At 55.7% G+C, this 121,896-nt stretch overlaps 4 protein-coding genes across 5 annotated transcripts; 3 read left to right on the forward strand and 1 right to left on the reverse strand.

Moving 5' to 3' along the window:
* The first annotated feature begins 14,872 nt into the window (after window positions 1-14,872).
* Window positions 14,873-27,394, forward strand: ZNF469 (zinc finger protein 469). The gene has a single exon (XM_058034191.1). It carries the CDS (start codon window positions 14,873-14,875, stop codon window positions 27,392-27,394), a length of 12,522 nt encoding a protein of 4,173 aa, XP_057890174.1.
* Window positions 27,395-35,953: 8,559 nt separating this feature from the next.
* Window positions 35,954-71,728, forward strand: ZFPM1 (zinc finger protein, FOG family member 1). Its single transcript, XM_058034121.1, has 10 exons — window positions 35,954-36,021; window positions 51,474-51,605; window positions 54,064-54,153; window positions 63,054-63,187; window positions 66,070-66,172; window positions 67,286-67,495; window positions 67,926-68,156; window positions 68,469-68,564; window positions 68,657-68,806; window positions 69,151-71,728. Exons 1-10 carry the CDS (start codon window positions 35,982-35,984, stop codon window positions 71,337-71,339), a joined length of 3,375 nt encoding a protein of 1,124 aa, XP_057890104.1. The 5' UTR covers window positions 35,954-35,981; the 3' UTR covers window positions 71,340-71,728.
* A 1,154-nt stretch (window positions 71,729-72,882) lies between these two features.
* On the reverse strand, window positions 72,883-75,501 carry CIDEC (cell death inducing DFFA like effector c). Its single transcript, XM_058034027.1, has 6 exons — window positions 75,430-75,501; window positions 74,139-74,210; window positions 73,873-74,014; window positions 73,618-73,767; window positions 73,337-73,521; window positions 72,883-73,230 (listed from the first exon to the last, which is right to left on the reverse strand). The coding sequence occupies exons 2-6, from the start codon at window positions 74,186-74,188 to the stop codon at window positions 73,038-73,040; spliced, it is 720 nt and encodes a 239-aa protein (XP_057890010.1). The 5' UTR covers window positions 74,189-74,210; window positions 75,430-75,501; the 3' UTR covers window positions 72,883-73,037.
* A 445-nt stretch (window positions 75,502-75,946) lies between these two features.
* On the forward strand, window positions 75,947-121,511 carry ZC3H18 (zinc finger CCCH-type containing 18). 2 transcript variants are annotated; one of them, XM_058034019.1, is made up of 19 exons: window positions 75,947-76,179; window positions 82,234-82,832; window positions 85,434-85,518; window positions 86,299-86,447; window positions 86,826-86,918; window positions 88,126-88,283; window positions 90,050-90,082; window positions 91,554-91,671; window positions 93,960-94,246; window positions 107,909-108,139; window positions 108,578-108,703; window positions 110,049-110,150; window positions 111,862-112,005; window positions 112,733-112,885; window positions 114,809-114,963; window positions 115,485-115,681; window positions 117,229-117,325; window positions 119,393-119,489; window positions 120,668-121,511. In XM_058034019.1, exons 2-19 carry the CDS (start codon window positions 82,248-82,250, stop codon window positions 120,864-120,866), a joined length of 3,009 nt encoding a protein of 1,002 aa, XP_057890002.1. In that variant the 5' UTR covers window positions 75,947-76,179; window positions 82,234-82,247; the 3' UTR covers window positions 120,867-121,511. The 2 variants fall into 2 exon arrangements, with proteins under 2 accessions (XP_057890002.1, XP_057890003.1); XM_058034020.1 differs by having other exon boundaries at window positions 75,948-76,179; window positions 107,939-108,139.
* The last annotated feature ends 385 nt before the right edge of the window (window positions 121,512-121,896 follow it).

A 121,896-nucleotide genomic window follows, 5' to 3' on the forward strand; every position in this document is an offset into this window, starting at 1 on the left:
CTGTGCCCCCAGGAGCGGGTCCAGCCCAGGTGCAGCAGCCTTGGGGGTTCCTGTGCTGTGCTTCCTCCTCCTCTGAGCCCCAGGAATCCTCTGCAGCCCCGGTGTCAGCTGTGAAAACAAGAGCAGCCCCTTCCTGCACGGCCCCTCCGGCACAGCTCCGCTCTGGGCTGGGCAGCTGAGGGGTCCTGGCACTGGGAGCACTGGGAAGCTCAGCTTGAATCACTGGAGGATGCCCAGCCTTGTGTCACTGGGAGCACTGGGAAGCTCAGCTGTGGCCACTGGAGGATGCCCAGCCTCTCTGCCAGCTCCCAGCTATCAGATTCTGGGATTGAAGTGATGAAATGGGAGAGGTGACTCGCTGGATCCATGCATTGTAAAGGGAGAGGTTCCCACCAAAGTCCTGGTGGGAGCACGGAGCTTCTCCCGTTTTTCTCCCCAAATCTGTTCCAGCATTTTAAACCCAACATTTCAGGATCTCATCCCTGCTCTTGGCACTGCTGCCATCCTGCTGGAGATCCCAGATTCTGCCTGTGTTTGTCACCAGCCAGGCTCCCAGCACGGGGAATGTGCTCCAGATCTGCTTCTCCCTTCTGCTGGTGGATGAATCCATCGAAGTTTCCTGCAGAGCTGCTGGGAATCTCGGGAAGCTTTGCTCCATCTTGAAGCCAAGGATGTGGCAGGAGGCTGTGCCCAAGCCAGCGTGCACCTGCCTGTGTCGGACTGGGAGCAACTGGGATTCTGCCCCTTGGATCCCCATTTTCTCCATGGATTTGGTGGTGGCACCGTCCTGACATCCCTGCTGTGACACCAGCCTGCTGGATGTGACATCCACCCCTTTTCTCTTTCCCACAGGATGCCCGAGGCTCTGAGGATGAGTCTGCAGTGAGGGGATGAAGCAGAGCCATTCCCATTCCTGCCTGGCCTTGGGAAGCAGTGGATTTATGGGAGCATCCATGGAGATATAAATCAGCAGCTCTCCATGGCTGCTGCTGATTCCCACACACAGATCCATGGAAATCTCAGAGCTGACAGAGACAATCACTCCTGGCTGCTCCAGAGGCCTCTCCAGCAGGAGCAGGGGACTCCCAAGGAGAGGGGAATGTTTGTTCCTCAAAAAACCCTCCTTGCATGGAGCAGGGCTGGATTTTGGCGGCTCCTTCCCCAGCTGGATGCTCTGTCCCTGACCCAAGGGTCACCTTTGGGGACAAACCTGCTGTCCCCTGAGCTCTGAGGATGCCATGGAGCTGCAGTTCCCAGGATTCCACCACTCCTTGGAGCCGGGCAGAGGAAAACAAAGCCCTGCAATTAAAGAGCTTCTTAATTGCAGCGCTACACGCGGCTCTTCCGCTGCTTTCTAAGTTTGGGGCCGTAATTACAGCGGCAGGGAAAGGCAGCAGCTGCAGCCCTGTGAGCCAAGCCCTGCCTTCCAGGGATTCTTGGATTTGACCGTCTGGATCCTGGGCTGCAGCCTGGCATGGGATGAAAGGGAAAAGCAACCCCAGGCTCTGCTGGGCAGAGCCCTCGCAGCCCCTGCAGCCCCCACCGGGCTCCTGGGGCAGCGTTTGTTCCTCTTCTGCCTCTTTTTCCTCTTTTTAATGGGTTTTTTTGCAAAGCAGCTTTAAAAAAAAAAAACAACCCAGGGAGGTCCTGTCCTGGTGGATGCTTGCAAGGCTCAGTTTGGAAGCAGCGGCCAGGAAGATTAAAGGGTGCCTGGGGAGCAGGGCTGGGTGTCAGGATGCTGCATGGGCTGAGAGGGAGTTGTCCTCCTGCCATCTGTCCCTGTCCCCAGCTCAGCTGGTTTTGGGGAGAACCCACTCTGGTGAATCCATTTCCCTCTGCCTTGTAGGGTTGGTTAATTTGGGATCATCCTGCAGCTCCCCAAGCAGCTCTGGTTGCACTTTTGTGCCCAGAGGAGATGGGAAGTGTGGGCACAGCCGTGGCAGGCACACACCCACACCCAGAATGAATGTTTCCCCTGTTTGTTCACCCCGTGGCTTTGAGGAATCCCGGGATGAAGGCCACTTTCTGTGGCAACAGGAGGATGTCTCGGGAGCAGGGGAGGGAAGCTGAATCCCGGCTGTGTTTTGGGTCCCGGATCCCGAACGTTTTCCATCACACAGGCAGGTTTGTGTGGGATCACCTGGGCAGGAAGCAGCAGGGAAAAGTGATACCCCTTCCCCAACACCCCCTTCCCCAAAATCCAGCGGCAGCCCGGGGTTTAATGGAAGAAGCAGCCACTTCACAGCAGCTCCTGCTCCATGTGGGAAAATTATTACTTGCAACATTTGGCTGGAAAAGGGAGGAAAAGGAGCAGCACAGATGAGAGATGCACAAAGTTATTCCTCATCCCCATGCTGGGATGAAGATCCCACATGACTTTTCCTTGAAAAAAAATCTCTTTTAGAGACTTAAATCTCCAGAGCTTTAAATCTCCAGGTGAAGGGAAAAAAATGTTCAAAATGTTCTTGGTCTGTGAATTCACTGGGAAAATATGTGGGGTTTGGTGGCATTGCTGAAGGGCTGAGGGAAAGGAATCCTTTCCGGTGTCCATGGGATTAGGTATTGTCTGGGATTCTTTCTGTGGGCAGGAAAAATGTTCCTGGGATGAGAGTGGCCCTTCAGACAGGGAGTGCTGTCCTGACCCTCTTCCCTCTCCTCCCTGCCTTGGGGAGCTGGAGAGAAACCATTAATGAGTTGTTTTCACCTTTTTTTTTTTTTCCTCATGTTTATTGTTTTTAATTGTCGCTGTTGGGAGGAATTCAGTTTTCCAGCCAGGACATAAAAATATCCCTTTTTCTCCAGACTCCCAGAGGATTAGGCTGTTTCATTCCTCCTTCAGTGGCTGAAGAGGAGGAAAGGGATGAGTCACATGGATCCCACCCCAGGCTGGGGGAAATTCCCAAATTCCCTAATTTCTGTGCTTCCCAGCACCTTTTCCCACTCAGCATCCCTCAGCGCTGGGATTCAGCTCTGGGAGCTTTGGGAAGAGCAGCAGCATCCTTTCCTCAGACCTCTGAGGCAACACTTTAAAATCTCCCCGTTCTGCCTGAAAACCACATCCCAAAGCAGGAGAGAAATTCCCAATCCTTGCTTTGCATCCCTAAAAAAGGATGTTGTACCTGGAGCAGCACAGCAGCAACAGCTTTGGACTCCAAGCTTCTCCAGCTCAGTCAGCACCAGCAAAAGGAAAATATTGACAGGATGCCATTCTTCAACCCTCGGCCCATTTTTATTTTTGCCTGATGAAAGAAAAACCCAGCAGCGTGAGGAAGGGGATTTTGTCGCTTGGAGAGTCTCTGGAGAAAACATTCCTGGGAGCAAACAGAGCCTGGATTTGTCTGGGCCATGAATATTGGCATTATTCGTGCAGGGATGGGGCCTGGAGAAGCAGGAAAAGCAGCAGGAGGAGCAGCACAGAGGGGTTTCTCCAGCTCGGGAAGGCTCGTGCCGTGGTGCAGCACAGGGATGTGTCCCACATCTGCCACCCAGCAGCTGGAGCAGCAGGAAGGGCTGCAAATCCCCAGGCGGGATGGTTCTCATTCCTGGCCCTTTGAAGTTCCAGGCATGTGCCGGGCTCGTGCTCAGCACCTGCGAGCAAACCTGACCTGGCTGAGGGGATGGAGAGGGGCTGGGAACACCGAGGGGAAGCCAATGGGAAACTGATGGAACACTGAGGGGAAACCGATGGAACACTGATGGGAGACTGAGGGGAAACCAATGGGAAAGCAATGGATAACCCATGGAACACCAAGGGGAAACTGATGGAACACCAATAAGAAAACCGAGGGGAAACCAATGGAGTGCCAAGGGGAAAATGATGGGAAACCGATGGAACACCCATGGAACACTGATGGGAAACCGATGGGAGCAGCAATGGAACACCAAGGGAAAACTGAGGGGAAACCAATGGGACACCGATGTGAAACTGAGGGGAAATCGATGAGAAACCAAGGGGACACTGATGGGAAACCGACGGGAAAGTAATGGAAGACCCATGGAACACTGAGGGGAAACTGATGCAACACCAAGGGGAAAGTGATGGGAAAACTGATGGAACACCGAGGGGAAACCCATGGGAAAGCAATGGGAAGCCCATGGAACATTGAGGGGAAAATGATGGAACACTGATGGGAAAATGATGGAACACTGAGGGGAAACCAATGGGAAAACCAATGGAACACCGAGGGGAAACCAATGGGAAAGTGATGGAACACCAAGGGGAAACGGATAGGAAACCAGTGGAACACCGATGGGAAACTGATGGAACACTGAGGAGAAACCGATGGGAAAATCAAGGGGAAACCAATGGGAAAGTGACGGAACACCAAGGGGAAACTGAGGAAACCAGGGGAACCCTGATGGAACACCGACAGGAAACACACCAGGATTGAGCACAGCTCTCCCCACCCAACCCCAGCAGGCTGTGCGAGTCCATCCCGCTTTTCCACAGCTTTGGCCCGGCTGGGTGAGGCTGGCAGTGCCCAGAGCTGGGCTGGCAGTGCCCGGGCTGGGGCTGCTCCCGGATCCCGCCCGGCTGCCGCGGCGTGCTTGAAGCTGTCCATGAATGTGTCTCTGTTCCCCAGACTTTTTATAGCTCCGGGCGTTTTTCTTGGCCGCGGGCGCCGCTGCTCCCGTGGAGAACAGAGAGCATCGCTCAGCGCCGGCCAGCGGGGCTGCGGGGGCTGAGCAGCACAGGTTTTTTGCGATTCTGCTTCCCAAATTTCAGTTTTTCCCCCCCCGTGGCTCTGCCCTGGCAGTGGTTTGGTTTGCAGCTCAGATCTGGGAGTGTGTTAGTTTGATTGTCCATCCCTTTCTTAAACTTTTCCCTGCATGGCACATCCCTGTTGCCTTCCAGGAGCTGTGGATTCCAGGGAAACCCAGTGCAAGGTGATGGCAAACTTGGCTTCAGGCAGCAGCTGCAGCTGGAGGAAGCCAAACCAGGTCATTCTCCATCAAAATCCCGACAGCTCCTCTCCCCTCTCCATGATGCAGCTCCTCCTTGGATGTGGTACCCACAGGAGCATCCCAGCCCCATGGCTGGGAGAGGGAGCCTGAAGGAAAGGCAACCCTACAATGCCAAGCTGCCCTCCCTGCTCTGTGGGATGTGATTCCCTTCCCTCAGAACCCTCTGCATCCCTTTAGGTGTGGGGCCAGCCCTGGGAATGGGCTCAGGAGAGGCGGCAGCTGGAGCATGAGCACCCTGTCACCCCCAGAGGGACACAGGCAGCACCCAGGGGCCACCCCAGCCATGTCCCCCCACAGGGATCCCCCAAATCTCCCCATTCCCAGTGCCAGCACAGGGCATCCTCCAAATCTGGCTTCAGCTCAACTTCTCCTTTGCTTCCCTTCCCAGAGCCAGGGGAGCAGTGGGGCTTTGCAGGGACAGGCTGGGGTTAAACCTGGGGTTAGGGCCAGCTTGGGGTTAAACCTGGCTTTAAACCAGCCCAGCAGGGCGCTGGGCCGGGGGCGTTTCCCAGCACAGCCCCGCGTGGAGCTGCTCCCCCATCCCTGTGCTCCGCTGAAATCGGATCCGGCCCCCACCAAGCCGGAGTTTGTCCTGCAGCATTTTCAGAATGTTTCACATTCAGGAGACACCCGAGGAATGTCTGCTGGGGAGGACAAACAGCCTGCCAGAGGACAGAGCCCCTTCTCCAGGGCTGGCCCTGCTCGGGTCCTGCTGCAGAAGGCGTTTGTTCCATGGAAAGAGAAACTGTGGCTTCTTCCAACGCCTTCCCAGCGGGATTCACATCCCCAGAGCATCTCCCGAACGCACAGCCAAGCATTTTTTGGGAGAAGAGGCAGCATCCCTGGCTCTCTCCATCCCCTTCCTCCTCCTCCTCCTCTCTGAACCCCTCGCCCAAAGTTGGCACCGCTCGGGCTGCTCCTTTCAGACACCTTTGCTTCCCTCTGCAGGAAAACTCCATCAATTACAAGTTGGCCTCTCAGAATCCCGTTATCCCAAAAAACTGGACCCCAGCAGGGGTGGAAGTGCTGCCGGGGAAACCCGAGTTCATGTCTGCACAACGTGGCCTGCCACAGCCACCGGCTACTTTTATCTCCATCTCTTGACTATTATACTTAATCAGGAAAGGGGAGATATTATATTTTTTTATTTGAAATCCACTTTTCTTTTATAGAGAGCAAATTAGAATCACTTTTAATTGAAAAAAAAAAAAAAAAAAAGGAAAAAAAGAAAAGCTGATAATATTCTGCACCAAATTTTGGGCAGGGAATAATTAACAGTGCAATAAATCCCCAAAGGAAATGCTCATTAATCTTGTCTTTCCGAAGCAAATTTCAGAGGAGAGCTGATTGAAAACATTGCTAATAATTATAGGAAAGTTGACAGCTTAAAAGCCCCCAAATCTGGCAGCAGTCTCCTCCTATCAGATGCTGTGGGAACTGGTTCAGGCTGGACAGGAGCATCCTGACATTCTGGGACAGGGTTAGGATATGGATAGATAGAGGGGATCTGGGTCTGCAGGGATGGGCTCTGGCTGTGGCTCATCCCGGGGTGACAGGGTCATCCAAACTAGCTGGGTGGGTGGGATCAGGGCATCTGTGCTGGGGCTGCTGGTCCGTGCTGTTATGGTCCTTGTGCCACCTATGGATCATGTTCTTCCCATTGTTATTGTGCTTCCCATGGTCCTTGTGTCATCCTTGGTCCTTGTTCTTTCCATGGTCCTTGGATCTTGTGCTTCCCATGGTTCTTGTGCTTCCCATGGTCCTTGTGTCATCCTTGATCCTTGTGCCATCCATGGTCCTTGTGCCACCTATGGATCATGTTCTTCGCATTGTTCTTGTGCTTCCCATGGTCCTTGTGTCATCCTTGGTCCTTGTTCTTTCCATGGTCCTTGTGACACATGTGGATTTTGTTCTTCCCGTGATCTTTGTGCTATCCATGGTCCTTGGATCTTGTGCTTCCCATGGTTCTGCTTCCCATGGTCCTTGTGTCATCCTTGGTCCTTGTGCCATCCATGGTACTTGTGCCACCTACGGATCATGTTCTTCCCATTGTTCTTGTTCTTCCCATGGTCCTTGTGCTTTTCATGGTCCTTGTGTCATCCTTGGTGTTTGTTCTTTCTCTGGTCCTTGTGACGCGTATGGGTCTTGCTCTTTCCGTGGTTCTTGTGCCACCTGTGGTCCTTGTGCCATCCATGATCCTTGTGCCACCAAGCATCCTTCTGCTTCCCGTGGTCCTTGTGCCACCTATGGATCGTGTCTTCTCATTGTTTGTGTGCTTCCCATGGTCCTTCTGCTTCCCATTCTTGTGTCATCTTTGGTCCTTGTGACACATCTGGATCTTGTTCTTCTCGTGATCTTTGTGCCATCCATGGTCCTTGGCTCTTGTGCTTCCCGTGGTCCTTGTGCCATCCGTGGTCCTTGTGCCACCTATGGATCTTGTGTTTCCCATGGTCCTTGTGCTATTCCTGGTCCTAATTCTCCTTCATGGATCTTGTGCATTTGGATCTTGTTCTTCCCGTGGTCCTTGTGCCACTTATGGATCACGTTCTTCCCATTGTTTGTGTGCTTCCCATGGTCCTTGTGTCATCCTTGGTCCTTGTTCTTCCCATGGTCTTTGTGACACGTATGGATCTTGTTCTTCCTGTGTTCCTTGTGCCACCCGTGGCCCATCCAAGCCCCAGGTGAGATCCTGCCTCTCCATCAGCCCAACCCCAGCTGGATTCCCTGGATTCCTTCATCCAGAGCAGTTTGGGAAGGAGCACCAGGATTTCCCTGCCCTGGATCCCTGATCCCTCTGTGCCTGCCAGGGCTCTGCAGGGATTTTGTCACAGCCAGGACCTGGGTGTCACCTGCAGGGAAGTGCCTCCCTCCAGGGGCTTGCAGCATCCACAGGAATTTCAGTTCTGGACCCTCAAATTCTGAGGGATGTGCTCATCCAGCCCTTGTCTTCCACTGTCCCAGGCTGCTCCAAGCCCTGTCCAGCCTGGCCTTGGGCACTGCCAGGGATCCAGGGGCAGCCACAGCTTCCCTGGGAATTCCATCCCAACCCCTCCCCATCCTCCCAGCCAAGAATTCCTCTCCAATATCCCATCCAAACCTCTCTTTTTCAGTGTAAACCCATTCCCCATCCTGCCCCTCCATGCTCTGTGAAACTCTTCCATCACCCACCCCAGTCTCTGAGGAGTTAATTTGCATTTTTTGGATATTTTTGCCAGGGTTCCACCTGCTCCAGGCAGGTTCTGCCATCTCAGGGACCCCAGGGTCCCCTCCCAGCTGCTCTTTGTCACCCAGAGCCATCATTTCCACGAGGCAGCTGCTCTGCCCCTGGCTGCCCCTTTTATCTGGGCTCTGTTAAATGATCTCAAATATGTGATATGATAAAGACAAACAAACACCCGCTCAATTTAGTCCACCCTAATGCCAGACTCTACTTTTACCCAAGTAATTAAGATTAATGCAGTTGATAATTTAGGAAGTATTCTTAAATGTACCCTTCTGGCAGCATCTCACGTGTAATTTTACCTTCGAAGATTTATCGGAGCACTTAGGTAACAGATAGGTCCTCAGCAAACAGGAGCATTTAGGAGGAAAATGAAAGATTAATATTCCTTAAATAAATGGCAGAAGAAGTCAGGCTTTATTCCAGCCCCACAAAGATGCTGCTGTGAGCCCCAGGGAGATGAAACCCAGCTCCCCTCGGGCTCGGGAGGTCTCAGATGTCCCGTGCCTCTGGATTTTTGGGGATGCAGATGCTCTGAAGGGCATGGAAACCCAGCAGGGGTTTATTTAGGGGGCACATCCCAGCCTGGCACATCCCAGCTGCTTTTCCTGCTCTGTGGTGGGTGCGGAGAGGCAGAGCTGAGCCCTGGGAGAGCCTCCCCTGTCCCTGTGTGCAGCCATCCCATTTCCTTCGGGATTTCCTTCGGGATGGGGCTGGCACCCAGCTCCCGGAGCAGGGCATTGCCAGCCCACCCTGACCACCCATGCGGGGCTGGGATGCTCCAGCTGGGGCTGAGCCCTGCCTGGTGTCACCTCCTGTCCCCCATCCCAGGCGTGCAGCCTCCTCTGGAAGGGCCTCAGGGCTGGGAGGGAGCCTGGGCATGGAGCCCAGACAGAGCCTTGTGACAGCAGCTGGTGACACCCCTGCATGCTGTGGGGTGTCCTGAGAGCTGCCAGGCTCAGCCTCTCCTCCTCCTTTCCCTCCTGCTCTGTGATGGTGCGTGACAAGTGAGGAAGGATTAGGGCTCTTTGCAAAATCTGCATCCCCAGATCAAGTCTGGAAATTCGCTGCTCACATCCAGCAAATCAATTTGGGATCACTGTGAGCAGGAAAGAAACTTTCTGAACAATATTCCAACTTCTCTGAGCCAGGAGAATCTGCTGGACATCACTTCTTGCTCCAGCACAACCAGAGCAGGGCCGTGTCCATGTGTCCCTGTGTGCATCCATGTGTCCCTCTGTACCTGTGTGTGTCCCTGTGTGCGTCCCTGTCCCTGTGTCCCTCTGTGTGTCTTCATCCCCAGAATCTTTCCCAGCCTCTCTCCCAAGGTCCTTTTCAAGCTCTCAGCACTAAGATTTGTCTCCTTCTCACTGTGGTTTCTCCCCAAGGGATCCCCAGGTTTTCTGTCCCTTTGGAGCAGCCCCATTCCCCAGTCCCAGTTCCCTCCCTGGTGACAAGCAGGGCCCAGGGCTGGCAAGGAAAGTGTCCCATCCCCCTGGATGTGATGCTCCCACAGCTGCCTCGTGTCCTGGCAGGAGGCAGAGCCCTGATCCTGCTTTTATTGTGCCTGGGACATGGGTGTGATGTGTCAGGATGTGATCCATGTTTTCTTCTTCAGCTCCAGGCTGGAGCTGGGGCTGGCAGGGAGGGAACAGCGAGCCCTTAAAATCCCCATCTTTACCCAAATTTGGGGAAAAGCTCCCTCTGGGAGGGCAGGGAGGGTTGGGAATGGCAGGGGCAGGGTTGGGCACAGCTGGGAGAGGTTGGCAGCTCCCTGTGCCCAGAGTGTACCCAGGAATGGGGTTTGGGCTTTGGGCAATTCCCCCTTCCTCCTGCTCCTCCTCCTCCTCCATCAGTTCCTGCCTCTCAGGGTCATGGATAGGATGCACCCAAAGGCATCAGGGATGAGCTGGGATGCAGCACAGGGAGAAATGGGGATCCCATCTCCTCCATTCCCTCATTCCCACAGCCCCCAGTCAAAGGGACCCATCTGGGGGTGGCCAGGATGGGAATTTTGGGGTGGAATCCCCCCTTTTTGGAGCTGAGCACTGCCCACAAGCAGCAGCACCACAGCCAAGCCAGGCACAGATTCCTGACATATTTTTCTCTTTCCTTTGCAGCCAAGAAATTCACTTTTCATGGGAGGTGCAAGTGAGAGCCGGCAGTAGCTGAGCACGGAGGGTGCCAAGGTAGGCCCAGCTGACAGCACGGGCTCAGGTGCTGCTTTTGGGGGGCAGACTCTCCTGCCCAGCCCAGATGGGCTCTGGCAATGCCCCTGGCTGCAGGGATGGATACTCAGGGACCTTCTCTGGCCCTGCAGCTGCTCAGTGGCAGGAGGGAGGGAGGTTAAAGGGACTGCAGAAGGGGCAGTTCACAGGGGAAGGGATTTGTCCCAGCTCCAGACTGGGTGGGATTGATCCATCTGGGTGGGATTTCAGTCCTTTAGCCAGGGGTTAAAAGCCTCTTTTTGGGGACAGAGTGTGTTCAGAGTCACCCTTGTGCCACATGAAGCCGCTGAGAGCCCACAGAGCCAGGGGGTTCTGTGTGGGATCCCCTCGTGGAATCCCAGAATTGTTTGGGTTGGGAGGGACCTTAAAACTCTTCCACTCCCTGCCATGGCAGGGACACCTTCCACTGTCCCAGGTGCTCCAAACCCCATCCAGCCTGGCCTTGGGCACTGCCAGGGATCCAGGGGCTGCTCTGGACACCTGTGCCAGGGCCTGCCCACCTTCACAGGGAATAATTCCTGCCCAATATCCCACCTAACCCTGCCCTCTGGCAGTGGGAGCCATTCCCTGTGTGCTGTCCCTCCATCCCCTGTCCCCAGTTCCTCTCCTGGAGCCCCTGAGGCCCTGGAATGCTGCCTCCACCCCTCTCCCTCCCACCAGCACAGCCAAGGGCAGCTCCAGCTCCCTGGCAGCTGCCACCCAGTTGGCATCCTGAGATTTTCCAGCCACCCCCTCCCACGCCTGTCCCTGATCCCTGAGCAGACCTGCCACGCTCCTGGCTGTGACAGCAGCAGCTCCACGGAATCAGGGAATATCCTGAGCTGGGAGGCACCCACAGGGATCATCAATCCAACCCCTGGCCCTGCACAGACACCCCAACAACCCCACCTGAGGGCATTGTCCAACCTCTCCTGGAGCTCTGGCAGCCTCAGGGCTGTGCCCATTCCCAGTGCCCAGCACCCTCTGGGGAAAGAACCTTTCCTGACACCCACCCCAAACCTGCCCGGCCCAGCTCCAGCCATTCCCTGGGTGCTGTCCCTGCCACAGGGACCCAACCCAGGCTGGTTTGTTCCCCCTGCAGCCTCTGAGCTCACCTGGACCAAACCCCAGGCGGAGCCCCCCGAGCAGAGCCCCTCACCCCGAGCCCTGCACGTGTCCCAGCCCCAGCAGGGCTGCCCTGGGCACTGTCCAGAGGCAGAGCAGGAACAGTCCCTGCCTGCCTAATCAGCCCGGGCGATAGAGCAGCGATAGATAAGCGGGGGGAGCGTTATCAGGCTGATTTCCAGATGGAGCTGAGTCACCGCCAGGAACCGACTGCCAAGGTCAGGCAGGGGAGAGGCTGAGCCCGGCTCTGCCAGACCCTGTGCCCCCTCTGCCTGCCATGGGAAGGAGCCATTCCCTCTGCTCTGGCGTTTCCTGGTGGGATATTTGGCTTTTTCCTGCTCACACATGGCCATTCTGTCTGGTTCCAGCAGAGCTGGATTTACCCTGGGGAGATCCTTCCCCTGGCAGTGCCCTCCCCACTCTGTGCTCCCTGTAGAGTGTCCCACATGAGCTGCTGGTGGGATCTCACTGTTCTCTCATGGGAAGGAGCCATTCCCTCTGCCCTGGTGTTTCCTTGTGGGATATTTGGCTTTTTCCTGCTCACACACAATCATTCTGCCCTCTGGTTCCAGCAGAGTTTATCCTGGGTTTATCCTTCCCCTGGCAGTGCCCTCCCCATGGTGAGCTCCCTGTAGGGTGCCCTGCATGAGCTGCTGGTGGGATCCCACTGTTCTCTCATGTCAAGGAGCCTTTCTCCGTGCTGAGGGTGCTGTTGTCCCCCAGGATTTACGCCCTGCAGGGAACCTGGGAAGCTCGGAGGTGCTGGGGACCCTCAGCTCAGCCCTGCCCCGCGGGCACAGCCAGCTCCAGTGAATCACAACCCGTCTGGCACGTCGGGCTCCCGGCAGGACGGGACCTGCCCTGCCAGGAGAGTGCCAGGCACAGCTCTCTGTGCCAGCCAGGCTGCTGCCACCGCAGCTGGCCGTGTCCCCTGTCCCCGAGGGGCTGCAGGAGGCCCCAGGAGAGGGAGGATGCTCTGAGCCCCCCGCAGGGCACACCAGGGCAGGTGGGGATGGCTCTGCCTGCAGCACAGCCAGCCTGGCAATAACCACAGTGGGTTTTTTAAAAGCCAAACTCCCTTTGCCTCTGTTCCATCCCTTTCCACCTCCTCTTCCAGGAGCTGAAATGTCAAAATCCAGGGAGTGCTGCCAGTGGTAACCCATGGAGGAGCCTGGCGCTGGGGGCAGGCTGGGGCTGTAAAAGCCAGAGGGAGCAGTCCCAATTTCCATTTTTTCCAGGGTTTCCCATCCCACGGGGGGTGAACTGTGCTTGTACCAGATCCGTGACCCTTTGGGGGATGGATGCAGGAGCTGCCTGGGCAGTATCACTTTAAATCAGCACAGCCCAGCCCTCCTTATCGATTGCCCCATCGGAGCCTCGTGAGGCCCTGGATTTCCCTGCTGGGCCACCTCAGAGCCGTGCCCCTTGGCCACAGCCAGCAGGAGGGACCCCCTGGCAGGGACAGGGGACCTCCAAACCCTGGCAGGGAGATTTTGGCGAACAAATCCCTAATTACACCTTGCCCTTATACCTGTGCACCATCTGTGATTTGCATGGAGTAAATCCACACCCATTTCCTGCCCAGGCTCTGCCACTGCCAGCAGGACGTGGGTCCCATCAGCAGTGGGACAGTCTTGCGTGCCACCAGCCCTGCTGTCCCCATCCCCACGCCTGTGCCAGCACAGGGAGCAGGATGTTTGTGTCTCCTGGCGCTCAGCACAGCCCTTGCCATGCAAATCCTGCAGCTTTCCAGCCACACGGCTGAGCCTTTCCCTGGCAAAAACAAAAAAAGGCTCCTTTATGTGGCTGAAAAGCCCGACTGTGATAATGTAGCGAGCGCTGGCCTTGGGTATTTTATCTTGGCAAGGAGCCTTTGCAAATTTAAACAGCAGCTCGCGGGCTCTGGAGCCGTGGCTGGCGCAGGCATAAGTGGGGCATTGTTTTCCCAGCAGAGCCCTTTGTGCCAAAGGGCCGCGTGTGAGCTTTGGCCGCGGAGCCGCGCGCTCGGCCCCGACCCCGGATCCGTTTCACTCTGCAGGGTGTGAAATTGGGGAGGAATTCAGGCCTGGGAGCTGGAACCAGAGAGGGGGGATGCAGCCACCCCTGTCTATCCCGAATATCCCAAATTAACACAGCGTTGGGGGTGCTGGGTGCTCAGATTCCAGGTGGGAATGGAGAGGTGAGGTCCTGGATAGATGCAGGGCGCTCCCTTTTTCCTTGGAAAATCTTCTGTGCTCAGGTCACTCCAGGGCAGGATGGGTGAAGCCAGTGGGGTTGGGATGTGTGGGAATTACACCCAGAAGCAGAGGAATAAACTGAATTTCCTGCTGCTCACGCCCTCCCAGCAGCGCCGTGCCCTGACCCACTGCAGCAGACGGTAAAGAAACATTTCCAGTGAGGGAGGAGAAAAAACCCCTCACTGTTTCCAGCAGACTTCTCTTTAGAAAACACACTCTTTAAAGCTAAACTTCACCCTTCTTTTTATTAAAACCTTCTTCATATAAAATCCTGGTGGCGCCTTTTAAAAGGCTGCGCTTGACTTGTGCTCCGCGTCCAACGCCCCGAGGTCTGGGTTGTAAAATCAGCTGGGAAATTCGGGACTCAGCTTTTCTGGTTTTGCCTCCATTATAACATCTAAAATTTCCAGGGCAATTCGCAGGGAGGCTGGTGAAGTCCTTTCTCCAAGGATTTCAGAGCAATGAGGGGCAGCTCCAGGGGGAAAGTGCAAAATCCTTTCCCTTCGCCTTCCCTCCAGCAGTGGGGACCTGGGGACACGGGAACATGAGGACACAGGCGCACAGGGACACGGGCACTCGGGGACATGGGGACAGAGAGCCCTTCCCAGGATGCCTCTCCCAGCCCATCCCGACAGCCCTTCCCACTAATCCGTAGGTGGAGCTCTTCTGTCATCTTTTTCTGCTTATGTCGCTAAGAACTAACCCAGAAATAGCTTTCCCGGGAGGAAAAAAAGTGCTTCCTCAGCAGCTTTTGCCAGAGGTGAACCGCTCTGAGCATCCTTTGAAGAGCCCGAAGCTGCAGGGCTTCACCCCAGCGGGAGGGTTGCCATGCCCCCTCCTCCAACCACAGCCCAAGAAAAGGGGCCAAAATCTCTCCTGACCCCTTCCCTGACTGACTCCCAGCCTTCCCCTCTTGTCTCCTGTTCACTGCAGGTCTGGAGGATGCGGCAGAGCCCTGGTGGCCCTCGGGACCCACCCGCAGCCCGGCCCCGGGGAGCTGCTGCCCCTCTGCCGGTGCCCATCAGAGGGGGACCATGCCCGTGACAGGGGCACAGCAGCTCGCAGCGGGACAGGAACGGGACAGCGGGGCTCTCTAGCCTTGTCCCCTCCTCGGTATCATGACTGGAGAGACCCAGCATGTTTACACCATCAGCGATACTGAGGCTGGCCCCAAGGAGCCCGACAAGGATTTTGGCTGTGAAGGCTGCGGGGACAAGGATGGCAGGGCGCTGGGCGGGGAGGGGACATCCCCCTTCCCCAAGGACAAGGAGCCCCACAGCCAGCGGGAAGCCGTGATCCGGCCGCAGCAAGCGGGGAAGATCGACTTCAAATCCCTGCAGTGCAAGCCCAAGTTCGGCAATGACAGCACCTGGGGAGAGGCCAAGGGCAGCCCGCTGTCCCCGCTGTCCCCGCCGGGGAAGGGCCGGGCCCGGGAGCGCGGCCGGCGCTCGGCCAAGGGCGAGCGGGGCCACCAGCAGCTCTACCGGCTCAGCATCGCCGGCGCCCGGCCCAGCCCCACCATCGGCATCGCCTACCCGCAGCAGAAGGTGACGCCCCCAAAGAAGCCGGAGGTGACCCCCACGGCCGGCAGCTACCGCTTCCATGTGCCCGGCATCGCCCAGCGCGACGCCGAGCTCCGGCCGGAGGAAATCGCCTTCGGCCGCTGCTTCCCTGACACCGCCAGCAGCCAGACCTCCGCCAGTTATACCTCACAGCCCGGCCCCAAGGGGCAGCCCCCCGCCGCCGGCGTCCCCCTCAAGAGCCCCGGCACCCATGGGCAGCTACATTATTTGGAGTTCCAGGCAAACCGGGCCGAGTCCTGGCCTTCCCCAGAGAAGAGCTTTGCCGGTGCTACCTACGGGATCTCGGTGCAGAAGCCCAGCTCCTTCTCCGAGGGTGGCAAAGTCGCTGTGCACGGCCTGGGGGCTTTGCCGTGCCAGTTCCCCTTCCAGCTGCTGCACGAGGCGGGCAAGGAGCAGTTCCACAGCAGCCAGGAGTACCTGGACGTGGGAATGGCCGCCACCGCCCAGCTGGCTCCCGCTGCCTTCGCCTTCCACTCGTCCCCCAGAGAGTGGCCGGAGGAGCCGCCGGGTGGGGGCTCCTACGAGAGCGTGTCCCCCGAGGGGAGGCTCTACGGGCTGCCCGCACCACCGCCGCCACCGCCACCCTTCCTGCACCCGCCGCCCCCTCCGGCCCTGCACCACGGCTCCTTGCCCTGCTGCAAGGGCAGGGCTGAGCATCCCGCCGAGCCCACTGGTGCTCTCCCGTCGTCTGGTGCTATCGACCAAAACCCAAGCACTTTCCAAGAAAACCAAGCTGTTTTTCCGTCTAGTTTACACTCGCCTGCCATGCCAAAGCCGGTGGGGAAGAGGCAAGCCTCGGCCAAGGACGGCGTCCCCAGCCCGCGGCTGCTGGCGCAGAGCAGCCCCCTGAGAAGGAGCGTGCCACCAAAGCCCCTGTCCCAAGTGCACTTTCAGAGCAAGGCCTATTGCAGCTCCCCCGCGGGAGCCGTGCCTTTCGAGACGAGCGTTCCCACTACGGCACCCACCCACCCCCGGCTTGTGCAAGCTTGGGAAGGTGCCACGAAGGCGTTTTCTCCCATGGACCAGAATTCAGCACCTTATTCAAACCCTGTTGGAAACCAGTTCTCATTCGAGTGCCAGTCTGGCCCCGAGCAGAGGCAGCACAGGCAGAAAAATGCCAGGCTGCCTTGGCAGCAGATGCACCTCCCTCCTGCAGTGCCCGGTGCCAACAGGCTGGAGCTGTCAAGACACATCAGCAGCCAGAAGCTCCCCTTCCCCCTGGGCACATCGGACTGGCAGGGCAGCGGGAAAGCCCAGAAAGGGCCCCCCATAAGCAATTCTCCAGGGTACCACAGCAAAAAGCTGTTATCAGGAGAGAGCCTGCAGAGGGGAGATCCCAGTGTGACGGGAGCTTTCTCCTTTGAGAATGGGAAGGAACCAGGATCTCCTGCCTGTGACTCGAGAAGCAAAGCCCTGTTCTACACTATGGCTCCAGCAGCTCCTCCTCCCTCAAGGAGTTCATCGGGCTCAGGGCTGGTCCTGCCACCATCAGCCTTGGCAGCTGCCTCCCCTTGTGAGTCCCCACTGCCGTCCCCTGTCCCCAATCCCACGTGTGGCAGCACCTGCTCATCGCTGTCCCCCATGTCCAGCAGCCCACTCAACTTCGAGGACAGCCAGATGTCCGGAGCGCTGACACCCTCGCCCTTCTTCCAGCACCCCTGCCACGCCAAGGATGCCAACAAAGCCTTCCACCCCTCCGAGGTGCTGAGTCCCAGCTCACTTCATTACCACCCCCCGGACTCTGTCAAGTCGTTCAGCTTCCCTCCGGATGCTCTGAAAGAGGACAGCCTCCTGAAATGTGCCCCGGGCAGCGCTTTCCACAAACCCAGCGGGGAGGTGGCCAAAGGATGCTCGGATGGACTGGATGGGGAGCAGCCTCCACCACCCTACTCCTCCCATCACCTGCTGGCCACCTCCCTGAGCAGTGCCAGCCTGGACCAGCTGGACGTGCTGCTGACCTGCAGACAGTGTGACCAGAACTACAGCAACCTGTCCTCCTTCCTGCAGCACCGCCAGTTCTGTGCCTCCCACCCCTCTGCCCAGGCAGAGCCTAGGGATACTCCCCGTGCAGCTGAGGGGCGCAAGGTGCTCCCACCAGAGCCTCCAAAAACCCCTGGCCTGGCGCTCTCTCCAGACCCCCAGGGGCATCTGTTAGCGTTAAACAAGAGTGATGATTTCTTGCTGGACGGGGAAGGCAAAAGCGAGGGCAAGGAGGATGCTCTGAAGGGCGGCCTCTTCCACGGCCTGGCCACCGGCTCCCTTCCGCTCAGCGCCTCCGACCTGGACATCGACGATGCCAAGCTGGACAGCCTGATCACCGAGGCCCTCAACGGCCTGGGGTACCAGTCTGATAACCCCGAGATCGACAGCAGCTTCATCGACGTCTTCGCTGATGAGGAGCTGCCGGGCGTGAAGGCGGCTGGCACGGCCCACAAGGCCAAGGAAGGGCAGGCCTCGGAGAGCAAATCCAAGCAGGCAGCAGAGGAGAAGGCAGCAGGAGAGGCCAAGGCTGGCTGTTTTTTTGAAGATGGGGAGCAGGTGAAGAGAGGGGCAGGAAAGCGGCACCGCCACAAAGGGAGGGTGGCACGGAGGGTGGCACCTCAGGAGCCGGATCCTGGGCCGGAGGGAGCAGAGAGGGCAGCCAGGCTGAGGGCAGGCAGGAAGAACAGCATCCCACCAGCCAGCACCCCCAGGAAACTCGGCCAAGACCCTGCCAAGAACGAGGTGGGGCCAGGCATGGCCTCCAAGAGCTCCAAGCCACCGCGGTTCTCCATGAAGGACGTGAGGAAGAGGAAGCCCCGAAGTGGGACGTGGAGCAAGGAGCTCATCCACAAGATCGTGCAGCAGAAGAACAAGCTCCACAAGCTGCAGGTGAAGAGCAGCAAGCAGGCCCAGGTGCCCCAGGCCACTGAGAGGCCGCTGACAGCCACCAAGGAGGGTGGGCTGAGGGAATATGACTACGTGTCTGACTCAGATGAGGAGGGGGCAGAGTGCAGCAAGCCCCGGGGCAGGAGGAAGTGTGGCACGAGATTCATGGGGAGGAGCAAGTACAGCTTCAGCAAGAAACGCCTGGGCAGGAGTGAGAGGGCCAGAGAGAAAGACCCAGCCTGGAGCTACAGCCGGAAAAGGGACGGTCAGAACAGGGAGGCACGGGAGGACGGGGATGTCCCGAGTCAGGAGGATGCTGAGAAAGAGGATTGTGCTGCCAGAGCCCGAAGGAGGAGCAGCCACTCACCTGCTGGCAGCAACCACAGCGTGCCCAGGGAGATGGGCACGAGCCCACCCTGCACTGGTGGGGCTGGTGACAAGGGTGGCACACAGAGGAGGAGGCGCTCGGGCGGCCCAGCCCATGTGCCAAGGACTCCCCTCAGCCCTCCCCAGCACAGCAGCCCAAAGATGAGCCAGGAGAGCAAAGAGGACATTCCCAGGGGGAGCAGGAAGTTTGGCTCAGCCAGACCTTTGCTGGCAGGCTCCAGGACACGGCCGAGTACTGAACCAGATGTTGCTGCCATGGACTGTGCAAAGGAGGAGCCATCACTGCAGCCCCAGGAAAGGCAAATGCCCAGCACGGCCACCCCAGGCAGGAGCCCTGCCAGCTTCTCCTCTAAGGAGGGGCTGGAAGAGCCCAGAGGAGCAGCAAAGCTCCCGGGTGAGGCAGGAGAGCCCACCCTGCAGGCTCAGGGCTCTCCTGAGCTCACCGTGGACCACCAGAGGCAGCAGTTTGCCCCTTTCCCAAGCGAAGGGCTGAAGTACCACGCAGAGGAGGTGATTGCTGCACCTCACAGCAGTAACAAATCGAGTCCTGGCCGTGGGAGTGCCACCTGCTCGGAAGCAGGAATCAAATTCACAAAGGGACAGGGGCTCTGTGACACTCAGAAGGATTATCCCAATCCCACAGCAGCTCCCAGCTACGGGGGGGATGCAGTGGGAATGATGCTCGCTGCCAAGACACCTGACCCCTATGCCAGCAGTGACAACACATTTTTTGATCCCAAAGGCCTTCCCGGTCACTACGAGGACAACCTCTTCCCAAAGCCCCCAGCCCTGGGCTCCTCCCACATGGATGACATGTACCTGTGCCGGGATGACATCAGCGCCAGCTCCTTTGAGCAGAAGCACTCCAGCATCTCCCCTTTCGCCATGGAGATGCCGCAGGGCAAAGTGTCCTCCCCTCTCGGCTTTGACTCCTCGTCGATATTTGGCGAGCTGCCCGTCTCCGAGTTTGATCCCTACGAGGGCAAGGACGGATATGTGACACCCTTCCCCTGTGCCCCCCGCAAGCCGCTGCCCTTCGAGCAGCCCTACCCGCCCTTCCTGCCCGAGAAGGACTGGTCCCTCATGGAGGACGTGGCTCCCATGCTGCCAGAAGACATGGCTCAGTTCCACAGCCTCTCTGTGGAGAAGCCACCGGCCAAGAAGTTCCCCGAGGAGCAGGAAGGAGCTGTGCCCAGCAGCCAGCTCTCCCTGCCGCTGCCAGACAGGATCACGGATTACAGCGTGGCTTTCATGAGCAACATTTCGGATGACGAGCTGGAGATCAAGCGCTTGGTCACGGAGCTGGAAAGCCAACTGCAGAGCAGCAAGCTGGACTCTGAGGTGGCCGTCACCCTCCAGAAACCCGAGCCAAACGTGGCTGCCCACCTGCGAGAACAGGGCGCCGAGCGGTTCCCGGTGCTGCCGGCAGAGCCAGAGGCAGGCCAGGAGAAAGGGCTGGTTTTGGCAGGTGAGCTGGGCAGATCGAGCCTCTGCACTGAGGAGAGGCTGGCAGGGGACAAGCCAGATGTGGTGGCTGCCCGTGAGGACTACGAGAGACCCAGGGAGCCCTGGGCGTGCCCGCTGGAGCTGGGCTCGCTGGAAACCCGGATGGGCATCCCAGCCCCGCTGGCCACGAACCATTTCTGCTCCAAAGACAGCAGTGAGCAGCTCCAGGGAGCTGAGGCCACTGAGGAAAGAGACCTCAGGAAGATGGAAAATGGGGCTTCTTCCAAAAGTCTACCTGGCTCAAGCACAACTGACCAAACAGAGGCTCCCATCTACACCAGCCCTGTGACAAAAAGTCCTTCTGTTGTCACCAACTCCATGTTCCCCGAGACCATGGGTGCAGCAGAAGTAACCAAAGACCCCCTGCCATGCCAGTGCAGTGCTGAGAGCTTCCCTGTGCCAGGGAAAGCAGACACTGATCCTGCAGAGATGGAGAAGTTTGATGCCCATCTTCCAAACCCTAAACCCCAGTTTGGCTTTCAGCAGGGTCCCACCCCAGCCTTGGATCTCGCCTTTTCACCTCATGTCAAAGAGGTCCCAGATACAGAGGAAAACCCCTTGAGCAGGACTGAGCCTCCCAAAACAGTGAAAAATGCTGTGGATCTCAAAGGGGGTGGAGATGGGCCTGGGCTGGTGGAGGAGACGGAGGAGAGGAAGAGTCCCAACACCTATCAAAGCCCTGCACCCAGTGACAAAGCCTTCAAGCCCAAAGTGCTATTGCTTGAGATGCTGAGTGCACCCAAGGAGACCGAGCACCCTTCCCAGGAGATGATGGGGGCATCCCAGGAGGCGTCTGCCAACCCTCTGCAGCAGCTCCAGCTCTTTGTTGCCCGGACGGTGAAGAACAACGAGGAGGAGCTGTTGATGCCCTGCTTCCCCGGGCTGCTGGCTCCCTGTGCCACCACCCACGTCCAGACAGAGCACCAGGAGCAGAGCAGTGCTGCCTTGGAAGGAGAAAATCAGACCCAAGGGGAAGGGGATCTCCCCAGTGGAAGCAGCACTGGAAATATCGCTGCCCCAGGGACAGAGGTGCTTTCTCCCAGTGGATGTGAGCAGCTGGAGCTGTTGGATGCAGAGGGCTCTCACCATGCAAAACAACCCACGTCGGCAAAGCCAGAGGTGCACAATAATGTAACAGAGCTGCAGCACTTAGCAAATGAAGCCCCAGAGCCGAGGGACATTAATATCCCTGCAGATGGTGTTTCCCAGGAGCACGATGACCTCTCACCAGCCAGCAGCACCGCCGTGACCTCGCTGCCAGGGCAGGGGAGGAAAGATGATCGGCTCAGGGAAGAGCAGGAGGGAGATAACAACACAGCGACCTTGGCATTTAGGAAACATGAGCAATCCCACCCCAGCCGTGGTTTGCTCGAGGAAGAAACGCTGGGCAGAGAGGAGGGAGAGAGGCTGGAAAGGAGTTGGGTGGGGAAGGGGGCACAGCACCAGGGCAGTGCCCCCGCCAGTCCTGTCAGCCCCTTTGGTCCCTCTGAGGGGGATCTCCACCAGGATCGCAGCTTGGGGATGGAGATAAAAGCCAGCATGGTCAGTGCAGATGATCCCAGAGAAGGGAATGGCAAGTTGTCCCTCAATGGCTGTGATTACACAGGGGAGTCTCCAGCCAGCCTGCTCTCACCAGCCAAATATTCCAACCTCAAATGCTGGCAGAGAAGTGGGACTGAGGGAGAAGAGGTCCCCAGTTTAGGCACTCAGCTCTCAGATGAGAAGAAATACAGCTCCTCCCTGCCTGCAGCACCAAGTTCATCCATCACAAAGAGTTGTCCTCCCGAGGCCAGCAGCCATCACATCCATCACACCGTGAGCCCAGCAGAGCAAGGGACATGGGAAGGGGCACCTGCCTTCCCTCCCTCGCCGCATCCCTGCAGGGCTGTGCCAACAGAAGCGGCTGAGGAACATTCTCATCACCTCCCTGATGGTGTTTTGGGTAGCCGTGAATCACCTGGAAGACAGGGGACAGTGAGACCCTGCACTCTGCTGCATGGGGATGGTCTGGTGGGCTCTGCCTTGGAGATGGGTGGTCCCCAGGAGCCGCCTGGGAAGGACTGTTCTCTTCCCTGCTCGCCGCCTTTCCACCAAAAGGGTGTTGGGAGAGAGATCCCCGAAAACACCAGTGCTGTGCTGCCAAATGTTAAAGAAAACCAAGAGTGTGCCATCACAGACACAGTCATTAACTCCACCCCTCCAGAAACCCAGGATTACCCAACCCAGCCCACAGAGGATCTTCTGCCCGTGGAAGAAAGGGAGGTCAGCCTGAACCAAGAGAACAAGCTTGAGAACTGCTCCCATGTCAGGGATAAGCATCCAAGTGAACCAGAGGTTTTGTGCAATGGTTTTGCTGTTCAAGACATGTCAGCTGCCATCAGCAGATGTCTTACAAGGGTTGGAGATCTTGGTCCTGCTGAATTAAATGGCCACGAGTTTCCAGGGGCAGCAGAGGTGAGACTTGGTCTTTCCAAAACCACAGAGAGTGAAGGAAAGAGTTTAAAAGGGGAGAACTCCAAAAGCCATGGGGTTGAAGAAGCTGGGGGTTGTGTGTTGAACAGCGTGGGCCAAGGAGAGGACTACACACCCAGCAATACTCCAGACCCATCCCAAAATGACCTGCACAAAGGAAGGAAGCCCAATGGACTCCCGGTGACCTGTGACATTTGTTCAGCCACTTTCCGCTCCAAGCCCGGCCTCACCAGGCACAAAGCTGTCAAGCACCAGGTGAAGAATGGTGGTTTGCCACAGCCCAGCAAGGCTCCCAGGTCCTCTCTGATTTCTGCTCACAAGACATCAAAAGCAGCCCAAAAGGTGCCCAGGAGGAGCCTGAAAGCATCAGTCAAAGACAGAACTTGCAGCTCACAGGCACTGACCTCCACCGTTGAACGCATCCCCAAGAAAATACTCCCAGACCTGGAGAAAGAGCCCAGCACGCAGATGCAGGAGGTGGTGAGCAGGGTGCTCAGCGACCTCAGTGTGATCTCCTTGGAGATGTCCCAGGAGCTGCACCACACTCGTGTCCTGCAGAGGGAGGTGAAGGCAAAGGGACCGCGCCTGAAGGCAAGGGGATCGGGAGAGGCAGCGACTGGGAAGGATTCAGGATGGCAGACCAGGAAAGGAGAAAAGGGCAGAAGGAGCCAAAGCAAAGATCTCGGTGAGGAGAACAGCAGTTCTGAGAAGCAGCTCAACAGGAAAGTGAGGCGAAGGAAAGCGAAGGTGTTTCCCAGCAGGAATCGTCCCTGTGAGCTGGAGGAGAGCACAGGTCCTGCTGCCCTCAGCTCCAGCCTGCCCCAGATCATGGAGGGCTTGCAGGAGCCAGAGGGTTGCATCTCCACAGAGGAGCAAAACAGGACCAGCACAGCCCAGCGCTCCCAAAAAGCCAAAGAGTCCTCTGGTGCAGCCGAGCTTGAGGAAGACCTGGGCAGCAGGATGGGGTCTCTGAAGGAGATGGTCAGCAAGGAGACAGCCACCGGCACAGTCACCTGTCCTGGGCAGGTGGAAGATCCAGATGCAGTGGAAGACACGCAGGCTTGCAAAAAATGGATCAGCGGGTTTGTGAAGCAAGTGGCAAAGGGATGGGGCAAGGTGGGCACAGAGCAGCATCGTGGTGCTGATGGCACAGAGGACATGGATGCTGGGACTGGGGACAGTCCTGTGGCAGGCAGTGACACCAGGGACTGGAGTGGTGCCCTGCAGGGTCCCGTAGCTCCTGCTGAAGTGGCTTTGCTGCTGGAGAACCACGATTTGGGAACCACCCAGGATGTTCCTGGGCATGGTGCTCTGCAGAGCTCGCCGAGGACCAGTCCTCCTCCTGCAGAGCCAAAGCGGTGGGTGAAGGCAGGTGTGCCACCAGGCAGGGAGCACTGCGGGGACAGCACGGCCTCCTCAGATCTCCAGGGCTTTTTTGACGATGATTCCACCTTCTCCCAGCTGTTCCCCAGGGATGAGCAGCTCGTCCGGAGGAAGTGCACGCGGGTGTACGGGAAGCGCAGCAAGAAACCCAAACCTGTCCCCGAGGTCAGCCTGCAGCCAGCGGGGGCCATCGACTTCTTCACCATCCGCCTGGCCTCTGACCTCAGCGACACCAGCTCCTTCTGTGTCACCAGGGAGGACCCTGGTGAGTATGAGACCATCTCCGTTGACGATGCCCTGATGCTGAACATGTGTCATGGCAGCAAGGCAAAGAGCGGAGATGCTGCTCCAGATGGATCTAAAAGCACCGAGATGAGATTGGACCAAGAGGTGACCGACCAAGGGAAGGAGGACATTGACCTGGAGGACAACATGCTGACCTTCTTGTGCCAAAACAGCCACATGGACAGCGTCCCCAGCTTGAACATCTGGGGCAGTCTGGAGAAGGAGGGGGAAAGCCTCTCTGCCGAGGACATGTTTGAGCCTCTGATGGAACTTGAGGATGAGCATTCGCTCCAGGAAGTGAACTCTGAGCCCCCTGACCTGGCAGAGGAATCCTACAATGCCAAAGATAACGGGGATTCAGACTCCCCTGAATTTCACACCATTGACATCGAGATGCTGAATGCAAAGCTGAAAATGAGAGACATGTGCTTCTTCAGCCCTTGCGAGGATCTTCCTGGCCATGACGAGGACAGCGCTGTGAGTTTGAAACCAAAGTCGGGCAAGCACAGGAGCAAGCTGGAAGATGGCAAACTGGGGAAAAACCGCGGGGACATCACCATCAAAACCAAAGACAAGCAGTACAAATGCAAAGTCTGCTTCCAGTGGTTCCTGACGCTGGGGGAGCTGGACTTCCACAAGCTCTCCCACAACCCTTCCCCTCCTCCCACCTGCTACATGTGCGTCCAGCGCAAATTCAGCTCCCGGGAGCAGCTGCGGGACCACCTGAAGGAGAAGCACGCCAGGAACAAGGCCGGGCTGTGGGCGTGCGGGATGTGCCTGAAGGAGATCTCCGACGTCTGGATGTACAACGAGCACCTGCGCGAGCACGCCACGCAGTTCGCGCGCAAGGGGCAGGCGCAGAAATCGGTGATGGGCCTGCCCGGCTGCTTTGGGGAGGACAATGCTGCTGTCACACACTTCCTCAACACCATCATGTGCCGCAAACCCTCCAGGTCCTCCCAGCACGGCGACTCCAGCAGCCGGCAGGGGGTCAGCAGAGAGAGCAAGAGCCCCAAGGAGGTGCCCCTTGAGCAGGAGAAGGTGATGAAAGAGCCCATGGAAAGCAGTGTCAAAGTGAAGCCACCTGCACCCAGCTCGTCCAAAGCATCCTCCAGCCCATCTCCAGAGCACGCAGCAAAAGGTGAAAGCACCCCAAAATCTGTCCCCATGCACCCAGACTGCAAGGACCCCTCCCGGGACTGCCACCACTGTGGCAAACAGTTCCCCAAACCCTTCAAGCTCCAGCGGCACCTGGTCGTGCACAGCTTGCAGAAGATTTACCTGTGCCACAAGTGCCCCATGTTCTATCAGGAGACCAAAGAGCTCCGGAGCCACCTGAGCCAGGAGCACGGCGTGGTGGAGGAGCAGGAGATCAAGCACACCACCCTGTACGCCTGCGAGCTCTGCGCCGACGTCATGCACGTCATCAAGAAGTCCTTCATCTGCAGCATGTGCAACTACACCTTCTCCAAGAAGGAGCAGTACGACCGGCACATGGAGAAGCACCTGGCAGGCGGCAGCAAGACTTTCAAATTCCGAGGGGTTATGAGGCCTGGTGCTGCCTGCAGGGAGGGCAGGGAGAAGGTGAAGGAGGACGGATCTGTCCGGGAGGGAATGCCACCGAGCAAGAAGCGGAAGGTGGCTCACCATGGCAGCTCAGTCCCACACAGGTCACCAGTCCACCTGGACCCCACGAGTGACCTTCAGCTGGTAGAAGCTGGAAGCCCCAGCCTACAGGTTCCCACTGAGTCCTTCCCAACAGCACCTGGTGGCCTGGGAGCACCCCAGCCCTCCATGAAGGCAGAAGTCATGGTGGGTGACTTCTCGGAGCTCCTGGCAGAGATGGAGAAGTCTCCATTTGACCCTTTGCCACCACCACCCTGCCTGTCCCCATCTCTGCCACCAGCTGCTGCTGGCAGCCCTGAGCTCAGCCACATCCCTGGCCTGTCCATCGAGGAGCTGGAGAAAGGAGCCTTTGATGGGAAACCACTTCCTTTCTTGGACTCGCCTGAGTTTCCCATGGACCTTGCTGGCTTGGCTTGTCACCAGGCCACCAACCAAAAACTGTCCCCTCCCCTCCTGACCCAGAAACGTGGCGGTGCTGATGCCCATAAAACAACAAGCACAGGCAACAAAGATGAATTCAGGGCCTGTGTCCTGGAAAATCCCAGCACAGACACCAACGGTGTGGAAGGGATCCCTTTTCTCCAGCTTGCCAAGAAGGTCTCAGAGCTTCCTTCTCCTAAGGCAGAGTCTCCACAAGCCCCAGACACCCACAAATGGGGCAGCCCCAATGATGCCTCTGCCTGGGAAGGTGCAGCTAAGCCAGCATCTCCAGAAGGTGCCCACCAGCCCCTGCCCCCAAAGGACAAGTCAGCATCACTCCCAGTCAACAGAGCTTCCAAAGATGCAGTGCCACCAAAGAAAACCGTGAGCAGTGAGGCTGCTCCTGGTGTGGGCAGCCCCGAGGAGGCTCAGCAGCCCATCTCAGGGAAGGAGAAATCCATGCCTGAGGCTAAGGACAATAATGCTAACACCAAGGACCAAAGTGGCAACCCAGGCAAATCCAGCAGCCACCAGCCCAGAGATGAGGTGGCCAGCAACACCACGAGACACAGCAAGCTTCACCCCAAGAGGAGGAAAGAACACAAGTCCCTGAGCCACCGGGGCAGCTCCGGCTCCCGGGAGAACATGGAAGGAGACGGGAAGAAGAAGAAAGCCCGGCCACCATGCCCGGGCAGGAGCGAGAGCACCGCAGAGCTCAAACGTGGCAGCTGGAGCAGCGCCGAGGCTCCCACCCCGTCCCCTCCTGGCAGGAGGGACACGCACTGCAGCAAGCTGGCACCCAAGCCCAGAACGGGCCCCCAGCTGAAGAAGATGGTGCTGGACCCTTACAACCAGAAGAAAGGGGAGCTCCGCCACGCCAACGGGGACGTGAGGCGCAGGAAAGCCATCCTGGGCAAGAGCCTGCACCAGGTGCTGGCCAAGGGGCCGGCGCCGTCCCCGCGGGGCTCATGGCACGGCCACCACGGGGCCAAGGCAGCCGGCCCGGCCAGCTACCGCAGCGCCGAGTCCCAGAACAACCTGCTCAGCCAACTCTTTGGGCAGAAATTAACCAGCTTTAAAATTCCTCTAAGGAGAGATACTTCAGAATAATTTATGGAAGTGACTTATGGTGATCCTCAGCTGCTTTCATGGGGTTTGCAAGGGAAAAAAATTATCAAAGCATTAAATTCGTTTGTGTAGCATGATTTCTCTGTCTAGCTTAAATGAACTTGCACTGCAGCCTCTGTGAAATAGTTTGCTTTGTGTCTACTAATCTACTTTAATTCACCTGATTTATCATGCAAATGCTAGAACTTTGATGTTGCTGATGATTTTCATGAACTGAAATTGTAATCGCTTTGGGCAGACTGAATCGTCGAGAGCAATTGCTTTATTGCAGAAGTGCTGAGGTTATAAGGATACTTGCAAATCTCAGACCCTTTTGAGTCTGTGTCTGTGTTATCTTTGTACAAAGTACTTGAAGAGATGAACTTCATTCCGTAGACGTCTTATTCATAAGGTGCAGTACACTGTAGAAAGCGAATTTTTTTTTTTTTTTTTTTTGTGGAAGATTTTGCACAAATAATCCCGTACAATTCATTTAATTGGGAGCTGGCCTGAGCGATGATACAATTAAAAAATTAAATTAAGACCCAAGTGTCCTATATTTTGACAGCCATCCCTAAGAATTTTGTTTCTACATCGTCAAGAGAAGGACGACCCAGCTCTGGGGTTCTGGGGCTGTCGGAGCCCTCCAGAGGATGCTGCCACTCTTTGACCACTGTAGACGATGGGACTGGAGGAGAAGCGTCCCCGCGAGCAAACTGCACCTTGACACTTGTGACAAACTCTGATTTTTTAGGGTTTCTTGGGGTTTTTGTGTGCGTGTGTGAGCGTGTGTGTGTTTTTTCTTTTTGTTTGTGGGGGGGGTTGTTTTGTGCAACGAGAAAACTGTGCCAATTTACCGCAGCAAAAACCGGTACTGTCCGAGTGCCCTCAACGGTATCACTTCTAAACTCTCTTACTGTATTGACGTAGTGGCTCTATAGGTATCCGCTTGTACTATGCAGTTACTGGTGCTATTCTTCATTTGTAATGTGAATACAGACTTCCTTGATTGAAAAAAAAAATGGGGAATTGGTAGGGAGAAGTGATTATCTGTCAAAAAAAAATGGAGCAGGAAAAGAGAATTAAAAAAAAAAAAAAGGCCAATTCAAAGGGGAAAACATTCAGCCTTAGGGAGAAAAATTAACTTTGGGGGAAAATCCAACTGGGGGGAAGAAATACAACTTAGGGGGAAAAATACAATTTTAGGGAAAAAACACAACTTTAGGGAAAAAGCTCCTCTATGCTGGTACTCCATAGTGTCAAAAATGTTACGTCACATTAAACGAGCGCGTTCTACAACCAAACTTTTGGATCCAGAAAGAAATCTCAGGTGCAAATGAGGACATGGAAAGATTTTATTGAAATACTCCCAAGTCAAGGAGGTGAAGTAATGCACTGATGTGATATGAACAGTCAGAGTACTTTGCGTCTGTCCTGCAATGATTTTTTTTGTTTTGTTTTAGAGTTAAAAGGAAAAAAAAAAAAGAGGCTTTATTCTGTTAATATGTATCTTTACAATTCTTTGTATTGTATAAAAAACTATTGTAGGTAATTTACCTTGGGTGCAATGTGTTCTGTCAAAAGTTTTTATTTTGATATTTTGTCCAGAGAAGCAGAGAGAGAGCAGGAAACGCCGTTTTATGATGTTGTCCGTGTGCTTTTAAAGTGCCTCTTTAATATTGTTAAATAAAGTATGAGATAAAAATATGGGGTGGTACTGTAAAGTCATCCATGATTAATCTTTTCAAATATATTCCAATATTTTCACAGAAATTCCATGTCTGCGTGATGTTTGTGGGATGTTTGAGGCGTCCTCTGTAAAGGGGCTGAGAAGGTCCTTGATGCCACTGCTGTCACCTCAATGGTTTGCAAAGTGGTGGAGCTTCTCAACAGTGAAGATGCTCCTGCAGCTCCTCTTCCTCACAGATCTTGTCCAAGTGCTGCTCATGGCAGGAGAGTCTTGCCCTTGAGGGGAAAAATCCAAGGTGATGGTGGTGGTGGCTGGTTTGGTATTCCTCAACTGGTGGTGGTGATGGCGCAGTTAGGTCATCATGGATTGGCCATTGTCACAGCCCAATTTGGTCATTACCAACTGGCAGTGGCAACAGCCTGATCTATCATCATCAGGTGGTGATGGTGGTGGTCCAGTCTGGTCATCATCACTTTGTGATGGTGATGGGGTTACCTAGTTTGGTCATCACCAACTGTTCATGGCCCAGGTTGGTCATCAATTTGTGGTGAAGGTGGTAACAGTGATGGTGATGGAGATGGTGATGGTGATGATAATGGCCCAGTTTAATCATTCCCCATTTTTGATGGTGATGATGATAATGATGGCGTTGATGGTGACGGCCCAGTTTGCTCATCTCATATTTATGGTGGTGTGGTGGTGATGATGAGGATGGTGATGGTGACGGCCCAATTGGCTCATCCCCAGTTGTTCGTGGTGATGACAATGATGGTGACAGTGCTGGTGACAGCCCGGTTTGCTCATCCCAAATTCATTATGCTGCTGATGATGATGGTGCTGATGACGTCCCACTTTGCTCATCCCCAGTTGTGATGGTGATGATGACAAAGATGACAGTTTTGGCCATGGTGATGATGGCAACAGCCCAGTTTGCTTATTCCCAATTGATGATGATGATGATGATGGTGAGGGGCCATTTTCTTCATCCCCATTTGATGGTGATGGTGTTGGTGATGATGATGATGATGGTGAGGGCCCACTTTGCTCATCCCTTTTTGATGATGATAGTGATAATGACGGTGTTGGTGATGGCGATGATGATGATGATGCTGCTGCTGGTGATGACAATGGTGATCGATGATGATGATGATGGTGGTGAGGGCTCATTTTGCCCATCCCCATTTTATGATAACGATGATGGTGATGACAATGGTGATTGATTATGATGATGATCATGATGATGATGATGATGATGATGATGATGATGATGATGATGATGATGATGGTGGTGGTGAGGGCTCATTTTGCCCATCCCCATTTTATGATAATGATGATGGTGATGACGATGGTGATTGATTATGATGATGATGACGGTGCTGCTGAAGGCCCAGTTCTCTCATCCCCGCTTTGTCCTCGAGCTGACCTCTGCGGCCCCGCCGGGCTGGGCTGGGAGCCCCCACAGAGGCGGTGTATTCCACCCATCCATCCTTTAATTCCTGTATCCCATCCTTTAATTACCGCCGCAATCGCAACACGGAGCCGCTGTCAGTGAGAGATAGCTCGGCACCGCCGGCTGGGATCCTCGCCACTCGGGGCTTGTAACTAAAACTGCAGGATTAATTTGATTAATTGATAGAATTATTTTCCAAACTACTCTTTTGTTTATGGAGGCTTAAAATGCTTGCCGCCTGCACCCTCCTGGTGTGTTGCAGAGTGGAGATAAAGTGGCTGAAAATAATTAGTATGGCTTAATTTAGGGAAAAAAATAACCTCAAAAGAATTTTGCAGAAAATTTAAGGCGGCACATTTTACTTTGTTTTGGCAGGAAATATTATGGAGCTGGAAATGGGACTTTTATGTTTTCCCTGTGCTATATTTCACCAGGGCAGCAAACCTGCAGGGCGGAGGAGGAGATTTTCATGCCTGGTTGTTACCAGAGCTCTCCCACACCTCCAGATTCATCACCTGGGCACCTGGAAATGAGTCTGCTGGGAGCCAGGGGAATGCTGCAGGGATGGGACCCATCCCCAGGGCCCTGGATGGGTGCAGGGACCCCTTCCCAAAGCTGCACCCATTTTCTGGAAGCCCAAGACATGAGTGATGCCCACCTCTGTCTCGGGAATGCCACTCCCCAGGGAGATGTTGGCATCATCCCCCCATCTCTGGGGGCTGAATTATTTAATTTATCCTTTCCCCTCTAAATGTGAGTAGGTTTTTTCCCCCCTGTTCTCCCCCACACCCATCAGCTCCTCTGAGCTGCCCAAAGCCCCCGGGTTTGCTGAGTCCTGCATTATCCAGCAGCGTTTGTCCCTCAGGAGATTGCAGGCCCCTGTCACCGTAATTCCAGCGAGGATGCAAAGCCAGGCAGCTTCTCCCTGTGGGGATTAACTCCCTGCTCAGCAGGGGACAGCAGCACAGGGGGGCTCCCCTGGACCCAGCACATCTGGGGGTCCCAGCCCTGCAGCCCCAGGATATGGGGCCAGTCTGCACCCACATGGGGTGGGACAGATCCAGGGGCTGCAGGGTGGGTCTGATGGGAGCAGCCTGGCATTGATGGAGCCCCTCAGGGGGGATTTCTTGGCTTCTTGCCACCACCCTAAATTTCCCTCAAGCTGTTTGCTCTCAAAGCCCCCCCAAATCTTTTCTCAGCCCCACAGCCAAGTTTCTGAGCCAGAGGTGCTTTAAGCCTCTCCATAAAGCCTGGAGGATAACAGGATCCACCATGGTTGTCACGCTGCAAGCAGGGGCTGAAGATTTAGGAATTTTTTTTTTTTTTTTTTGCTTTTGAGTCAAATCTGGCCGTTCCTTGCACAGCAGGAATTTAAAGCCCAGCTCCCACTTTCCCCCCCAGGGTGTGTGACAGGGAGGGATCCTGACAGGGTGCTGAATTCATGCAGGAAAACCTGCAGCCCTGGGGTTGTGAAGAGTGGGAAGAGGAGCACAGGAGCCATGCAGCCCCCATGGATGCCATCCTGCCAGCAGTGATGCTCCTGAAGCCCAGGAATGGCTTGGATTGCTCCTTTTGGGAATTAGAACATCATTCCTACAGGAGGAGATAGTAAGAGGGAGGGGGAAATAAGCACTGAGACATCCCAGCCTTGGATTTGGGGTGTGGGGGCTGCTCACCCACACATTCCCACCTGGTTCAGGAGCACCCAGCACCATTTCTACCAGGGGCGGTTTAGGTTGGATACTGGGAAAATTTCTTCATGGAAAGGTTTGCCCAGCCCTGGCCCAGCTGCTCAAGGCAGAGCTGGAGCCCCCAGCCCTGGAGGGGTTTAAAAGCCACGTGGATGTGGCACTTGGGGACATGGTTCAGTGGTGGCCTTGGCAGTGCTGGGGCTCGATGATCTTGGAGGCTTTTCAACCCTAAACCATTCCAGGCTTGGGATGATTTGGTTCAATCCCAAACCCTTCCACGCTGCCACCGCAGCTCCCGGAATTCCACAGCAGTGGGACGTGCCCAAGTCAGGGAGGAACATGCCCAAACCGTGCCCAAACCGTGCCCAAACCGTGCCCAAACCGTGCCCAAACCATTCCCAAACCGTGCCCAAGCTTTGCTCCTGCCCCGTCCCACCCGTGTCACATCCATGCCCAAGCTGTGCCCAAGCTGTGCCAAGGACCCCGGGCTGAGCCAGGGCGGGTGACAAGTGGCACCCAGGGCCGTGTTCTCCTGCCAGCAGGTGGCAGGGCCCTTCTGCAGGTGATGCCAGTCCTCCCTCTTGGGACAACAAAACCGCCTGAAATAGGATATTTTGAGCAGGAAAAAAGCTGGGTTTGGGGCATTGGCAGACCGTGCCAGCGGGCAGTGGCACCGGGGGCTCAGCACAGCCCCCCAAAATGCCCCCCTGAACCCTGAAATCCGGCAGAGGCAGCGCCTGGCTCTTCCCATTGACATTCCTGCGCCGCCGCCGCCTCCTCTCGCCGCGTCTCTAATAATATCAGGGCAGATTAATTGGCACTAATACAAATGTACACAGCTCCATAAAAAGATGTCACCTCGCTCACAATGGGGGGAACGGCTGCTCCCGCATTATCTCTGCTCTGCAGGCGTGTAATTCACTCCTCGGGAAAACACGCTGTTTGTTCGGCTCCCCTGCAAACAGCGCGGCCTCGGGAAGGGAGCAGGGAGAACACCCAGCCCTGCCTCTGGCACCGCCACCGCGCCGCCTGTCCCCGTGCAGGGCCACCCATGGGTGCCCCCGGGGGACGGGGCAGCGGGGTGTGGCATTTGGGGACACCCCTGAGCAGGGATGTGGCATTTGAGGACATCCCTGTGTCGGCATGTGGCAGCTGGGGACATCCCCATGTCGGCATGTGGCATTTGGGGATGGGATGTGGCATTTGGGGACATCCCTGTGTTGAGATGTGGCATTTGAGGACATCCCCGTGTCGGGATGCAGCCTTTGGTTGGTGGTTGAGACTGAGAATTGTCACCCCTGGAGGGTCTAGGTGGGTGTGGGATGGTGCCAGGAGGGGAATTAAAGGGACATTGGCCGGGATGCAGCCCTTGGGTGGTGGTCAAGATTGAGAATTGTCACCCCTGAGGGGTCCAGGTGGCTCTGGGATGGTGCAGAAAGGGAATTAAAGGGACGTTGGCAGGGATGCCGCCCTTGGGTGGTGGTCAAGACTGAGAATTGTCACCCCTGAGGGGTCCAGGTGGCTCTGGGATGGTGCCAGAAAGGGAATTAAAGGGACATTGGCAAGGGACGTGCCAGGGGAAGGACTGCAACCTGTTTCCTTTGCTTCCCAGGGCAGGGTGGCAGCACCCATCAGCTCCAGCGAGGCTTTTGGGGCATTTTTGGGGGGGAATGCAGCCCCCCGTGGGCGTGACAATGTCCCCTCATGATGCTGCCACCCCTTCTTCCAGCACAAAGAGCCATGGACAGCCCCCATCCCCCTGCTGCCTCCTGGGCAGAGGAAATTTGGGCACCTCATCGGTGTTCGCTCCCCCCAGCCCCTCAAACCCGCGCAATTAACGATGCTGTGTTTAATTAAACGCTTGTCTAATTATCTCGGCGTAAGCAAACACGCCAGGTGGGTACCACGGGGGACACCCATGGATGTGCCAGAGGAACCGGCTGGATCTGCCGCGCCCCCAGCCCCAAAATCCCCACAGCAGAGCCGGGGGGAGCCCGGGGACCCCCAAAAGGGCCGGGATGGGTTTGGGATCCCCTCAGGAGGCAGAACCATCACGGCTGGCACGGAGCAGAGCCCACTTGGGACAAAAAAACCCTAAAATAGGATATTTTGAGCAGGAAAAAGCTGGGTTTGGAGCCTTGGCTGGGAGGGATGGGAGAGCTCCACAAGCAGAGCTGCCCCCCGAGGGGATGGACCCAGGGATGGTCCCAGGGATGGTCCCAGGGATGCTCTCCAGTAAAGCAGCAATTTGAGGCCATTTGAGGTGAAAGGCGCCACCAGCACGGTTTTGGGGGGTGGTCAGCCAGAGAGCCTTGTCCTCAGCAGCGTCTCCCTCCTTCCATTGGGTTTTTTTTTTCTTTTTTCTCCCCTGGATTTCTTCTTAATTCCTAACTTAATTTCTTTTGACATCCTCATTGCCGGTTTGACCTCTTTACTGGAATCATGCGCTGCTTAAAACTCATTATCCCACCATTGAAACAGGAAGTTAATTAAAAACCCTTAAAAAAAAAAAAAAAAAAAAGAAGAAGAAGAAGAAAAGGGGGGGAAAAAAAGCACATCCCATGTCCGGGGATAGATGGAGAAGGGATATGACCGAGCTGTGCCATGTCCCCACAGCCCCCTCCATTGATCCATCATTATTTGGGGACCACCAGCCTTCACCACTGGCAATGATCAAAAAACCCATCAAGATCTGGGGACCACAGGCCATCACCACCAAATCCCCCTGATCCAAGGTCAGCCACGGCAAAGTCCAGTTTGGGAGAAATTGTTGTTTTTCACAGGACAATATTTCCATCGTGGATTCAAAATCTAAGTGGCTCCTGTTTAACCCATGTTTCAACCCAAAATTTGTCCATGCTCACAGGTCACCTGGGTGGGATGATGCCAAGGGGGGACCCCAGGATACCCACACCATCCCCAGGGTGTCCTGGGGCGTCACCGACCCCATGGAAGTCACAAGTGGGAGGTTTCGGACCATTCATCTGGAAATTAGAGGGGTTCCAAGGGATCCAAAAGAGCCCCTGGGCACCCCACAGAAGGTTTGGGGGGCGCCATAAGAGGCTTTGAGGATCTGCAAAAGGTGAATTGGGACTCAGTGATAGCACTGAGGTTCCAGCAGGGGGACTCACTCCTGCTGTGAGTGCAGGAGCTTCCAGAGAATCACAAGGGATCCCAGAGGGGAATTTAGGGAACCCAAAGAAGGATTGAAGACCCCAAAAGGGAATTTGGGGATGCTGGGGATGGGTTGTGGAACCCAAAAGGAGGAGTTCGACCTAATGGGGTGGTGCCAGACCCAAATCAGGGGCTGGAGCCTCACGGGGCTCCCAGAGCGGGGCTGGGACCCCTTTGGGACCCTTTGGGGACCGCGGCGGGAGCGCGCACGGAGCCCCCGCAGGGAGCGCGCCCCGAGGCCACGCCCCCTCTGCCCTTAGCCCCGCCCCGCCGCGCGCGCCATCCGGTGGGCGTGGCCGGCGGGGGGCGGGGGCCTATGGGCGGCCGCGGCGGCGGCGCTGGCCCCGCCCCCCGGAGCGCTCCGCGGGTTTGATCCGGCGCGGCGCCCATTGAGAAAATCCCGCGGCGGCGGCGGCGGCGGCTTCGCTCCGCCGAGCACGGCCCGGCCCCGGCCCGGCCCGGCCCCGGCCCCGGCCCCGCGGGCGGGCGGGCGGGCATGCGAGCAGCCGGGGGCCCGCCCGCCGCCACCCACCTGCCGCCCGCCCAGCCGCCAGCCGGGGCGCCGGGCTCGCCCCTCGCCGAGCGATGTCCAGGAGGAAACAGAGCAACCCCCGGCAGATCAAACGTGAGTGGCCGCTACCGGCACCCCCGCCGCCGTTCCCTGCCGGACCCACCGCACCCACGCCCCCTCCCCGCTTATTTTTGTGCACCACGCCTTCGGCGGCAGCGCTCCCGCACCCCTTCCCGCGTTGCCCCCGGTACTCCCGGGACACACCCGGGATACAGCCGGGAGCCCCCCGGGACGGCCGCCGTGGGTGCCCGTTCCCGCTACCGGCCGCTCGCCTGCCTCGGTCTCTGTCCCCGCCGCTCCCTCCTCCCTCCCGCGCCGCCTCCCCCCCGCCAGCGCGGTGGCTCCGGTACCGGCTCCCGATGGGGGCCCCGATAAGGCTTTAAAATATTCCGTTCTGCAAGTCCCGTCCTGATAACATCGCTCTGTCGGGACGGCCTGAAATTGTGATCTTATCTCCCCCGCCTGCCTCCCATCCAGCGCCGGCGGCCAGGGCCGGGGGCTCCCCGAACCCCTCCCCGGGCTCCCGATCGCCGCCGGGCCACCCCAGCCCTGCCGAGGGCTCCCCATCCTCCCTGGGGTACCCCAGCCCTGCCGGGGGCTGCTCACCGCGGGGACAGCGCCCTGACCCTGCTCTTCCAGTACGGGGACCCCCATTTGCCTGGGCGCTGCTGGACCCGCCGTGCCACCGTCCCCATGGTGCCCATGTGCCATCCTCCCCACCGGGCACGCTGTCCTTGGCCCCCCAGGTGCCGCTCTGCATCCCAGCCCAGGTGGGACGTGGCCATGAGGAAGCGCCGCAGGATCCCTCGGGGCTTTGGGCACATCCCTGTCCCTCCCTGGGCACATCCCTGTCCCTCCCTGGGCCATGGCGCTTCCCGAGGGTTTCCACCGGCCGGGCTCTTGTTTTGCTCCAGCGAGGATGTACCAGCAAGGCAGAGGAATCCTGCAAAGTGCTGGAAGTTTTTTGGTGCCGGGCTCAGCTTGGCTTTTCTCCCTCCTCTCCGGTGTGTGTGTGTGTTTTTTTTCTTTCCCCCTCGAGTCGATGGAAGCTGCTGATAAGAGGGAGATGGGAGGATAGGGAAGGCTGGCCACCATGTGATAATCTACCTTTATCTTTCTCCTGAAATAATTGCAAGGCTGAGTTGCACCTACCTGTTTCCCTGCCTGGGGTGATTGCCGTGGTGATAACGCTCAGCTAGACTTTTACCCGGGGAGAGTTAAAAATAGTCCCAGCTGCCTCCTTTCTTTTTTTTTTTTTTTTTTTTTCTTTTTTCCGGGATACTTTTCTCCCTTGGCTTTCTCCAACTTCCGCGGCTTTATTTCGGCAGAAAGCCGTGTCTGGGTGGCTGCAGCTCGCTCAGCCGGCAGCGCTGGGAGCCCTGGGAGCGGCAGCGCTGGAATCCTGCGGGATGCCCGCTCCCAGCGCCCACTTTGCGGGGCAAACTGGGGCAGGACGAGGCCGTGGCAGCTCGGCCGGGCGGCGGCGGCTGCCGCTGCTGCTCCTCGTATCTCCTTCCTCTGCTGCTTTTCTGCAGAGATGTGAAGAAATGATAAAGTGGGAGGCTGATCTCAGGCCGCCGGCGATGGCCAAAAGTGATTAAAAGCTGAGAGCTTGGAAGCCTTCCTGTATGTGTCAACATGAAAACAGTCATTAGAGGCGGCGAGCGCGGCGAGAGCGCCCTGCCGCTGCTCCATCGGGGAAGGTATGCATGAATCAGGGCTCCGGTAACCAGACTCCTCTCATGTACACACCGGACCTGTTTCCACAAAGTCTATCCTCCCTATCATCTCGGCTGGAGCATTAAAAACCTCCTCCAGATTGGTATCTGCTGATTTTATTTTCCTGGGTGACGCGACGTTCTCGCTCGGGCTTCGCCTTCTCTTGCGGGGTTGGGGTTTTGTTGTGCTGTTTTTTGGAGCCCGATGCGAGGCGCAGATTAAGGCTCGCGGGGAGATCGCCGGGAGAGCGGGCGATCGCCAGCGCAGATAAGGCAGAGATCAGACACCGGACTATATTTAACCGGCTGCTTTAACCTTGCCCTCCTCGCTGCCTTTCCGGGCCGGAGCCCAGCGGGGCCGGAGGGGCCGGGGGTGCCGCTCGCTCCCTCCGAGCCCCCTCGGCAGAGCTGCGGAGGTTTCAGAGCCGATCGCATCGCGATGGTGGCTTTCGATAGCGCAGAAAACACCCCGAGCATCTCTGCCTTTCATTTCTGGGGGTTCCTGCCCGCAGAGGACAGTTTCTTTCCATCCCTGCCTGTGCCACCAACCTCCCTGCAGCTGCTTCTGCCTTATGGGGTGGTTGATTTTTTTTTTCTTTCTTTCTTTTTCTTTTTTTTTTGTGTGTGTCTGTCTTTTGTTCTGCTGGTAGATAGATGTGAGGGGCTGATAGGGAGCAGGAGCTGATCTCCAACCCAGATAGCCTGTTATATTTATTAACTTCAAACATGGGAGCGCGGGCGCCCAGCTGATGAGCGAGGCTCTGGCAGCTGCCGGTGCTTTCACAGCGCCGGGTCCTGCGATGGGGGAGCTGATAAGCGAGATTGATCTCATCGCGCTGATGTGCCTCCCCCTCCCTTGTTCTTTTAATACACATATTTTTTATTATTTTTTTGTTGCTGTTCCTAAGCGAGTGTTTTGTCATAGTTGCAGGGGCCTGTTTGTGGTTTTTTTTTTTTTTATGGTGGTGGTTTTTTTTTTTTTTTTCCTTTTCCCTTTTTATTCTGCGCTCAGCTACAGTAGATCTGAGCTCCCGATAAGCGCCAAGCCCCGATCTCCATCCTGATAGAGATTGCCAGGGCTGATAAGGAGCACTTATCTCTCCCCACCAGACCGGAGCAGGATTCGCTACAACAACAAACACAGCAAAGAGGGGCAAAAGGGCTCCAACAATTTGTTCCACTGCAAATGTGATTAACGCAGGCACTTTAATTATCTGATGGGGGGCAGCTGCATGTGTGTTTTTGTTTCTCAAGGTGGTGGGGTGGTTTTTTCCCCCCCTCCACGTGCTCTGTGAAGCGAGCTGGGTTGAGAAGCCGAGCTCTCCCAGCTCCTGTTATCGGCTGCAGATGTTGCATTAGTTTGATGAGAGCTTTGACTTTTTTTGATCGTTATCTCCCATTCTGCACCGCCGAGCGAACGCACGGCCTGGGCTGGAGCGGGGCGGGGGGGAGGTGAAAACACCGTCATATTTTTGCATGTGGATTTTCTTTAATTGCCATTAGATGGTGTCAGATAAGGAGCGCGATCTGCGCTGTTAAAGCCGCCGTCTCTCGATGGGCCGTGCTGGGCTCGGGTGTGCTTTTATTTGGTTTTATTTTTTCCTCTCCTCCTGCACGCTCGGGCGCTCCCCGGTGATGCCGGGCAGGGGTGGCCGTGGGAGAGCCCGTGAGCCCATCCTTCCCTCCCTTGGGGGAGCTTGGAAAATCGCGTTTCTTTAAAAGATGACAGTGGCCAACCCAGCGTCTATTTTTAGCGGCGGCGTGGTGAGCCAGCCGGTGGCGTGGGATGCTCCCGGCACGCCTCCTGCCCGCTCCTTCCCGCTGCCTTCCCTCCCTCCCGAGTCCTCCTTCCCTTTCAGGTGACTCTGTTTCAACCTCCTCTGCTTGTTGTTGCCTTTTTTTTTTTTTTTTTGGGCTGTTTTTCCCTCTGCGCTCTGATGCAGCTGCACTTTTCCATCCCCGCCACCTCCGTGCCGTGCCTCAGTTTCCCCATCCGCGCCTCCGAGGTGGGGGTGTTTGGGGAGGGGTTACCCCGGGGTGCTCCATGGGGTGGGGAGGGTTTGCTCCTGAGACGAGCTGGGTTCCATCAGGGCCTCTCAGCTCTGCCCTAAAACCGGAATTCTCTGCCCATCCCTGGGCTCCCTCAGCCTCCCAGCCCCCCGTACCCCACTGCTGGCATGCCCAGGGTGGCATCCCCGTGTCCCACATGTCTGTGACACCCACGGGGCGCTGCCTGCCTGCCCTGCCAACCCCTCCCCTCTTGAGCAAACAGCCCCGAGGCTTTTGCCAGCCCTGGCGCGGCGGTGGCACCGAGCAGCTGGCAGGGCGAGGGTGGCAGAGCCCTGTGGCACCGCTGCCCCCGCAGTGGCTCTGCCCAGCCCGGCTGTCACCGGCCTCGGGGATGTGACACTGGGGGCTCCCAGGGCTGGGGAGCCTCGTGGGATAGGGGAGGGACTGGTGGGACATCAGTGGATGAGCGGGATACCGGTGGGACATCAGTGGGATACTGGTGGGATCAGTGGGATACTGGTGGAATCAGTGGGATACCTGTGGGATACTGGTGGGATCAGTGGGACTCTGGTGGGATGCACCCAGCAGAGCCCACCATATGGAGTTCTCCCAGCCGCCCCCAGGTGTTTCCCACCAGGCACGTTCCTGCCCCAGCCTCAGGTGATGCTGGAAGAAGTTTCCCTCCCCTTGCACAGCCAGGTGTGAGCATCCCTGCAGGCCCCAGCTCCAGGAGAAGCTTGGCAGCTGGTGGCCAAGGGGACAGCTCCATCCACCATGGATAATGGAGAGATGGCACTGCTGGCCAGTGCCACCGCCCCGTGCCCTGCCAGCTGTGCCACACTGCATCCCTCGATGCCAGGGAACCCTGTGAGCCCTTTGGGGCCGTGCTGGGGGTGCATCCCAGGATGGCTCTTCCTGGCCACCCCCAGGAGAGGAGGATGAGGAGGATGCTGAGGGAGCCAGGCCTGGATCCAGGCTGGCCATGGCCAAACCAGTTCTGCCAAGGGCCCGGCGAGGGAGGTGAGGAGGCTCTGCCAGCAGCTCCTTCCAGGGCCGTGGGCGCTGGGGCTGGGTTGGTTTTGTGTCTGCTGCTGCTCTTCCACCTCCTGAGCCCCCGGGGGACACCCCCACACCATCCCCAGCGTGGGCACAGAGCCATGGTGATGGACTGTCCCTGGCACCCCGGGGAAGCCACCTCCAGCCGGGATTTACACCTCGGCATCCCGATGGCGAGGTTGGGCAAGGTCTTATTTTGCACGGTGAATCACGAGGCCACCTAGCCAGCTGCAGCTTCCCCTTTGGCCAAGTTGTGATGGGGCCAGCTCGGCAATCAGGGCTGGGGAGGAAAGCAATCCCTTCCCCACGGGTGTTGCAGGAATTGTGCGAGGAGGCAGCGCCACGGCACAGGTGAGCCCGGGTTCCTGGAGAGGGGCAGCACCCCAAAGGCATCGCCCTGTCCACATCATCCTGGGGCAGGAATCGCCGTGCCATGGGACATTCCCAGCCCTGAGGGGACACCCACATCCCTGGGAGAGCAAAGGACAAGGCTGCCCAGAGTGGGAGCAGCAGGGCTGGGGATGGAGCTGCTGGTGCTGCTGGATTTGGGGTCAAACGCAGCCGTGCTGGCCGAAGGAAGAGGATGTTTTGAGGATGTTTTGAGGATGTTTTCTCTCCGTCCTGCTGCAAAAAAAAACCAAAACATGATCTGCCTTGGAAAACACTGGATGGGGCGTTGCTGTGGAGGGAAAACCAGCCCAGAGCTTCCACAGAGGCACAGCCAGGGCTGAGAGCTGATGCTGCCCAGAGAGAGGGATGTGAGCAACGGGCAGGAACGAGGAACCTGGAGCTCCTCAGAGTCAACATTGGAGAAGATGAATTGGAAAAGGCCTCTGTGCCAGCCCTGCACCACACTCCATGCTGAGGATGTGGATTTTTTTCCTTCCCATGGGGCCAAGAAATCAGCTCCCCCACTTTGGAGAGGAGCAGCAATGGGAGCAGCAGGCCAATATCTCCCTTTCTTTTCTGCGCCACGTCCCATGACTGCTCCTGCTGCCTGACTCAGGGCTTTTGGCCGCTCCAGCTTGGCCGGGCTGTGTCCTGCTGCTCCTTTTATCAGGAAAGTTCAAGTGTTTCGGGGTAATACAGTTCCCTCTTCCGATGGCTGCCCGGTAAAGGCTCCACATTGTTCCTGCAGCAACATGTTTTTTTGGAAGGGCTGAAATGCCGAAAGGAATGCAACTGCTGACCTTGGGCTGCAGTGGGGTTAAGGAGTGTGTGCCTATGAGTCACTCCAGATAAGAGCCTTCCACGGCTCTTTTCCTCCAAAATAATTCTTTATCTCCTCTTTCTCACATCAACATATTTTCTTGACATCTCCCCTTCGATAGCGCGTGGAGGAAATGTGCTCCTCGGGTTTGTCCATCTGATGAAATGTGCATCCATTGTTTTCCCTCGGCCTTGACCAGCTGGGAGCCTGACCCCAGCATTTGGGGATGTGCCTCCCTGTCAGTGCCAGGGCTTGGGGATGCTCAGTGGGGTCATGGCTGGGAGATTTTGGGGTCAGTGTGTGGGTTTTGGGATGTTCATTGCGGTCAGTGCCTGGAACTTTGGCAGTATTTAGGATTTTTGGGAATGCTTGGTGGGGTTAGTGCCTGGAGACTTTTGGGATGTTCAGTGGGGTCAGTGCCTGGAGTTTTGGCAATATTTAGGATGGGTCCCTGCATTTTTGGAGCTGCTTGGTGGGGTCAGTGCCTGGAAATTTTTGGGATGTTCAATGGGGTCAGTGCCTGGAGTTTTGGCAGTATTTAGGATTTTTGGGGATGCTTGGTGGGGTCAGTGCCTGGAAATTTTTGGGATGTTCAATGGGGTCAGTGCCTGGAGCTTTGGGAATATTTAGGAATGGTGCCTGCAGTTTTGGGAATGCAAACCCAGAGTTTGGGGATGTTTGATGGGGTCAGTACCCCTTGCTTTAGGGATGGGCTTTGGGGTCGGTGCCCAGGATTTTGGGAGTGTTTGGCACGCTGGATTTTGGGGATTCCCCACAGATTCAGTGCCTGGAGCTTTAAGGATGTGCCTTGGGCTGAGTGCCCAGGAATTTATGGATGCTTGAAGGAGTTTGGGGATGCACCTTGAGGCTGTGCCTGAGCCTTTGGGGGGGATGCTCAGCAGGGTCAGGAATGTGCCTTGGGATGGTACCCAGGGCTTTGGGTGGAGCGAGAGAAGAGTGAAGAGCAACTTGATGCTTGATGAGATTGGTGCCAGGGGTTTTGGGGATAATTCTTTGGGTCGGTCCCTGGGGTTTGGGGATGTGCCTTGGGATGGTACCCAGGGTTTTGGGATAGTTGATGAGACTGGTGCCAGGGGTTTTGGGGATACTTCTCTGTGTCAGTGCCTGGGGTTTGGGGATGTGCCTTGGGATGGTGCCAAGGGTTTTGGGAAGCTTGATGAGATTGGTGCCAGGGGTTTTGGGTTTTGGGGATACTTCTCTGGGTCAGTGCCTGGGGTTTGGGGATGTGCTTTGGGATGGTACCAAGGGTTTTGGGAAGCTTGATAAGATTTGGTATACTTCTCTGGGTCAGTGCCTGGGCTTTGGGAGTGTGCTTTGGGATGGTACCCAGGGTTTTGGGATGGTCCCCAGGGTTTTGGGATGCTCGATGAGATTGGTGCCTGCGGTTTTGGGGATGCTTCTCTGGGTCTTACCTGGGGTTTGGGGATGTGCCTTTGGGTTGATACCCAGAGTATGGTGATGTTGGAGGAGTCAGTCCCCGCGGCTTTGGAGATGTTCCCCCGGAGCTTTGGCAGTGTGAGACCGGGAGCCTCAGGCAGAGCATCCCCATCCCGGGAGGGCACGGCGGGCAGGAAAAGCCGCTCTTCCCTCCCCTCCCTGCTCCGCCGGGAAGTTTGGCCGCTCTCTCTCTCTCTCTCTCTCTCTCTCTCTCTTCTCCGTCTCCCAGCCGAGGCCTCTCATGCTACTCGCAGCTCCTATGATAATGCGGAAAGTTGAACTGGCCCCATTACTGCGCTGCGATGGTTGCGGCGATAAGGGCGCGATAATGGCAGCGATAGCGGCAGCTCGGTAGCCAATGGCTCCGCCGCTCCTCCCATTAACATTCCCCACCACGGCCGGGCTCGGAGCTGCCTATCTGCTCTCCATTTCCACTCCTCCGCTAGATAAGAATGGAAATACTGACTTCATAGCTCACTGATTAAAGTGTCTGGATTTCTTGATAATACACAGATAAATTATGTTTTTCAAAAAGAAGGTAGGGAAGGGAGTGCGAGGGGAGGGAAAAACCTCCAGTCCATTTTTATTATTTTTTTTTTTCCTCTTTCCTTCCCTCTTTCTGGCCGTGCCCTGGGAGTTGGGATTTTGCCGCTCCAAAATGCCCTTCCCAGCTGGAGGGCAGAGCCCTGTGAGGTGCCCTCAGGAATGGGGGGGATACAGAGGATTTTTGGTGGGATGGAGATGCTGTTCCTGCACCCAGGGACCTGCTCCCATCATGGGCAGCTTGGGCTTTGCCAGCTGTGCCACATGGCCAGGATCCTGCAGGTGGGATCTGTCCCCCAGCTGGCAGCACCAGGGATGCTCAGGAAGCATCTCCATTTCTCCATCTCTGCAGGATGTGCCCTGGACGCTCATCCCTCTGCCCCATCCGTGCTCAGCTCCTTGGCTTTCCTCCCTCATCCCCACTGGAGCAAACAGAGCTTCCAGACTCCTTAGCTTGGAGCAGGTATCGACCACAAGCCTGTCTGAGTTTGTTTCATCTAAATATAAAACTAAAGAGCAAACAGTATAAAGTTCATTTTTTAATGTGCTGCCCCATTCCAGTTGGGCTGCTCTCTTTATTTTTTTTTTAGGGGAACTGTGATAAAAAGCAGAGATAAAGCCAGGACTGTTTTGTGTAGGAGTCGGTATCTGCGTTATCTATCTCCCTTTTTCACTCTCCGGGCAGCTCTGTTGTTTTTCGCTCTTATCTCGCTCCACCAAAATGCCAAGAACAGGAAAAAAAAAAAAATTAGAAAAAAGAAAGAGAGAGAGAGAGAGGCAGCACAGGCACGTTTGCACGGAGAGAACTCGGTGTCCACGGAGCTGGGCAGGAGAAGGGCTGGGAGTTGGAGGAAGAGGAGGGTTGGGAAGGATTTTGGGAGCAGCGCTGTCCCAGGGATCTCCATGTGCCAGGTTTGGTGCCAGCTGCTCTCAGCTGGGCCACCCAACCTGGCTGTGCCCTCCGAGGGTCCTTCCCTGCCCCTGGAGCCCCACAGTTCCTGCTGGTTCCCTGGGGTGCTCCAGGATGGCTCTGGGAGCTGGGATGGGGCATCCTGTGGGACTGGGAGCAGCAGGGACATCCCAGCCAGAGCATCTGTGCTGAGATCCCCTGTCCCCATCCTTGTCCTCATCCCTTGGGCCTTGTTGTCACCCAGGCCTGCCACAGACTTGAAAGCCTTGGGGTGGACACTGAAAACCATCCCTGTTCCCTTTCCATCGCTTTTGGGAGCAGGATGGACCTGGCAGGACCTGGAGGCGCTTCCCACAGGAAGGGGGATGGCTCCAGCTCGGCATCTCAGGGTAATTTGTCGCTGGATTAGCCCAGAGCTTGACCTCTGTCCTCGCTGTCACCTGCTATTGATGTGCTCAAGTGCTGCCTGAGCATCCCCACCCGCAGCCACTCCCGCCTGGAATGTCTTTATTCCAGATGGGAGAAGTATCCGAATTGAGGGCTTTTCCCCCAGTTCCACCCTCTGGCAGGGAGCAGGGGTGGCATTGAGGGTTTTTCCCCCAGTTCCACCCTCTGGCAGGGAGCAGGGGTGGCATTGAGGGCTTTTCCCTCAGTTCCACCCTCTGGCAGGGAGCAGGGGTGGCGTGCTTGGAGCCTGATCTTCCTGGATGGAATTTCTTTGCGTATCCAGCGGCTCCTGAAGCGCCCACATCCTGGATCACCATGGGGACAAACACCTCCCACTGCTCTTGGATGGGCTTTGGATGGAGGCAAGCCCCAGGCAGGACTGCTCCTTCTCTCCCAGTCTCAGCAGCTGCCTCAGTTTCCCCGCTGTGCTCCCGTGGCGGCTCCGTGCGCTCTCCAGGCCACGTTCCGCGCATCCCTCTCTGGAGCATCCCCATCCATCCATCCATCCTCCGCGCCCGGCACGGCTCCGTTCCGCTCTCTCCAAATCTATCAGGGCCTTATCGAGCCCATCTGAAGCCTAAAGTCACTCCATTGTCATTGTCCCCGGCTCCGTGTCCCGGCTGCCTGCCCTGCCCGCTGGATGCGCCGGCGGTCCCCGTTGGGAATGGCGGCCCCCGGAGCGCCCCAATCTCCCGGGATCTCTCGGTGCTTTATCGGCCCATCGGAGCCGGGGCCGGCGCTGGCGCCGCTCGCTGCTGATAAAGTTACAGAGTTCAGGCAGTGATGAATGTTCAGTAACTGCACCCGCCGCGATCCCGCCCGGGCTTGGCAGCGCGAGCAGCTCCGGCTGAAACCAATCCCTCCCCTATCAGCAGCGCTGCTTTTTCTCAGGCTCGGCCTCTCCCCGCTCCTGCTCTTCCCTGGGGGGCTCCCCCAGGGCAGCGCAGCACCGAGGGATGCTCCGGGGGCTCCGTCCCATGCGGAGGGGTCTGGATTTCGCCCTGGAATGGTTTGGGTTGGGAAGGAACTTGGAGCTCTTCTTTATTCCAGGTGGGAGAAGTATCCAAATCCAGGGCAGGGACCTTCCACCAGACCAGGCTGTGGTGGTTGGGACAGAGCAGCTCCCCAGCAGTGACTGGAGCATCCCATCCCATCACATCCCATCCCATCCTATCCCATCCCATCCTGAGAAATCCCAGTCTTCCCAACACCTCCATTCCCACCCTGTCCTTCGTTCCCCTCCTGGAAAAATTAGGCCTAAGTATATTATAAATGTGATCATTATTATAAATGTAATCATTATTATAAATGTAATCATTATTATAAATGTAATCATTGTTATAAATGTAATCATTATTTTAAATGTAATCATTATTATAAATTTAACAATTATTGTAAATACCATCCCACAAGCAAGGGCAGCATCCCATCTCATTGTGAGAAATCCCAGCCTTCCCAACACCTCCATTCCCACCCTGTCCTTCGTTCCCTTCCTGGAAAAATTAGGCCTAAGTATATTTTAAATGTAATGATTATTATAAATTTAACTATTATTATAAGTTTAACTATTATTATAAATTTAACTATTATTGTAAATACCATCCCACGAGCAATGGCAGCATCACCCACCCCCTCCATCCCCTGACCATCTCTATTTCCCCCACCACCCTTTATTCCCCTTCCTGGTATGAATTAGGCCTAACAGATTATAAATTTAATAATATTAATCAATATAAAGCCCCTCATGAGCAGCTGGAGCATCTTCCCATCAAGAATTACAGCATCACCCAGCTCCTCTGTCCTCTATTCCCCTCTGGGATAAATTAGGCCAGAATACAAAAATGTAATAAGCCTATAAAATTAATTTGTAAATGATTATAAATATCCCCCCATCAGCAATCCCAGCATCTCTACCACCTCCTGGATAAACCAGTAATAATTTAATACCAAATCATGATCAATACATTATAAATCCTCCTCTACACCTCCCAGTCCCCCAGCCATACTCTTTTTTCCTTGCCCTTTTCCCCCAGAGCACCACGGGCAGGGTCAGGGTGAGCTTTATCTGGAGGTGATGGAGAAGGGCCCCAAATTTGAGATAAAGCCCCCCGGGGCCGGCCCCAGCCTCTATCAGCTCCGTGCACGGGGCTGATCTCTCACGGGGAGATACCCCTGGGAACAGCCTGGCCCGGGATGCTGCAGCCGGCCCGATAGGGGATGGAGGGGCTGATTTGTGCTCCAAAAATCCCCTTTTTCCACCCAAACGGAGCCCAGACTGTTGGAACTGCGTGCAGCATCACCGCGGGGAGGTTCAGCACCAGTTTCTTTGTCCCGGCTTGGCATCCCCGGTCGGTCGGCGGGGAACGGGGAGCAGCCGAGGTCGTTGGTAAAGCAAACACCGGCAGGGCCCGGGGAGGAATTGGGTGAGAAGAGCGGGCGGGCGGCCCATCAGATAGCGGGTTTGCAGCATTTGCAGCCCGGCTCGTTCTCTGGGTGTTGGTGGCACGGCCCTGCCACCAGACCCCGGGGAATCCCGGGATGCTCCGGGTCCCACCAAAGCACCAGGGCTGCCTTTGCTCAAGGAGCAGCTGGGACTGGCTCCAGGAGCATCTTCCCCCGGGGAATTCTGCCCTGCTCCTGCGGCACTTTGCTCTTGGCTCTGTAATTTAGGGGGAAAAGAGGTGGTTTAGGGGACAAATCTTGAGTGGAATTCTCACATTTCCAGCATGAGGCGATGGATGAGTATCCTGGTGATGCTTTGTGCATCCCAAAACCTGTTTTGGAGCCCTGCCTACCTGCTTTTGGGTTGGTATTCATTATTATTATGGTTATTATTATTATTATTATTGTGGTTTTTAATTGGAAGAGGATGGTGCCAGTGCAGGGATGAGGAGGAGCTGGAAGGATGGAGAGTGGATGTCCCCACTGTGCCCCCCAGTGCCAAGGCTGAGCTTTGAGGTGCCTGGAGAGAAGGTTTGGGATGTGAGTTCACCCAGGTCCAGACTCTGTCTCTCATTCCCTGACTCCTGGAGCCCTCCTTGGACTCATCCCCTGCCCGATGGGACTTGGAGGAATTTTTATTTTTAGAAAGAAGGGTTGTGGATTCCCAGAATGGTTTGGGTTGGAAGGACCTTAAAGCTCATCTCCTTCCTCCCCCTCCACGGGCGGGGACACATTCCATTTAGCCCAGGTTGCTCCCAGCCCCATCCAACCTGGCCTTGAACGCTTCCAGAGATGGGAATTGGAAAGGAGTCGGATGGGAAATTTTATTTAAATTCGTATTTAAAAATAAACACTTGGACCTGACAGCAGCGCCGAGCGCCAGCCGGGGAAGGCAGGTTGCCACCAGCCTGCACGTGTTCCCAATCCAGGACCTGCTTTCCACCATGGGAACTCCTCCTCCTCCTCTTCCTCCTCCTCCTCCTCCTCCTCCCTGCTCCAGAGCCGGTGGGAAAGTCTGTGGCTGTTGCTATTTTCTATCTGTTATCAAGGCCTCTTATCACTTTGCTCTTGTCTCCGTGCCGGCTCTCCGAGCGCCCAGGGTCTCGCTCTTGGCAGCCTGGAAAAGTCCCCCCCCCCTCCTCCTCCTCCTCCTTGATTCCCTATATTCTTTTGCCTTTTATTTAATTTACCAGCTAAGCACAAAGAATCAAGAAAAGCTTTATTGTTCCTGCGCTGGGAGAGCCTTAATTGGAGTGCAGTGATCAAATCATTACCTGGATAACGCCGGGTTTCCCTGGGAATGCCGACCCTCGGCCCAGCCCTGCTGACACGGCCACAGCTCCCTGCAACTTTATACAGTCACTGCCTTCTTTTTTTTAATATTATTTTTTGAGGGGAAAAAAAGAGGAAAAAGAAGGAAAAAAAAAAATCCTTGCTCGTTATCAATAAAAAAAAGGAGGGAGGGAGAAGAGTTAATCGTCGAAGCTAAGTATCTTGGAAGGGAGCGTTTTTTGGCTCTTCCCCTCTCTGTAAAACCAGCCTCAGTAATTCAGTTTTAAAGCATGAAAAAAGGGAGTTGATGAAATTCCACTATCAGCACTGAACCAATATGCAAAATATCTCGCCGAGAATCAAATAGCTATTATGTTTTCATTTCCATTTCAGCGTATTTGCTTAATGAAGAATAGACAGATCAGGCCAGCCGAGGGAGGCTGTGTGCGGTGATAACTGTGCAGGGCTCCCAGCAATCCCGGGCAAGTGACGCTCCCTCCGCTCCTGCTCCTGCTCCCTCTCCCTCACTTGCTTCTTTTTTTTCCCTTTTTTCCCCTTTTTTGATTTTTTTTTTCCCCAGTGGTTGGTTTAACCCACACAGCTGGGGGGTTGGTGGGCACTGGGTGCTGCAGTGGGGCTGGGATTCACCCAAGGACACCATTCTGGGATGCTGTTGGCCACCCAGCCTCCCCGTGGGCACTGGTGACACCGTGGTCCCCAAACCCCTGCTTTTGCAAGGTTAGATTTATCTTGTTTTTATTATATTTTTATTTATATTTATCTATTTTATTCATCCCATCTCCCTCGGGAGTGCTTTGGGGTGGGATGCATCCTGGGGCTGTGTGAGATGATTCCAGGATGCTGTTGGCCACCAATCGTCCCCATACCAGGTTTGACACGTTGGATTTATATGGAGCAGCCCCATCTTCCTCGTGGCTGGGCCTTGGTGTTTTGGGGTGGGGTGTGGGTGGTCCCAGGATGCATCCAGGGATCACAGTGAGAAGATTCTGGGATTGTTGGTTCCCCATCACCCCTGTAGGTATTGGGTGACACCAAACCCCAGCTGCATTTAGGTGGAGCATCCCCATCTCCTCCCTGACTGGGGATGGAGATTTCAGGGTGGGGTGTGGGTCATCCCAGGGTGGATCCAGGGACCCCAGTGATGGTCCTGGGATGCTGATGGCCACCCATCATCCCTGTAGGAACTTGGTGACTCCACTCCACTCAAAGCTGGATTTATACGGAGCATCCAGTTCGATTTATATGGGGCATCCCCGTTTCCCTCCTGGCTGGGGATGGGTATTTTGGGGTGGGGTTTGGGATGCATCCATGGGATGCTGTTGGTCGCCCGTCATCCCTGTAGGCCACGACGCTGTGGTACCCAAAGCCATCCTCATCCTCCTGCTGCTTTCCCAGGCAGGATGTGGGTGGGCTCAGCACCCTCGGGTGGGTGCCAGGTGCCCTCCTGGTCCCACCCATCCCTTCCCAGCCCCATCCAGCCCTCCCTGGGCAGGCTGGAGGTGCCAAAGCCCGGCGCAGGCGAGCGTCGGGTTAACTTTATCAGAAGCCCAAGAGCCGTGAAGGCGTGAAGGAAGAAATTAGCCTAACAATGTTTCATTTACAGCGGGAGAAACGATTTGTTAGCTGGCGATTGTTTCTGAATATTATCAGAGCCTTTTTAATTGTGCTGGAACTGAAATTAGCAGAATTAGAATAAATTGCCTTCCCTTCTCCGGCAGCCTCTTTATTCACGCTCATTGTTGTGTGCTTTGTATAGATTATGGGCTCTTTGTTCTGCTGCTGTAAATATACATGCCTGGAGTCACGGCGAGCAGCTGAGGTCTGCAGACGGGCTGGCCCTGCTCTGATCCCCCCGTGGTCCCCTCTTGGTCCCCTCTTGGTCCCCTCATGGTCCCCTCATGGTCCCCTCATAGTCCCCGGTCCTGCGGCGTCGTGCGGTGCCAGCCATGTGTGCCATGTGTGCCATGCGTGCCACCGGGGCTGGGCCCTGCCTGCCTGGCTGGGGATGTGGCTGCGTTGCCATGGGAACAGATGGCAGGGCTGAGGGGTGTCCCCCGTGTGCGCCCCGTTTGTCCCCGTGTCCCCCCTGCAGTGCCATGCCCGTGGGTCGGTGTCCCCTGTCGGATAAGGGGCGGTGGGGATCATTTCTGGGGTGGGCACAGAGCCCCTCTTGCTGCCAGGCTGATTCCCCGCCGTGCCCCAGGGAGGGGGCACCTGCAGCAAGACATGGCCACCTCTGCAAGGGGACAGCACCCCAGGGAGAAGCTGCACTGCAGGGATGGCTGAGCAGAGCTTCCCTTCCTTCCCCCCCAGAGTGGGGCATCTCCTCCCGGCATCCTGATTTCCCAGCTGGCAAAACCCCCTGGCACCTTTTCCCCGCGGCTGTGCCCTCCTCACCGCCCTGTCCGTGCTCCCACAGGGTCCCTGGCAGCGATGGAGGAAGGCGAGGACGCCGCGGTGGGGGACAAGAGCCCCTCGGAGAGGGACGGGGCCACCTCGGACGGCGAGGGCTCCGCCGAGCGCGACACCTGCAGCCCCCCCGGCAGTGAAGGTGAGCCCTGCGCTGTCCCTGCTGTCCCCTCCCCACGGGGACAGGCCCTGCCACCAGAGCAACCTGCTGGGATCAGCTCAGGAAGCAGCCTGGCCACCCCTCGGGGTTGGTGGGACAATGACAGCCCCATGTCCCTGCAGGTTTCCATCCCTGTGGGCACAGGCCTGTGTCCCTGGGGTTCCATCCCTCTGGGGACAGTCCCCTGTCCCTGGGGGGGTTCCATCCCTCTGACACCCACGGGACAGCCCAGATTGCCAAGTCAAGTCCCTTGGGGTATGAAGGGACCCCCTTGGGGTGTGGAGTCACATAGTCAGTGTTTAAAGTGACCTTTCACGGGGATATTAAGTGACATTTGGGGTATCAAGTGACCCCTTAGGTGCAGAATGACCCTTCCCCCTAGCTTGGGGTGCCAGTCACATTCCCTTGGGGTGCAAAGTCACGTTCCCTCGGGGTTCCAAGCGTCCCATGCCAGGGATGCAGAGTGACCTCTCGGGGTGCAAAGTCACATCCTTTGCAGTACAAAGTTCCTCTCCGCACCCATGATGAAAGACACGTCCCTTGGGGTGCAAAGTTCCCCCGCTCAGGGGGACAAAGTCACATCCCCTGGTGAACCAAGTGACTCCCCCGGGGTGCCAAGCAGCCCCAGAGGGCACAGGTGGCCGTGCCACGGGTGGGCTGCGGGCACGGGGCCGTCGGTGGCACCGTGCTGCCCACGCAGCCGCCAGGCTGGAGCCGAGCTGTGCCCCACCCCAGAGGTGGCTGCGACTCAGGGCCGGGCTGAAACAGTCCCAGATATCCTTTGAGTTCCTTCCTGTGGAGGTGGGGGCAAATCCCAATCAGTTAATGTTTGCTGCGCCCTTTGAGATAACCGCGCCGGGGCAAGGCTGCGCCGGCTCACAGAGCTCCCGGCAAACCCTGCTGCCTGCAGCTGCATCTGGGGGAGAAATGTCCCCAAAACCAGGGCTGCCAGGCCCCGGTGCAGCAGGGATCCAGAGCTGCCAGGCCCCGGTGCAGCAGGGATCCAGGGCAGCCAGGCCCCGGTGCAGCAGGGATCCAGGGCTGCCAGGCCCCGGTGCAGCAGGGATCCAGGGCTGCCAGGCCCCGGTGCAGCAGGGATCCAGGGCTGCCAGGCCCCGGTGCAGCAGGGATCCAGGGCTGCCAGGCCCCGGTGCAGCAGGGATCCAGGGCTGCCAGGCCCCGGTGCAGCAGGGATCCAGGGCTGCCAGGGATCCACACAGCTGGGGCAGGGAAGGACCCCAACAGCCGGGATAGGGAAGGGATCCTGAGAGCTGAGACAGGGAGAGATCCTAATAGTGGAGTAGGGAAGGGACATGAATAGCTGGGACAGTCAGGGACCCCAACATTTAGGGACCCTGATAGCCCCAACAGGACGAGGTAGGGGGAGATCACAAGACAGGGAAGGGACCCCAAGAATGAAGGGCAAGGAAGGCACCTCAGTAGCTGGAGCAGGGAGGGGACCCCAGTATTTGAGGCAGGCCAGAGACCTGCCTCAGGTCTCTTCAGCAAGGAGTTGACCCTAGTTGGAGCAAGGAGAGACCCCGATTTCAGCAAAAGGACCCCAACAGCCAGAGCAGGAAAGGGATCCTACAGCAAAGCAGGGCAGGGAGCCTGATAACTGGAACAGGGAGGGGACCTGATAAGTGGAGCAGGGAAGAGACCCCAGTATCTGAGTCAGGGAGGTCTCCCAGGCAAACTTTGCTCGCTGGCGGAGGGAATCAGGGCCCTTATCTGATGGGGGAGCCGGGCTGGGGGCGAGGAGCCGGAGCCGGGGCGCGGAGCTGCACCTGGCACTGGCCTGCCTCGATAAAGAGGTGATAGCAGAGATAAGGCCCAGCAGCAATAACGGCCACTAAAGCTTTCAGCGCGATGGATAAAAATCGATATGCCAGGCACTTTGATTTATAGCCAAAAATAATAGGACTTTTATACCCGGTGATTGATTTATTTGATGTTAATCATGGCGCTTATCACCTGTATTAATAATCTGCAGTGGTGGTGACGTCACCCCTGGGCGGCCGCGGTGGCGCCGATCGATTGGGCTCCGCTGCTCGATCCGCCCGGGACGCCAAGGCAAACATGTACTTTGGGCACTAATCTGCCACACTGTCATATGCAGATTGCCTTTATCAGCCCATCTCCAGCAGCAGTTAATGGAGAAAATAATTGTTATCAAGTTGCTATGAATACGCCACAAATAGAGCCGTGAGGGGAGCGGGGCTCGGCCCGCTGGCGTGGCACGGCGTGGCGTGGCATGGCATGGGTGTGCCAGGCGGTTGGGGTGGGCTGATGGGGCACTCCCAGGGGGATGTGAATCCCCTCCCTGTGCCCATGCCAGCCCTGGGTGTTGGGTGTTGCTGCTCTGGTGGTCCCAGCCCCTGGGGATTGCTGCCTCTGGAATGCCCTGCTCTGACCTGCTGCCTTCCCCCTCCTGCTGCAGAGTCCAGAGATGCTCTGGAGAGTCCAAAGGAGCCGGAGAAGCCAGATCCTGGAGAAAACCCCCAGGAGCCAGACAGCTGGAATGGGCCAGGTGAGTGTCTGCTGTGGGGCCGTCCTGCTCCATCCCAGTGTCCTGAGATCTGCTGGAACAGCCTCCAGCATTCACCTCCTCTTGCAAACACCAGTATGAGAGGAGAACTAGGAGCTGGGCAAGCTGCAAACCCCAGAAGCCCTGCAGAGGGGAGATGTGAGGTGATGGGTGTGATCCCTGACATCTCCAGGGCGCTGTTGGGATGGTAAAGCATGGATGTGGGAGCAGCAGGGATGCCATCCCCACAGCTGGCATCACACTCCCTGGCACTGGCAGGGTTTGGGCCCGTCCTGCGCTGCACCAGGGCACTTCACCAACATCCTGGCAACCACAAGAGCGACGCTGGGGTGGTTTGGTGATGGTTATCAAAACCCCAAGGAGCAAATTCAGCCTCTATCTCCCCCTGGTATCTCCACGCGGGCATGGGGGCACCAGCGAGGCCAGGCTGGCCCTGTGGGCACCCCCAGCCCTATCACCCACTTATCTCCAAAGCCACGGGGTTACAGACGTGTGCCACACAGATTCACAGAACCAGGGAATGTCTGGGGTAGGCAGGGAGCTCTGGAGAGCATCCAGCCCTAGGCAGGGACATCTGGAGCAGGTGACACAGCAACACATCCAGGTGGGTTTGGGATGGCTCCAGACAGGACACCCCACACCCTCCCTGGGCAGCTGTGCCAGGGCTCTGCCACCCTCCATGGGAAGCTCTTCCTCGTGTTGAGCTGGAACTCCCTGTGCTTTAGTTTGTGGCCGTCACTCCTTGATGGGGGCTGTGGTTGTTCCACTGGGAGTGGCTCCTGGCAGGTGGATGGGGATGGGGCCAGGAGCACCTGGCACTCCCAAGGGTGAATGTGCCACATTTTGGGCACATTTTGTGCCCTGTGGGTGCTGCCCACACCCTGCTCCTCCCAGGGGAGCTCCCAGCTTTGGCTGGGAGTGTTGGGCAGTGCTGGAGGACAGCGATGGCCCTTTGGGGATGGACGCCCAGGGCAGGTCCCGCTGTGTCCCCGAGGCCACCGGGCTGCAGCAGCCCTGGGAAGCAGTGCCTGCCAGCACACGTGCTCCTGCTGCAGCTGCCCAGATCCCCACAGTCCCCTTCCCCTTCCCGAGGGGAAGCTCCTGCCGGCCCCGCTGATATCCCAGCCCTTCCTGCATGTGGTGTCCAGGAAGGAGCTGGAGGCCACCCCCTGCTCCTCCTTATCTGCTCCCAGCCCTTTGCCCCCAGCGCTCCCGGGGCAGGGTGGGATGGGGCTGCACCTCCCACCCCACATTCCCCCCATGCCCTGTGGGGTCACCACACCGTGCTCATCCCAGATCTCCCCAAGGAGCCTGACTGGGGCCGTGCCTCCCCTTCTCCTCTGGGTTATTTGCATTCTGTATGTAAAGGAGATTTGCTGGTGGGGCCCTGCAGCCCGTGTGGTGCGGTGGCAGCGGTGCTGGTGGCGGGAGCTGCCGGCGATGCCGCGCCGATAGAGAGCTCCAACCGCCGCCGTGGCCCGGCTATCAGGGGCTCTGCAGGCTCGCCCTTTATCGGGGACGGAGCTGCCCAAAAGGGAAGCCGGGAGCAGCCTGGCTTCGCTGCTTTATCGGGCAGGATCCGCCAGCTGTCAGCGCGAGGATGCGCCGCGCCCGGGGGGCTCCGGTTGCACCCCACGGAGCTTTGGGGGTCGCTGGGTCACCCCCGCTGTGGGTCGGGGATCCCAAGGGTCATCCTGCTGATCCAGAGGGGATGTGGCCCACCAGGAGCTCGCCCTGGGGCTGCCTGGCCCCTCCTGGCAGCAGTGAGGAGGGTTTTGGTTTAGCTTTGAAGTGACCTTGTTCCCTGGAGGGGGCTGAGGCTCTTCCAGCTGATGGGCAAGTTCCCTGGGGGGCTGGAGGATGAAATCCCAAACTTGGGGAGCCTTTACAGATGTAAGGAGTCACCATCCCTTCATCCAGAGTGCTGGGACAGCCTGGCTCTGTTCTGCCTGCCCGTGGGAGCGTGGCCATGCTTTGTGCTCACTCCATCCTCTGGCGGGGCTGGAGACAGCACGTCCATCCTTCCCAGATTCCCCCAAACCATCCCAAATTCCCCCAAACCCTTCCCCACAGCCCCTCCGTCCATGCCTCAGGTTCCCATCTTTCCCATTCGTTTTGGTTGGCCCTGGGGAAGGTTGGGTAGCAGAGAATTTCAGCAACACCCCGAGCCCCCAGGGCTGCCCCATCCCTGCCCTGCCAACCTCAGCAATCCCAGCCAGCTTTCCCAGCAGGATAAGAGGAAAAACTCTGCAAAATTCACATGGAGCTGGTGCAGGAATGCAGCAGAGAGCCCGTCTGAGGGTCAGGCTGCTCAGCCTCATGATGAGCACCAGAGGATTCCCACTGGGAGCTGCTGCAGCCCCTGGGAATCCTGGATTCTTCCCTTTGCACCAGGTAGGATGGAGCTTTTTGCTTTTGTCTTTGTGGGAGCAGCACAGGCAGGGACAGGGTTGGAGCTGTGACCAAACCCAGGGTGGATTTTGCATTATCCCACCTGGGAATTCTTCACCCCCTTCCCTACACCAGCATCGCTGTTTGCAGCTCCACCTTGCTGAACTCCCTTGCCTGTTTGGCCTTTATTTAATATCCAATTGCTAACTATGAGCTATTAATTTAATATTCATATTTCCTCTGGGCAGCAGTGATGGCTCTGGGTTGATTACAGAGCTCAGGCTCCTCTCCTGATCCCCCAAACCCCTCACCCCCATCCTCCATATCAGGATGGCACAGAGCAACTCCTCTTTTTTTTTTTTTTTTTTAGTGCATCTAATTAAAACTCCCAAGTCCTTTTCCCCCCCCCCCTTTTCCTCCCAGCTGCCCCTTCCCTTCAGTTGTGTTTATCTCCCTCCTCAATAATCTCTGGCTGCCCAGGGTTTGTCTGGAAACCTCAAGGTTCATTATCGGGGTGAGCAGGGCACAATGGGGGGGACAGCACCCCCACATCTGCCCTGTCCCTCCCCTCCACCCTGGCATGTGCGGGTGGGAAAATTATCCCAGCTCTTCCCTGTTATCACTGGGAGAGGAGCAGCAGAGAGTTGTGTCTGTGGGAGGCTGCTGAGGCATGGGGGCACTTGGGGTTCAGGGCATTGGCACCCCCAGTGTCCCAGCACCCTGAAACCCTCCCATGTGTGTCCTCCTGCCAAAGGCAGCGGGGTGGGGACAATCCCAGCACTGATGGTGGCACCTGTCCCTGGTTTGGGATGAGGAAGAGCAGCTGGGAATGTCCCCCTGTGCCTGGGGTCACTGCAGGGTGGAGGGGACAGGCTGGGGACACTGATGGTGAAGGGATGCTCTGACTGGTCTGGAGACGTTGCTGAGTGGATGATCAGACCAGTTTGGGGACAGTGACAGTGTGGAGGGATGCTCAGGGTGTTTGGGGACAATGAGTGTGAAGGGATGCTCAGGGTGTTTGGGACAGTGACAGTGTGAAGGGATGCTCAGGATCTTTGGGGACAGTGACAGTGTGGAGGGATGCTGAGGGATTTTGGGGACAGTGACAGTGTGGAGGGATGCTGAGGGATTTTGGGGACACTGACAGTGTGAAGGGATGCTCAGGGATTTTGGGGACAGTGACAGTGTGGAGGGATGCTCAGGGATTTTGGGGACAATGAGTGTGAAGGGATGCTCAGGGATTTTTGGGGACACTGACAGTGGAGGGATGCTGAGGGATTTTGGGGACAGTGACAGTGTGGAGGGATGCTGAGGGATTTTGGGGACAGTGACAGTGTCGAGGGATGCTGAGGGATTTTGGGGACACTGACAGTGTGAAGGGATGCTCAGGATCTTTGGGGACAGTGACAGTGTGGAGGGAGGGATGCTCAGGCATCTGTTCCCATTTTCCCTGGCATTTTCCTGCACTCTCATGGTGAGAGCCCTGAGGGTGATGCCTCCCGGTGGTGCTGATTGACAGCTGTCAATCACTCACCTTCCTGCTCCGCCCTGCCTGGATCTGAGGAATTGGCAAAATTTGGGGCTTGAACCCCCCGTCCCCATCTGGGTGCCCCCTCCTGGGGGTTCTGCCACCCCCAGGCCCTGGGGCTGTGGCAGGGTCCCCCTTGCTCCCCTCCCCTTTCCGTTCGGGATATCTTCCCTCTGCATCAGCTCCGGGGCCCCTGCATCCCCTTCCTCCCCTCTCTGGCTTCCTGCCCTCCCCAGTGCCCTCCTCCTGCTGCCTGGGCACAGCCAGGGGTCCCAGGCGAGGGGACAGGGTGTCCCTGGCACAGGCCTCCTGCCATGCTAGCAGCCCCGGGGCAGCCAGGAAGTTTTCCTCCTTCCCATCCTTCCTGAGCTCTTTCTGGTGTTTTCCCCAGTGTTTATTCCTGTCCCCAGGTCCTGTGTGTTTCCTGCATGTCCCTTGTGAGGAGGATCCCGGGGAATGGGGGCTGCCTTGGGATGGCATGGGAACCCCTTGGCATGGGGGACAGAGCAGGGACAGGGCACCCCTGGCACAGAGGTCCTGGCAGCCCCAGGGAAGCCAGGAAGTTTTGCTGCTTCCCATCCTCCCTGAGCCCTTCCTGACCTTATTTATTCCCAGCGTTTCCATCCACATCCCTGCAGGCACAGGTGCCCGTTCTGTCCTGGCATGGGAACCCCTTGTCATGAGGGATGGGCACCCCTCGGGATGGGCACCCCATCCCAGCAGGGCACAGCAACACCCCAAAGGCAAATGTCTGGCAATGCTTATCAGCCCATCCTGCAGGGGCAGGGCACCCCAGCTTCCGTGGGGTGATCCCGGGGCACACCTGGCACGGCCAGTGCCACCCTGCCAGCAGCGCCTGCCAGCTGTGCCCCACAGCTGGCGAGCAGAGCGGGCCCTTTTGGGGTGCAGCCCCCCCAGGAGCTGGGTGGTGCCCAGGGGCAGGGCTGGCTGCTCCATTATCCAGGGGCAGGGTTCAGCCCGATAAGGAGTCGCTTTTGGACTCGGGCAGCAAACAATCAATAAGTGGCGAGCGATGGGCAGCAGAGATAAAGGCAGAGATCCCCCCTGGCTCCCGCCCCGCCGGGGCCTCCCCAGCAGCCCAGAGCAGGGCACAGAGCCCAGCTGTGCCACAGCCATCCCCTGTGCACCCGCAGAGCTGAGCCCAAGCAGGCTGAGCCCAGCAAGGCTCGATTTAAACCCTCCTCGCTCCTTTGTCGTCCCCAAGGCTGCCCTGATTACTCGAGCACCCGGGACGGCAAAGCCGGGATAATCTCCTTAGCCCCTTTGGAGAGATTTCCCTTTGTGAGCCGAGGTGAAGAGTGGAGATGCTGCGTGTTCACAGCTTAAGACTCTTCCCAATCGGCTCCCTCCATCTTATCGGAGCGGTGCCATCACATCATTGCAGTAGTTGAGTTGTCAGGATTTATTCCTTCCGCCGCGCTCTCGCCGCTTCTAAAAACAGCAGCTGGGGCAGGGCTGGGGAACTGGGGGGAACTGGGGGGAACTGGGGGGAACTGGGGCTTCTCCAGCTCGGATTTCCCCAGGCAGGAGCAGGGGAGCCGTGGGAGGTTGGTACCCGTTGGTGGATCCATCCCTCCATCCATCCCAGTGCCAGGCCGGCTCCTGCAGCCACCCACGTTGGCTCCTGGGTGTTCCAGGGGTGCAGCCACATCCAGGCACCCACATCTGCTTTCCTTGCAGGAGGGAAGGGCAGAGGGTGCCAAACCATCCATCCCATCCCATTTCAAGCTGCTCCTGCATCCCTTTGCCTCCCACATCCACAGGATTTGAACCACATCCAAATGAACTGAGGAATCTGGAGGTCCGTCCATCCATCCATCCATCCATCCATCCATCCATCCATCCATCCATCCATCCATCCATCCATCCCTCCCTGTTTGCCAGTGTCTCCATGCCCAGGGCTGGCTCTGGCTGTGCCCCCCAGGCTGGCACAGGGCAAGGTGGCTGATCCCAGGCTGTGATCCCGTGACACACCGATAGCACTGTTTATCCTGATTGTATCCAGGCAGCTGCAAACACTGCAGGGCCCTCCAAGCCTGGGTGCCCACTGAGGGGCACAGCAGTTGGTCTGGATGGGGTTCAAGTGCTCTGGATGCAGCTGAGGCAAAGGGATGTGGGAACAGCTTGGAGTGGGGTGGGGAGGGATGAGTGGGTTTGTCTGGGGGCCCTCTGCCCTTCCCTCCTGCTCACTCCCAAAGGAGAACAAATGGATGTGGCTGCATCTTCAGAGCTTGCAGTGCTGCTCCTGGCAGTGCCATTCCTCTCCCTGGCCCTGGCAATGCTGTGGTCACCGTGCCCGTGGGCTCTGGCCGTTCATCTCCATCACACCCTGTGCTGGAGGAAGGCTCAGTGATGCCTCCCTGGAATTGTGCATCCCCACAGCTTCCCCCCTCCCCTGTGCCCACCCTGGACCCTTGGGATGGGCAGGAATGTGGGTGCCAGCCGTGCCTGCTTGGCCGTGGGGTGGTGACAGGATTAATCTTTGCTCCTGGCACAGCTCAGCCGATTCCTTTGGAATCTCTTGATGGGAAGATAAACCAGGAGCAGCCCCGTGTTCCCTGTCACACCAGGCAGGTGCACCTGCCTCTCTGGGGGCTTTTCCTCCCTTCCTCCCTCCCTCCTTCCTCCCTGCTGCTTTTCTCTGTGCCCCAGAGCAAACAGGCCGGTCCCTGCCCCGATTTGGTTAATGAGCTGGCAGATAAGCCCTGCTCCCTGATAAGGAGGGACCGATGGCCAGGTGAGATACCTGGGGGGTGTTCACCTGCCAGGGGATCCCACAGGGAGCTGCAGCTCAGGGACTTTGCTCCAGGGCACCCCAGGGGCTGGCAGCAGCTCTCCCCAGCCTTGCAGGCAGTGGGATGTGCCTGGATCCAGGTGGGATCAGTGGGATCACTCCCTGGTGGTCCCGCATAGGGACACAGCTTCTGCCTTTGGGCTTTGTTCCCAGTGTGGAGCACACAGCATTTCCCAGGCCTCCTCATCATGTTCCCTGTTCCTTCTCAGCAGTGCTGTGTGTTTAGCTGGAAAAAATCATCTTTCCCCTCCTTTTTTCCCCTCTCTGCAGCATCCCTGGCTGGCCCGGGCACACTCATCCCTCTGGGGGAGCTCCCAGCGCCACGGAGCAGGGGTCCAGCACCATCAGTGGGGTCCCAGCACCCCGTTTTGGGGCGGGTGGAGCCCGTGGGGCTGGCGGGAACGGGGCTGGCTGTGGCAGCACTATTTTTGTCCCCCTGTCTGGAACGGTTTTCTCTTTATCAGCGCCTGCGTGTTTTCTCTGCTGGGGATTGATACACACAAGATGAAGTGCTCTGACATGGGAAGTGTCAGGCGAATGCTCTTATCTCACAGACATGGTCTCCTGACCCAAACGCTGCTGATTACCACTGAGACGGGCAGGGGGGGCACCCGCAGGGGGACGTGGCCGTTGGGCTCCGGGCCCCAAAAGCAGCCGGGATCTTTGGGGTGCCAAAGGCCGAGGGGCTGCCGGGGGTTTAGGGGTGCAGGGGAGGCTGGGGATGCTGAGGCTGGGGGAGTTCAGCGCTCCAGGAGCGTTTTGGGATCGGATGGGAGGTGCTGGGAGTGGCGGAATAATGTGAGGTCTGACTGCCCCGCTCAGCCGCTCTGGTGGTCACTCTGCTCCCTGCCTGCCCCAGTCCTTCATGGACCCTTCCTCAGGCTCACTTTGTGCCAGGGAATAAATCCCAACAGCTCCTTCATCCCTCCTCCTCCTCTTCCCTGTGCTGGAGGAAACAGGCAGGGGGATGCAGGGCAGGAGGGTGCCAGGGATGCAGGGCGTGCACAGCCCGTGCCGTGCTCATCCCCAAAACCCCTTTGCAGGGATGAGATCCCAGCTGGACACAGAGCTGGCATCTCCATGGATGGCCAGGGTGCCTTTGGGAGCGCTGTGGCTCCAGGGGCTCCCAGGCTGTGAGGGTGGGCAGGACAGGGGGGCTGAGGCAGAGCCCACCACCAGCAGGGCTGGGGGCTCTGCACGGGGCTGCAGGGTGCCAGGGACCAGCCTGGTGACCCCAAACACCTCTAGGAGCCCGGACACCTCCCAGTTCTGCCGGGATGGCACCGGCTGCTCCCCTGGGATGAGCTTCAGGCAGTGCCCAGGGTGGCCAGAGGGGACCCGCAGGTGGCAGTGGCACCTGGGCCATGGCAGGTGACACCACCCAGCGCTCCCAGTCGCTCACCTCAGCTCACCCCAGCGCCGGGAGGATCCAGATGTCAGCCCTGCTAATAAACACATCAGATTTCAATCTCCGCAGCCCTGGGATCGCTTTATCCTCCCCGCGCTCCCGGCTCCAGAGGCAATTTTGCCTTCAGCCAGCGCAGCCTCCTCCCTGTCCCCGGCGCCCGGGACTGCCTGCATCCCCTCGGGGCTCGGGGGGCTCGGGCACACGCGGGATGGCTTCGTTCTGTGTCCCCGGGGGGCTGCTCGGTTTTGGGGGGCAGCATCCATTGAGGGGCAGGCAGCACATCCATCTGGGTATTGGTTACCTGCCATCTTATCTGCGCTCCCAAAGACAAAGGCACAGTTAAAACATTTTCGAGCAGCCTTCATAGCGTATTCACATGTTATCTAACCCATTAAACCAGAGCCTTATCAGATAATCAAAGCCATTAAGCCCTGAAGCTGCTGCGACTTCGGGTGCGGGGATGAGAAACGCTCCTTCCTCTGCCCGGGGCCGGGCTGGGACCCCCGGGCTGGGCTGGGACCCCCCACGGGACCCTCACCAGCAGCTCCAGCCTGGTCCCCACACCCCCGGGATTTGGGGTTCTGCAGTCCAGGGGGGTTTTGGGGCACATCCCGCTGATGCTGTGCGTGTCTCCCCACAGATGAGCTGGAGATGCGGTCCCACACCCCCGGGATTTGGGGTGCTGCAGTCCAGGGGGGATTTGGGGCACATCCCGCTGATGCTGTGCTGTCTCCCCACAGATGAGCTGGAGCTGGAGGTGCGGGATGGGCACAGACGGGTGCGGAGCCGCCGGAGCCTCCCCGAGGGCTTCTCCTGGGGCCCCTTCCCGGGCAGCATCCACAGCGAGCCGGCATCGCCGGGCCACGGCGGCACGGTAAGGAGCACCCGAGGGGACAGGGAGTACGGTGAGGTGGAGGAAACGTTCTTTGGCAAGAGAAGTCCCTGCCTGAGCTGCTCAGATTCCTCAGGGAATCTCCTGCTTTGAGGTTTCCCTGCCAGCCCAGAGCAGGGGACAGGAGGACATTGCCGTCCCCTCTGCACAGGCTGCTTGGTGGCACCTGTCTCCTCACAGGGGAGATGGGATCTGCTTTTTCCCATCTCAGATTTGCTCCCTGGGGACTCTGGTGGTGCCTGGAAAGGTGTAGGGAAGGGGCAGGAGAGGCGCACCAAGGGGATGGTGGCTGTTGGTGGCACCACTGGGGGAGCAGCAGAGGAGGGACGTGGCCATGAGTGTGACTCTGGGTGTTTTTAGGCTCTGGATCCTCCATCCCAGCCACGTCCTTCCCTCCACATCCCCCCTGAGCCGCACACAGGCAGCTCCAGCCCAGGATCCTCAAGCCCTGGCTCCATCCCCACCTCTTCCTCCTCCTCCTCCTCTCTCCTTTGCTCTTTTTTTTTTTTTTCTCTTTTCTTTCTTTTTTTTTTTTTAAGCTCAGGCCCGTTTATCTTTGCTGAATTAAATCCTTGATTAACCCTTATCTGCCCAGTTTGGCTCCCTATCTCCCGCTTGGCGCCGTGTGTCCAGACACCCGGTACAGGATGATTGATTTCCCCAAGATATGCTCAGCTTTTTTCTGATACTTCATTTATTGTCTAAATATTTTTGCTCCCATTTCAGCAGCTCCCTTATCGAGCCCGGCTGATGATTCCCAGCCCTGCTCTCCTCTGCCACTCTCCTCCCTCCCTATCTCTGCTCGGGGAAGGGAGGAAGGAATTGCAGCCCCATCCCTGATAGGGGCTGTCACCCTCAGGTCCTTTCCTCTTTGTTGCTGGCGGCGCTGGGGGGGAGTGCAGGGGGTCTCCCCCAAATCCTGCCTGGCTCCGCTCTTCATCTCCGGGGAATAAACCCCAAACAGCACCCTCATCCCTCCTCCTCCTCCTCCCTGTGCTGAGGTGGAGCTGGTGAGATGTGGAGCTGTGGGAGATGATCCCAGCCTGGGGTTTTGCTGGGAGCTGGGAGCACTGGGTGGCTTTGGTATTCCGTGGTGTGGAGCACCGTGTGTCCCATGGGATGAGGGAAAAGGAGAAAGAGCGGGAGGATGAGGAGGAGGAGGAGGAAGATGCCTACTCGCCCCCACCTGCTCCCGCAGGGTTCCCCCAAAAGATCCTTGCACAGGAGGGTGTGCAAACCCTCTTGCAGACATCTCGGGGTGCCGAGGGCAGTGAAGCCCCTCTGTGAGTGTGCCCGTGTCCCCCCCGGGCCGGGCCGGGCAGGGCCGTGCGGATGCGCTGCCGGCGGATGCGGAGCGGCTCGGGTTTCAGATGGGTGTGCGATGGTTATCGGGCTGTGCAGCCACACAGCGACCTCTTTGTTCAGGGAGAACAAGGGAGGGCTTCACGCCGGGCTGAGGCCGCCGTGGGGAGCTGGGCTGGGCACCCCGGGGTGCTGGGGGCACCTTGGGGTGCAGTGCAGTGCAGGCAGCCCCTCCAGGCAGGGCTGTCCCCATGCCGGGAACAGAATTCCCAAGGGACCCCGGGGTCCCAAAGCCCCCAGCCCCATTTCCCGTGCTCACAGGGGCAAGGGGGGTGCACCCACCTGTGGCAGTGTCACACTTGTGTGCCACATCCATGTGCCAGTGTGTCACACCCTTGTGCCAGCGTTACACCCGTGTGCCAGTGTGTCACGCACATGCACCAGTGCGCCACACCTGTGTGCCAGTGTGTCACACATGTGTGTCACACCCTTGTGCCAATGTGCCACACCCTTGTGCAAGTGTCACACACGTGCACCGGTGTGTCACATCCATGTGCCAGTGTGTCACACCCATGTGCCAGTGTCACACACACGTGTAACACTCTTGTGCCAGTGTGTCACACCCATGTGCCAGTGTCACACACACGTGTAACACCCTTGTGCCAGTGTGTCACACCCATGTGTCAGTGTCACACACATGCACCAGTGTGTCACACCCATGTGCCAGTGTGTCACACACATGTGTCACACCCTTGTGCCAGTGTGTCACACCCATGTGCCAGTGTGTCACACACATGCACCAGTGTGTCACACCCTTGTGCCAGTGTGTCACACCCATGTGTCAGTGTCACACACATGTCTTGGGGGCTTTATCAGGCTGCCAGCACTCGGCTCCTGGCAGTGATAAGGCCCCAACTGGCTGTGACTGTCAGGCTGAGTTGGAGGGGTTGGAAATATTGGGATGGATAATTAGATTTCATATCGTTACTGCAGCAGCCATCGGAGGATCAGGGAGATTAATTTCCCCCCCCTTGTGCTCATTAATATTCATTAGAATGCAGGGAGGCTGAGCTGGGCACGGGCTGAGCAGGGAGTGCTGTGACCCCCTGGCAGCCCCTCAGTGACCCCAGCCCCATTTTGGGAGTGCTGTGATCCCCTGGCAGCCCCTCAGTGTGACCCCAGCCCCATTTTGGGAGTGCTGTGATCCCCTGGCAGCCCCTCAGTGTGACCCCAGCCCCATTTGGGCAGTGCTGTGACCCCCTGGCAGCCCCTCAGTGTGACCCCAGCCCCATTTGGGCAGTGCTGTGACCCCCTGGCAGCCCCTCAGTGTGACCCCAGCCCCATTTGGGCAGTGCTGTGACCCCCTGGCAGCCCCTCAGTGTGACCCCAGCCCATTTTGGGAGTGCTGTAAGCCCCTGGCAGCCCCTCAGTGTGACCCCAGCCCCATTTTGGGAGTGCTGTGACCCCCTGGCAGCCCCTCAGTGTGACCCCAGCCCATTTTGGGGAGGATGTGACCCCACCTCAGTGTGACCCTGGTGCTGACCCCTGTCCCTGCCCCACAGAGCCCCCCCCTGACGCTGGTGCTGGGGGACGAGAGCTGCTGGCTGTCCTTGCTGCCCCTCGTGCCCGGAGAGCCCGATGCCAACGCCGTCATCTACAGGAAGGGTTGGTACTGGGGGCACTGGGGGTGGCTGGGAGGGGTCCCCATCCGTGTCCCCTGTCCCACTGCTGGCTGTCCCTGGGCTTGTCCCTGTCCCAGCTTCCCTGGGTGGCTGCAGCCAGTGGGGCTGGGGAGGGTATCAGCAGGAATGGGCATAGAGATAGGAGCAAGGATGGGCACAGGGATGGATCCAGGGATGGGCACAGGGATGGTTGTAAAGATGGGCACAAAGGTTCAGGGATGGGCACAAGGATTGGCAGAAGGGTGAGTGCAGAGATGGGTGTAAGGATGCAGGGATGCAGAGATGGGCACAGGGATGTGGCAGGGATGGGTGCAGGGATCACACAGGGATTGCACAGGGATGGATGCAGAGATGGGCACAGGGATTGCACAGGGTTGGATGCAGGGATGGATGCAGGAATGGGCACAGGGATGGATGCAGAGATCACACAGGGATGTGGCAGGGATGGATGCAGGGATCACACAGGGATTGCACGGGGATGGGTGCAGGGATGGATGCAGGAATGGATGCAGGAATGGGCACAGGGATGGATGCAGAGATCACACAGGGATTGCACAGGGTTGGATGCAGGAATGGGCACAGGGATGGGTGCAGGGATCACACAGGGATGTGGCAGGGATGGATGCAGGGATGGATGCAGGAATGGGCACAGGGATGGATGCAGGGATCACACAGGGATCGCACAGGGATGGATGCAGGGATCGCACAGGGATGTGGCAGGGATGGATGCAGGGATGGATGCAGGAATGGGCACAGGGATGGATGCAGGGATCACACAGGGATTGCACGGGGATGGATGCAGGGATCACACAGGGATTGCACGGGGTTGGATGCAGAGGTCGCACCGGGATGTCGCAGGGGTGGCACCGGGATATGGCAGGGGTGGCACCGGGATATCTGCAGACCCGGGCACGAGCCCGAGCGGCTCCGGGAGGGCGGTGCGGGCTCAGCACGGGCAGACACCGCCATCTCCAGGCCACGGCCGGGAGGGAGCAGCGGCCGAGCCGGGGCCGCGGGTGCAGGGCGGGACGGAGGGGCCGGGCCGGGCGGGCAGGACGGGGTGCGGTGTCCCCGCTCACCGCTGTCCCCTCCGCAGACGAGGCCCTGTGGTGCCGCACGACGCGGGCGCTGCGGGAGGACGAGCCCCTGAGCGCCCTGGTGGTGGCAGAGCCGCCGGCTGTCCCCAAGCACGGCGTGAAAGCCGAGCCCGGCGAGTCCCCGTACCCGGCGGCGCTGCACTCCGACATCCAGCTGCTGCCACAGCAGGCCGGCATGGCCGCCATCCTGGCCACCGCCGTGGTCAACAGTGAGCCCGGGGGGACACGGGGAGGGAGAGGCAGGGAGGGACACTCGGGAAGGGACCCACAGGGAGGGACACATCGGGAGGGACTCACGGAAAGGGACACACGGGGAAGGACATGTGGGGAGGGACACATGGAGAGGGTAACACACAGGGAGATGCAGGGAGGGACACACGGGGAGGGACATGCAAAGAGGGACACAAGGGGGGACACACAGAGAGGGACATGCTTGTATGGACACGCTGGGAGGGACACACGGAGAAGGACACACGGGAAGGGACACACAGGGACACGCTGGGAGGGACACGCAGAGAGGAACATGCAGGGAGACACACACAGCACCACAGCCCTGCGGGGCTCCCCAGCCAGTCCCACAGGAATGTCCCTGTCCCCAGCCCATCACACAGCGATGTCCCTGTCCCCTGCTCTCCACAGAGGACGTGTTCCCGTGCAAGGACTGCGGGATCTGGTACCGCAGCGAGCGCAACCTGCAGGCACACCTGATGTACTACTGTGCCAGCCGGCAGAGCGCCCGCGCCGGCTCCCCCGCGCTGGACGAAAAGCCCAAGGAGACCTATCCCAACGAGAGGGTCTGCCCCTTCCCTCAGTGCAAGAAGAGCTGTCCCAGTGCCAGCTCCCTGGAGATCCACATGCGCAGCCATAGCGGTATGGCACGGCATGGCGTGGCATGGCATGGCACCCCTGGTCTGGAGGCTTTGGGGTGGCAGCAGGGTGGCCGGTTGGAGGAGGCTGGGCTGCTGGAGGGGCAGGGAGGATGCAGGGCTGGAGCACGCCGAGCAGTGGGATGAGGCTCTCCCCAGCTGGTTTGGGGCACTGGTTTGGCACTGCTCGCTTGTAGGGTCTTCCCCCATCTCAGACCTGTAGAGACAGAGGGAGCTGGCCCTGTGGGGTGGCTCTGTGGGTGTCCCCATAGTCCCTGTCCCCCTGCCCTCAGCACTGTGTCCATCTGTCCGGCAGGAGAGCGGCCGTTTGTCTGCCTGATCTGCCTGTCCGCCTTCACCACCAAGGCCAACTGTGAGCGGCACCTGAAGGTGCACACGGACACCCTGAACGGTGAGTGACCCACGGGCACAGCCCTGTGCCACCCAGGGATGGGCACCGTCCCTCCTGCCCTGCTCGCTCAGCCCCGTGCTCTGTCCCCTCAGGTGTCTGCCACAGCTGTGGCTTCATCTCCACCACGCGGGACATCCTGTACAGCCACCTGGTCACCAACCACATGATCTGCCAGCCGGGCTCCAAGGGCGAGGTGTTCTCACCTGGGTCAGCCCTTCCTGCTGCCAAACCCCTCGCTGCTGGTGAGTCCTGGGGCTGTGGCCATGGGATGACATGGGATGGCACTGTCACCCAGGGCTTGTCCCCACCTGGGCCTGCTGGTGGGAAGGGAGGTGGGGATGGTACATGGTCCCTGTGCCAGGATGTTGGGAATGGGGAATGGGGTGCCAGGGGTGTTGGGAACAGGACATGGCAAACATCCCTCTGCCAGGATGTGTGGAACAGGGAACGGGGTGAGGATCCTGCCCTGGGGGTGTCATAACGGGGGGACAGGGCAGCACCCCATGCTGGTGCTCTCGGTGACGCCAGTGCTGATCATCCCTGTGCTGGTTCTGTTGGTGACACTGTCCCCTCTGTCCCCCTGCAGGGCTGAGCCAGCCGAACAACGCGTCCCTGCGCAAGTGCAGCCTGGGCGCGTTCCTGCCCGAGGCGCTGCCGGCCCTGCCGCCGCACGTGGTGCTGCCCGGCCCCGACACCGCTCCGGCACCGACACCGCCGGCACCGGCACCGCCCGCCTCGCCCCCCGACCCCCGGGCCGGCAAACTCTCACCCCCAGCCCAGCCGCAGAACGGGGAAGGGCCTTCATCGGCATCCTCCTCATCCTCCTCCTCCTCCACGTCCGGCGAGCCCGTGCGCGTCAAGGAGGAGCCGGCGGGCAGCCCGGCCAGCGAGGCGGAGGCGCCCAGGAGCGGGGAGGGGGCCGGCAGCCCCGAGGGCGGCTCCCGGACCTCGTCCCCCCGCAGCCTGCCCTCGGCCAAGGTGAAGTCGGAGCTCGCCAGCCCCACGCCGGGCTCCAGCCCCGTGCCCAGCGAGCCGGGGACGGGCACGGCGGGCGGCACCGTGTTCCTGCCACAGTACGTGTTCGGCCACGAGGCCGCCGTGGTGCCGCAGGCCTCGGAGATCCTGGCCAAGATGTCGGAGCTGGTGCACAGCCGGCTGAAGCAGGGCCACGGGGGCACGGTGCCACCCGCCATCTACACGGGCTCGCCGCCGGTGCCCAAGGGCGCCACGTGCTTCGAGTGCGAGATCACCTTCAACAACATCAACAACTACTATGTGCACAAGCGCCTGTACTGCTCCAGCCGGCACCTGGCCGAGGACAGCCCCCCCGGGGCACGCAAGCTCAAAGCTCCTCCCGGGGCAACCAAGGGTCCCCTGGCCCCGGGGACGCTGCTGTCCCCCCCGGCAGGCAACGGGCAGGGCCCGGCATCGGGGGACGGGGACGCCGGGCGCGATGCCACCCCGCCATCCGCCGCACCGGAGGGCAAGGCTGAGGAGGGGGGCACCAAAGCGGGGTCCCCCGAGGCAGAAGGGAACTCGGGGCGGTGCAGCGAGGACAGCCAGAGCCCCGGCAGCTCGGCGGGCGATGAGGGGGACGAGGACCCCAGCAAGACGCTGTGCGAGGCCTGCAACATCCGCTTCAGCCGCCACGAGACCTACGTGGTGCACAAGCGCTTCTACTGTGCCTCGCGGCACGATCCCCCCCTGCGCCGCCCCGCCGCCCCCAAAGTGCCCTTCCTGCCGCAGCCCCTGCGCACCCGCAAGCGCCGCAAGCTCTACGAGATCCACGGCACCGCTCGCCGCCCCGCGGAGCCCCCGCCGGCCCCGGAGCCGCCGCCCGCAGAGCCGCCCGCGGCCGCCCCCGAGCCCCGCGCCGGCCCCATGGACGCCGAGGGTCCCATCGACCTGAGCAAGAAGCCGCGCTGGCAGAGCGAGCCGGCGCCCACGCCGGTACCGGCACCGGCGCCGCTGCTGCCCCTGGCCGACTACCACGAGTGCACGGCGTGCCGCATCAGCTTCAACAGCCTGGACGCGTACCTGGCGCACAAGAAGTACCAGTGCCCGGCCACGCCGCTGCAGCCCCGCACGCTGGAGCACCTGCAGAAGATGAAGGGCGCCATGGCCGCCCCCCTCAAGGGCCGGCACAGCCCCGGCAGCCCCGGGGAAGGGGACCCTGAAGGAGGGGTGCGGGTGAGGGCGGCCCCGGCGGGCAGCCCCGGCATCCCTTACCCCGGGGCGGACTCGCTGCAGCGTCACCCCAAGGGCTCCCTGCCACTGCCGGCGGCCAAAGGTCCCCTGGCCGCCTGTCCCTACTGTCCCCTCAACGGGGCCATCAAGGGCGACCTCCTGGAGCACTTCCGAAGCGCCCACGGGCTCTTCGTGGCCAAGCCGGGACCGCCGGAGGCGCCCGGTGCCAGCAGGACGCCCGAGCCCCCGCTGCCCACCGCGTCCCCTCCGCGCCCGCCCGGCCCTCGCCTCCGCCGGGACAGCGCCAAGGAGGGCAGGGACAGCAGGGACAGCCCGCGGCCCCCCGGCTCGCCCGCCTCGCCCGCGGCCCCCGAGGCTCTGCGGGAAGCCCCCCGCAATCCCCCCACGCCCCCCGCCTACACGGACAGGGGGGTGCAGACGCCCCCGGGCAAGGCCGTGCCCGGCCCGGTGCCCAACGGCAACCACAGGTACTGTCGCCTGTGCAACATCAAGTTCAGCAGCCTGTCCACCTTCATCGCCCACAAGAAGTATTACTGCTCCTCCCACGCCGCCGAGCACGTCAAGTAACCCCCCCAGAGCCCCCCGGCACGGCTTGGGGGGCTGCAGGGGCTGGGGGATGGAACCGGTGCCTGACACCCCCCCTGTGCAGGGGTTGGGGTGATGGAGGATCCCCCCAGGAGGCTCCACCGGGGGAGATTTGGCATCTGGAGAGCCCCAAAGTTCACCCGGGTTGGGGGGTGAGGACACTGGAGGTGGGGTCAGCCCCCACCTGTGCCCCCGGGGGAAACTGAGGCAGGAGGACTGTGCGTGGCCCTGCCCTGGGGGCTGCAGGGGGCTTTGCCCCGTAGACACTACGGGGCTGGGGTGGCGGGCATGGCACCCCAGGAAATCTGGGGGTGTCCCCACTGCAGAGCAGACCCTGCGAGGATGGAGCTGCTCTGGGAACTGTGTGTATAAATAAGTGTGTACAGAAATAAATATGTCTGCTAAACACCTGTGTGGGGTGGGGGACACTGGGGGGGCTGGCACAGCCACCAGCAGCCCCCCGAGGGGCTGGGCCGTGGGGACATGGGGTGTGTACAGCCACGGTGACAGCAGGGACAGGGCACGATGTCCCAGCGCTGTCCCCGGGTGGCACCTTCAGCAGCCATGGGGCAAATTGCTGCTCCCAGATGGGGCTCAGCTGGTGCTGATGGCTCATTAATTATCAAGGTAATTAAGCCCCACAGCGCCGGGTGGGGCCCCGGTCTCTGCCACAGGAGCAGTCCCTGCCTGCAGCTCCAGACCCTGCTGTGGGTGCCCAGGTGAGTGTGGCTCGGGTCTGGTGTCCCCCACAGGGTGACAGGGGAGGATGGCCCTAAGGACCCCCCAGAGCATGGCTCCTCACCTCCCCACAGCTCATCCCAGTGCTTCCCAGTATTCCCAGTCCAGCAGAGGCGGGCAGTGGGTTGTTCCCCTCCCTCCCTCCCACCCTCTCTGGCAGGGATGGTGCCTCAGGATCTTTCTGTGTCAGGGACAGTCCCCAAAGGCCAGCCCAGTGCCCCCAGCCCTGTTTGTTTCCCAGCTGGTATCCCTGGAGCTGCTGGGCCCTTGGGATGCCCCCAGACCTGGCCAGGCCAGCAGCAGCACCCAGGGCTGTGCAAGGCTGGGGTGGGCACAGGGACTGCCCCTGCCCAGGGCTGCCAATGGGGCTGGGGACCCCAGGGACCAGAACACCCCCTCGTGTCCCTCCCTCTGTGCCAGCCCTGCACAGGCAGGGGCACAGGGAGATCTTTAAAGGGAGCAAGGGCAGGCGTGGTGCCAGCTGCCACAGGCCAGGGCTTTGGGGTTAGCCCCATTACTGAGTTGTGGGTGTCTCAGCTCTGTGCCAAGGAGTGGGAGCCAGGCTCTGGTGCCAGGGAGGAGGAGGATGATGATGAAGGCAGCAGCTCCCCTGGGGAAGCGCTTGCGACAGCTTCCCTCCTGGCACCTCTTACACCACCACCAGCTCAGGGTGCCAAGCAGTGCAAGGGCTAAGCATCCTGGGTGTCCCCCCCACAAAGACAACACAAAACACAGCTGAATTCAGGAGAACTTTACTTAAATAAATATATTTACAGAGCAGCAGCTATTCCAGAGCAGGCTTGGCCACACTCAGCCAGCGGAGTGCAAGGAGAGGCTGTGCCAGGCACCGTGGCAGCCTCTGCCCAGGCATTGACCTAGCGGGGTGCTGAGACCCCCGAGGGCTGGGGGTACAGTAGAGGGGACAGGCCAGGCCAGCCAGCCTCACTGTGACATCTTCTTGTAGGGCAGGGCAGGGAGGCTGCAGGGCAGGAGGTTCTGCAGGGGCAGCGAGCTCTTCTCCTCTTCCTTCTGCTCCTCCTCGGTGGCATCCAGGAGCTGCTGCATGTAGCACGAGGTGCCCAGCAGGACATGGCCCGTGGCCTGCATGCTGAACAGTGCCCAGCGCAGGGCTTCCCTGGGCAGGGAGAGAGGGGTCAGCGTGCCACGGCAGGGCTGGGCAGTGCCCCTGTCCCCAGAGTGTCCCCTGTGTCCCCAGGGTGTCCCCAAAGCCCCACACTCACTTCACCAGGCGCCGGGCCCCGTAGCAGCGCAGGTCGTAGGACATGCTGTAGGTGCCATACAGGGTGGCTTTGACGTTGAGGCAGCCCAGGTCCTTCGGGTGGGTCTTGTACAGGTCGAAGGTGACGCAGGCGACGTCGATCCTGCGCGGGGGCTTGCGGGACAGGCCCACCTGGTAGCCACGCGTCTGTGGAGCAGCAGCACCGCGGTCACCTGCTGCACCCCACCCTCCCAATCCCACCTCAGCATGAGGGGACAAACCAGCCCCTCAGGGGTCCCTCACCTTGGGGGCAGTCCAGCTCTGCCCCTTGCTTAGGGCCATCAGGGCCGTGCCCTCCTCCAGGGTCCGGAAGAAGGATTCTGTCTCCACAGCTGTGCCGTCCTCATCCAGCACCAGCGCGATGGGCGCGGGCAGGGCCAGGGCGCTCTGGGCCTGTGGAGGGGCTGGGGGTCAGCAGGGCTGGGGGCAGGCCCTGGGCGGGCAGACAGAGCCCAGACAGATGGACAGAGGGGCAGACAGACAGACAGACAGACAGACCTGGCGCAGCAGCTCGGCCAGGCTGGGGGCCATGACGCCCTTGCGCACGCTGCGGTCCCCGTTGCACACGCGGTAGGGCTTGGGCCGCGGGGCCGGGCCCGCCAGCAGCTGCTGGGTCATGGAGGCGCTGGCTGAGACACATCTGGGAAGGGACACAGGGATCGGGGTGTTCTGAGAGGCAGCAGGAGCCCCTGGCAGTGACAGCACCCATTGAGGGATCTGGGGGATGTCCCCCATGCTGGGGACAGGGGGTCCATGGCACTTACTTGGACACGGGGGCAGCCAGGCGCTGGCTCAGGGATTTGGCGTAGTCCATCTTCCAAGGGGCACGGAGCAGCCTGCGGGGAGGAAGGACAGTGGCTCCCGTCAGCTCAAGATCTGTTTCCACCAGCACGTCCAACTCCGCTCCAGGGGTTCTTCTGCTGCTTTCAGCTCCCGTCTGCTCCAGATCTCCCCGCTGGCAATGCCGGTGACAGAATTGAGCCCGAGCTCTGTCACCGCTGCCTTTACAGGGGCTGGTCCTGCCCTTTGGCCGGGGCCAGGCCAGCGGTGGCCGCCCGGCCAGAGTCCCCTGCCAGCAGGGCTCTTGCGCAAAGGGACACGCGGGGGCTGAGTCAGCGCTGGAGCAAAGGTGAGACAGCAGCCCTGGGCTCCTGGGAGAGGGCACTGGGGCTTTGGGGCCAGGGACACCCACGGGAGCACCCCAGCCCTGCTGATCCAGGGGTATCTCCAGCCAGGAGCCTCATGGGGGTCCAGCAGAGCTCCCATTCCCTCACCTCCAGGGAACAGCAGCTCTTCTCCCGAGGATCAAACCCGTCCGCCTCACCTGCCCTTATGTACCTGTCACAGAGGCTCCTCCCTCCCCAGGCCGCACCCTTCTGCCCGCCGGGCCCAATGGGTCCGGTCCGGCCGGGGAGGGACCGGGAGCCGGGCGGGTCCGGCTGAGGGGGTACCAGGAGCCGGGCGGGTCCGGCTGAGGGGGTACCGGGAGCCGGGCAGGTCCGGCTGAGGGGGCACCGGGAGCGGGGCGGGTCCGGCTGAGGGGGCACCGGGAGCCGGGGAGGTCCGGCTGAGGGGGCACCGGGCGCCGGGCGGGTCCGTTCGGGGCAGGTCCGGCTGACAGGGTCCCATCAGTCCGTACGAACGCCCCCGTGGGTGTCACAGGACGGTGCCAGGCTGTTCCCAGGGGTGCTCAGGGACAGGAGGAGCTGCACTGACCACGAACCAAACCACGAGAGGTTCCCTCTGAACGCGAGGAGAGCCTGTGCCCATGGAGGGTGGCACAGCCCTGGCACAGCTGCCCAGGGATGTGCGGTCTCCTGTCTGGAGCCATCCCAAAGCCACCTGGACGTGTCCCTGTGTCACCTGCCCCAGGTGTCCCTGCCAGAGCTCCCGAACATTCCCCGATCCTGCGGCACGCGGGTGCCCCGTCCCTGTGCGCGTGTGCCACCCCGGCACATCTGGAACCTGGCACATCCCTGCCCCTCCACGTGCCCGCCCGCACACGCCCCCTGTGCAGATGTTGGCGCGTTCACGCGTCCAGCTGTGCGCGCACACCTGCGCTCCGTCCATGCCGTGCGCGGCCCCTTTAAGAGACCGGGGGGTGTCAGAGCGCGCGCTCCCCCCTCCCCTCGCCTCGCGCCGCCGGGCCCCGTCGCGCGCGGATGACGTCACGCCATGGCCGCCCTGCGCCGCCGCGAGTAGAGGCCGCTCCGCCGCCCCGTCCCGCGCTGCCGCCGCCGCCCCGCCGGTCCCCGCCGGCCCCCGCCGCCCCCGGCCCGCCCCCGCCGCGCCCCGCACCGCGCCGGGCCCCCGCCGCCCCCCGACACCGGTGAGCCGCCGCCCGCGCCGCCGCGGCCTAGCGCCCGGGAGGGGGGGCGGGCCCGGGCCCGGCGGGGGGAGCGGGGGCGGCACCGGGGAGGGGGGGACGGGGGCAGCCCCGGGAGCGGGAATGGGGCGGGCGGCGGGGACGGCAGGGGAGGGGCCCGCGGTGTTCTGCAGGGGGTCGGGGGGAGGCCGGAGGGCGCGGAAATGAATGAATTCCCCCGCTCGGTCGGGACCGGGAATGGGACCGGGCGGCCCCGGGTTCGCGGGGAGCCGGGGCACAGCGGGGCTCGGCAGGGACACGGCGTGCGGGTGGCTCTGACTGTCCTCCTCGGCTGGCAGCGGGAGCAGGGACAGCGCCAGCAGCCGCGGCCCGGGGGCACGGCAGGAGAGCCCGCCTGGCAGGAGAGGAGCCCCGGAGGTGAGCGGGCACCGCGGGGGCACAGCCGGACTGCCCCGCCTGGCACGAGAGCAGCCTCGGAGGTGAGCGGGCACACACCGGGCACCACGGCAGCCGAGGGTGCTTGGGGTTTGTCTGCTGCAGGGTCAGCTCTGAATGAGTTTGGGGTTTGTCTCCTGCAGGGTCTGAAATGGGTTTGGGGTTTGTCACTCATGGGGTCAGTGCTGGGATGGGCTTGTGGTTTGTCACCTGCAGGGTCAGTGCTGGGATGGGATTGGGGTTTGTCACCTGCAGGGTCAGTGCTGGGGTGGGATTGGGGTTTGTCACCTGCAGGGTCAGTTCTGGGTTGAGTTTGGGGTTTGTCACCTGCAGGGTCAGTTCTGGGTTGAGTTTGGGGTTTGTCACCTGCAGGGTCAGTTCTGGGGTGGGATTGGGGTTTGTCACCTGCAGGGTCAGTTCTGGGGTGGGATTGGGGTTTGTCACCTGCAGGGTCACTTCTGAGGTGAGTTAGTGGTCCCTCACCTGCAGGGTCAGTTCTGAATGGGTTTAGAATTTGTCACTTGTGAGGTCAGTCCTGGGATGGGTTGGGGTTTTATCATGACTGACTCATGGAGTCAGTTCTGGGATGAGTTTGGGGTCCATCACCTCTGGGATCAGCTCTCAGTGGGTTTGGGGTCCATCACCTGCAGGGTCAGCTCTCAGGTGGGTTTGGAGTCCATCACCTGCAGGGTCAGCTCTCAGGTGGGTTTGGGGTCCATCACCTGCAGGGTCAGCTCTCAGGTGGGTTTGGGGTCCATCAGTTGCAGCTACTGATCCAATATCAGTCTTTTGAGTGGGATTATCCCAAATCCTGCTGCACCCAGGTGTGACCCTCTGGTTGTCTCTTCCTGAGGCCCTGAGAGCTCACACTCAGCATTTGCTGGGGAGAGCTGCAGGAAGGAGCTGCAGGAAAATCAGCTGTGCTGGGAAACAAACTGCATCTGCCTTTCCCTTCACAAATCCAAGGGGAACGTTCCCAGTTAGAACTCTCTGAGCTCTGCTTCAGACCCAGCTCCTGGAAATGCCCTGAGCACCAAACTGACCCCACAGGGCTGAGCTTGGGGCACTGAAGGGTGCCCTGAGAGCTGCTGAGTTCCCTGGGCACCCTGCACCTCAGAGCTCCCTAAGGATGGCAGAGATTTGAGGATTTTGGTTCATTGACGCTGCTGGCAGCTGGAATTGCAGTCAGGGCAGGGCTGCACACAGAGGGTTCATCCTCTCAGTGTTCTGTGTTTCCCCTCTCCTGGATCCTGAGGAATTCATCTCCTGCTGTCACTGCTGCTCCACGTTTTTCCCTGGGTTGGTTTCTGCTTTTGCAGTTTTTTGTTCCCTGAACCTTTGTGTGCTGCCCTTCTCTCCTCCCCTGTCCTGTCAGCTCTGTTCCCTCTGCTCAGCTCCCTGCCTGTCCTCCCACCCTGCTCCAGGGCCTTCCTGCCCTGCTTTACCCCTGCATTTCATGGGTCTGATTCACAGCACCTCCTTGGCTTCTAGAAATGGGATTTTACCCTTTTATCCCAAAGATTTCAGCCTGAAGGACAAAGCTTCCTCTCTTCTTTCCTTCCCATGTGTCCTGTGACATCCCCAGGGCTGCCAGGGGCACAGAAATTGGGAATGCACTTGGTTCTTCATATCCATGGACCTTTGTAGGATTTTAAGGGTGAATTTGATGGCTCTGCCCAGCTCCAGGTTTTTGTAGGAGCTCAGTTCCTGCCTGGAATTTCTTCCTTTTTAATTTTGCAACTTTTGGTGCTGTTAAATTAACACAGAGAAGAAACTTGGCCTGATTTTGCAAAAGGAGCTGCTGGGTAAAAATTCCTGCCCTGACTCCTCTGGCCTTGTGAAAATCAGCTCACAAAAGTGTGAGGTTCAGGATTTTATTTGAAATGTATCCTGGCAAGGTGGAAGTGGATTTTTAAAGGCAATTTAAGTAACAAAGGGTTTTTCTCTGCCTGCCTTTAGTGCTGTGCAAGGCTGCTCAACCCCAGTGCTTTCAGTTCACACATCTTTGGATGTCATTAAGCTTTGATAAAAATATAAAAGTGAAAAGCAGGTGGGTTTAAACTGCTGGAGCGTGTCCACAAATTTCTCCTCCCCTTTTTAGGGGGGAAATGTGTGATTTGAAATGTTTCTAAGGAGGCTGGGAGGCTTTAGTAGGAACAAATTGGCTCCATCCAGGCATGGTGAGGATGGCCAGGTAGGAGGAGCAGCTCTGTCCCACCTTGTGCAAGCCGTGGGACTCTGATCAGTTCAGGAGCATAATGAAGCATAAATTCATCCTTCATTCCCTCATTTGAGATACTCCAGAGCCCAGGCTGTGAAACTTCCAACTCACTGTTATGTTGTGGAGCTAAAACCTCCTCACTCCTGGGAAGTTCTGCTGCCAGATCCTCAATTTCTGCCCTGAGAAGCTGTGACCTGCTTTGAAGAGGCTTCCAGCTCGCTGAGCCATGCCCAAATCATTCCAAAACCAGGGAAAAACCCCTTTTTTTTTTGCCTGAAAATCCCCTTTATTGATTGCTTTTCCTCCCTGTGACAGGGCTGCCCCAGCTCATTTAGCCTGGGAGTTAAATGAGGAGAGTTTGTGAGCCTGGATGGAATTCCCAGTGCCCTGTGCTGCTCCAGGCTGCTCAGACACTCAGGGAAGGAACATTTGACACACTTTGAGCAAAAGGAGCTGGTTTGGAACAGAAATAGTTGTGCAGCTGGGACCAAAGGCGGCTTTGCCTGAATTTGGAAGATTTCTCAAGATAAAAAGGCTGCTCAGTGAGAGGCATTAATACAGCCCTGCCTCTTGCCTGAGCTGCAAGTCAAACAAGCTCATCTGGGGCTTAGGAGAGTTAAATTTTTGCTTTTATAACTGGTTTTGAACTAGGAAGAAACTGGCTTAGTTTTAAGGCACAAAAAAAGGCCAAGTTTCTGATGAGGGAGAATGAAACCTGGGGGTTTCACTTCTGCCACTGCTGCTTGATTTAAAGCACTTCCATGGAGCCAATTTTTCTTAGGTTTTTGTGATGTTTGTCTTTATGTTTCCCTAAAGGACAGCAGAAAGCAATTAAAAACCCCCAATGTACAGAACCCCCAAACAACCCCTAAGAAACACCTCAGAAATCCCCAAAAACCTTTCAGGATTTCAGAGATCTGGGATAAATTGTGATTTGCAGTTTGAAAAACCTCTCCAGAAAAACCTCTCAGAATTCCAGAGGTTTGGAATAAATTGTGATTTGCAGATTAAAACACCTCTCACAATTCCAGAGGTTTGGAATAAATTGTGATTTGCAGATTAAAAAACCTCTCACAATTCCAGAGATCTGGGATAAATTGTGATTTGCAGTTTAAAAATCATCTGAATAAAAACTCTTGCAGAATTCTAAAAATTTAGAATAAATTGGTTTGCAGATTAAGACAGCAGTTAAAACTGGAATTAAACTTGTCCTGTTCCATCATCGGGCAGTTTTCCTTTTAATTTCCAACTCCCAATTTTTTTCCCTGCTGCTGATTTTACCTTTGGACATCTGGGCTTTGTTTTGGGACATTTCCATGCAGGGTAAGATTGCTGCCAAAATCTGCTTTGTTGGTTTTGGGGAATCTTGGAGCAGCAGCCCAATCCCTGAATCCAAGGCATTACACCCCAAAAACCCTCCCTGCCTGGATTTTCTGAGCCCTTCTCACTTGGGCCATCATTTATTGTGTTTCTTATCATTTCTGCTGATGGAAATTAATAGGAAATTATTACAACTGCTGGATGCTGTGGATTTTATAAAAGCTGCTGTGCAGGTCAATGTTTTGTATTTCAATGTTTTATATTGCTCACCATCAGAGCATATTTGTTTCCTCCCATCCCTCTAAAGGTCTGCATGTCAAACACAAAAAGCCATTTGCTTCACTTAAATACTTTTTTTTTTTTTCTTATTTTTTTTGCTAGTGCTTATTTGCAGGAAAACAGAAAACAAATTTCCTGAGTCCACGTGGCCCTGGCAGCTTTGATATTTGTGGTGGCCTCTCTGGGCTGACCTTTGTGTTCACACAGAGTCACTTCTCAGGCACTTGGGCAATTAAAATCTTCAATCTGAGCTGGCTCTTAAAGCCAGTCATGATTTGTGCAGGAATTTATGAGCTCAGATCAGGCTTGATGTGCTCAATAAGGAGAGGATTTGTTCAGCTCCATCCTGGGGAACTGCTCAGAGCTGTTGTCACCAGGAGGCAACTTCTGGCTTTTCATTTGGCTTTGACCTTGTCAGGGAAGTCAGAACTTTGCTGGTGAGCCAGAACCAACTTCAGTGTGCAGAGGAAGCTCAAAATGTGGATTTTCTGCTGCTCTGGGCCCTGCTGATGCTGAGGTCATCTCGTGTTTATCAATTCCCTGATAGCAGCAGGGCCCTGGGGGCTTGGGGAGAGCACAGTCAGCCCTAAAATGCAGCTTAAGGTGCTTCTGGGAGGGGTTTGGATTTATTTTCTGGTTTTAACTCCTCTGCAGACCTCCCACAGCATAAGGAGCAGCATTTTCTGGAGTGGGACTTTGATCTTGGGAGTTTGCAGCAAATTCTGTTCATTAGCAAAAGATTTTGGGGGTTCAGGTGCTGGGAAGGCTCAGTTTGCTTTACTTGGGGCAGTATTTGGTATGTCTGGGTGGCTTTTTGATGGGAAATCACCTTTCCTGTGCAAAACCAGCTGGACAAACAGGGGAAAGTGTCAGGAAAAGGTGAAATAGCAGCTTAATAAAAGATTAGTAAACTCTGATTTCATGATGGATGGCTGGGAATGTTTAAAAAGCAACCAGAGTCTGACATTTGTAGCATTTCTGCTCCAAGGGTTTTTAAAATGACAGGTGGAACTCTGCTCATTTATGCTATGGGTTTGTGGCAGCACTAAATGAACTTGCAGAGAGCAGCTGGAGTGAAACATGGGACACATTAAAATGAAGATGATTTGTAATTTTGTGGCTTGTTTTTTTAGGGTATTTAGAGCTTTTGTGTGGATGTGACCCAGTCAGCTCAGCCAGTTCCAGTCAGGCATTTCTATAGTTTATGGGATTTCTTTTCTGGAGTAAAATTAATGCACGGCCTAGCTTTTTTCCCCTGCTTTGCACCCTGCCCTTTTCTGTTGTATTTATTTGCTTTATTCTGGATGGACATGGCATTTTTAACTTCCACCAAGCACAAGTTTAGACATCTTCTAGGAAGGTCTCTGTGCAGGCAGCTGGATCTGCTGCTTTGATGGAATCTGGGGGTCTTTACTGAGGGTTCTGCCCCCTCAGGTGAGACCCAGCCCAAGGAGGAGCTGGAGCTGCTGGAGGAGCCCAGAGGAGGCTCCAGGGGGATCAGAGGATGGAGCAGCTCTGCTGGGAGGAAAGGCTGGGACAGCTGGGAATGTTCACCTGGACAGGAGAAACCTTGGGGCCTGAAGGAGCTGCAGGAAAGAGGGAGAGGGACTTTGGAGAAGGGATGGGGGACAGGACACAGGGAATGGCCTCAGGCTGAGGGAGTGCAGGGATGGATGGATGGATGGATGGATGGATGGATGGATGGATGGATGGATGGATGGATGGATGGATGGATATTGGGCAAGAATTGTTCCCTGTGAAGGTGGGCAGGCCCTGGCACAGGTGCCCAGAGCAGCTCTGGCTGCCCCTGGATCCCTGGCAGTGCCCAAGGATGGGGTTTGGAGCACCCTGGGACAGTGGAAGGTGTCCCTGCCATGGCAGGGGTGGGATGGGATCTTTATGATCCCTTCCAACCCAAACCAGTCTGGAACTCCATGAAATTCCAGCCTCAAGCTCTTCATTGTCTGTGAAGGGCAGCACACTCCAGGCTGGGGCAATATTGCCATCAGTTTTTTATGCAGTTTAAACTCTGTATTTCCCTCTTGGAGGGAAACCATATTCCTGAATTTCTGGCATCCCAGAATGGTTTGGGGTGGAGGGGACCTCAAAGCTCCTCTCCCTCCAGGAGTGGCTTCCTCAGGGCCCCATCCAGCCTGGCTTTCCAGGAGCTCCAAGAACCTTTCCTTGGGAAGCAGAGCCCAGGAGGAGGAGCCCCTGAGGGTGGGATTTCCCTGCCTGCCCCCTTTGCTGCCCATAACCAGAGCTGTTGTCCCTGCAGGCTCGCGGGGACTGATGGACGTTCCCGACAGCCCGCAGCGAAACCCCTGCTCTCCTGAGGACGAGGACCAGCAGCTTTCTGATGAGGAGGTCCTGAAGGAGAGCGGCTCCGAGCGGGAACTCGATGGGGAGGGTGGCCAGGGGAGCCTCCTGGGCGAGGAGGAGGAGGCAGGCAGGGCCCTGAGCCGGGCAGAGGAGGAGGAGAACCACTCAGACGAGGAAGATCGGCTGAGCGAGGCCAAGTCGCAGGAATCCGACACCAACGAGCAGGGCGTGGAGCTGAAGAGCCCCCGGCCCCGAAAAGGGGAGGAGGAAGACAGGACAAACGACCTGGAAGTGTCCTCTGTCACCAGGGAGCTGGATGAGCACGAGCTGGACTATGATGAGGAGGTTCCCGAGGAACCCAGCGCTGCTCCTGCAGAGGAGGACGGGGAGAAAGCTGCTGGGGAGGATGATGAGGAAGAGGAGAAAGGAGATGATGCCCCTGAGGATGAGAAGAAATCCAGCAGCAAAAGTGATGATGAGAAGGATGGGCAGGATCCCCTCAAGGAGAAGAAGAAAGAAGAGGATGATGGGGAAATTGATGATGGAGAAATTGATGTAAGTAGGAGGTGGGCAGAGCCCTGGGGTGCTTCTCCCACTGCAGTTCCTTCCTCCTCCTGGTGAGAATATCCCTGTCCCTGCTGTGCAGGAAACCCTTTCCCTGGAGGGAAGGCCAGAGCATGGAGCAGGCCCTGATTTCAGGGGTTGTCCTGTGCTGAACCAGAACTGTGCCAGAGCCATCAAATGAGCTTTGTTCCCCCTCAGTGTGGGGAGGCTCCAGTGCTGTGAGAAACTGCCCTGCCTCAGCTCCAGGGGGGACTTGGAAATGATGCTGGCAGCAAATCCCATGGATGGGGTGGCCAGGAACTGTTCAGATTGAGGGGCTGCTGCTGGGGGTGTTTGTGCTGCTCAAACCCTGATCCTGGGCTGTTCCAGCAGCATCTGGGTGCATGGAAGGGCAATGGAAGGTGCTGGGCTTTCTGGAAAATTCTCAAGGCATGGCTTGGATATGGAGTAAGAGATGTGCAGTGTTTCACAGCTCTGAACCAGCCAAGATACTCAGAGAGATCAGAAGTGGGGTTTAGTTGCAGGTGGGGGTAGGGAAAATCTCACCTTTAGCCATGGCTGTGCTCAGCAGGGAGCTCTGCAGAGCAGCAGCTGTTCTGTGCAGCTGAACTGCCATTTCCTCCTTTTCCATGAAGGAAACAGGGCAGAGTAACTCCAGTAAAACCCCTCCTGTGGGCTCCTGCTCTGAAAGTGCCTCCCGGTGGGGGGAATGTGAGGAGGAATTGCTGCTGCAGAGCCCCTGGGCTGGCTCCCATTGCAGAGCTGCAGCTGCACAGCTGGGCTGGGCTGTGGGACTGTCTGGGGACAGGCAGGGAGGCCCTGGAGGGGACTGGGCTCACTGCTGGGGCTCCTCAGCTGGGCAGGGGACATGCTCTGTCCTCCCAGCCCCATTCCTGTGGCTCTGAGCTGGCAACAGGAGCCTGGGAAGCTCCTGAGCCTCACTGCACACACTCTCCTCCCTTTTCCCTAAAGAATCGTATTTTGTGTGCTTTTAACTCTTCATAATTCGTTGACAAGTTTAATTGTTTTCAAAAGTGACACGGTTTTCCTCCCTCATGCCCATCCTGGCAGGTGATTTTGTTCAACACGTGTTTTCCAAAGGTTTTGTGTATTCCTAAATCAGTTAGAAGGAATTCCAGTATCTTACGGGCAGAAAAAAAAAAATTCCTGTAGCCCTGACTCCATGCCTGCTCCTTGATTAAAATATGAATGCTCTCCTTTGGAGCCTGAGGCATTCTTGGGAGCTCTCCTCACAAAGCAGGAGATGAATCTGTACCCTGGTTTTCATACATTAACTTATAACAGCATTCTCAGCTGCCTGATTCCAAGGAGACCTCCCAGAAATAAATACTTCCCCCTTTGTTGCAGACTTCACACAGCTCTTTTGAAATCAGCAGAGTGGAGCTGCTTCTCCCATTCATGCAGCACTGAAAGCCAGCCCCAGCTTTGGGGAAAACTTCAAGCTCTGCATTTTCTTCTGCCTCCTGGTGTGGAGGGAGGGGAATATTAATGCAAATTTTAATTGGAGTATAAGTGCAGGCTTTGAAATCCGGTGCTGTTGAGGAGAGCTGTGTCCCTGGCTGAGGCAGCAGAGGCTCCTCACCCTCCTCTCTGTGCTCCTGGGTTTGTCTGCAGCCAAGGAATGGCTTTTCCTTCTTGCCAGCTGCTCAGTGCATCAAAGCAGGGAATTTTCCTCATCTTTTCCACCCAGAGAGTGGCTGTTGCCAGGCACAGGGAAGGCCCATCCAGATGCTCCCTCTTCACGTGTTTCATGTGCTGAAAACAGAAATGGAGGCAGAGAGGGAAAACCAGGGTGTCCTTTGGGATAAAATCATGATTTCCTGGCCAGGTACCCCTGACACCTCTCTGGTCTTTGTACTTTAGCCTCCTGCATCCCGAGGTCCTTTTGGTTTTCCAGTGCAGCCTAACAAAGCCAGGGAAGGGTTTTTTCCCTTGGAAAAAGGAGAAAATGCTGGTATTTGAAAGTTCCAAGAACTTCTCTTCTGGAGGTGTTTCATGGCTGTTATTTCTTAATCTTGGAGCAGCCTCCAGCCACCAGAATTCTCTCCTGGGGCTGCAGTCCCTGGGGATGAGGCAGAGTTTTGTTTGAGCTGGTTCCCAACTCCAACATGGAGCTGAGGAGTAGAAAGGAAGGTGGAGATGACTGGAAGAAATCTGTTGGATTTATCCTGAGAAGTTCCTTTGTGAGATTGTCCCTGGAGAGGGACTTTGGACAGGGGTATGGAGTGATGGAAGGAGGTGGAACTGGCAGGATTAATTTGGATTTTGGGAAGGAATTCCTGGCTGTGAGGGTGGGCAGGCCCTGGCGCAGGGTGCCCACAAAAGCTGTGGCTGCCCCTGGATCCCTGGCAGTGCCCAAGGCCAGGCTGGATGGGGTTTGGAGCAGCCTGGCGCAGTGGAAGGTGCTTTTACAGCCACCTGGAATATTCTGTCCTCCCCTTGTGCAGGTGCTCTGGGGCATTCCTGTGACCTGACCTTGTTTTTCTCCTGTGGTTTTGCCCCAGGGTGTTTGAACAAGACTGGGAAATGTCAGGTCCCACATGAAATGTCAGCTTTGTGTGTCTGTTCCAGGATGATGACTTGGAAGAAGGGGAGGTTAAAGACCCCAACGACAGGAAGGTGAGGCCCAGGCCCACCTGCCGCTTCTTCATGAAAGGTAACCCCACCCTGGGGGCTGGAGGAGCCAGAGCTGCTGCCCTTGCTCCTGTTTGGGGATTTTGGTTCTCCATTAAGCTGCTGTTACATGATAAATTCTGCCCCAAGCGTCCTCAGTGCCACCTTGCTGTTTGTTGGTGGCCAAAGCTGAATTTTCATGGGGCCACTACATAAAAACCACTACAGTGTGGTGAGCCTGGAGGAGGTAAATAAAGGGAGACTTGCAGTTGTTTTTGGAATAAAACACAGAGATTGTGGCTGCTCCATCCAAGGCCGGGCTGGACAGGGCTTGGAGCAGCCTGGGGTAGTGGAAGGTGTTGGGATTGGAACTGGTGAGCTTTAAAGCCCTTCCAGCCCCAACCACCATGATTCTGTCCCTGTTTGTTTGGGATGCTCTGTGGTCCTTGCTTTGCCCTCAGGTTTCCTGTGAAAGGCAAAGCTCCCAATTGGAAATGTTTGTCAGTAACAAATGAGGATCTCATAGGCTTATTCCTACATTTAATTACCAGATGTGTCCAGCCCTCCCTCCCTCCCTTCTCCCCACTGGAGGAGAACATTGTACGTTGTTCCATCTGTGTGTGGATGTGTTTGTCCCCTCTGGCAGGTGGGGAGTGCCATGTGTGTGCAAACAGGTAAATCCCAGCCCAGCTGCAGAGGAGAACAGTCAAACACCTCCAACAACATTACTCCTTAGAGGGTTTTACCTGCCTGCTGGGGTTTTTGTGGGGCTGGGGTGCTGCTGGGAGCAGGGTCTAACAGCTGTGTGTGTGTGTTCCCACAGGACACTGCACCTGGGGCATGAACTGTCGCTTTATCCACCCCGGAGTGAACGACAAAGGAAATTACTCCCTCATCTCCAAACCTGAGCCCTTCTCCCCCAACGGGGCCCCTCCCATGGGCCCTCACCCGCTGATGCCAGCCAACCCCTGGGTATGGAACCTCTCCTGGCCAGTCATGGCTTCTGCACCACCCTCCCCATCCCTGCACTGCTCCAGGTGGGCTTTTGGACAGCCTGGTCTGGTGGGAAGTGTCCCTTCCACTGGAACCAGATGAGCTTCAATGTCCCTTCCAACCCATGATCCTGGCATTTTCCTGCTCTTTATTTGACCTAATACCTCAGCAGTTGGACATGTGATTTTTAAATGGAGATATTGGAGTTGCCAGTAGAGGGGGGTAAAATTCCACGGATTCCCAGCTTAGTCCTGCTGAGGCACGTCTGGAGTAACTCTGAGTAGCTTTACAAAGCACAGCTTTGCTGTTTAAATCTAACTCAAGTGTTTTCTCCTGCTCTCCTCACCTTTCCAACAGGGAGGCCCAGTGGTTGATGAAATCTTACCTCCACCCCCTCCAGACCCTCCAACAGAAAGTGCCTGGGAGAGGGGACTCCGGCACGCTAAAGAGGTAAATTCCTTCCTCAGGGAATTACTGGCTGCCTCCAAAATCCACTAAAAAAAGCTCTTTTTGGAGCACAGGTGTCTTGCTCTTTCTCTGTTCCTTTTGCCTTTTAATCTATTAATTGTGATTTGTTGTACATCACAGTTGTTAGACAGCCAAGAGGAGCTCAAATCCAGGTTGGGGGGGTTATATTTAAGAAATAGTGGGAATTTGTGTCCCTCAGCTCCAGCCCTTCACAAAGCAAAGCTTTAAGATGGTCTAATTTGCCTCCCTACAGTGCCTGTTTCTCCAGTGTGTGATCACTGCAGGGGGGAAACTTCTGCTTCCTGTTGTCCTGAGCTGGTGGAACAGGGAATTAATCAGGAAAAGTCTCCAATATCCTGCACATTCTGAGGGAAGAAGGTGTTCTGGCTGCAGGAAACCTCCTGAGGGCAGGATTTTTAATATTCCAATTTCTCCCTGCCCCAGGAACCTTCTCTCCTCACACTATTTTTTTTCTTTGAAAAGGTATAAATTTTTTTTATTAAAAAAAGTTATTAAAAAGGTATTTGTAGTGGTTTCATCATTGGTTTTTCTGGGTTTGGATTGAAGGCTTTGAGACAGTAATTTGTGTTCGGACTCAGGTGTTTATTATTTCTTATTAGTAAAACAGTCTCACTGCTGTGAGTTCAGCAGCTTTTCATTAGAGGGCACAAAATGGCCAACAAGGTCTTTTAAGACTAAACTATCTAATTAAGAACTGACACCAAGATTATTTTCCTTTTTTTTTTAATTACTATTTTCCGTATTTTCCTTTTTAACTGATGCCAAAGAGCCCCCAGTGAGGATTTTTCTGCCCAATTACAAAATACCACCCAAACCCAAGAAGAAGAAGGAAGAAGAAGCATGAAGAATAAAACCCAGGACGACACCCTGTGCCCTCCATCTTTGTTCCATCCACAACATTCTAAAAATTCCAAATCCTAAATTTCTCACCACGTGATACACGTGCACCGCTCTCTATAATCTATAGATTATAGATTCCATTTTTGTGGATTCTGATCAGTTCTGGAGCTTAGGAAACTTTCTCCATGAATGAGGTCAAAGTCAGTGCTCCCCTGGGGGTCAGGGCACCCCAGAGCAGACAGAGAAATATTCCTGGGTTTCCACAGGTATTAAAAATACTCTTCTTTTTAAAAAGTTATTTAAAAATACCTTTCTTCTCTTTGAAAAGGTATTAAAAAAAGCAACAATGAGGAAGGAGCAGGAGCCTGACTTTGAGGAGAAGAGGTTCACAGTGACCATCGGGGAGGACGAGCGGGAGTTCGACAAGGAGAACGAATTCTTCCGGGACTGGAATTACCGCATCACCCGCGACGTGCGGGACCCGGCGTAAGAGACAGCCCTGGCAGCTCCAGGGAGGGACCCCTGGGTGGGGCTGCACTGCAGGGAGCCTGCCTGGGGTCCCCTGTCCCTCCAGACTCGGGGTGGCACCTACAGACAGGGAGCAGCTCCCTTGAGCAGGAGGTTGGGAGCTTGAGCCGCCTCCGCTCGCTCCGGTTCAGCCCCACCTTCCTTCCCGGTCTCCTTGAGCCCTTCCTGCCTCCAGTCTCCTTGAATTCTGCTCCTCCTGGGCTCTCTCCAGCTCTGCATTGCCTCCCTCACACCAGTGTGTTCTTCCAGCTTTTTTTCTCCCTTTTTTTCCTTATCCCAACCATGAGAAGTTGGAGCGTGTTCAGTGTGCAGGAGCTGGTGGCCCTAGCTGGGGCAGAACTGGTTTAACAAACACCTGGACTGGTCCCAGTTAAAGCTGGTACCTGGTTTAACAAACACCTGGACTGGTACCCAGTTAAAGCTGGTACCTGGTTTAACAAACACCTGGACTGGTCCCAGTTAAAGCTGGTACCTGGTTTAACAAACACCTGGACTGGTCCCAGTTAAAGCTGGTACCTGGTTTAACAAACACCTGGACTGGTACCCAGTTAAAGCTGGTACCTGGTTTAACAAACACCTGGACTGGTCCCAGTTAAAGCTGGTACCTGGTTTAACAAACACCTGGACTGGTCCCAGTTAAAGCTGGTACCTGGTTTAACAAACACCTGGACTGGTCCCAGTTAAAGCTGGTACCTGGTTTAACAAACACCTGGACTGGTACCCAGTTAAAGCTGGTACCTGGCCACAACAAGCCCCCTAAATTTAAGTGTTCACGTCATTGGGGTTTTAAGGTTAAATTTAAAGTGTTGGAGACCTCAAACCCAGCTCTGGGAAATTGTTTGGGAGTTCTCGAGCCAAGAAAAGGAATGGGAAGAGAATTTTTGGGAGAGAGGCTTGGATTCTGCAGGAGAACAGGTGGATTTGTCTCTCCTTGCTCGTACATCCTCTGTTCTTCCTACATGGACAGATTATGGAAATATTTCCACTCCCAGAGGGTTTGCAAGGCTTAGTTCTGTTTATTTTAGAGTGGATGAATTACAAAAAAAACCTCTGAAAAGGAGCAGATTAAGCTTTTGTTCAACATTCTTTGATTTGCTCTAGAGTGCAATTCCTTTCCCTAATTAAAAAAAAAAAAAAATACAAAAAGCCCTGTCCTCAGTTCTGCAGCCTGAAGGAAAAGAAATTCCTAAACTATTAACATTTTCCTGAGTTTAATTAGCTCTGGATCTTGGCCTTGTGTTCCTCTCAGAGGCACCTGGGGTTTACCCCAGTGTTCTGGGGGCTGTTCATCCATTATCTTCATTTTATGACTGCCCTGTAAAATGCACCAGCAGCATTTTGACCCTCTCTGATGTAGGAATTGTTAAGAGCAGGCCTGGTTTTCATATAGTCCATAAAAAAATGTATTGCACATAACCAGTGTTAAACAAAACTCATCCAACAACTGGAATTGCTGAGAATTGAAGGCTGTGTGAACAGGCTGTGGCATTAAAATATCTCCTTTGTGTGTGACAGGAAAAGTTATGAATCTGCTACTGTAAGCTCTAGAAAATGCTGATTTTTCTCCTCCCCACACACAATTTGTTGCCCAGCTGGACACCTTGCAGCCACCTGAGCACTGGAAGTGCAGCTGGGATGTGGAAAATGCTTTCAGCACTGTCTTGTGACATGTGGAGTTGTCTCAGTAGTTCATGAATCCCTTTTTCTTTTTTGAATGACTATAGGGAGGTGGACATCAAAGAAAACATTAACTATGGGTAAGCAGGTCTTTGATTCCAGTACTGTTACAACTGTAAGAGAATTTTCCTTTGCCTTTTTTTCCATTGCATTTCCTTCAACTTCTGGGGCCACAGACAGACCCCTGGCCCCTCAGCAGCTGACTCAGTGGATAGATTGGATTATTTTTGGGGTGGTACCAATTATTTTCTAATGATTTAAGCACTGAATTACCCAAAGACACAGCAGTGATCCTTTTTGAAATTAAAATAACCCTCCAGTGTTATAGGAAGGGGAAATTTGGACTTGAGGCTGTGTGAAAAAGCAGAATTTCCTTTCTGGCATGGCTTGAGATGTTTTTCTCTCTTTGAACACCTGATGTCACTGAATCCAGGCTGCTCTGGGGTTGGCATCAGGAGTTTGTAGCTGACTGAAGCATCCCAAATCCTGGTTCTCCTTCCCTTGGCTTATTGCTTCTGTCCAAAAGAGAAATCCTAAATTATTTAAGAGCACTAAAAGATAGACAAGTACCACTCACAGGGCAGCACCTACATCTTAAGCTGGTTTAGGTTATTTGGCACTGTAAAAATTCAAAAAGTGGCCTCTTTATTCCTTTTTTTTAATAAATCAGAGTCTCATTATGGATAATCTGGAATTTGGGAGCACTTGCTGTATAATCTTAGCTCTGCCACTGACTCCTCTGTGGCCCTGGAAGTTTCTTACTCCCTGTACCCCCTCCTCATCCTCACAGTGATCCGATGATATTTGCACTCCAGGTGCTTGGATGTTGTTGAGTTGGGGAATTAAAACCATCAAACAATGTGAATAGAAATCAGGAGATGGAGGAAGCAGCTTTAAGGAGGGTGGGGTTTGCATCCTTCTCCTCCCCAAAAATCCTTCATTCTGCAGCTGTGTGTGTGCCACCAGTCCATGGCTGGGCCAGCAGCTGATTCCCAGTGCAGGATATCAGCTGGAGAAGTGGTGCCTTCATTCCAGGGGGCACTTCCAGGTCCAGAGTGTTGCTGACCTGCCCCCAAAGCTCCACTGCTCCCTGTGCAGAGCTCCTGTCCTGCACTGGTGGCCCTGGTGTCAGCCATCCCTGCAGGGGCAGGAGCTGGGGCACTGCTGAGGAGTTTGGGATGAGCTGTGGGTGCATGGGCAGCAATCCCAGCTCTCAATCCAGGAGGCAGAACGTGTCCTGCTCCCTGTGCAGGCACTGGAAGGAGCTCTCAGAAGCACTTTCTGTGTTTGCACCACATTGATTTGAAGGCTGAATTTTTGGTAGCTCTTTTTTTGGTGTTTATCAAGAAAGGTTTGTGCTTTTCTCTGATAAGCCTCACTTAAAAAAAGACTATTTTGTTGGGCTGTGTGCAGAAAATAAACATCTCTGCACAGCCCTGCTGCATTGAAGGTGGTTTTGTTGTCCCAGTGGCTGAGCTGACGTAGCACACAGAGTTTTTGTGGTGCCAAGGTGCCTTTTCCCTCTCTAACACTCCCTGTTTTTCATTGTAGGCTTGATCCCTATGCAGATCCCTATTATGACTATGAAATAGAGCGCTTCTGGCGTGGTGGGCAGTATGAGAATTTCAGGGTTCAGTACACAGACCCCGACCCCTACCGTAACTACAGAGTAAGTAAGGAACTCCCCCTTCCCCCTTTTCCTTCCTGACTCTCTTCCAGGTTCTTCTGGGCCTTGGCACAGTTCCAGGGCAGTGCTTGAAACAGGAGTTTTCAAATAGTTCAGTCTTGGCTCAGCCCCAGCACAGAGCAGGCTGGAGGTGAGGGGATGGAGGATGTTCTGTTCCAGCACCATGAGGGTGAAAGCAGCGTGCCAGGCTGGGGAGGGAGGCTGGGAAGCTGCCTGATGGAAAAGGACATGGAGTGCTGCTTGGCAGTGGCTGGGAAAGCCACTGGCACCTGGCTGGCACCAGCCCTGGCATGGCCACAGCCCCAGGGCAGGGACTGTCCCTGTGCCGGGCACGGCTGAGGCCACACCTGGGGCTCTGCTCAGGTTTGGGCTCCTCCAAGACAGACCTGGAGGGGCTGGAGTGTGTCCAGGGAAGGGAATGGGGCTGGGAGGGGAATGGAGAATCCTGAGGGAGCTGGGAAGGGAATGGAGAATCCTGAGGGAAATGGGAAAGGGAATGGAGAATCCTGAGGGAAATGGGAAAGGGAATGGAGAATCCTGAGGGAAATGGGAAAGGGAATGGAGAATCCTGAGGGAGCTGGGAAGGGAATGGAGGATCCTGAGGGAGCTGGGAAGGGAATGGAGAATCCTATGGAGCTCAGGGGGCTCAGCCTGGATAAAAGGAGGCTCAGGGGGGGCCTTGTGGCTCTGCACAGCTCCTGCCAGGAGGGGACAGGCTCTGCTCCCAGGGAACAGGGACAGGAGCAGAGGGAACAGCCTCAAGGTGCACCAGGAGAGGATTAGATTGGATTTTAGGAAAATTCTTCCATGGAAAAGGTATAAAGCATTGGAAAAACTGCCCAGGAAAGCAGTGGAGTCCCCAGCCCCTGCAAGTGTTCAGAAAACCTGTGGGTGTGGCACCTGGGGACCTGGTCAGTGGTGACCTTGGTGATGGTGCTGGCTGAGGGTTGCACTTGATGATCTAAAGGTCTTTTCCAACCTTAACAATTCCATGTCTGAGGTGGGAAGGTGGTTCCTGCTCATGCTCCTTGGCTGCTCCTCAGTGTAGCAGTTGAGCAGTACTTGCCCATCCTTGGACATCTTGGAGTTTGCTGGAAAGAACCTGGTTGAAAACTTCAGAAGGGCTCTGAACCCTTTCCCTGCTCTTCCTTTCCCCTCATGCACATTTTGTGCCTCTGCAGCAGTGACCAAACCAACCAGTCCTGCTTGGGGGGAGCTTTTCAGTGCTTTCCATCAAATCCTTTTCGTAGCTTTTCCTTTGCTCTAAATCCTTGTTTTCTGCGGGACAGGAGCCTGGACCTCACTGTGGCCACACATGACCAGTTATTTTCCTGGTGCTCATTTGCAAAGTTAATTATCTGGTTATAGAAATGATCAGCAATGAGAGGAAAGACTTGTAAACATCAACACATTTATTTAATAAGCCTCAAAAACCAAATTAATCCAGGCATTGCCTTTGAAAACAACAGTTGTGTGGGATGTGATGCTGGGTTTGTATCCAGGGTCTGCTCAGCAGGATCCAGATTATTATTCTCCAGATTATTGATCTCCAAATAATTGATCTCCATGTCATTGGGTTGCAGATTATTGATCTCAATCCTTTGCTGAGGGAGGGCGGATGTAATTCCTGGCATTCCCATTCATTGATCTCCAGGTTATTGATCTCCATATTATTGGTTTGGAGATTATTGATCTTGATCCTTTGCTGAGGGAGGGCAGATGTAATTAATGGCATTCCCAGAACTGATCTGGAATTGTAACTCCTGGCATTCCAATGTCATTGATCTCCACATTATTGATCTCCAGATAATTGATCTCCATGTCATTGGGTTGCAGATTATTGATCTCCATGCCATTGGGTTGCAGATTATTGATCCTTTGCTGAGGGAGGGGGGATGTAATTCCTGGCATTCCCATGTCATTGATCTCCAGATGATTATCCCCATGTCATTGATCTCCATGCCATTGGTTTGCAGATTATTGATCCCTTGCTGAGGGAGGGCAGATGTAATTCCTGGCATTCCAATGTCATTGATCTCCATGCCATTGGTTTGCAGATTATTGATCCCTTGCTGAGGGAAGGTGGATGTAATTCATGGCATTCCCATGTCATTGATCTCCATGTCATTGATCTCCATGTCATTGGTTTGCAGATTATCGATCCCTTGCTGAGGGAGGGCAGATGTAATTCCTGTCATTCCCAGACCTGCCACCTTTGCCGGGAGCTGTTCCCACATCACCACCGTGGTTTCTCTGTTGCTTTTTCCAAGGAACGAGAGCGAGAACGGGAGCGGGAGCGCGAGACCCGGCAGCGGGAGCGGGAACGGGAGCGCGAGCGGGAACGGGAGCGGGAGCGGCGGCAGCGGGAGCGCGAGCGGGAGCGGGAACGGGAGCGCGACAAGGAGCGGCAGCGGCGCAAGGAGGAGTGGGAACGGGAGCGGGAGCGGGTGAAGAGGGACGAGAAGGACAGGCAGCACCGGGACCGCGACAGGGACCGCGACCGGGACCGCGACAAGGACAAGGACAAGGCCAAGCCGCGCTCCCCGCTGCTGCCCAGGTGAGTGTGAGCCGGGGTCTGCCTGCGGGGAGTCAGTTACTGCCTTGTGATTATGGGAAACGTGGGTTGGGTGGTGTTTGCAGGGGTCCCAGGACGAGAGAAGAGACGAGAATTTTGACTCTGTATTTCAGAAGGTTGACTTATTATTTTATTATATATATTATTTTAAAACTATTCTAAATAGTATATAGAAATAATATATATTATATTAAAACTAGACTAGATAGCATGTATAATGTATATTATATATTAATTAATTATTAATTATTAATTAATTATTAATGTATATTAATTATTAATGTATATTATATATTAATTTATATATTATATATATATTATATATATAATTTTTAAACTATTCTAAATAGTATATAGAAATAATACATAGTATATTAAAACTAGACTAGATAGCATGTATAATTAATGTATATTATATATTAATTAATATATATAATATATATTATAATATAATATAATATATATTATATCTAGTACATGTAATTAATATATCTTACATAATAATATATGATTAATATATTGTATTAAAATACATCAATATATTTTAATATATTTTATATTTATAATAGACATTTTAATTATTATACATTATTTTATACTATAAATTCTAATATTATATATTAATTTTTAATATGTATTATATTCAGGGTATATTAAAATAACTATAAATATTATATTAAAACCATACTAAATAGTATATATAATTAATATATATTATATATTAATTGATATATATAATTAAAAAGTATTTTATATATAGTATGTATAGTTAATATACGTTAAAACTACTAAAAGAACTATAAATGTTATATTAAAGCTATACTAAATAGTATATATAATTAATATATATTCTAATTAATATATACTTTATATATATTACATATATAGTATATATAATTAATATATATTATATTAAATAGTACTAAAATATTAGAAGAAAGGATTTAATCAGAAGGCTAGCAAGGAATAGAAAGGAATGGAATGATAACAAAATCTTGTGACTGACTAGAGTCCAAGACAGCTGCACTTTGGCCATTAATTAAAAACAGCCACATGAGGCCAATCGAAGATGCACTTGTTACATTCCACAGCAGCAGATAATTATTATTTACATTTCCTATCTGAAGCTTCTCAGCTTCTCAAGAAAAAAAATCCTAACGAAAAGATTTTTCATAAAATATGTTTGTGACATTGGATGTGCTCTGAAGGAATGCTTGAAGTGCTTAAACTTGTAGATAATATTGGGAGTTGGTTGTGCATGTCAGAGGCTTCTCCAGGAGGGCCAGGTTCTCTTTTGGAATTAAGGAGGATATGAATTGGCAGACTTCAGGTTGATTATTGTCTATAATACTAATATTGAAAGAGATTTGAAAGCAGGATAATTAAGATATTTTCAATAATCTTAATGGCATGAAGCTGTGTAAAGTAACATTTAGGGTGGATATTAGCAAAAGCTTCTTCACTCAGAGCACAGTTAGGCGCTGGTACAGGTTCTCCTTGGAAGTGATCACAGCACCAAACCTGACAGAGTTCAAGAAGCATCTGGGCAGTGTTGTTGTGACTGATCCCAGTGTGTGTAATTGCTGAGGACAGTTGTGGTTAATGAGCCTTGTGGCCACTAAGTGGAGCTAAAACATCAGTGACAGTGAGTGCATAACCTGACCCTGAAAGCACACCCTTTGGTGTGGAGATGCTCAGCTCCTCCCTCTTCCCTTCAGGCTGGAGAGGTTTTGGGAGGATGAAGGACTCCATCCTGCAGGATGGTTCCCTAGGAGCCCTGTGGTGATTCCCTTTGGAGCCTTGAGACATGTATGTCACAAGAACCAGGGCTGCTTTGGGAGTTTATGGATAGCAGAAGTATCTGAAGATTTAAGTGCAGCTCGAAAAAGGAAAGGAGTTGTCCTTGGAATGAGTCTCTGCTCAGTGGAATTGCAGCATGAGGTCAGGTTTGCTTCCGCTGACCACTCATTTGTGAAAATCCTGGTTGTGACCAGTATGAAAGAGAAAATGGAACCAGACAGACTGAAAGTGCAGCAGTGTGATTCCTGTTTTGTTCCTCTGTCAATGATTTACCTACCCTGCCTTCCCAGCCTCCTCTGCCTGAGGCTCATTTGTAAAGCACTGGATAAATATCCCAATGGAATGGAAGCTCTGATGTCACAACCTCATTTGGCTCAGAATCATGGAAAAGTATCACATTTTTTGTATCACAGAATCATGGAAAAGTATCACAGAATCATGGAAAAGTATCACATTTTTTGCAGAGGGACATCTTGGAGCAACCTGGTGTAGTGGAAGCTCCCTGCCCTTGGCAGAGGGGGTGAAATGAGATGAGCTTCAATGTCCTCACCCCAACCCATTCCATGATTTGGGATCTCCAGGAAAACTGCTGAACAGTTTTTTGGGAAGAGTGGCAGACAGACACTCCCAGGGTGTGTGGAGCAGCCTGGGCACACTCAGGCGTGTGTGGGGCACAGAGAAGTGCAGGGCAGCTGTTTCCCGAGATTCCCTGGAGCCTTTCCTGCTGCCTGGTGTCTGTGCTGTTCTCTGCACTGGAGGAAGGTGTGGAACACCATGGGCATGAGGAAGAGTTGGATCAATGAAGAGCAGGGCTGAGAATGCCAGGAATGAGGCTCCACGTGGAGTCAGGTGGTTTCAGGTGGGAGTAGGGCTTAGTCCTGAATCCAGCCCAGAATTTTTATCTGCATTGCTGAAAGGGTAGCTGGTTTTTGTCCCTCTTTCCCAAGAGGAAGTGACAGTTTCAGAACGGTCTGGAGGAGCAGTTATAGGAACACCATAATTACACGTTCCGTTTAATTATAATCTTCACTTCACAACCACGATTTGTGCACGTTAATTACCACGTTGCCCCAGTGGTTTCTGCTCTCCTTGGCTTGGTGATGGGACAGATCTTGTCCGGACCCATGTGATGGAGGTGATGTCAATGAAAGTGATGTCACCTGCTTGGCAGCTCAAGGTCACGAGTCAGTGACAGTCAGTGTGACCCAAGGATGAGCCTGCTGGCTGCTCCTTCCCCTGGCACTGCTGGAGTCCTGGGGCAGGGCACTCTTGGCAAAGTTTGGGCTGCCCAAAGGGTGCTGGCAAGGAGCAGTGGCTGTGCTCACCAATCTTGGATCTCTCTCATTCCATGAAACCACGCGAGAGCCCAGAGATGGGATGGACAGCATTCAGGGGATACACATTCCCTGCTTCCCTCTGGCACCAGAGAGCTGGGGATGTGTCTCGTGCCTCCAAAATACGCTCCTTGAGATGAGTCTTGGTCATTCAGAAATAGTTCCTGATGCACCTCTTTGCTTTTTTTGTTTTAAATCTACTACAGAGAGGGACTTTTCAAAGGGCATGGAGTGACAGGGCAAGAGGAATGGCCTTAAGTTCAAGGGAGAGCAGGTTTAGATGGGATGGTGGGAAGGAATTCTTCCCTGTGAGGGTGGGGAGGCCCTGGCACAGGTTGCCCACGTTGGAAAGGACCCTAAAGCCCATCCCATCCCCTGCAATGGGATTTCATTTCCCATGGTGGACATCCCTGTCAACATGACCCCATCCCACAGCTCTGCAGGTGTCTGCTGGAGAAAACAAGCCTGCAGAAAGAAGTTTTGAAGGCGCTTTTTAACAAGTGAAAGCATGATTCCAGCTTCTCCCTTGGAGGCCACGTCCCTCACCCGTCCCTTGGCGCTTGCCCAGCTGTCCCGTCACGCTCGTGCTGTGACCTGGCTCTGGCCTGTGTCCCACGTCACTTTGTGACCAGCTCCCAACTTCCTCGTGGCAGTGCAGTGGCTCGAGCCGTGTCACCTTTCCTCCAGACTGCTCCGTGCCAGCTGCAGAGGGGCAGCTCTGGCATCCTGGCTCCGAGCAGCTCCCGCTGAACGGGTCACACCTGGGATTGCTGCGCGCTTCCTGGCAAGCAGGATGCAGGGCAGTGCCACTGCACACACCTGGGGCTCTGCTGCCTCTATTTATAGACTCTGGGCTTTCTCTAATTGCTGGATCCCAGCTTTTGGCAGGTCCAGCCTCCCCGGGCTGGCTCACGCCACAGCTGCCCGTTAACATTCCTGCCACTCGCACGGCCCACGCGGCCCTGGCGCTGAGGAGCTGGCATTGCTCCTCCTCAGGAATGGGAGAGCTCCTCCTCAGGAATGGCAGAGCTCCTCCGCAGGGCTGGGAGAGCTTCAGAGATGGGAGAGCTCCTCCTCAGGAATGGCAGAGCTCCTCCAGAGGGCTGGGAGAGCTTCAGAGATGGGAGAGCTCCTCCTCAGGAATGGCAGAGCTCCTCCAGAGGGCTGGGAGAGCTTCACAGAGATGGGAGAATTCCTTCACGGGGCTCGGAGAGCTCCTCCTCAAGAATGGGAGAGCTCCTCCTCAGAGATTGAAGAGCTCCTCCAGAGGGCTGGGAGAACTTCACAGAGATGGTAGAGCTCCTCCACGGGGCTGGGAGAGCTCCTTCAGAGATTGGAGGTCTCCTTCACAAAACTCGGAGAATTCCTCCACAGGGCTTGGAGAACTCCTCCTCAGAGGTTGTGCAAGCAGCACTGAGCTTTGCCCAAGGCACAGCTGAGGGTGTCTGTAATTCGTCCATGCTGGTTGCTCTGTCAGTGTAGGGGCTCCCACAGGAGCTGGAGGAAGGAACAAACCAGGACCTACAGAATTAAGGGATGAGAGAACCCAAAAGCAAACAGCCAGGAATGCAGGAAAAAATTGCCTTTCCATTCTGCTGAAAGCAGGGAGGTTTAATCTGATCTCTAAACAACAGAGGAGTTTAAGGCTAAAAATGTGGAGAAGCCAAAATTGTTCCCAGCATTGCTGGGTGATGGAGCTGAGCAGGAGTAGAATTTAACAAAGATTTAAACCCTGATGCATTCAGGGACAAGTGTTTTCTTTTTGAACCTGTGGAAAGAAGAGGCTGCAGTGTTTGGGCTCCAATGGGATTGTCACATGTGGATTGGCCTTTTTTGAAGGAATTCACAAAATTGTCTTCCAGTACCTGTAGGAGCTACTAAGGGGGAGAGAGAGGGACTTTGAACAAGAGCATGGAGTGAGAGGACAAGGGGAGATGGATTCCAACTGGCAGAGGAGAGGTTTAGATTGGATTGTGGGAAGAAATTCTTCCCTGTGAGGGTGGGCAGGCCCTGGCACAGCAGCTGTGGCTGCCCCTGGATCCCTGGAACTGTTCAAGGCCAGGTTGGAGCAGCCTGGGCTGGTGGAAGGTGTCTGTGCCCATGGCAGGGGGCTGAATGAGATGAGCTTTAAAATGCATTCCAAACCAAACCATTCCATGATTCTGTGAATGTGCAGTTGCTGTTTTAAGCTTTGGGTTGGGTTTTTTTCCCCAAGTGAAGATGAGCACTCCAAGAAGTTTAAAATCTGAGATTGCACTGCTGGTAAAACTGTTCCTCCCCCTCCTCCTCCTCCTCCCTCCTCAGGCATCGAACACTCAGACAAGCCAGGACACTTTATGATCAATTAGAGGGATAACTTGGCTGTCTGTCCTCCTGCTCCCATCTCCAGAACGAGTTCTGATGCCCCAGGCTGGGCCTGATTTTTGCTGAGTGCAAAATTCCTTCTTTTTCTCTGCGTCTTGCCAGTGGAGCTCCCTGTTGTGCAAAGCCTTTCAGGGATAAAGAAGTGACATGAAATACGTCCTCTGAAGAAACTTAGAGCAGTGCAAGATGTTCTGACCCTTAGCTGGGGGCAGAGGCTCTACACACTGAAGTAATTTGCTTTAATCCTTTCTGTTGTTGCCAGAGGCCTTTATCCCACCAGCTTCTGAGGGAATCTGTTCCAGGAGCTCGTGAAGCAAGCCAGGGTTGTGGGGCCTGTTGGTGGTTGCATTCCCAAAGCACTGAGGGACATTCAGGAGATCATTCCCAAGGGGCAGCACCTGCACTGATGTCCCTGTGACGGGGACAGCACCCAGGAGTGGCTGGAGCTGTGCCAGGGAGGTTTAGGGTGGATATCAGGGAAAGGTTCTTCCCCCAGAGGGTGCTGGGCACTGCCCAAGCTCCCCAGGGAATGGGCACGGCCCTGAGGCTGCCAGAGCTCCAGGAGAGGTTGGACAGCACTGCCAGGGTGGGATTGCTGAGGAGTCTGCAGGGACAGGAGTTGGACCCACCAGAGGGAGAAGGAACCTCAGTTTTGCTGCCCCCTCAGCTGGGGTGACCCTCAGTGTTATGATCAAGCAAGGAAGAAGATGGTCCATGAGATGGACATCCATGAGATGGAAATTCCACCTGGATTTCCTCTCCAAGGAATGCTGGGGGTTCTGGTGAGGAGCACCATGGCAATATGAACCTTGGAGTGAGGCATTGTCATCTCCAGTCTTGGAGTTTGTCCTGATGTCTGACCTAAAAGCTCTTCCCACAAAGACCAGACAAGCTTCAGGCTGTTCCTGGGGAGGCTCAGGTTGGACATCAGGAGGAAATTATGGAAAAAATGACTGGGCTCTGGAATGGGCTACCCTGGGAGATGCTGGAGTCCCATTCACCCCTGGAGGTGTCCAGGGAGGGACAGGATGTGGCACAGGGTGGGGATCAGTCACAGACTGGACTTGGTGACCTTGGAGCTCTCTTCCAGCCTCAGTGACTCTGGGATTCTCATGGTGTGGAGCCCAAATTCCATGGAACAGCAGTGCCAGGTAGGATGAGGAGAAGGGAGGGGCTCTTGTCCTCAGAGATGTTCCCAGGAGGTGCCAGCAAGGAGCAGTGGCTGACACACCATCCTGTCATTATCACACACACCACACTTTTTTTGGAACGAAGCTCCCTCCATCAGGACTAAAACCTATTAATGGAGAGCACTTAGGCATCCATTAAAAACCAAAATAACCCTGGGAGGGGGGACTCAGGCAACTGACAGCAAAGTCAGCAAGGACAAAACCTAAATCCTCCTAAAACCTTTCCAGCAAGGAACGTTGAGCTTCTCCCAAGGTGTCACCTGGAGTGAGAGGTGCTGCAGATTGCAGGACAGAAGGTGACGAGGTGACGTGATCCCAGGCCCTGCTCACCCTTGTGTTGTTTTCTCAGGCTGGCTCAAGTTGACTTTGTTAATCTGTGAGCACGTTAATGAGCAGGATAACCCAGGCTCTGGAATCAGTGCAGGTTATCCAGGGCCTGCAAGTCAGAAAGTGTTGGAAGGAGCTTGATTAGATAAAGGAGTGGCAAAAAGAAGGGAATGCAAATGGAGTGATTCATGGTGGTGTGTGCACCACAAAGCAACTGAACCGTTTTTTTTTTTGGAGAATCTCTAATTCTGAGTGTTCCTGGGTCGTTGTTGTCTTTCCTGAGAGTTTCTGGTTGTCTCCCAGTGCTGCCAGCTGGATTTGTTCCCTGTTTTTTGGGTGTAGAAGCTGTGGATGAAAGTAGCTGTAAGTTGTGGAGGACTCAGTGATGGCATCTCATCCTGCTGCCTAAAGGTGGGAGGATGGTGGATTTGGGATCCTTAGGTTTCCCTATGGAAATCTGTTCATTCCTACAAGAAATCCTTCATTGGTTGCCATTTGTCTGCCCAGGAGGAGGAGCAGGCAGGACAGACAGCTGTGTGCTCTGCCTGTTTGGGGAGTTGGGCATTGGTAAAAGCCTGGAATGCCCTGATTTAGTCCTGGATCCATGAAAATTGAGTGAAGGGGGAAACCAGCCTCCATCCAGGGGCAGGGATTTGCTCTGCAGGCGTCTGCACCTCCCTGGGCAGCTCCAGCAGTGCAGGGCATTGAGGGAAGCAAATGACCCCAGGATCTGAGCAGTTCCAGGACTGCTCAGAGAAGGAATTCCCTTCTTTTCACATTCAGAGCACATCCCGTGCCACCCCAAGGTTCTTTGGAGTCTCAGTGCAGTGCCCTGCATGGAAGCTGTGCTGTGATAAACACGATAACAACTTGTTTACATCCCCGTTTTTCATGGTGCAGCTGCCACCCCGAGCCATGGAACCTGCTTAGACAGCTCTGCTTTCATTTCTGCTCCCAGGACTTTGGGGAAGTTGGTGATAAGAACAGCTCTGCTCTGGAGCCAGGCTGGGAGAGCTGGGGGTGTTCAGCTTGGAGAAGGAAAAGCTCCAGGGAGAGCTCAGAGCCTGAAGGGGCTCCAGGAGGGCTGGAGAGGGACTGGGGACAAGGGCTGGAGGGACAGGACTCAGGGAATGGCTCCCAGTGCCAGATTAGATTGGATATTGGGGAGGAATTCTTCCTTTTGAGGATGGAGTTGCCCGGAGCAGCTGTGGCTGCCCCTGGATCCCTGGAGGTCCCCAGGCCAGGTTGGAAGGGACTTGGAGCAGCCTGGGACAGTGGTAAGTGTCCCTGCACAGGGACTGGATGAGTTTTAATGTCCCTTCCCACCCAAACCATTTTGTGATTCCATGATGATAAAGTCTGTGAATCAAACCAAGCTTTCCAAGTTCTCCGCAAAAAATTCCTGCCGCCTGGAATTTCTCTTGGTCCTTGAGCTGCTGCCTCCACTTCCCCACCAGCAGCAGCAGCAGAGTTTCATTACCCTAAACAGAGGTGGAGAGCAGTGAGTGACTCGGATATGGATCTCAAGGAGTGTGATTTTCTGTGGCATTTCAGAGATGGAGTTCCAGGGAGATCCCCCAGCCTGGATTTGAGTGGAACAGGGTAATTCCAGGGCAGGATCAGTGGCACATTCCAGGCAGGATCCTGCCTCCTGCTCATGGAGAGGAGGCTCTCCAGGCGGCAAATGCTCAGCCCTCAGGGAAGATGCCATCTCAGATAGCTTTATCTCCCTGCTGGGATGATTTCATCCTGGAGGTTCAGATCCTATCTCCACTCTTTAATTTCCAAGCCTCTCCCTATCAGGCTTTGAAGAAATCCTTCCTTTTTTTTTTTTTCCTTTTTTTTTTTTTTGAAGTGACTGATAACTCAGCTTGAGATGGAAACAGCTTGAGAAAAGCATTTTCCCTGCTAATATTTCAAATATTTCACCAGGACCCATGGGCAGCAGCTCCAAGGCCCAGCATTCCTTGTCCTGCACAGACAGGGTTGGCTTTCCAGAGCTGTTCTCCCTCTCCATTACTCCAGGACAGGAAGAGTTCCTGCGTGCTTGCACTCTGCTGGAATTTATTTTGCAGCACTTACAGGTCCCTCCACAGCTGCCCTTGGCACATGGCTGCAGTCATTCCTCGAGTTCCACTTCCTCTGGAAAATTCCACTGCAGGAAAAGCGGCGCCGGCGCTGCTGACGCAACCGCGGCTTTCCTGCAGGAGCACAGGGGCTGGGAAACCATCCCTGCACTTTCCTCCTGCACAAAAGGGAGCTGGAGGAGCAGCCCCAAGCCAGGCTGACGTCAGTGCTGCCCAGGGGTGATGGGGTTTGGTTCCCTGGGCCGGGATGGGGAAGGACAGGAAGCTTTTCCCTCGCACGCTCCTTTTCACCTCCAAGATTAGAAATGCTGTGGCAGCATTTGCATAATGCATGAGCACAACTTCAGCTGGGCAGCTTTCTTTTTTCCCCCTCCAGAGTTTTGTTGGGCTCAGTGACGTTCAGCTGGGTTTTTTTTGGGAGGCAGGTTTATTTGGGAGCTGGCTGAGCCACGCTGGGGTGCTGCCAGCTGGAGCTGCCTCTGCTGCTCCTCTCCCTGCCAAAGCCACGTTCAGCTTCACTTCTCCTGATTGCTGTCATTGCATTCCAGCCAAATGGGCATCAGCGTGTTCCTTCTGGAAAAGAAAACTTTCAGTTGTTCTAAGGGTGAAATTGCCTTTGGAAGCTGCTGCCTGAGTGATTCTTGAGGACCTGGGTGGAAATTCAGGTGCTTTTGGTCACTCCTGTCTTGTCTCTTCTTCCCTCTAATTATTATTTTTAAAACCTTGTGGAAGAGACTTAGCAGTTAATTCTGAAATATTTCAATTGTTTCCTAAAAACTGGAATTTGGTGAAAAAGATTGGGATGAACATGAAAGTTCTTTGCCGCTCTGTGCTGAAGTGGGTGAGGTTTGCCAGCAGCCTGGGCAGCTGTGCGAGGATGAGGATGAAATCCTGAGCTGATCCCAGGCTCACCAGGCCTGGAATTCTTCCCTCCTTCCCTCCTTTTCACCATGACAGGTTGATCTCACTGAGCCAGCAGCAAACCATTCTTCTTTTTTAATTTCTTGAATGCAGCACAACATCACCTGGCTGTAGGGAGTGCAAGTGAGGAGAAATCCTCCCTTCCTCATCTCCCAGCCACGGCACCTGGCCAGGCTGTCATTGGGATGTTCTCTAGGGAGCTGCTCCTCCTCACTTTCCATCCTGCCTCCTGAATTTCACTGGAGAAGATGAACCCAGCAGCACCAGCTCCCAGTTTTAGGTTGAACAGTTTCTTTGGTGATGTCACATGTTGGAAGCTCTGAGGAAAGGCTTTGAAATTCTCATGACAGGAGCAGCACCTTCCTCATCTGTAGCGTTTAGTGCTGAGTCAAAAAGCCAAGCACACCCCAAAAGGAGACTTTCTGATGTGGTTTTCCTGGGGAAAAACCTTTCCTCCACAAAGTGACTTCATCCAGAGGGAGTTGCATCAAACCAGGTAATAGGTGCAGGTAAATGAGATTTGCTTTCAGAGTCATCCCTGCTCCCAGCTGGCAGCCAGGCTCTGGAGCTGTTCCAGCTCCCAGGATGGGCTGTTGGATGGGAGTTTGAGGTGGTTTTAAGGGACAGTAAATCCTGGAGGATGCTATCCTTTCTGAAAACTGGTTCAGGAGGGAATTGAGCCTCGAGAGGTGCGAGGGCATTCATTAGTTCATGGACTTGTGGGATACCTGCTCTGGAAAGGACACACAGGGATCTTCAGCCAATGCTTGGCCCTGCCCAGGACACCAAAATCCAATGCTGGGCATTGTCCTGGAGCTCTGGCAGCCTCAGGGCTGTACCCATTCCCTGGGGAGCCTGGGCAGTGCCCAGCACCCTCTGAGGGAAGAACCTTTTCCTAATATCCAACCCAAACCTCCCTGATGAAGATGTTGGTTTCCAGATTTGTCATTCTGGAGAAGCTTCTCCAGAGGTTTTATCCTGGATAAAGCTGCCTGTGGCAGCAGAATGTGTCCCCTGCATCTCCCAGAGCTCACAGACTGCAATCCCCTGGGAAGGGACACTGGATCAGGATATTGGGCATTTTCCATGAGCACCCTCGCATGGTTTTCTCTCCTTTTTCCTTGCTCTTTATCCTGCACGGAGTGGAGGCTTTTCCCAGTCTTCCTTTCCTTCTTTCTCTGCACTTGGTTGATTTGAGGATATTCCAGAGGTGAAATGGCAATTCCAAATGGGTTTGTAAACATCTGCTGGAAGGAGCCCTGGAGCCAGCTTGGACTACTGAATGTTAGCAGGTTATAACATATTCCAATTTTTGGTGCTCCTCCAAGGTGAAATACTCATGGAATTGTGCCTGTAACTGGGAAAATTTGGCCAGAGCATTGCAGGTACTCTGAGTTAATCAGTGCTGAGTTAAACAGGATGTGTTGGAGCAGTGCTGGGAGAGGGGAAGGATGGAATGGACCCTGCCTGGGACTCCCTTCCTGGGCACCCCGTGTGGGATGGAGGATCCAGTTCTCTTCTCCTGGAGCTGGGGTGAGATTGGTGGGAGGGATGAATGTGAAAGGATAGATTTTCCTCTGAATATTCCAAGGGAGTTGTGGGACAAAGAGCAAAATTGCTTTTACATCAGCAGAGATAAGGAAAGAGTCAGATGCTGGATTTTTAGGTCAGCATATCCCAGTCCTGGGCTGGGGATGAGGAAACTCTGCCAAAAAGGAGGGGATGAGGCTTCTGTGAGGTGTGAAGTCTTCAAAGGCCAGGCTCCTGACCAAGAGCTTTCAATATCCTGGGGTTTGTTGAAGTGTGCCCGGAATTATTAGAAAACTCGGAGGTGGCTTTTTTATCTCAAAAAGGTCGAGGAAGCTGTATGGGGAGTGGTTGCTGCAGTGCTGTGAGTAATGGGGAGGTGCTGGCTGAACCCAGCAGGGAAGGGGCCTTTCCTCCCCCAAATTCCCTGGGAACTCACTGCTTTGAGGAAAGGAATAAATGCATCATTGTCCTGCTGATGTGGTGAGTGCAAGAGGCTTCAGAAGCTTTAATCCCTCACAAACTCTGCCTGAAACCCCAGGGAGAAGGGTAGAAGCAGGTAATTGAGGAGCTGAGTGCAGGTTAGAGTGAGGGCAAGGAGAAATTGCAGTTCAATCACCCAGAGATAAGAGAGGTAATAAAGTCTCAGCCTCAAGAAACTCATCCTGGACTACTCAAGGAAGTGTCTGGGGCAGGTGCTGAAAAGTTGGCCCTGAATTATTTTCAGAGGGTTGGAGAGGAGAAAGGAAACCTGGAGAACCAAAAAAGGAGAAATGAAAGTAGAGCCCTGAAAAGGGGAGGGAGGAGGTGGAGAGAGAGGCCTGGCTGGGCACCTGGGCACCTGTTAGGTGGTGTTTGAATAATCCAGGGATAAACCAGCCTGGTTTATGGCCAGGGGGAGGGAACTGTTCCCTTTGGAAGGGGACAGGAGGTCACTGGGTCCTGGCCTGTGACAGCCCCAGGGGTGTCCTGGTGATGGCAACACCAGAGTGACCCTGGCTTGGTGCTGGCTGCTCTCCCCTGCCCCAGCTGGGCCTGCTCCAGCTCTGGGCTGCTCCAGGCAGGACCAGCTCTCCCATTCCCTCCCTCTTGCTCCTGTCCAGCCCTTGGAGGCCAAGAGCGGGGCCTGGAATCAGCCAGGAGCTCACAGAGTGCTCAGGGGGACTGAGGGGTTCCCAGAATGGCTTTACAGAGCAGCTCTGCTTTGTCACTGCTTCACAAACTGAGTTCTCCCAGCACCTTACCACCCCATAATGCTGCTGGAATCCCACAGGGGAGACCAGGAGCTGTAAGCAATCAGTCTAAGGCATGAATTTGGGGATTTTTCCATGGCCATGTATACCTTTTATAATAAAAAATATGAACATTAATTAATAATTAATCTATTATTTATTATATTATAATATTGCTAATTGATTATTGATACTATATTAACATGGTATTATAATAATATTATGTAATATATTTATATATCATTGCCATTAAATTATTCCATAATATTACTATATTATTATATTAAATTCTAGTATATTTGAAGAATTATACAGCATTATTATATTCTTATATTCTTATGTTATTATATTCTTATATTCTTATATTCTTATATTCTTATATTCTTATAGTATTATATTATTATATTATTATATTATTATTATTACATTCTATTACATTATATTATAGTATGGTGCATTATAGTATAGTATACTATAGTATAGTGTATTATAGTATAGTATGTTATGTTATATTAATAATTATTAAATAGTAATAATATTATATTATTATAGTATATATAATTTTATATTATAATACTATATTATTATCGTTTATATTATATAATATTATATAATATAATTAAATATTATATTATTTATAGTTATATGATTACTTACATCTATTATATTATATTATATTATATTATATTATATTATATTATATTATATTATATTATATTATATTATATTATATTATATTATATTATATTATATTATATTATATTATATTATATTATATTATATTATATTATATTATTCTGTCATTACACAATACCATGTCTGGCTGTGTCCCCTGTCCCCGTGCCCTCCCTGTGTCCCCCAGCCCAGCTGCTGACGTGTCCCTGTTCCGCAGCCGGCAGCCCGAGCTGCCCAAGAAGGACAAGGAGTCTCTGGCGCTGGGCACTGCCCCGTCCAAGCGGGCAGACGAGTGGAAGGACCCGTGGCGCCGGTCCAAGTCCCCCAAGAAGAAGCTGGGGCTGTCGGTGTCCCCCAGCCGCGCCCGCCGGCGCCGCCGAGCCTCGGCCTCCTCTGCCTCTGCCTCGGGCTCCTCCAGGTGAGCCGGGGGCTGGGGCTGTGTGCTGGGCACCTGCTGGCTGCTCTGGGCTGTGTGCCACGGGGTGCTGAGCTCTCTGCTCTGGGCTGTGTGCCACGGGGTGCTGAGCTCTGCTTTGGGGTCTGGGCTGTGTGCTGTGGGGTGCTGAGCTCTCTGCTCTGGGCTCTGGGCTGCATGGTATGGGGTGCTGAGCTCTCTGCACTGATTACTAAGAGTTCCCCAAGGACAAGGCTAGTGGAGTTTGGAGCAGAACACCTTTGGAAACAAAAGTTTGGGGGCTTTTCAGGAAGCTCTGAATTTTAATATTTAATCTCAGGAAGCTCTGAATTGTAATATTTCTTTTCAGGAAGCTCTGAATTATAATATTTCTTCTCAGGAAGCTCTGAATGGTAATATTTCTCTTGCAGGAAGCTCTGAATTGTAATATTTCTCTTGCAGGTCCTCTTCTCGTTCATCCACCTACTCGGGGTCTGGCTCCTCCCGCTCGCGCTCCAGGTCCTCCTCGTACAGCTCCTACTCCAGTCGCTCCTCCAGGCACAGCTCTTTCTCAGGCAGCAGGTCCAGGTAGTGCTCCTGGGACTGGGAACCAGTGGTGGGATGGTTTCCAGATGCTTCCTGACAGTTCCTCTTTGCTCTGTTAAGATGGAGCACTCCAAGCCCTTGGCTGAGCGAGGGAGGCTGCGGTTGTTGGCTGAAGGAGATCTGTCAGCCACCCCCTCCTCTCCCCTGTGCTCCCACCCACAGGTGCAGTGCTGTTGTGGCTGGGCTCTTTCCCATGCCTGTGGTGGATTAACATTCCCATCATTTGCATTTTCTGGTTGGAAGGAGTTCAGCAGCATCTCTTTTCCGTGGAGCTGGGATTTCTATTTCTAGAGGCAAATCCCGTTTCTTTATTAAAGCAGTTGTGTCTTGTGATAGTCCTGACACTTCAAAGTAGCAATCCAGTGTCCCATGCTGATTAAGATTTATTCCTCTGCTACTTCCTTGCCCCTGCAGACAGTTTCCCAAGTCTGGAATACCCATAGTAGGAGAACTGGCTCCTCAGATAGGAGCTGAAGCCACACAGGTGCCCAGAGCCGATCCCACAGGTGATGGCAGAGCACACTCTGTCACTTCTGGGACTGCTTTCCTAGGAAAGGCTCAGCTGGGAGCTGATTCCACCTGGGAAGCAGAATGAGCTTCCCCATCCATCCACGCTCCAGGCAGGACAGTGCCAGTGTGGGTGACACCCTTGGCTGCCTCTCCCTGAGGTGACAGGGTGAGGAGCACCCTGTGCCAGCTGTCCCCAGAGGAGCTGTCACACAGGAGTCAGGCTGCTGAGGCACTGGGGTGCAACCAAGGCACTTCCAGTCTTGGCACGGGGGTGAATCACCCCGAGAGCAGCACGTGGTGTGTGCTCAGGGCTCAGGAAACAGCTCCTGCCCTTGACTGTCACCCTAGGGATGCTCCACTTAATGCTCCTTCTTGGGTTCCAGAAGGTACAGATTTGATTTAGGTGAATTTTTTGTCTTTCTCCCAAGTTTCTTTTGGTTTTGTTGCTGTTTAAAGGTTGAACTGCTCTAGGAGTTAACAGGACAAAAAGTGATGAACATAAAACTCAAAATCCTGCTTATTTTCCTGTGTATTCTCCCTAAGGAGAGAATAGAGAGGATGGAGGAAGCCTCAGGTGTTGCTGTGGAATACCTGGGCTGCCTCTCTTCTAGCTGATCTCATTTTTCCTTCTGTTTCCTGCTTTTCCCATTGTCTGGTGACAGAAGTTAAATTTTGCTGCACAGAGTCCAAATATAAAGTCAAGATAAGTTCAGAAAGATTCCTGTGGAGGGGGCAGTGGTGGCTGAATGCCCTGAGAGCCAGGAGAAGCTCCTGCAACCCCAGAGCCTGAGCTGAGTGATGTCTCCTTCCTTTGCAGGTCAAGGTCCTTCTCATCTTCTCCCTCTCCTTCTCCAACACCATCTCCTCACAAGCCACTGGCCAAGGCTAAAGGGGAATTATTGCCACCTCCTGGGAAAGGGTAAGGACCCAAATTCCTCTGGGTGAGCAGTTCTGACCTTCAGGGGCCTTCAGGAAGAAATGCAGGATTAGATGGAATATTGGGAAGGAATATTTCCTGTCAGACTGGGAAGGCCCTGGATGCCTGGAGGTGTCCAGGGCTGGATGGGGCTTGGAGCAGCCTGGACTGGTGGAAGGTGTCCCATGGCAGGGTGTGAAATCTTTGAGGTCCCTTCCCATCCAAACCATTCTGGGATCCTAAACCTCACTGAGTTTAAGAAAGAAATGAAAGATGTAAAATACAACCTTTATTGAAGGGTTTTTAGCTTGGCAGATTTAATTAAGTAATGGCACTTTTACTTATTAAATCCAAGTTAAACTGTGCAAGTATCCTTAAATATTACCTGTGTACAAGTGTTTAAACACTTGATTTACTGCTGGAGCATTCTCTGTGTGCAGATATATTTGTATAATCTAAATATACATAATAGGAGCTATAAAAAAGTTTAAATTCCTTCCTCTGCTGTGGCTTTGGTTAATCCACAGCCTCAGAATAAAGAAATGGTTCAACCTCATCAACTTTTCACACTGGAGACGGATGAAAACAGGACTGGAGCTCTCTGCAGCTGGGTTTGGCACGTTCTGGCAGCCCTGCTGCTCTTTTAAATTCCTGAAATTGCTATTTCACAAACCCTGCAGTGGCAAATTACGGGGACGTTGGAGGGTGACACAACACCGCAGTGATGTCACCTCTTCTAAGCTGACCTGCAAATAAATGACACCATGGGAATCCCCCTGAATTCTCCAGAATTTAGGACAATCCCCTTTGCCACAATTCTTGTCCTTTGTTACCCTGCCTTTTGGGGTTTTTCCCCCTCCACCTTGGGGCTCAGCCCTCCCAGGCCCTCTGCTCCCTCCTGGCAGTGCTGGTTTGGGGACAGCAGGGCAGCTGCCCCAGCTCAGGGGTTATTGTCACTGGCTGACACAGTGCCATGGGCTTAACCCTGTGCTCTGAGGGGGTAAATGCAGATATTGAGCTCTGAGCCCCAAATGGGGCAGCCCTGAGCAGCCAGAGCCGTTCCCATCTCCTGCACTGGGTGGGATTGGTGCTCCCATCCAGTTTTCCTCAGGGAACACAGGCCAAGGGACAGATCCAGGCACACACAGGCTGTTTTGCACCCTCCTGATCTGTGTGCTGGAGTTAAAATGAGAATTTTTGCATTAACTGTGCACATTTCATTTTGAAGCCTGACTGGCAGATTTTAAGCAGGTGTAAGTGTCTGGGATAAAAATGATGGAATTACATGGATGAGAAACAACATTTCCACCCAGTCTGCTTCAGGAGTTCATTTACAAGTCAAATATCTCCAGAATTGGCTGTTGTACAGTAATTTGTCTCTGAAAAGATGAATCGATTGAGCATATGGGGAACAAATCCCTTTAGGGAAATCTGTGGTGTTTGTGTTTTGGTGAAGCAGCCAAGTGTTTGAAGCTTCAGGAGTCACATCAGGGCCAGGTTGGATGGGATTTGGAGTAACCTGGGATAGTGAAAGGTGTCCCATGGAATGGAGTGGACTGGGATGATTTTTAAGGTCTCTTCTAGTCCAAACCATCCCAGGATTCCATAACCTCTAAAATATTAAACAACAAACCAGAGCACATCATTTCTGAGGACATCAATGCTCTGTGCCCACCCCCTGGGACCACACACCTGAAAATTGTCATTTTTCCAGGGAGAAATCTGTGAAGAAACTCACTGCCCTCCCAGTCCCTCAGCCACTCACAAAAATTACAGCAGCAGCCCCGGAGGCAGCCAAGGCAGGGGACAATCGGGAGGCCAGGAGGAAGGAACGACAGACAAGGACTCCACCCAGGAGGTGAGAGACAGGGGGGTGGAGGGAGCCTTGATCCGTGGCAGATCCAGCAAATGCCAGCTCTTTGATCCCATGGCAGATCCAGCAAATCCCAGCTTTCTGTCTCCTGGGACATCCAGCAAATCCCATAGCCTGGTGTTCAGGGAGAAATCCTTCTCCTGGAGAGGGAGGGAAGGGGAACAGAGCTGGACTGGGGTGGTCCTGATTCACCTTGAGTGGTTCCTGTCCATGGAAGCTGGGGGAGGATGGAGTGGGTGGAACACAGGAAATGTGGCAAAATCAGGGTGGGAGTGGGGAAAAGGGCATTTTTGAGAGCTGCTGCTTGTGGAGGTGGGGCAGTGGGGAAGGAATGTGGGATCTGTTTGGTGCCACACGGATCTGATGTGGTGGAGGGTCAGCAGCTGGCCCACACTGACCACAAGGATATTCCCCAGCACAGAACATCATTCCCAGGGATGTTCCCCAGCACAGAGCATCATTCCCAGGGATATTCCCAAGCACAGAGCATCATTCCCAGGGATGTTCCCCAGCACAGAACATCATTCCTAGGGATGTTCCCCACCACAGAGCATCATTCCCACCACACAAACTGGGAGAAGTGGTGGAAGAGGCCATTTGGTGTTGGTCAGAGGGTGCTGAGCAAATCTCTGCTTTTCTCTGGGGCTTTTCCTCCCCTGTCTCTCTTTGCCATGACAATTCTCATTGTGGGAGGGGGTTTGCTGCCTTGCAGGAGGACCATCAGTGGCAGCATCAGTGGCAGTGCCAGCAGCTACAGCGGCTCCAGCTCCCGATCGAGGTCCTTGTCCCGGTCTCTCTCCAGATCTCATTCCAGATCATCCTCTGCCTCAGTCTCCCACTCTCCCTCTGGCTCAAGGAAATCCAGGTACAGCCCTGAGCCTTTGTGACCTTTACTTAACAGCAGAGATTGTGGCTGTTGGTCACAGGTTTGGTTTCTTGCAGTGGAAGCTCTCTGTAGCTCCAGCAGCACCAGCTGCAGGTGCCTGAGGGTGGGACAAGGTTGGGGATGGGATTGCAAGTCCTGAATTGTGGTGGGAATACAGCGTTGGAGAGGGCATGGAGTGATACAACAATATATAATGGCGTTAAACTGATAGAGGGGGTATTTCAGTGGGATATCTAGGAGAAATGTGAGGATAGGGAGACCCTGGCTCAGGTTGCCCAGAGAAGCTGTGGCTGCCCCATCCCTGCAAATGTCCAAGGCCAATTTGGACAGGACTTGAAGCAGCCTGCTCTTTTGGGAGGTGTTGGGGTTGGAACTGGGTGATCTTTAAGGTCCCTTGCAGCCCAAACCATTCCATGATTCCCTGATATTTCTCTTGTGGTTTATTCAAGGAAATAATCCTGTCATGTGTGTCCAAGTACCCATTTAAGCTAAATGATGACCAGAACAACTCCTTCTGGCCAGGGTGATCCCACATCCTAATTAAACTACAAATGAACAGTTTCAGGCTATGGAGCTTGGCTCTGCTGAGCCTCTCCTACCTCTGGTTCCTGTCCGTAGGGGAGATGCTTGGCCTGTCAAGAGAGGCAGGTCAGAAAATCCCCAAAAGGCCCAGCTAATGATATTTTCCCTTTGCTGGCAAAGTTGCAGGTCCAGTTCCTTTTGTGCTTAGCCCCAAGTGAACAGTTCCAAGTCTCTTGGTCTGTGGGATGTGTAAACAACAAACTCCTTCCAGCAAAGAAAAACAAACCACTCTCCAGTCATTCCTTCAGGTTTTTTCATCTCCTCACACACAGGATTCCCTGAATCCTCACAGGCGGAGCCTTGAAACCCAACACTTCCCTGGCACACGGGTGTACGAGTAGTCCTGGGGTGTAAAACCAGTGGCTGGAGCAGGATTTGGCTCTGAGCATGGCAAATTCCCATCAGTGAACTCTGTGGGACTCCGAGGTTCAACGTCCGCGTTATTTTACGGAAATCCCGGCTTGTTTACTCCGTGCTTGTCACGTTCATCAGCCCAGCCTGGGGTGATGCAAGAGCTTCAGAGAGCACCAGGGCAGGGATGGGAAATGGGAGCACACTGGGGCTGCCTGTGCTGCTCTCTGGGAAGGGGAAACGTGGCAGATGCACTGTGTGCCCCCAGCCTGGTGGCCTGGTGGGGTTCCTGGCTCATCCTGGAATCCATCAGACCTCTCAGAACTCAGCTCCTGGTGCCAGAGGCTGCAGAGGGTTGGTCTGTGCTGAAGCTGCCACAGCCCCTTCAGTCGTCCCAATGCAGTTTCCAGGCAGAGAGCCTGGCAGAGCTGGGCGGTGTGGCCCGTGGAACAGGCTGGAGAGGCTGCCTGAATATTCATGGAGTGGGATGGTTTGGCTTGGAGAGGAGCTTAAAGCTCATCCAGTCCAACTCTCTGCCACCTTCCACTAGACTAGATTGTTCCAACCCTGTCCAGCCTGGCTTGAACACTTCCTGGGATAGGCCCTGCTGGGAGGTTTCCATCTTGGAGGTATCAGTCGTGACAGTGGATGCGTGCCAGCAGCAGAAACCCTGCCAGGGAACCCTTGCCCCGAGCTGTAACACTGACCTGGATGTGCCAGTGCACTCCCTGCTTTCACTCCCTGTTTTCCTGGGCAAACAGTGACCTGTTTACCCATTGCCTTAATCCTGGCTATAAATAATCATTACTTTCTAGGCCTGCACCCCACAGCTTTGACATTTTCCGCACCAGCAGCACCCCAGCGCACACGGCCTTTGTGCATCCTTCCCTGCCGAGCTTCCCAGCATCCAGGGAGATGCAGAAAGGCTCTGCTGCCTTGCTGGCTGTGCTGAGCCGTGTCTCTTGGCAGGTCCCTGAGCGTGAGCAGCGTCTCCTCCGTGTCCAGTGCCTCGTCCAGCAGCAGCTCCGTGCGCAGCGCCGACTCCGAGGACATGTACGCAGACCTGGCCAGCCCCGTGTCCTCGGCCAGCTCCCGCTCCCCCACCCCGGCCCAGCAGAAGAAAGGTACAGGGACCTGCTGTGCAGGGGGTGGATCCCTCTGGGGAGCCTTTGGAGGGGAAGGGAGGAGCAGGGATCCTTCCCTGGGAATTCTGTGGGCTCCGGGAAAACCCTTGAGCAGAGGGGATGCAGGAGCAGAGGTGCTGTGGAGCAAATGTGCGTCCACGTCCTTCCATCCCTGTGCCAACCCTTGTCTCAACCCTTTTCCTGCCTGGCAGTTCTGCCTCTCCCATTCTCCTTCACCCTTAGAAGGTGATGTAAATCTGGACAGCTTTGTATCACTTTGCTCTTCCTCTGCTCCTTCCAGACCATGGCAGAGTCTGTGGCAAAAGCTTTTTTGTTCTTTGTCTTTTTTGTTGCTCTCTGTGGAAATTCAGGCTTTCCTGAATCCCTTAACCTCGTGTCCAGCAGCTGAGATAACTGCTATGGGCTTTTTCCATCCCTGGAGCAGCATCCCCTTGCCCAAAGGGAGAGAAGGCAACAGGAATCATTCCCAAGTCACCCCTTGTGCTCTCTGCTTTCAACAGGAAAGTCAAAAAAAGAAGACAGTGCTAAAGAGGAGAAGAGGAAACGAGATGTGCCCGCTCAGCTCCTGAAATCAGCCAAGCCCACCCCGGGCAGCAAATCCCAGCAGCTGCCCCAGGGCCAGCAGCCCTCAGCCCCCCAGGCACAGCAGGGCAGCTTCAGCGGGCACAAGGAGATCAAACTGACCCTCCTGAACAAGGTGGGAATGGATCCCTGGGGCTGGGATTCCCTGCTGGCTTTTGACTGTTTAGACCAGTTTGCAACCCAAGGCTTCCTCCTGTCTCCAACCTCTTTTCTCCCACTTGCTCCTGGAGCCGTGTGGTAGATGTGGCACTTCTGGGGGCCAGAGGGGATGGATCCCAGTGGGAGAGATGGATCCCAGCAGGAAGGAGGGGATTGATTCTGCAGGAAGGGATGGATCCTGGCTGGAGGGAATGGATCCCAGCAGGAGGAATGGGATGGATCCCAGCAGGAAGGAGGGGATGGATCCCAGCAGGAAGGAAGGGATGGATCCCAGCAGGAGGAATGGGATGGATCCCAGCAGGAGGGAGGGGATGGATCCCAGCAGGAAGGAGAGGATGAATCCCAGCAGGAGGAATGGGATGGATCCCAGCAGGAAGGAGGGGATGGATCCCAGCAGGAGGAATGGGATGGATCCAGCAGGAGGGGATGGATCCAGCAGGAGGGAGGGGATGGATCCCAGCAGGAGGAATGGGATAGATCCCAGCTGGAGGGAGGGGATGGATCCCAGCAGGAGGGAGGGGATGGATCCAGCAGGAGGGAGGGGATGGATCCAGCAGGAGGGAGGGGATGGATCCCAGTGGGAGAGAGGGGGATGGATCCCAACTCCAGGCTCAGCACTGCTGGGATGAGCTCAGCCAGGAAGGTCTGGGGCTGCCTTGGAGGGCAGCACACAGAACCAGTCTGGCAGCACACACCCTGTGCTGGCTGCACTGTGGGGCTGTGTTGGCGGCTGCCCTGGGGCACATTCCTGCTGCAGCTTCCAGGCTCTTCCCCGCTTGCTCGAAGGTCCCGCTGGGGCCTTTCCCCTGGGAGATGCTCTGGGAGCTCCTCCTGTGCCACCCCAGAGCGGGCTGGGCACAGAGTGCAGGGGCACAAGGGGCAGCTGGGGTGCCCCCTGGCTGCTCCCCTCCCCTCTGATCCCTGTGCCCCGCTCAGAGCCCTGGGCACAGGTGCCAGCCCCAGCCCGTGTGGGGGAGTTGTTCCCCGTGGGGTTTGCTGCTGGGGCAGGGTGTTGGCCCCATCACGTGGGCAGGTTCCTGTTTTTGATATTTTGCTCTGCCAGCCCAAATTCCCCGGCGCAGTCTGAGGCTGCAGATTTCTCTACTTCCCTGTGCTCTGACGTGAGGAGGCTTTATCAGAGGCAGGAACTGCTCTGGAGGGAGGGAGGGAGGAGTGTGCAGTGACACATGACAGCCTGCAAAAGGCACGGCTCCACATGCCTCCTTCACATCTGCTATCCTTGGTGCTGCTGGGGAAAAACCATCCCAAAAAGCTGCTCTTTTCCTGTTCCTGTTCTGAAATTAGTACAGCCTTACCCCCAGAGCAGGGGGTGTTGCTCTTGGCTCCTGGTGGTTGGGAATTAGGTGGATTCGGGGCTGGCTGGCACTGGTGTGAGCAGAGTTTACTGGGAAGGGTGTTTGCAGGAGGCAGGGAATGGCTGTGCCTGTGTCCCTGTGCAGAGGGAAGTGGCTGCTCAGCTCCATTGTTTCAATTCCATTGCAGGCAGCTGACAAAGGAAGCAGGAAGAGATACGAGCCAGCAGACAAAGAGAGGCCAAGCTCTCCTCCAGCCAAACGGGCCAACCTGTCACCTGACAGAGGTGAGGCTTCCTCCAGCAGCTGGAGAGATCCACTGCAGCCATCCCAAACCCTCAGAGTGGGATTGCCACAGATAAAGGGGGGTAGTGACCATCCTGCTGCAAGAACACAGCAGAGCTGAGGCCCTGGGCAGGCCCAGGGCACATTGTGCCTGGTGTGACTCCACTGTGTCCCTGTAATCCTGTCCAAAAAACCAACCCCTTGCCTTTGAAGGCACAGAGTTCTCACCTCCACATCCACCCCACGGCCTCCTGCTCGCTCTGCTGGCCTCGGAGGTGGCTGTGGAAATCAGGTTTAGGTTGGAAATTAGGAAATATTTTTTCCCAGAAAGGAGCAGACTGTCAGGGGGGAGTCCCCATCCCTGGAGGTGTTCCATAAGTGTGTGGATGTGGCACTGGGGACAGGGTTAGTGTGGCCATGGTGGTGCTGGGCTGAAGGATGATCCTGAAGATCACTTCCATACCCCAGCCACTGCAGGCCTGTGAGTCACAGGAGTTTCCTTTGGTGCATCCTGGAGTTTTCCAGGGGGAGCTGTCCCTGCCAGCCAGGCTGGTGCTTCGAAAGGCTGGGAGGGAGGGGAGGGATGGATGGATGCAATCAACCCCTGCCTGCATCAGCCAGCCTGGGACAGGAGCAGATTGCCCCACCTCTGGGTGACACAACCCGCTCTGCCCTGGATGTTTAGAAAGACCTGGGCTTTCCAAGTGCTCTGCTGGGGCTCAGTCCTCCCCAGCAGCAGCAACAGCTCGGGAAAGCGAGCTGGCAGGCACAGACAGGGCCTCGGTGCCACCCTGCAGCCCTGGCTGTGGCTGCCAAGAGGCACAGGGGGTGTGGGGGGAGTTGGCAGCCAGAGGTGGCTGCGGGTGACGTTGGAGCTGCCACGTGATGTTGTTTTCCCTGGTGGCTCAGCTGTAGGTGGATCTTGTTGACTCTGGGTGCCAGCCAGAGAAGGTCTGTGCTAATAACCTGCAACATTCACCTCCTGCAAGGGCAGCCTGCGAGGGACTGCCCCAGGTTGAAGTTCACTGGGGTCTGGTTCACACACGAGTGGCAGGGCAAGGCCAGGATGGTTTTGGAGAGGCTTTGGTGCCATCCTCTGCTTTTTGGTAAAAAGCAATTTCTGAGCTGCAGCACAGCTTCATTTGGGCTGGAAGGGACCGAAGATCAGCGACAGCTTCCACAGCCCCAGGTTGCTCTGAGCCCCATCCAGCCTGGCCTTGGACACTCCAGGGATGGGGAGTCCCAGCCATGGAGCCCCAAATCCAATTTTTAGTGTTTAAGCCAGTTTTCAACCCAAGGCAAAATCCAATGGCAAAGGTGCCCTTGGCCGAGTTGGGACTGAGCCCTTGGCATCCCAGCACTCAACTGCTCAGTGGTGGTGGCTGAGTGTGTCACCTGCTCTGTCACCTGCACCTGTGGGCTGAGGCTGCCCCAGTGTCCATCCCCAGGAGCAGAGGGATGCCCTGGCACACACAGGGGCTGCTGCCATGGGGACTGGGCACCTTTCCTGCCTGAGGTCAGAGCAGGGCAGCAGCTCCACAGGCTGCCTTGCATGTGGGATTCCCTCTCTGTTCCTGGGGTACCCCAGCTGCTCCCCAGCCTCCCTGCGTGCCCAGGGCAGCTGTGTTGGGGCAGGGCCTGGCAGCTGAGCCGTGCTGCACAAACACGGGGGTGCTGCTGCCCGGGGCAGGCCACGCTGGCTCCCAAAGCTGCAGAGCTGCCCTCGCCTGTCCCTGCAGGAGCCACTGCACCCTGTGACCCGCCAGGGCAGAGCCAGCAGCTCTGCAGGCACAGAGTGCCATGGAGGAGCCTCGCTCCAGCAGCTGGAGGCTGAGGAAGGGCTGGTGGAAGGTGGTGTGTGCAGGTGACTGCGGGGCACAGCCCTGCCTGGCTTCTCTGCTCCCCCAGAGGTGCAGGGGGAACACAGCGAGGCTCTTCCAGCTGCTGCTGGACCTGGCGTTGTTTTTGGCATCGTTTTTGGCACAGTGTGGTCAGTGGGTGCAGGCAGGGGTGGCCTGTGCCTTGGTGCCCAGCAGGAAAATGAAGGAATGTCCTTGTGCTCTCCCCAGGCTCTCGCGATAGGAAGGCGGCCGGGAGACCCTCGTCCCCCAAACAGGAACGGCAGCGGGGCCAGAACCCAAAACCTTCCCCTGCACAGGCAGACAGGTGAGTGCTGCTGCTTCTGCTGGGCCTCACAGCCCTGCAGGGCCTGCAGCCCCTCTCCCAGGCTGTCCCGGGCTGTCCCAGGCCAGCAGCTGCAGTTTCCATGGAACACAGTGCCAGGAAGGACGCGGAGCTGCCTGGGCTGGTGCCAGGGGTGCCAGGGCTTGTGCAGAGCTCCAGTTGGGAGAAGAGCAGGAGCACCCAGAGCCAAGTGGGTCAGGAGGGAGCTCAGCCAGTGCCTCTGCAGCTCTTTAGCACGGTGTTAAAGAGCACCAGAGTGCAGCCCCTTCCCCCTGGCCAGCTCCTCCTGGCTCCTGGTTCCAGAGCCTCATTCCCCTTTTCCCAGCCTGGCACAGCCTCAGCTGCTCCCTTTGCTGCTGTGGCTGTGTCCCCTGCATGGGACAGAGCAGGGACAGCCCTGCCTTTGCACCTTCCATGCAGCTCAGCCAAATTCCTGGCAAGCTGTGCCTGCTGCAGCGCTGCAATGTCCCAGTGCAGTGTTGGATGTGTGGATCTGGGGACTCAAGGGCTGTGGATCCTCTCCAGGGATCTCTGGGGGCAACATCACAGGGAAGGATCTGAAGGATTTGGGATTGAGGGGATGCTCCAGGGCTGCTCTCCCCTCTGGGTCTCACAGGGAGCTGCTCACTGCAGCCATGAGCTGGCACTGAGTTTAATCCTGGGAATTTGAGAATCCCCATGTAATATCTGTTTTTTTACTGTTAAGCCAGTTTTCAACCCAAGGCCTCCTCCTATCTCCAACCTCTTTCCTCCCACCTGCTCCTGGAGCCATGTGTTAGATGTGGCAGTTCCTGCTATTTCAGTTCAGCTCAGAAATTAGGGAGAAATCCTTCCCTAGTGAGGGTGAGGAGGCCCTGGCACAGGATGCCCAGAGAATCTGGCTGCCCCATCCCTGGCAGTGCCCAAGGCCAGGCTGGAGCCTCCTGGGGTAGTGAAAAGCGTCCCTGCCTATGGAAAGAGATAAATTTTATGTGGGAAAGGACCTTAGAAAGCAATGTGGCCAGTGGGGCTCAGTGCACTTTTCATCTTAGAAAGAGATGAAACTGGGATGGGAAAGGATGTTCAAAACTGTGATTTTAGTGTGGCCAGCAGGGCTCAGTGCACAACCCCCTCTTGGATCCCCTAATTTGGGCCATTCCCGTCTCTCTCTGTCCCTGCAGGAAACGCCAGCTGTCCCCTCAGTCCAAGAGCTCCAGCAAAGTCACCAGCGTGCCGGGCAAGGGCTCGGAGCCGGGCCCTGGCGCTGCCAAGGGCGGCAAGTCCAGCACCCTGTCGCGCAGGGAGGAGCTCCTGAAGCAGCTCAAGGCCGTGGAGGACGCCATCGCCCGCAAACGCGCCAAGATCCCGGGCAAAGTATAGTGGGCTGTGCCCCCAGTGACTGCTGAGGTTTTTATAAAGAGAGGCAGAAGCCAAGCGGCCGCTTTGGGATTTTGCAGTTCCTCGTCTTCGTTTTGGCCGCGCGGTTCTTTTTAAAAAAATAAAACAAAAAAAACAAACGTAAAACCCACACATATACACACACACATACACACACACACACACAAAACAAAGAAATTAAGGAAGTTTTTGCCCGACGAGCGGCTCCGGGAGGGCTCCGGGGCCCTGTAAATGTGCACAGAGGACTCCAGCCCTGGGTGCTCCCAGCTCTCCTGTGTCCCCTCTCCTCTTTGCTAGCCTCCAGTTGTATTCTCCTAGTTAGCCCTGCTGTGTGTTGAGTGTCTTCAGCAATGCAGTTCTAGTCCCGTGTGCCGAGAGAGCCGAAAACTGCTGTGAACTGCTGGCAGCACCCTCCTCCCCCAGGAACAATATAAATATATCTATTCCTGCCTCAGCCCTCGGGAGTGCCCTGTCGTTTCTTTGGAGCAGGGGATGGCTTCAGTTGATTTCCCAGGAGCCCTGCAGGTGTTGTGGGTGTCCGTCTGCCAGGAGGGTCCTTCTTCCTTTGGTTTTTCCTTTTTTTTTTTTTTTTTTTTTTTTGTTTTGTTTTCTTTTTTTTTTTTCTTTTTTTCTTGTTTTTTTTTTTTTTTTTTTTGGAGGGATCTCCCTGAAATAAAATATTTTGATAACCAGTTTTACTGTTTCCTGCTTTTCTCTGCATCTCCCTTGCCTTGGGGGGATCTGTACCCCTCATTTTGGGGTTTTTGGGGCACGAGCAGCTCCATGGAGCTGGAAAAGCTGCTCTGTTATCCAGGGGAGCACCCAGTGTGAAACCATTGTATTACTGGTGTGTAACTGGGGGCTTCTGCTGCTTGTGCCCTGCCTGGCATCGTTGAGGGGTCCCTCTGATAAATTTAGGGAGCAATTTGGGGGCTCTGAGTGTTTCCCAGTATGGAACCAGTGTCCTACTGGTGTGAAGCGTTAGTGGGGGGCATCATCTGGGGCACCTCTG

This window comes from Melospiza georgiana, chromosome 14, assembly GCF_028018845.1.
Source record: "Melospiza georgiana isolate bMelGeo1 chromosome 14, bMelGeo1.pri, whole genome shotgun sequence".
Classification (NCBI taxonomy): Eukaryota; Metazoa; Chordata; class Aves; order Passeriformes; family Passerellidae; genus Melospiza; species Melospiza georgiana.

Excerpts from the sequence above, each read along its gene's own strand:
- ZNF469 (XM_058034191.1), top strand. The coding sequence starts at position 14,873 with ATGACTGGAGAGACCCAGCATGTTTACACCATCAGCGATACTGAGGCT.
- ZFPM1 (XM_058034121.1), top strand. The coding sequence starts at position 35,982 with ATGTCCAGGAGGAAACAGAGCAACCCCCGGCAGATCAAAC. Across the intron at positions 54,154-63,053 it reads AGACAGCTGGAATGGGCCAG|ATGAGCTGGAGCTGGAGGTG; the intron begins GTGAGTGTCTGC and ends GTCTCCCCACAG. Across the intron at positions 67,496-67,925 it reads GGCCACCGCCGTGGTCAACA|AGGACGTGTTCCCGTGCAAG; the intron begins GTGAGCCCGGGG and ends TGCTCTCCACAG.
- CIDEC (XM_058034027.1), bottom strand. The coding sequence starts at position 74,188 with ATGGACTACGCCAAATCCCTGAGCCAGCGCCTGGCTGCCCCCGTGTCC. Across the intron at positions 73,768-73,872 it reads TGGCCGAGCTGCTGCGCCAG|GCCCAGAGCGCCCTGGCCCT; the intron begins GTCTGTCTGTCT and ends GCCCCTCCACAG. Across the intron at positions 73,231-73,336 it reads GGGGCCCGGCGCCTGGTGAA|GGAAGCCCTGCGCTGGGCAC; the intron begins GTGAGTGTGGGG and ends CTCCCTGCCCAG.
- ZC3H18 (XM_058034019.1), top strand. The coding sequence starts at position 82,248 with ATGGACGTTCCCGACAGCCCGCAGCGAAACCCCTGCTCTCCTGAGGAC. Across the intron at positions 82,833-85,433 it reads TTGATGATGGAGAAATTGAT|GATGATGACTTGGAAGAAGG; the intron begins GTAAGTAGGAGG and ends TGTCTGTTCCAG. Across the intron at positions 94,247-107,908 it reads CGCTCCCCGCTGCTGCCCAG|CCCAGCTGCTGACGTGTCCC; the intron begins GTGAGTGTGAGC and ends TGTGTCCCCCAG.